Below are 144179 nucleotides of genomic sequence, written 5' to 3'. Positions count from 1 at the left end.
CTAACTGGCCTTGGAATCACAGTAGTCATCAAGGTCACAGGTATGAGAGACATAAAAGAACAACTAGCCTCAAGCCTAAGAGTTTTTATCATTTATGATTAGAAGACCAGGGTACTATTACCAGCTTCAATAAAAACTAACTACAAATATTATTCATCAACAAAAAGGAAAAAATACTGATACACATTACAACATGAATGACCCTCAGAAACATCAAAAATGAAAGAAACCAGACAAAGACCACATAGTGTATGATCCCACTTATGAAAATGTCCATAAAAGGTTAAACTACAAAGACTAGCAGTGTCCTGAACAGGAATGGGGATTAATTGTTGTCTCCATGTGATTATAGTAAATAACTCAATTGTAATCCCTACACTGAGGATCTATGCAACTTAATTTTCTCATCTGCCATTTGGTGACAATTATAATGCCTAACTCATAAGGGCACTTTGAAGATCAAATGAGATAAAGCAGGTCAAAAGCTCAGAAAAATGCTCGAGGTATACACACACACCTCAAACACACAAGTCCAGCTTTACTATTTTAGAAAATAAAAACATGTAAAAAGGCAACATGTAATAAATTATAAACACAGGAAAAAGGCATAAGTTCATATTTAAAGATTCAAGAACAAACTATAGTTCATCCCAGATCAATTTCTTAATCAAGGTAAATCATTTTAAATGCAGTGGGAGAATTTATTAAAGACACATATAAGGTATTAAGAAAAACATAAGAAACTTAATAAATAGTGTTATTTCCCTAATAGTTAGTGTCTAAACACAGTATAAAGAAATGCTGAGACTCATCCTCAGCCTCTCTTCTTAAATTGACATTTTGATGTGTAATTCCATAATTAAATGAGTTTTCAGTAATTTCCACATTTTCTTTCTATATGAGTCCTTTATTGAGAATGGATTTCCATCTTATGTTTTTAGTCTAGTTTTTATTATAGAGTAGGCTGCTGTTCACCTTAATAATACAACCCCAGGCCAAAATAACCTATAAGTCAATACTCTGAGGTCAAAGGCACCTACTTCACTGACATACAAAGACTCTCCCATATTTTGTCCTTCATAACATATGCTATAGCGTTCGAGGCAACGAAGTTCCCTCTTCCCAGTAAGTGTCAAATGATGCTATAGATACTGCCTCCTGAACTCAATCCTGTTCATTTTCTCCTCCAGCACAGTTACCTACAAAGTGAAAAGCCACTAACCTCCACTCCAGACATATAGCTATTTTATCTGATTCTTTTTTCTGTTTGTTTCTCTATAAAGGATTCAAGTTAAACAATTGTTTGTTTAATTCTTTGAAAACAAAAAATGTCTATCTTTGGTTAAACTATTTTTCACCAGCATCACCATTTATATTCTCTAGTTATGTCTAAGACCACTTACAAAATAAATTTGTTTCAGTATTCTCAAATCCCTTAAGTATTTCTCCCGAAAGTTCTTAATATGAGAAAAAAGTGACAGATTTCAATATCTGATCATTCTAATCTTACTATCTTCAAAAACAAATTTACTCTTTAAATTGCATTATAAAAAATACATTAGTCTTCACATTTGTTATACATGGAAATATAGAATTTTTTAATATTTAAATATAGCTTCTCTTTACAAAAAAAAAAAAAGTCACTTTGGAGTCCCAGTTACACACAATTTAAATGCACAAACGCAAAGCACATTTATAAAATATCGTCCACGTACTGTATAACTTGGGCCAAATATAATAAAAATAAATGCAAGATATGAACAAGATTAATAAAATATTCCTTATGATTGTATTTTAATTATTTTACTATAAAAAGAATTTGGTGCATTCTTGATTCCACAAAAAAACATAATTTTATCTAATCTGCAAATTAAGTCAAAGTATATTTTGACAAAGGATCGCATCTTATATCCTACCAAATTTTGAGCAAATTTCATTTCTAATTTAATTTAAATTATAATTTTTACAACTTCAAGTTTTCAAGTTTGTGTAAAATAATAATGATTACAAGAACTTGGTAAACATTTCCAAAATGTTTACAAAAAATAATCAGTAATGTATTATAGTATAGTAATATACTATAGTATTATAGTATAGTATAGTAATATCAATTTTAAATACAAACCTCTTTCAAAAATGGTACTAAGAAATGTTTCTACAGTGAAAATGGTAAATTTTTTTGATTTTGTTTTCATTTGAATTACCAAAGTGTCCTCTCTGCATGGAGGTACCACAATGTATGGTTACATAATTACTTACTATATTATTTCCACATGATCTCCTTACACTAAAAGCTTACACTATGTCTACTAACAATACTTAAGGGAATTATGTGTCTACTTCATAGGAAGACAATAATACCCACATATAGAATATTTCTTATAAATTAGCTGCTGTTACCATAATTTGTAGGACAGTTTTCTTCCCAAAATTGGAGGATTATTTTAAACTAGTATTCCAATGTGATATTTTCAGAAAGGAACTTAAAAGCTCTGTATATGAAAGAAGGTTGGAGTTGCTTTGCAGCCAGAAACACAAACATGTGTCTATTATTTTCAATATAAATACTGTTTAAAATCTAGAAGAAATCACAACATACCATCAAAACACCAATAGGTTAAATAATGTCTCCTGAAATAAAGCTCCAGTTAGAAACCAACTGTTATACTATATTTCATTAATTCTAAAATATTTTTAGCCTGAAATTATCTGATTTAGTGTCAATAAAATACAGAAGTAAGACAATATAGCTAATCTTTATATTTACCTTTAACATTAATGATAGAAAAGGATCCAGTGTTACTGGATTAAGAGATTAACCTCAAGCCTAAACTCTATCTTTTTAACATCTTTTATTTGAACTATTAAAATCAGTTAGCAAGTTTAAGGAAAGCCAAACTAACATACAAATCATGGTTTTCCGCTTGCAAAGTGGGTCTAAGCTTTATTTGATCTTTTAGAATACTTACTATAGGGCCTCCCTAGTGGCGCAGGGGTTAGAGTCTCAGTGCTATCAAGCTGTTACTAGCCACTGCAGCAAGAGTGCCATGAGTTCGATCCCTGGCCAGGGAACCAACCTGCATGGCACAGCAGACCTTTCCTGTCTCACCTGGTGCTCCCCTCAGCAGTATATTCCAATAGATCTGCCTGTTCTACTCCCCACTTTGTCTCTGGTGAATTCTCTCAGGCCCCGCACCTCTGGCCTACACTCCAGTTCTTGTATGCATAAATAAATAAAAAATAAATCTTTAAAAAAAATACTGACTATAAATAATTTCTTAATAACAATAAAGATCTGCCCAAATTACCAATCCAATAATTTCAGTTCAAGCTATTAAAAATGATATGGTAATATCTAAGATAGCTTAAGAAACAAGGTTATAAAATAACCTGGACTTTCATATTAAACCACCAACCCTTCAGGTGAAAAGAAAGTAAAAGTGGTTTAAAAAAAAGCATAATCACACTGGCAAGTTCATTTTCTCCTTAGGATCTAGTAACACTAAAGAAACACCGCAGAGATTTTAAGTGTGTGTGTGTGTCCAAATGAGCATTAGAGACCTGCAGATCCAATTTAAATGCATTAGAGAGTTTGTGTATGTAAATAAAATTACCAGGCAGTTTTTCAAAACTGGATTAAAGATTATGGAATCTTATTCTCGGCAATATTTTTTTTAAAGAAAGATAAATTGTATTTTGTGATTATTTCAGTCAATCCCTCTCAAAATTTGAGGTAATTTATGTTTCCTCTTTTTTATTATCTGATTAGAATACAGTATTGACAATACCACTCTGAAAGAGACCGTAAGTATGTATTCATTTACAGCAATTTTTAAAAAGTAAAAATGTTTGCCATGTTTACAACTGCAATGTTATAGCCTGCTGATATATGAGATACAATCATGAAGAATAAATTAAGAGGGATATGATTTGAGGGACAAAATTGTACATATACTGTACCAAATTATGTGATATAAATTAAAATGAAACTCTTCTACAGTAAATGGACAAAAGGTGCTTGCGAATCTTAAAAAATAAAAATCTTCAACACTAATCTTAAATAAATATAAAAGTTCTGAAAAATATCATCTATAGCTAAATATTAATTTTCCCAACAAAGATGGAGAGCTATGTGCACTAAAGAAAGTACTAAATACATTCCACTGACCCACTGAATCGTCAACTAGCATTAAAACAAAGATTTTGCGTTTACCTTAAATTTAGTTGATAGCCTCGTGCCCATTCTATCAGAACATGGCACCACAGAACACATACTTCTTAAAGCATATACCTTAACAGGTTTAAAGGGCTTCCTTGGTTTTTTCCTACGGCATTTTCCCTTACCATTCCTCTTCCTCTTACGTTGCACAAGGTTGGGTGAAGCCTGCACAGGTTGCTTGGGAGAGGAGCTTGCAATAGCTCCCACCAGGTGCTCTTCAGGACTAGCAGATGGAACCGAGGAGCCAGAAAGTATCCTGGCTGGTATCTTGGCCTTCTTTAACCTCCTGACATCAGCTCTTTTCTTAAGGTGCATTCTAATAAAGATGTTTCTTGATTGGTACTTGTGACGCAAAAAGACAGAGAATTTGGAAGCATACTTTCGAATTATATCACTTAGTTTTGTCCGAATCCAAATCGACTGTTTTTCTGTAGCAATTCCCTTTTTTTGCTGGAGAATAATTGGTTTATGAACCATTTTAGAAAAACCTGGCATATTATTAGTTGTCACCTTCCTTCTCCGAATCTTCTTTTTACTTTCTAAAGACTTCTTTGTAACCAATTTTGGAGAGATTTTGGCAACATCATAATTGGGAAGAGTTAACTGGAAATTACTTTCCCTGGGAGCTGCACTAGAATTCAAAATCTCTGCCTCTTCCAGAGACACAGAAGATCCACTGGCCCACTCACATGCCACTGATTCATTTCTCACAAAGCTTTGCAAATCGACATTGCCATCTTCTACATTTAGGTCACTCCCATCAAAATCAGTGTTAATCCGGTCCTCTCTCTCATATTCTGGTACTACTATATTCAAAGGAGGATTACTTTCAGTTTGCCTATTCAATGGGTCGGGAGAACTCAAGGAATTCTGTTTATATCCGTACTCTATGTTAAAGCTGCAATTATTTGTCTGACTATGGGGCCTCTTTTTAGGGAGGCTGAAGGATTTATCACCTTCCTGCAGCTTAAACATATTTGAAGAAACAACACAGAGTAAGGCGTTGGGTTGCAAAGGCTTCAGAACATGAGTACCCAATTCCGGAGATTCAAGTATTCCAATTTGCACTTTCATTTTCTTTTCTCTGTCCCTCTGTGAATGCTTCCTCATTGTTAAGTCTTCCTCCTCTTGCCCAATTATTTCTGTCCCTGGGTGACTCATGACATTGGTTTGAGTTCCATGGCTGACTTTTACAGCCTGGCATCGAGATGCTCCTCGCCATGGTTGTTCATAAGGCATTTTCAATTCACAATAATGACTAAATTTATCTAAGGCCACTGAAAAGTCATCAATATCTGAAATACCTCCTGTATGATAATCATAGTCTGAGAAAACTTGAATTGATGTAGTCTCCTGATTTATATCAGCCCAGGTAACCTTTTCCCCGTTACTCAATTTTTTTTTTTTAATTTTCCTGGTCTCACAGTCATCATCAAAGTAACAGTGGAAACGACCTTCCCGGAATTCCTTCACAAGAGCACTAATTTTTATATCTTCCTCTGTCATTATTTGAGACCACGTTTTCCCCACAAATGAAGGGGGTACATGAGGCAAAGCTTCAAGAACTGGTTCATCAAGATTATTTTGTATGGCTCCTCTTCCTCCTGTTTTTCCTGGGTTCACTACAGAATCAACCACGGGAACAGAGTTTGAATGGGAATCATAGTTCTTTTCTTTCCATCCTGAATACATCTTCTTTGATACATCTGTTTTATTAACAGCTTGGTGAAGCTGGTCAGTGTCTGAATGAAAAGACGGATCACACTGAATATTCCTCCCAGAACAAGATTCACAGCTCATGAGTTCTATATTTTTACGTTTTAACTTCAAAAAATTGTCTTTATCAATCATTTGATGGATTGTTGACTCAGGAGAAGGATTCCAATCCATTGCAGAAACACTAGATTTACAGTTCTTATCTTTTAGGTCAGTATTTTCCAGATCTTTCTGAAAACTGACTTTGTCAGTTTTCTGTAGTTGGTGAACCACTGACTGAGGAGCATCTTCCCATTTAAAAAATTTTTTAGGACTACTAGAATCACAGCTCCTATCTTCTAGGGCTATATATTTCACCATTTTTTTATCAGGTCCATGTGACGGATAAGTCAAGGACTGAAGAGAGGCATCAACTTGAAAATTTATTTCAGATCCATAAGACGCACAGTTTGACTCTTGGAGAATAATATAGTCTTTCTTCTGGTTTACTACTTTGAAAGTTTCTCTAGATTGGTTTATCAGTGATCCAGAAGAAACTTCACAAACATATCCTACTGGAGAACTGTAATAGTTATGGCTCTCACCTTCTAAACAGAAACTTTCTGCATTTATACAGCTCATTTCTTTAACAGTCATTTGAGGTGAGTCAATCACTGGCTGAAAAGTGGAATCAGAATCAGGAATTATTTCACAATCATTATCACTGGTCACCAGGTCCACAAATAACATCTTTTGAAGATTTGGTTCTTTGATTGACACTCCATGTTGTTCAACTACTATATGAAGAGGAACATCAGAATCACATGATTCACTGGTCTTTTCTTCCATGTCAAGATGCTCTTCCTTCTGAAAGTTAATTTCTTTGCAACCCACTTGAGGTTCATCCACTTTTAACTGAAGACAAACCCCAGAATTACATTTTATTTCAGAAATAATAGATTTATAGTTTTTACTTTTTAGGTTATTCTGAGCTTTCTTTTGCAAATTTATTTCTCTGACAAGAGACTGATCAGCCACAAAGTGAACAGGATTATCAGAGCCATAACTTACTTCAAAATCACCTAGTTTATAGCTCTTATCTCCCAGGTAAACATGATCTTCCTTCCAAAGACTTACTTCTTTAACATCTTTTTGAAAATGGTCAGTCACTGACTGAAGATGATCACCAGAAGCAAAAGTTGTTTCAGGTCCACAAGGAACACATCTCTCATCTTTCCTATTGGCATGTTTCTCTTCTAAAAGATGAGGTTGCTCAACCACTGATTGAAGAGGGACATTTGAAACATAAATTACATCAGAATCACTGGTTTCATAGCCCTTTCCATCTAGACAAACATGTCCCTCCCTCACAAGATTTATTTCTGTAATGTCTTTGTGAATTTCATTAGCCAAAAACTGAAGAGGTTCATTACCATCAAAATTTATTTTTGAATCACTAGGCTGGACAATCTTATCTTCCAAGTCAACATGCTCCTTCCAAAGTTTGATCTCCTTAACGACTTCTTCAGTTCGACCAGATGTTGACTGAAAGATGACACCAGAATCATACACAATTTCAAAACCTTTAGATTCATCCCTCCTACCTTCCATGTCAGCTTCATCCTTCCAAAGGCTTATTTCTTTAACAGTTTCTCTAAGCTGGTCAGCCACTGACTGAACAGGGTCATCAGAACCAAAACTTATTTCAGAACTGAAAGACTGACTGTGTTTACTTTCTAGCTCAGTATGTTCCTGCTGCAAAATGTTTATTTGAGGCTGATCAACTACTGACTGGACCAAGAAACCAGAATCCAAACTCATTACACTACTACTGTATTGGCTGTTCTTTCCTTCCAAGTACACACGGCCTTCATTTTCAAGTTTCATTCGTTTAACAGCTACTTCAGGTTGATCAGCCACAAACTGAAGAGAAACATCAGAATTAAATAATTTAGAACCATGATTTTCATCAACATTATTTTTCAGGTCAATATCCTTTTCCTTACATAGGTTTGTCTTGTTAGCCACTTCCTGAAAATGTTCAGTCAATGGTTTAGGAGGGTTGTCAATATAAAAACTTATTTTACAATCATTAAATTTACTGTTTGCATCTTCCAAGTCAGTATGTTTTTCCTTCAAAAGGCTTCGTTGAGGCTGGTTAATTACTGAATGAAGAGGAGAGGCAATATCCCAATTTATTTCTAAACCTCTAGATTCAGAACTTTTTTCTTCTGGGCCAACATGGTCTTCTTTCAAAACAACAATTTGAGGTCTTTTAGTCATTAAAGGAGGGACACCAGAATTTAAAATTATTTCAGAATCACTACATGTAACACTCTTGTTTTCTTCAACAATATGCACTTCTTTCTGAACATTAATTTCTTTACCAACTACTTGAGATTCTGTCACTGAATAATGAGGTTCAGAAAACAAGTTTATTTTAGAACCACTAAATTCAGCACTTTTATCTTGGAATCTAATAGCACTCTTTTCTTTTTGAGGCCATATTTCTTTAATAACTGCTTCAGGTTTATGAGTCACTGATAAAAGAGGGACATCAGAATCCAAACTTATTTCAGAAGTACTTAATTCATTACCTTTATCTATTATGTGTTCTTCCTTCTGGTTATTTTTTTCTTTAACAGTTACATCAGGGTGATTAGTCACTAAATGAAGAGAAATATCTGATTTCAAATTGATTTCAGAATTACTAGGTTCATTATCCTTATTTTCTGATTGTATCTGCTCTTCTTTCTGACATTCTACTTCAATGGGGTCTTCAGAATGTTCATCCATTGAATAAAAAATATCGTAGTCCAAACTTAATTCAGAACTACTAGATTCATTTTCCTTATTTTCTAAGTGAACTTTCTCTTCTTTTTGAAGATGTAGCTTTTGAACAGCTACTTCAGGAGGAGATACATAAGAATCTAAATTTATTTTAGAACCACTGGGTTCATCATTCTTTCGTCCTAAGTATGCATACTCTTCCTTCTGAAACATTTCTTCGACATCTATTTTAGGCTGATCAGTTCTTGAGTAAAGAAGCGTATCAGAATTAAAAGGTATTTCAGAATTACAGGATTCATTATTCTTATTTTTCAGATCAAGAGATTCTTCTTCATAAACAGCTACTTGAGGTGGGTCAACTGAACAAAGAATAATATCAGAATCAAAGGTTATTTCAGAACTATCTGATTCACAGTTCTTATCCTTGAGGTTAATGTACTCTTTTCTTATTTCCTCAATATCTAGCTCAGAACGCTCAGTGACTGACAGAAAAGGGGGATCAGAATCAAAAGTCAAGTCACAACTGGAGCACCCACAGCTCTTAACTTCCATGTCAACATTTGACTCTTTCACATTTATTTTACCCAGAGCACCTTGAGGTTGATCATTTGTTGGCTGGTAAGGAAAATCATGAGAATTGAAACTTAGGTCAGAAAGAGTGCTAGATTTAGCACTCTTATTTGCCAAGTTAGTTGCTACTTCTTCAGAGTTTACTTCTTTAACAGCTTCTTGGAAATGGTTAGCTACTAACTGACCATCAGTGTGAGAATTCATTCCAGGGCCATATGATTCACAGTTTATATCCACTAGATTAGTTTTCTCTTTCAGAAGATTTATTCCTTCACCGGTCCTCTGAGGTTCATCAGTCACAGTATTCACAGTATTCAGAGAGACATCATAATCAAGATGTGCTGCAGTACTACTGGGTTTTTGATTCTCATTTTTCAGGTAGACATGTCTATCCTTTAGGTTTCCTTCTTTGACAGTCAGTTGGGGATGGTCAACTACTGAGTGAAGAAGAACGCAATCATCAAAACTTGTTTCAGAACAACTGGATCCATAATTCTTATCAACCAAGTCAATGTGATCCTTCTTCTGAAGTTTTGTTTCTGTGACTACCACTGGGATTTGGTGAACCACTGACTGAAGTGGGTAAAAGGTATCAGCACTTACTTCAGAGCTGCTAGATCCATAGTCCTTATCAACCAAGTCAATGTGCACCTCCTCAGGAAGGCTTACAACTTTTGCACGCTGTTGGGGGTAGTCTTCAGTTGACTGAAGTGAGGCATCACAATTAAAAGTCATCTCAGAATCACTAGATTCATAACTTTCATCAACCAGGCTAATGGGCATTGCCTTCTGAAAACTTGTTTCTTTAACAATTACATGAATTTGGTTAGAAGCCACCTGAGGAGAGCTATCAAAATCACAGCATTTCTTTTTCTTATACTGCAAATCAGCACGTACTTTACTTGAAAGGTTTCTTTCTTTAGCAATCACTTTAGATTGGTCAGTCAGTGAATGAAAAGAGGGATTATAATCAAAACTCATTTCATACCTTCTCAATTCATTGTTCTTATATTCTTGGTCAATTTGCCTTTCCTCCCAAATGTCTTGCACAAACCCTTTAGGTTGATCAGATGCTGAATGAAGAGAGCCACAACCAAACTTCATTTCAGAACTCACTGAGCTCTTATGTTCCAAAAAGGCTGACTTGTTAAAAACCAAATGCTTTTCTTCTTTCGTATGATCCATATTAGAAAGCTTCTCATGATACTTTGGAATGGCATCTTCAGGGACTCCTTTATCAGAGGGCATGTCAGTTTTATTTTGGCTTACAGTTGGGTTTACTACTAATTTGGAAAAAGGTTCACATTTTAAGGCGCCTTTAGTACCCATTACATCATGGAATTTAAAATCAGTTGTCAAAGTTTTACCCTGAATCATCAATTTATCTGAATTTATACATAAAGATCTCCTATTTGACTCCTTAGGTTTCTGATATGAAACAAAAGGAGTTTCTAGATGACACGACAGCACAGGATTTTTAGAGTTCCTGCCTAGTTGTTCAAAGTATCCATCAACTTTGTCAGGGGCGCATTTGCTAATAGAACCTACATGGACAGCTTGTGATAACTCAGTAGTATTAGTTGTGAGTGGTTTAACACAAGAATTTTCAGGTAAACAACTAGCAGGAGCATGAGAAATCACTGAGGAATATATTGAGTTTTGTCCATAATTTGCAGTTTGACCAATACCTACTTGCTGAAATTCACTCAAACCACTCCCAATTTTATGAACAAACTTCAAGGGCTGCTGTTGTCCCTTCTCTAATTTTTGAATAACTGATGGTCGGACTGAAACACCCTGTATATATTCCTGAGATTTACTAGGCCTGGAATATAACTCCTCATTAGGTTCACAATGCTTGGCTGATATTTCTCTTCTGACTCCAGCATCATTCTCAGACATTTCTTCAGAAATAACACTGTCAGTAGGAACCACTTCAGAATGTGATACAGGAAGTCTCTCATTTTGTATTGATCTAAAAAGGAAAATCCATAGAGATATTACAATATTAGTTTAAGACATATAAAGGCTATATAAGTACTTTCTTTCTATCCTGTGCCAGACTCTTAGAGGACAGAGATTCAAGACAATCACACCATGCTGTATACTATATACATTTCAGAGATAATAATGAGTGCAAAAGAAGCAGGTAGCACTACCAATTGCTGCTAAATAAGGACAAATGGCTCCCAAACATGAGAAAAACTAGTAAAATTATGTATCATTTTTCGGTTCTCAGAAGGGTAAACAGCAAAATGTTTAAGACATGTTACTTAGCCTTGTATGTTTCAGTTTCTTCCTCAAAAAAAAAAAAATACTATTTTCCTTCATGAAATTGTTTTGAGAAATAAAATAGTTATTATATGTATGAGCATTTTTTTTAATCTTCAAAATATCATTCACAAATGTTATCTAGTATTATTTTAATACACTGTTTTGGCAAAGGTGTTATATAACACAGCACTTTAATATCTGGTGACATTATATATTCATTTAATCTCTATGAAGAACAATGTGGAAATGCCCATTAAAATTGTATGGGGAATATAAAAATAAAATTTATTATTTAAAAAAAAAATTTTAAATGCCAAGAGGACTCTAAGGAGACATGACAACTTAATGTAATATGACTATTCTGGAAGGGAATCTGAGACAGATAAAAACATTAGGTTAAAACTAAGGAAATCTGAATAAACTAGAATTCAGTTAATGTATTATATTAGTGGTTCATTAATTACAACAAATGTACCATAATAATGCAAGATATTAGCACTAGGGAAAATGGATAAGGAGTTATAGAGAAACACTCTGTAATATAGTCTCAATTTTTCTGTAAATCTAAAACAGTCTTAAAAAATAATCCAGGGCCTCCCCTGGTGGCACAGTGGTTGAGCGCTGGGCTGCGAGGCTGCCCGCAGCCTCTACAGCGCCAGTTCATTCCCTGGCTGCGGGCGAGGGTCCCACAAAAAAAAAAATAAATAAAATAAAAATAGATAATATAGAGCTAGATTAACACATAAAAATACCTTTATTAAATATTTTTCAATCTGAAAGATGCCACAATTGTCTGAGAAGATCTGTACATGTGTCAGCCACATATACCTATTTTTGTAGCATGTCATAAATATTACTATTTATTTGCCATAAAATCATTATCTTAATTAAATTATAATATTGTTGGCATTTGTAAACTAAGAAAGTTAGCTCTGGTATCAAAATAATACTATGACATGGAAAAATTCTATACTTTTTTATACTTCTGAACTCTAATCAAATTTCAACACAATAACTGCTTGCCCTACTTTTTCAAAACCATAGAAGACTATCTCTACTTGTCTTAAATACTATTACAACATTCTGAAAATTAATTTTGTAACATTTGGCTATGACTAAACAGAAGAAAGGAAAGAGAAAAAGAAGGTAGAACCAAAATCAACAAATTAGCAAAATCAAAAAAAATACGAATCACCATCTAGATATTTTGAGTTTTGATTGTATTTATATGTGTGTGTTGAAAATTAACTAAATCAATTGATATTCTTAGTCATTTTAAGCTAATTTTACAAAAAAAATGGCCTTAAAATATATAACCATCAAAGGTTGAAAACATTTATATAACAGGTTAAAAAGAAAAAGTCTTAAAATTATATAAAATATATCAAAATCTATGGTATATGATAAAAATGTAAACTTCACACTTTTAAATCATCTATTTAAAAAAGGAATTAGCAAACACAAATTAATTAAATAACTCAAGAAGATATAGTAACAACCCAATTCCCAAGAAAGTTGACAAGAAAAAAATAACAAATAATGAGTTGATTTTTAATTAAATCTAAAATAATAAGAGAAAACTTACAGTGCTGAGACAAGGGGAGGGAAAAAGAAGAAATTTTTAAAAATAAACTAGAATTTAGAAAGCTTATAAACAATGTGGGATTTGTATGGAATTTAAAATATTTATGGAATGAAAATGGCATTCAAATCAAATATACACAGCCTCCTGAGTTTGGTCCCCTGCCAGCAAGGTGACCCACATTGCCCAGCGCTATCACCATTCCACTAAGCTACTTCACCTGCTTTCTTGATAATGATGTGGGTGGTGCCGCAGCACGTCCTGCAAGAAACGTTCCATCAAACTCGAGGTGGCCCTCTGTCGTCTGTTCTGTGTGGTCAAGTATCTGTGCTGACTGCTGGTCACATGCTAGAAAGAAAAAGGAAACTAAATTTTTTTTTCTGGGAACTTTTTTTTTTTTAAAATATTTTATTTTATATAATTCTTACATCATTTTTCATTTTTGTACAATGTATGCATTTTCATTTTGGTTATATTCCCCATACAATTGCACCCCCCCTTATTTTGACCCTAATCCTCCCCGCCCCCCCGCCCACAGGGTGTCTCTGGTCCACAGTTGCTTGTTGATTTTTATTTTTACTTTGTATTAATTAGTCTTTAAACTAAATGTTTTTATTTATTTATTTTTTAAGATTTATTTATTTGTTTATTTATACAAGCACTGGGTATAGTCAGAAGTGCGGGAGGGTGAGAGAATTCACCAGAGCCAGAGCGGGGAGCAAAGCAGGCAGAAGGACCAAAGTGCACTGTTGAGGGGAGCAGCGGGCGGCAGGAGAGGTCTGCGTGCCATGTGGGACCCTCCTGTGGTGGCTGGGGAGCAGCCAACCGCTGCGCCACCGGGGAGGCCCTAAACTAAATGTTTTTAAATGGATAATATTAGTAGTGAGAGTTTCACATAATGACTTCATTATATGGGCCTCAAGTATATACTCTTGTATGCATAAATAAATAAATCTTTAAAAAAAGGTGTAGTATACACACACTGGAGTACTTATTCAGTGATTAAAAAAGATAAACTCTTAGCATTTGCGGCAACATGGATGGAGCTGGAAGGGATTAAGCAAAATAAGTGAGGAGAAAAAAAGATAAATAGCAGAAGGTTTTACTTATGTGTGGAATATAGACAATCCAAATAAAGGATCATGAAAAAGACAAACCTTTCAAGCTGACCAGCATCAGAGGCATATAGCAGGGGAGAGTGAGAGAGAGGGGTCAAAACAGGGGAGGGAACAGCACAAAGGACTGTGGTGGTGGATCACCGGTACTGTGATGGTAGGAAAACTACAACGACTACACCCAAGGGGAGAATTCAAATATCATCCAAAAAATTAACAACAATGTAAGAAAATTAATTTTAAAAAAATTAAATGTTTTCTTATAAGAAAAAGGCATCTTTCATATTAATGACCCAATTGAATGATGAGAATTTGCAAAAGTAAGGACACAGTATTTGTTTGAACACAATTTTAAATCTAATTTCTGTATTTTCATCTTAAGAAAAATCTTCAAGGTTAGCCAAGAGAGTTTTTACATTTCCTGTTAGAACAGCATAATCCCCAGGGCAATGGGAGGTTCCAGGTTCCTGTCCCCCTCCAAGGAAGGGTAGAGCTGGGCTGGGGGGTAAAGACTGGGAAATGGACTGGGAAAAAAACAGCAGAGAAGCAAGCATGGTAAGAAGCAGAGAAAGGGCCTCCCTGGTGGTGCAGGCAGTTGAGCGCAGCACTGTGCTGTGAGGCTGTCCACAGCCTCTGCAGAGCCGGTTCAATCCCCGCCTGCCTCAGAGCAACTCACATGGAGAGCAGACCTCTCCTGTCTCGCCCACTGCTCCCCTCAGCAGTGTGTTTCAGTTGGTCTGCCTGTTCTGCTCCCCACTCTGTCTCTGATGGATCCTCTCGCCCTCCCACGCATCTGGACTGTACCCTGACTCTTGTATAATACAAAATAAAAAAAAAGAAGAAGAACAAGCAGAGAGAGATGGAGAAAGAAGACTGGAGGAAGCACCCAGAACAGAGAGATATGTTAAAAATGTCATGGGAGGGCCTCCCCGGTGGCGCAGCGGGTTGAGCGCAGTGCTGTGAAGCTGCCTGCCCGTAGCCTTTGCAGCACGGATTCGATTCCCAGCCGGCCAGGGCGATACTCACATAGTGCAACAGACCTCTCCTGTCTCACCCGCTGCTCCCCCCAGCAGTGTGCTCGTCAGTCTGCCTGTCCTGCTCCCCGCTCTGTCGCTTCCCGCTCTGTCTCTGGTGAATCCTCTCACACCCCATGCCTCTGGCCTGTACCCCAGTTCTTGTATAAATAAATAAATCTTTATTTAAAAAAAGACTGTCGTGGGAGAAATATCGAGATGAGGCAGGAGACACGGAGATGAAAAAACTCACCAAAAACATTCTGAAGAACAGAAAAGGGGGACTTATTAAAATACACTGCTAAGAAAAGCAATGGGAAAACAGAAGTCTGTGGGTGAAGGATTTGGGGCTCCCTTTTATAACTTGTTTGGGCAAGTTAGTGCTGGGATGTATGATCTTAGGTATCGACCTTTGACAAAGAATGTGTCCTGACCCTACTTCCTTCTACAAGGTCAAAGTGACCAATCTTATGGCCTGATTCCCATAGCAACCTTATCAATTCCCTTTTTCTATTCAAGCCTCCCAAACCTTCCCGCTGGGCAAAGGGTGGGGGCTTAGATTTTAACCTTATTAAATGATCCCCAGACAAAGAGGTCTTCTTCCATGTCCCCTCAAGTTCTTGGTGCAAGTCGAGGCCTAGAAGCAAGCAGTTTCTTCACATGTCTTGCCAATCTCCCCAGAAATCTCCAGATGCCTGCATAAAAAGGACATGCTGACCCCTGCCCATCTCTCCCTCTTTTTTTTAATGCCTTTGCATAAATACTCTTCACTGTGACAAAGAACAGGGCAGTACAGACTATGAGTCTGCTGCCCTCCTCAGTTTGCCAACAAATTAAACTACTTTCCTTCTCAAACTGTTTTCTTTTACTGGCTGAGGGAAAGTGAGACAAGCGTTTTGTAACACCCTGCCCGCCAACAGACCCGGCAACTGCAGAAGGATTTAAGCCATCTGTGGTTAGTCAGCCCTATGGGAAAGTTGGTGTCCCCAAGGTACTACTGTATGGGGAGGGGGTCCCCAGGGAAAAGGTAGGTTCCAGGAGAAGGAGAAGCTGGGGAGGGAGGAAGCAGGATGGAGAGCAGGAGGAGCCTAGAGGAGACACACGGAGCAGAGAGACATGTGAAGCAGCTGCACTTGCTTCTTGGTCTTAGACCCACTGAAACAGATGTGGGTGAGAGACCCGTGGGGAGGTTAGCAATGGCAGCGTTGATCTTGGTTTTGATTTTGCTCCTTCTGCCCCAGATGTGCTGGGCCCCTTTCTGCTCCTTTCCTATGGGTCTCCATCAAGAGGTGCTGTTAACAGGGTGGTCCCCAGGGAAAGGGGAGGTGCCAGGTTCCCTGCCCCACCCAAAGAGGGGGTGGAGCTGAGCAGGGAGGAGAAGAAGCTGGAGAGCAGACTGGGGAAGGAAGGAAGCAGGATGAAGAGCAAGAAGGAGACCTGGAGAAGAGACATGTGAAGAAGCTGCACTTGCCTTTTGGTCCTGGACTGGTTGACACAGATGTGGGAGAGAGACCCGTGGGGAAGCTAACAATGGCAGTGTTGATCTTGATTTTTGATTTTGCTCTTTTTGTTAGGGGTCATCCCATACTTGTTTGTTTCTGACCCTTTTCTATGTGTTCCTGCTAGAGGGTGCTTTAGACTTGGGGCAGCTTTCAGGCCTTGCTCTGGGTCAATCCTGCATATGGGTAACTTCGGGTGTTAGATTTAAAAACTATATCCTGGGCCTCCCTGGTGGCGCAGCGGTTGAGCGCTGGGTTGCGAAGCTGCCCGCGGCCTCTGCAGCGCCGGTTCGATCCCTGGCTGCTCCCCGGCCACCGGAGGAGGGTCCCACATGGCGCGCAGACCTCTCCTGCCGCCCGCTGCTCCCCTCAGCAGTGTACCTCGGTCCCTCTGCCTGCTCTGCTCCCCGCTCTGGCTCTGGTGAATTCTCTCACCCTCCCGCGCTTCTGACTGTACCCAGTGTATGTATAAACAAACAAACAAACAAATAAATAAATAAAAAACTTTAAAAAAAAAAAATAAATAAAAACTATATCCTTTGTCTTGTCTGTATTGCACACTAATTGTATTGAAGTTCCTTTCCATTAAAGGTCTTATATGTTTTGTTTTGTTTTGTTTTAAAGATTTATTTATTTATTTATACAAGCACTGGGTACAGTCAGAAGCGCAGGAGGGTGAGAGAATTCACCAGAGCCAGAGCGGGGAGCAGAGCAGGCAGAAGGACCGAAGTACACTGCTGAGGGGAGCAGCGGGCGGCAGGAGGGGTCTGCGCGCCATGTGGGACCCTCCTCCGGTGGCCGGGGAGCAGCCGGGTATCAAACCGGCGCTGCAGAGGCTGCAGCCTCTTCAAAACCCAGTGCTCAACCGCTGCGCCACCAGGGAGGCCCTGTTTTTTTTTTTTTTTTTTTAAAGACTGATTTATTTATGCATACAAGAACTGGGGTGTATGGGCCTCCCCTGGTGGCGCAGCGGTTGAGCGCTGGCCTGCAAAGCTGCCCGCAGCCTCTGCAGTGCTGGTTCGTTCCCCGGCCACCGGCGAGGGTCCCACAAAAAAAAAAAAAAAAAAAAAAAAAAAAAACTGGGGTGTAGACCAGAGATGCGGGGGGTGAGAGGATTCACTAGGAAAAGTGGAGAGCATAACAGGAAGATCTATTGAAATACTGAGGGGAGCAGCAGGTGAGACAGAAGTCTGCTCCACCCTGTGGGTTGCTCCTGGCCAGTGGGGGCTCGGGACCTAACTCGTGTTACAGCGGCTGGCTTGGTAATGCTTGTTAACCCCTGCACAGGCAGGGAGTCCCCATTATATGTTTTGTCTTGATGTGGCGCATGGCAGAATTTATTTAGGGCAGGTATGTTTGGGAGTTCTGGGATGCCCCTCACCCAGCCCTATTGTTGGGGGGAAAGGATGCCTTGAATGAACTTCACAAACAGGTTTTATGGACTTCACCCCCACCCCAGACCAAGGAGAGCCAAGAGACCAAGAACTACAAATCCCATAATGTCATCACCACGGAAGCGAGGATGCTGGGAACTGAGGGTGGGGTTAAGCAGCCAGGCTTGGTATATAATGTGACATGTAGCCCCTGGGGGTTGCTTGGTTTTTCTGCGGCTCTCAGCGTGCTACTGGGGTCCCAGCTCAGCGGAACTGGTAGGATGATGCATTCACCAATTCATCCCTCTCTCTTACTGAGTTATTCGTTTCTCACTTCCCCTTCTTTTGTAAATAAGCCCTTTGTTACCATTTTGCGTGTGCCTGCAGTTGAGTCTTATTATAAGTCCCCTTTAAGCATGCGGGTAAGGACCCAGCGTCAGGCCACCCATACATGGGGTTGCGCTGTAACACTATAACACTACCAAGTAGGTGCAAATGTGGTTGTGCTTCTCCCATGTGTTTGTTTCAGCTATGTGGACATTTGCTTCCTGACCCTTAGATCAGAAAAACTGGCTACAACCTGTGGAAACTGTATGCATGCAAGCTGTTTCTAGTCATTAAAAAAAATTTTTTTAAACATTTATTTATTTATGCATATAAGAACTGGGGTACAGGCCAGAGGTGTGGGGGGTGAGAGAATTCACCAGAGACAGAGCAGGGAGCAGAACAGGCAGAAGGACCGAAGTACACTGCTGAGGGGAGCAGCGGGCGAGACAGGAGAGGTCTGCGCACCATGTGGGTCACCTCCCTGGCTGGGGATCAAACTCATGGCTGGCGATAGCTTGAGAGTACTGAGACTTAACACCTTACGCCACCCAGGAGCCCCCTGTTTATAGTCATTTCTTCAGAAGTTTTGTTGGGGGAAGATTATTTTTTTTTAAGATTATTTATACAAGAACCGGGGTACAGTCAGAATCGCGGGAGGGTGAGAGTATTTACCAGAGACAGAGCGGGGAGCAGAACAGGCAGACTGAAGAAATACGCTGCTGAGGGGCGCAGCGGGCGAGACAGGTGAGGTCTGCGCGCCATGTGGGACCCTCGCCGGCCGGCCGGGATCAAACCCGCGCTGCAGAGGCTGCCGACAGCTTCCCAGCGTGGCGCTCAACCCGCTGCACCACCCGGGAGGCCCGGAAGGGCATGTTCTAGATGAACCCCACCCACTGATGCGTATGAAGTTGTTGGGTTCAGAGAGTGGGGTTCTTGTGAAGCAGGAAGTTGCTAAGTCTGCTGCTTGCTGGAGCGGAAAATTACCGCGGTGTGCCGCTTGCCCACAATAGTAGCCATGGCTTCCTTGACCGCCTTCCCAAACAATAAAGTCTATGATGAATGGGATGGCAAACTTCCGTGTACAAACTGCGTAAAACCTCACCAATCCTGGGCCTCCCCGGTGGCTCAACGGGTTGAGCACAGCGCTGTGAAGCTGTCGTAGCCTCTGCAGCACGGGTTCAATTCCCGGCCCTCCAGGGAGCAACCCACATGGGCAGCAGACCTCTCCTGCCTCGCCCCCTGCTCCCCTCAGCAGTGTTCTTGGTCCTTATGCTCCCCGCTCTGTCACTAGTGAATCCCCTCACCCTCCCTGTACCCCGGTTCTTGTATAAATAAATAAATCTTAGTAAATAAATAAATAAATCTTAAAAAAAAAAAAAAAAAACCTTACCATTCCTGCAATTTGGGGCTCAGACTTTTGGGAGCTATCCCACTGAGCCCGCCAGAGTGAGAAATAAATTTCCTCCTCTCCACCTCTCTGAGTGCTGCCTGATTTCTCTGGGAAATTGCCTTAACATTTGGATAAACACATGCCATTCGCAGCAACGTGGATGGAGCTAGAAGGAATTATGCTCAGTGAAATAAGCCAGAAGGAAAAAGAAAAATATCGGATGGTTTCACTTATAGCAGGAATATAGGGGAACCCAATAAGACATCAGTGTAAAAAAATAATAACAGTACAAAACACAACAAAGCAAAAATGGACAATTATAAATCAGAGACATCCTGCAGGGGAGGAGGGAGAGGGATCAGAGGGAGTGAGGGAGGAGCTCAGCGGACTGAGGTGATGGTGCAGGGGTGCATTGGTGGAGGAATTTCTGTGGGGACTACACCTGAGGTGGCAGAAGCAAATATTGTCTAAAAAGGAACAATGATGTAAAAAATAAATTAAAAAATTAAAAAACAAACATGTGGGTTCACTCTGGGAAAAGCTTCACCAGAGCTTCCCTTTCAGTGGCACGGGAGATTTTCCCAAGAGAGTTTCTCCATGAGACCAACGTTAGTTGTACCCAAACGGGCAGGTTTATTACAAAAGGGAGAGAATAAAGGACATGAGCGGGCAGAAAGGGCTGACCTGAAAGGGACAGACTTGCCAAAAGAGAGACCTGCATGGTCACAGGTGCGCAGTGGAAGCTGCCACTGCTGAGGGGGGTCAGTGAGGAGAAGCCCCGGCAGGTACAGGTCACGGCAGGCAGGAGGCTGCTGCCCCGCGGAGGGAGAAGGGTGGTGAAATGACGCACCTGCATAGTCACAGGTGGCCAGGATGGCTACCCAGTGCCAGTGCAGAAACTGCACTTCTCTTTGGAGGAGCCCATTCCTTGTGGCTTGGCCTGTTTGCTGTTCATTTAGGATAACCATGTAGAATTCGAAAGGGATCAGAGAATCTACAAGACCCTCAATCTTTTATCTTTACATTTGGGCTGGGCCCCATGACGCTAACAGTATCTGACACTTTGCTTGGGTCTCAGCCTTGGTGCCTAATGACTTTTGTTTCCTATATAGCTGGTTTAACGACTATGTTAGTCATTTCAACCCCCACCTCCAGCTCCTGGCATTGGGCCAGGTTTCTGGTCCGTGGGGGCTTCCTTTCCAACTTTTCTATCCCTATCCTCCATCAACCCCACTTCCTTTTTGGGGTTTGATTTTGTGGAAATTGCTTTGTGTGACAGCAAGCAATCTTTTACTCAAGGATGCCTAGTGTTGAAACTACATGGCTAGGTATGGACAGAATATGCTCCAAAATGACATTTGAGGCCTCATGGTGGGCTTCCCGTGACCAAAATAAGCAGTTTTACTCAAAAGATGGTGGTGGGGGCCTCCCTGGTGGCGCAAGGGGTTATGTGTCAGCCCTTTGAAGCTATCTGCAGCCACTGTAACTGAGTCCTGCCAGGGAGCTAACCCACACGGAGCACAGAAGACCTCTATTGTCTTGCCCGCCAGCTACTGCCCCCCTCAGCAGTGAGATTTCAGTAGATCTGCCTGTTCTGCTTCCCACTCTGTCTCTGGTGAATCCTCTCACCCTCCCTACAACCCCCGTCACCCCAGCATCTCTGGCCTATACCCCAGCTCTTGTATGCATAAATAAATCTTTTTAAAAAATATTTTAAAATAAATAAATAAATCTTTTTTTAAAAAAAAAGATGGTGGTAAGTTGTGACTCTGGACTTTTGTCTGTGGTTTCTGCTGGCTTATAGGTCTAATTAGCAATTCTGAAGATAGTGATGGATTTTGAAGTGACTACTCAGCCTCAAGGGATTTTACAACCCAACAAAGACACAGTGATCATTTGAATTAGCACATTTTATTCCTGGGTGCCAAAGGGAAAGAAGCCTTGAGCTATAACTGGTAATTGCTGATGACCTTAATGGATTCTTCAAGAATACTTGCGTTTTGCAAGGTCTGAATCAGAAAAATTAGAAAATTCTTATCTGGATAAGTTTGAAGAGGTTTGCTACTGGGAATTTTTGTCACACAAAAATTCATATTTGTGATTTGGGAATATTTGGGATTCTTTTTTTTTTTTTAAGATTTATTTATTTATGCATATAAAAACCAGGATACAGGCCAGAGGTACAGGGGATAAGAGGATTCACCAGAGACAGAGTGGGGAGCAGAACAGGCAGACTGACTGAAACACAATGCTGAGGGGGGTAGCGGCAAGACAGAAGTCTACTGCACCACGTGGGTAGCTCCCTGCTGGCCTGGGATCAAATTCGTGCCGCAGTGGCTGCGGACAGCTTCACAGTGCTGCGCTTAACCTCTTGCGCCACCAGGGAGGCCATATTTGTGATTTAATTCTTGAATTAGTTTGAGTGCTGGTGGAAGGCAAGATTCTAAGACTCTGTTTACTACTGAAGAAGGTCTGTTTTGGAAAGCATTCTATTTGATGATGAAAGAAAGCCCTATGCGCACACCAGAAATGTAGTCTATAACTTCCAAATTAACAGGCAGCCCCTTGCGATGTGCTGAAGGAAAAATCTAGTAGTCTTCCATTTGATTGATAAAAAGAAATTTTATGGGACCTCAGTAGAGCTCCAGAGACACTCCATAAAGCTCCTCCCTATCCTCAGGGGAAACATATTAGAAGAATTTGACCTATTTGGTATTTACCTAGCTAATTGGAACTTAACGGGAAGCATGGTCACTTGGGAGAAATGTGTGACTTTGGCATATTCATAAATGTTAACGTTGGTGTTCTAAAATTTATATGAAACCCTAAGTGTCTTATATGCAAACTCTTGATTTTGATTGTTGTTGTCTTACAATATTGATGGCTATTTGTATGGTTTGACATCTGTAGAAATTGTTTCTGGAGAAATTAATGGGAGAGAGACCTCAACTCATTCCAATTGCTGGAACGGGTGAGATTTACCACTGAGTACTGGGTGGGCTATTGGAAATGAGTATCATTTTTGATATGCTTTTATTCGACATAATCCAGGGGGAGTGTTTGTATTGTTTTATTTTAGCTGACCAGGATATGAAGCAATGTTATATTTTCATAAGCAGAACTAGCTTGTGTTTGCATTTTCTCTCTCCTTGAAACCAACATAATATAAAAAAGTGGTACTAATTTTTATTCATGACAATGAGCCTATTTTTGCATGTCTCCTTAAACTACAGAATTGGAAGCCTGTTTCATTACATGGCTTTGATTGAAATTACTCTAGGAGTTGAATGTGAGCTTAGCCATGAAGAGGAGACCCTTTCTACTTTGCTTATAGAAAAGGTGGGGAAGCTTGCCTCCACTGGCAGGACTGGAAAACCCTGGGAACCTCAAGAGGAAATCCCAGGTGGAGTGTGCTAAGACTGTGGCCTTGATTTAAAGCTTGCACAGACTGGATGTCGAGAGCTCACTCTAATCCTATATGGAATGTTTCAACAAAGCCAATTAAATTTGATGCTTGGTTATTCTGCCTGGAGACTTGATGGAAAAATAGGTAAAGTGGATTAGAAGCAGATTTAGTTTGCAATAGTATTTTGCTCTACTGTTGGACAGAATTGGGATCAGGGTGGAGAGAAATTGATTTGCCTGGTGACTGATGTTTCTCTTTCAACATACTGGAACCCTTAAAAAGGCTGTCTTCTACAATGGCACCCCAAGATCTTGACCACCATAGAAATGGTGGGAAAAATGAAAAGGGGGGAAATGAAACAGGGTAGTCCCCAGAGAAAGGGGACCAGTAGAGCTAAGGAACAGTAGGGCTGAGCAGGGAGGTGAACCTAGAAGATTGGAAGAAGGACTGAGGAAGAAGCAAACCTGGTAGAAGGAAAAGCAGTGAAACGCAGAGGGATATGCAGGAAGAGACAGGAAGACTGGAGAAAGCATATGGAGCAGAAAGACATGTGAAGAAGCTGTGCCAGCTTCTCGATCTTGGACCAGGAACTTGAGGGACATGGAAAGAAACTGAGACGTGGGTGAGAGACCCAAAGGGATGCTGACAATGGCAGCCTTTATCTTGACTTGGATTTTGATTTTGCTCTTTTCCTCCCAAGCTTGCCTTGCTCCTTCCTGGTGGTTCCCTACAAGAAGGGACCTTAGACTTGTGGCAAGGTTTGGGTCCTCAGCAGTCTTGCTTTGGGCCAACCCTGTTTGGCTGGGTATTTACCCACAAGGGGATGGGCAATTTGGGGTGCCTGAATTGGAAACTATGCTCTTTGCCTTCTCTTCTCACTATCGCACATTGATGGTACTGAAATCCCTTTCCACTGAAGGTCTTATGCAGTAGAGAATTTTTTTTTTTTATGTGGCAGATAGCAGAACCCATTTAGAGCAGGCAGGTTTGGGACTCCCTGGATGCCCCTCGTTCTGCCCACTAACAGCACAACAAAAGGAAAGACTCAATATGTAATAGGGTGGTGCCCAGGAAAAGGGGAGGTTCCAGGTTCCCTGCCCCACCCAAAGGAGGGTAGAGCTAAGCAGACAGGAGAAGAAACTGGAGAGGAGACAGAGGAAGGAAGGAAGCAGGACGGAGAGGCAGAAGGAGGCCTGGAGGAGGCGCATGGAGCAGAGACATGTGAAGAAGCTCCACCTGCCTTTTGGTCCTGGACTGGCTGAAACAGGTGTGGGTGAGAGACTGGTAGGGAGGATAACAATGGCAGCACTGATCTTGATTTTGCTCTTTTCCTCCCCCTTTTTTGTGGGTCCCCGCTGGAATGTGCTTTAGACTTGTGGCTGGGCCAGTCCCATTTGGGTGGACTTTCACCCACCGAGGGGATGAGTAACTTTGGGTGCTTGATTTAGAAACTATATTCTTTGTTTTTTCTGTGTTGTTCACTAATTGTACTAAAGTTCCTTTCCATTAAAGGTCTTATAACTTTTGTTTTGATGTGGTGGGTGGCGGAACCTATTTAGAGCAGGCAGGTTTCGGGGTTTCTGGGATGCGCTGTAACAAATACAAATTAACAGTTTTCAAGTAAGCCTTAGTTCTTGAGTCAGAACTATAACCTAAATCTGCCAAACTTGCAGCTTTTGATTCCCAAGATTTCCTCAGTGGTATCTTTTATCTTTTTTTTTTTTTAAGATTTATTTATTTATGCATGCATGCATGCAAGAGCTGGGTACAGGACAGAGGTGTGCGGGGAGGGGGGTGAGATTCACCAGGGACAGAGTGGGGAGCAGAATAGGCAGATCTACTGAAATACACCGCTAAGGGGAGCAGCGGGCAAAACAGGAGGGGTCTGCTGCGCCATGTGGGTCAGCTCCCTGGCTGGGGATGGAACTGGTGCTGCAGTGGCTGTGGATAGCTTCACAGTGATGCGTCTTAACCCCTTGCACTGGGGAGGCCCTTTTATCTTCTTATAAAAAGACAAAAGTCTGGCCCTGGGAGCACCTTTACCCAAATCTCAACTGGAACTTGGGGTGGGGGGGACTGGCAATAACTTGGGACCCAAATATCCTACCCAGGGAAAAGAACAGTTTCTCAGGGCAGAAGACCTTCACCTGAACTACAAGTTGGAAATCTTTAACAACACATGAGAGCTATCAGGTGCTCACAAAAAACCCTCCCAAAGCTCAGATTCATAGTCAAACCTGAAAGTAACACATATACTAACAAAACACCCTCAAGAAGATACTGAAACAAGGTGTCCAGATGGCAACCAAAAAAAGAAGGCATGGCCATATTTCACTTCTCAAAAAAAAACAGATTTAAGTCCTGAAGACAATACTTTCTTTTAGGAGCAAGAATCAAGGCTCTGTGGGGCCTCCCTAGTGGCGCAAGGGGTTAAGACACAGCACTATGAAGCTATCCGCAGCCACTGCAGCACTAGTTCAATCCCTGGCCAGGGAGCTAACCGAGGTGGAAAGATGTTTACTAACAACATGCATACCTCCTGTATACATAGCAGAGACCCAGCATGATTAATTAACCAGGGTGGCTTCAGACACCTTCTTAAATAGCTTAACTAACAGCCTTCATATTTCCTCCTATGAAATCAACTTTCTGCCAAAAAGACAGATTTTGGGGTAGCAGAATTCTGTCCTACAATAGTTAAGAAGTATTTTTTTTTTTTTGTGAACAGTTATCATATGTCCTTTTAGTGTAGGGAGATTTCCAAATGTGTAAAAATTATTATTTTAAACCTTCAGTAAAAATGACATACTGAATGTTTATTTAATAACATACTTTAAGATTGTGCTTTGTCATTATCAAAGATTCAACAAGGAATCTTCCAGTCAAGTGATGATATGATTTATCAGTTATGAGAAAAATAGTAACAAGAGCTTTGAGACTTACCTGTCTCCTGACATTTGTAACCAGCATTAAAAGCATTTCTTTTTTTATTGAAGTAAAACGTTTACAACTGCTTACAACGTTTTCAGAAAATAGAATCGCCCACTTCAGGTGTTATTACCACACCACACCCACCATGGAAACACCGAAAGCATTTCTTTTTTGAATGGCAGAGATGTGGAAATCACAATAAAAAAATTTCCTTAGTATGAACTTAAGGGATTAATATTAAATAATTTAATAAATACCACTATACAGGAGAATTTCTGCATATTATCAACTTGTCTGAGATAGCATCTAAGATGTAATAGTTTAGCATTAGTAGAACCAGAACATCATTGTATTACTACTTCACCTATGCCACAATTCCACAGCTGAGACCCTGAAGAATAACTTGATTTTTACTTTATTATAATTAGTCTTTTTCTTGGTCCCTTATTTAGGTTTTCTAAATTCCTGCTATGAGTGAGACCATCTGGTATTTTTCTTTTTCTTTCTGGCTTATTTCACTGAGCATGATCCCTTCAGCTCCATCCATGTTGCTGCAAATGGCATGAGTTTATCTTTTTTGATTGCTGAGTAATATTCCACTGTGTATATGTACCACATCTTCTTGATCCAGTCATCTATTTTGGGGCATTTGAGTTGTTTCCATAGCTTAGCTATTGTATAAGGGACCAGGAAAAAGACTAATTATAATAAATAAAAATCAACAGGCAACTATAAACCAGAGACACACCATGGAGGGGGAGGGGAGAAAAGGGAGTAGGATCAAAACAAGGGGGGTGGGAATTGTATGGGGACTATAACCGAGATGAAAATGCACACATTGTGCAAAAATTAAAAACTGATGTAAAAAAAATATAAAAATAATAAAAAATTTTTTAAAAAATAACTTGAAACTCTTCTAAATTAACCCTCATGGTCAGAAAACTACAGCTACTAGTACCATAAATCCATATTTCAAAATATCTTTACACATGCTTTACACTCTTCTGTCAAAAAGAGAAAGAACTTTACTCCTATTAAGTATTATTACCCTAATACCAAAACCAGAAAAAGACATCACAAGAAAAGAGTGTTATATAGAACAGCCTTTATGAAAAGAGATGTGAATCCTCAAAAAATACTAGCAAAACAAATCCTGTAACATATAGAAAGGATCACACTCCATGACCAAGTAGAATTGATCCCAGCAATGCAAAATTGGTTGAATGGCAAGGTAATTGTTATAAAGTGAGTTTTGCACCCCCCCCCCACCTTACCTCACCAAATACGTATGTTGAATCTGAAACAATGTCATTATATCTGGAAGTAGGACTTTTAGGAGGCAATTAAGTCATATACAAAAATTAATTCAAAGTAAGTCAAAGACATACATATAAGCACTAATACCATAAAACTGTTAGAAGAAAATAGGCATAAATTTTCATAACCTTGAATTAGGCAATCTTTATGATACCATTAACAAAAAAAACCTAAATTCAGGTCTAGCAAAATTTGAAACTTTTGTGCAGAAAAGCATAAAATTCAAAGTCCTTACCTTACCCTACAATGTCTTAGAGAATCAATTCTTTGAAGTTTTCACCTATCACTTAACACCCTCACCCTATCTTTACTGCAGCCACCTTGTCCTCCTGGCTTTTGGTTCACACCTTTTTTTTTTTTAAGATTTATTTATTTATGCACACAAGAACTGGGGTACAGGCCAGAGGTGTGGGGGGTGAGAGGATTCACCAGACAAAGTGGGGAACAGAACAGGCGGATTGAGTGAAATACACTGCTGAGGGGAGCAGCAGGCGAGACAGGAGAGGTCTGCTGCACCATGTGGGTAGCTCCCTGCCCGGGGATCAAACTCGTGCTGCAGTGACTGTGGATAGCTTCATGGATAGCTTCATAGGTTGCATCTCAACCCCTTGCGCCACCAGGGAGGCCCTGGTTCACACCTTTCTGCCTCAAGGTCACTGTCCTTGTTCTCTTCCCTCTGCCGAGAAGTTCTTCCCTCAGATATAAGCAACTCTGGCTCCACTACCTCATTCAAATCTCAACTCAAATGTCACTTCCTTAACCTACTTGGCCACCCTATCTAAAACTTCCCTTCCCTATTTTATTTTCCTTGTAACATTTATCACAATCTGACAAATTGTTACTAGATGCACAGAACTTTTCTACCTTATTGCACTATAATGCAAGCTTTGGGAAAAAGGGTTTGGTTTATGTTCACATCCCTAGAATCTACACAGTATCTATCAACTACTGGATTCTTAATATGATCTGTGCCCTGAGTGAATAAATGAGTTTAATAAATGTAGAAAAAGAGAAATTCACAACGAGGTCAGTCTCTTGAGATATGACAGTATTAATAGGATCCTCTTACCTGTTCCAGGTTATTATAGCGCACACAGCAGTAGCTGCAATATCCTTGTCGGTTCTGCATCTTGAATAACCAATGAGATGGCTACTATTGAATACTCAAACTGGGGGGGAAAAAGAAAAAATTGCAGTAATTCCCTACTACCAGGAGAAAAGTGCCTAGGATAATATCAGAGAACAGAAGTTCATTCTTGAATTCCACTCAGACATATTTATAAAAATTAGGAGAATAAGGGTGCTGTGAGCTACTGAAATCAATCAGGAAGTCTGGGGTAAAGAGGAAAGCTATGTATCTTCTCAGAGTAGTTTGTTGACAATATTGGAATCATAGATGATTTATTTTTTATCAATTTCTGTTCATTTGTTAGTTATTAGGAATTCACTCAGTACTGAAGATTATAGTACTCAATTTGTAAACACAAACTACTATTTCTAAATTGTTAGTACAGTGTATTTACTACACACTAATGAGGTTCATTAACTTTCCCATTATGTTTCTGTACAAAATCAGATTACGTAAACTCTCAGTGTCATATATATCTAATTCTGACATGAGAGAAAGATACTAAATGTATTTTCTGCTTAGTCCAAAAAGGGGAAGATTTTTCGATCATTTATTCAATAAAAGTGCTAAAAATCAAAATAACAAATTTACCTCTAATCACATTTCTTTTCTGAACAATTACGTAAACCAACTAAATATGAAGAACTGCTTTCCAACGGGTATGATGAGTTCTCTCTACAGATAAAGAACAACTCCCAAATTTCTACATCCCTGAAACTATAGCCCTTCAATATTACAAATTGTAGTGGTCCTCAAACCAGGCTAAACATCAAAATCATCTCCCAAAATTCTGCATTAGTAGAACTGAAATACAACCTATAATTCCTACTGGTTTTTTTTTTTTTATTTTTTTAAACTTTATTTATTTATTTTTATTTATTTTTTTAAGATTTATTTATTTTATTTATTTATACAAGCACTGGTACAGTCAGAAGTGCGGGAGGGTGAGAGAATTCACCAGAGCCAGAGCGGGGAGCAGAGCAGGCAGAAGGACCGAAGTACACTGCTGAAGGGAGCAGCGGGCAGCAGGAGAGGTCTGTGCGCCATGTGGGACCCTCCTCTGGTGGCCGGGGAGCAGCCGGGGATCGAACCAGCGCTGCAGAGGCTGCGGGCAGCTTCACAACCCATCGCTCAACCGCTGCACCACCAGGGAGGCCCAATTCCTATTGTTTTTAATTCTCTAGATAATTTTAATACATAATTTACTTGCTGGTACAAAGTATATGTAGCTTATGATTATTTTAAGTAACAGAGTCAATTCAATGTAGTATTTTGCCATGTTTTGTTATGGTGAAAACAGAATTATAAGTCATAATTCCATCAAGTTTTTTATTCTAGCCATTTTAAATATTCTTGTGTGCTGGAAAATACACAACATCCTATGATGTGCTATAACTACTGCTGATAAGAAGATTATCCTGCAATAGAAAAGTTAACACATTAAAATCAATGTTAAAAAATGAAATCACACCCTTGAAACATGAGAATAGAAAAGCTTCATTAAATCAAAATACTATAAGAACATTCACTTACTGATTTTTTTATTATGAGAAACTTTCTGATTTCCCGAATTCATGGGGAAAATAAATTAATTAAACCCAGCCTCTGATATAAGAAATGTGTAAGAAACTACTTACTTAAAAATTGGTCTTTTCCATTAATTGACTTCGTTGATTATCCTGAAATAACAAAATAAAACAAACTTTTATGAATATAAAATTATAGGTATAGATGTGTTAAATTTCAGCCTGTGGGAACTCTAGATTTAAACCTAAACTTTGAAAATCATAAAATAACAAACTTTTAATATTTTATTTGAAACATAATTAAAAGATACCTTCAATGAAGGTATTTATCATCACACATAAACACAATGTAAATACTTTAAATATCTTTTGATCTTCTACTCTATGGCACTTAACTCTCACTAATTATCTCCTGCCATTTCCATCACCTCCAGTGTCATATACATGCCACAGAGACAATCAGCTACTGAATCAGAAGTACCTGTTGGCTTTTTTTAAAATTCACATGCTAGGACCCTACCTTGAACACTTGAAAAACCTCTGGCCAGGTACATGCATACCATGAACATTTAAAGTACTCCAAGGAGATGTTAACATAATTTATATATTAATGAAATGTTTATTAATGGGATCATTTATTTGGAGTCTGGGATTATATTACTTTGTATGACTGGACAAGTCATTTTATACAAATTCTGTTCTACTGGTTCTGGTATTTTTTTAAAAAAATTTATTTATTTATGTATACAACAGCTGGGGTGCAGACCATAGGAGCGGTGGTGGGGAGATGCGGTAAGAGGATTCACCACAGTGGGAGCAGAACAGGCAGATCTACTGACATACACTGCTGAGGGGAGCAGCAAGCAGGCTAGGCAGGAGGGGTCTGCTGCGCCTTGTGGGTTACCTCCCTGGCTGGGGATCTAACTCGTGCTGGGGATCTAACTCGTGGATAGCTTTATAGTGCTGGGACTTAATCCCTTGCACCACCAGGGAGGCCCCTGGTACCTTGTATTTTTATATATAAAGTAACCAATAATTTACCTTGAGCACAAATGGACAGGTATTTCATCATCGGCTCTGTTAGTCCTGGCAAACATCTGTAAATTAAAACAATTTTTAAAAAGATAAGCCCCATTAGTTTCTATCATTGGCCACATAAGTACCCCCAAGTCATATTTAAGCTTAAAAATGACACAATTATTTCCAGTAATAGGAAAAACATTTTGGACATAAAGCACTTTACATATAGTAATTCACTGATTCTCACATGACCTCCTAAGATGTTCTGGGCCAGAGTAACATATAACCCATCACCAAATACCAGATCTCTGGGTTCTGGGAATAGCTGTAAAAAAGAATGTGAGGTGCAACAGTGCCTCTGGTAAGGTTAGTAACATTAATGCTATCAAACTCAAAATAACCTGCATGAGAAGCCTTTGAAAGAAATATTTATGTGAAATTAAGTTTGGATCCTTGACTAACTACTCCTTGGCACTGGGTTAGTTTTAGTGAAAAATATTGCCAAATCTTTATCATGTATCCATATCAATTGACAAACCAAATAACGAATTTTTTATTAGTACTCAAGAGTCAGTAATACTGCTGTTATCATCAAGAACAAATATTAAGCACCTACCCTGTGTAGGGTTCTATGCTAGAAGCTTTAAGGGATAGAAAGAAATATAAGACAAGCTTTCTTGCCCTCAAGGAGTTTAAAATGGAATTGGGAAATTAATGCAAAAATATCAGGTGGTATCTGAGAACTATCTAATCAAAATAATAAGTGCTAATGGGTTCAGTTGCAAATTTTAGTTTTAGCTGGAGTGGCCAGATGTCACAGTAGATAGGAATTATTTACTAGATGTTGGAAAATAGGTAGGATTTGCTTAACAAAGGTCAGAAAAAAAGATATTCCAAATAACAAGCAAGTACAAAAGCAAGAAAGCACAGTGATTTGGAGATAACTGACAAATTTAGTTGGAGCTGAGGTTTTGAGAATTTAAGGAGCAACAAAACAAGAAAAATAAATTCAGTTTTAATACATTAGGACTGAAAAGCAGACTATATTATCTAGACCTATCTTAAGGCAGTGAGGACGTTTTTTGGAAAGCAGTATATTTAAAGAGTGCTGAAGAAAATTCTGGAACAATGGTTCTTTAATACACAAAGTAGTTTTCACAGGGTAAGGAATATAATTGTTAAAATATTCAGCACCATTTTCCAAGAATACTAGAGAATTCATTAATACCCAAAATACTCAAAATCAAAGATTCAGTATCCCTTAAAGCAAATACTTGTTTCATTTTTACACTTATAATTTAGGAAAACACACACTATTTTTTCCTTAAAAATGACTTTTATTAATTTTTGTTACAAAAGTAAAACACAGTACAATTACAAAAATAGAAAGCAATAAAAACCTTTGTTCTAAACATGTTTTTATACTGTACATTCTATTTTACAAAATTGGAATGGTTTGGTACATTCTATTCTACAGCCTCCTCTCTCAACCATATATGATAAGGGCATCTACCTGATATATAAATAATAATTTATTAAACAGAATGTTCTATGATGCATAGTATTTTATCAGTGTAGGATAAAAGCTCCCTTTATCTGAAAAACCTCAATACCTGGTGAGAGTTAACATTTAAAAAGTAAATACATAACCTTAATATTTTACTTAACTCAAAACAATGAGCATGTATGTTTAAGATCAATTTAGAGTTTTTTGTTTTATTGGGGTTTTTCTGTGGTAGAGCTCCAAGTAATTTTTTTATATTTCCATAAAACATATAAAATTTACCTTTAACAACTTTCCATTTCGATTCTTCTAAACTAACAAGAATTTTAGACATTTTCAAAACTTAGAATAGTATTATAATCCACCTCAAGATTTTCCCCAACCTGTTAGAGTTATCACACCCAATTATAGACATTTGCACTGGCCTTTTTTTTCCCACTGCAAAGTATATTTATTTTTCATAAAAATAACAATGCTACCAAAAAAAAATGAGAGTGCTGATACTCTTAACTTCGTTGATTTACGTAACATTTAAGGTTGTAGAAACCGGTCAGGGGCAGCAAACAGATCTTTCAAGCTACCTGAGATGACTACATTCAGCACAGCTGTCTCCAAACAGAAATAGTTATATTTTTTCCTCCAGATGGTTTCTTATACACCTGAGATCTGTACCTGTTACAGAGATAAACACTGTTTGAATTGAGTTCTGAGTTGCTGTGTGTGTGTTTCTCGTTGCGGTGTTAAAATCAGTTAACAAAATCCAGAATCCCTATGGGAAATATTTTTCAATTGTCTGACAAGAGAAGCACACAACTTACTATTAAATAAGAACAACAACAACAAAAAAAAAAAAAACAGAGGAGCACTAGGCTTACTGAATAAAATAATTTAAATTATTTAACTAGCAAAAGGAAAACAGTTGGGGAGCAATCACTAAACAATTGGCCAAATTATACAAAAAGGCCATCTCGATTTCCTTCCTTTAATCTTAAGAGTCTCCTTTACATTAACTAATTTTCAACATCCAATGCTTTAGGATTATCCACCTTAAACTGATTTACACCTCTGATGACTAGCATTATGCTGCATATCAACATTCAGTCTTAATATAATAATAATAGCTAACTTTTGGTGAGTACTTAATTTAGGCCAGACACCAGTTTCACATTCATTATTGTCTCATCTAAATACCAAACAGCTTTATGTCATACAGATCTTCACAAATCAGGAAATTGAGGTTGTGAGAGGTGCAGTATCTTGCACCAGGTCACACACCAATAACCACTAAAGCTGGGATTTCACCCTACGCAGTCTGAATAGTATATCTTAACCTTGTCACCTCTATGAAACACTTAATCTCTGTATTTTCAGGAATGCTAAGTATCGATTTAATATTACCTGAAAATATAATTAAGAATCTGATTTGCTACAATAAACACTGCTTACATCCAAAGAGTAAAACTAATGCTTAATAACATTACTCCCACTCTAAGAAGAGTGCTAACATACCTTGAATTTATTGAGCAGGGCCCACGGAGAGCAATACATTTTATATCACAACAAAGAAACAGATGCAGGCACCCTACCACACACACTGTTTCACAAAATAATACCCTCCTCACATATTACACATTCTGGTATTTTCTATGCCATCTTATTTCATTTTTTTCAAAATGCTAGTTATGCTAGCTAAATTTGCAATTCACTAATGGGTAGAAAACTACACTTGAAAAAAACACTGCCTCAAATTATTAATCAGAGCAAACAATATTTTATAGAACATGGTTATTAACCCTGAATCAGGCTAATTTCCATATCAAATTTTTAATGAGCTTTTTAACAAAAGGTGGCATTTAGCAAAGGGGAAGCATAGAATTCCTCCTGCCTTCCAGGCTGCGAATCCAAATCAATGTCGTACGCTTGAATGCAGTGGAAAGATATTTATGCATTGATACAGAAAAAAATCCTCAGTGTAGTAAGTATTTTTTAAAAAGACACATTACGACATAACACGAATGCTCACAGACACCAAATAATTACTAGTGACCCTCTTAAAGATGCAACTGTTGTGCCTTCTCAGTTATTTTTTGCGGGGTGGGTTTTTTTTTTTTTTTTTTTTTGAGCCTATAACTATTGCAAAAAAAAAAAAAGGTTAATTGTAATTCCATTCAGGGGCTTAAAAAAAGTTCTCGTTCCTCGAGAGTATCTCACGCGCTTCTTCCACGCGCAGAATCATCTCGTCGGATGCTAAGAGCGGGAAAAGGCCTTTCTAGATGCGCAATTACGCCGGCGTCATTGACCAGATGTGCACAACTGTTGCACGACAGTAACACGATTAACACAAAAATCGCATGTTTCCATAATAAATTCTAATCGCCAGAGGCCGGTAAAGGCCTCGGTCTGGAACAGCTGGCCACGGCGCCGGGCCGGGCGGGAAGGGGGGTCTGCACACAGGTGGCCCCGGACCTGGGTCCCACAGGTGCTGCCCCCCGCAACTTCCCGCGGCGACAAAGCCCTGACCGCGGCCCGGCAGGCCGCCCCCCCGCAGACCCACCCCAGGCCCCGCGCGGGACCCTCCGGCCCCGGGGCCCTGACAGCCGGCACGGAGCGCGCGCCCCACCTCCGCCCGATCCCCCAGCCACCTCGATCCCGGCCAGCAGCCGCCGGGCCGCTCCCGCCGGAGGGGGGACGGCACTCCAGGCGCGGGGACGCCGAGGACCTGCGAAGCGGCAGCCGGAGCGGCGCGACCTCCGCGGGGAAGAGGCGCCGGGGCCCGCGGCGAGCAAGCCCCACCCCCGGCCGCGCGCACGGAGCCGGCGGGCGTCTCCCCGCGCCGCCCCGCCCCGCCTGGCCCGCGGCCGGGCCGGCCCCGCCGGGCTCTCACCTCCGCGGAGGCCTCCGGGATGCCTTCCGGGCCTTTCAGGAGGGCGAGCGCACCCCCGACCTATGCCGGCTCCATGGCGGGGCCCGCAGCCCGGCGCCGTCCAGAGCGCAGCTGCCCGCGAAGCGCGCAACTGTGGCCGCCTGCAGCCTCCCCGGGAGCGCAGCGGCGGGGCGAGGCCGGCACTGGCGGACCCGAGCCCCCAGTCACGACTTAGCCCACTGCCATCCAGGGGGAACGTAGCCTCGCAACCCTGATTGAGGTTTGACGTCAGGGAAGGTGCGAAAACAGGGCCCCTACTGACGCAGGAGCTGGGGACCGCCCACTGCCCACCTCCACCCCCGGCGCGGAGCCCCTTCCTCCCGCCCGGACCCTGCCTGCCTCGTGATCTCCAGAGCCCGCACTTCCTCCCGGGCCGGGGCCCCACTCTGCAACTTGTGAGATCAAACCTGTTCCAGCCGAAATGACTGTTTTTGGTAGTGCAGGCAGGACACGAGACAGAGACCGGGGTTTGCGCATTGGAGGCCCAAATGGACATTCAAAGCAACACAGGAGCTGTGGGAAGGAAAATGGGGCGAGAAGGGCTAGGCGGTTTCGCAGTTTTTGCCACGTTGAGCAGCAGCTAACAAAAGCTGCTGATTAATGAACCCTTCATTCGTGCTGAACACTGTGTTGAAGGTATATGGGGAGGGGAAGTGGAGTGGGTAAAGGAGAGTGGAGAAGAGAAATTCTTGCAACCTATTACTAATCTCTTTTACAAATGGAAAACAGGCGGAGGGAAGACAGGCGATCAGTGACATGCACGGCACATCAAAGGATTATGAATATTAACCGAAAGCCATCAGTCATCCTGTCCTACACACTAGGAATATAGTGGGGTGTAAACGGTTTAGTGTGATGAGGAACACAAACCTGAATCAATCATATAAGTGAATATGGCTTTATAATCTTGATAAGGAGAACAAGCATACCTCAAATGGAGAGGGTCTCTGATTGGAGTTTATGCTTTGTGTAAAAGCAGTTCTAGAAGGCACTCCTTGGCTCTTTGGGTACAGCTAGTGTAATTATGGTTACACTCTTTAGCTGAGCTTGTGACTTTGTCCCTGTTTTAAAAACTTGTCCACTGCTTTTGCACACGTAGTTTCCATTTTTGTGTGTATTTCTCAGCTCTTGCTTTTGCAGCTACATATTTTTTCCATTGTAAGTCTGGGCTTTTGCAACTGTTGGTTTATAACCTCCTTTAGATATTTTTAACACACCCAAAAGCACTAACCTTGGAATTGATGAAAGCAACCCATTATACATTAACCCAACCACCTTGACATAATGCATTTCACCTTGACATAATGTATTTCACCAAAGCTAGACACATTTTTCATACTTGAACATCTCTGAAATCATGATGCATCTTATAAAACTGGTTTCAATATTACTGGTCATGCAGCTGTATTAAAAGAGGTGTCATTGCCTCCACACAAAAAACTTGGATGTAACTGTTCACATGTTCCTTAGCTCAGCGGAGTTACGTGCATTATTTTTTTTAAAGATTTATTGATTTATTTATACAAGCATTGGGTACAGTCAGAAGCGCGGGATGGTGAGAAAATTCACCAGAGCCAGAGCGGGGAGCAGAGCAGGCAGAAGGACCGAAGTACACTGCTGAGGGCAGCAGTGGGCGGCAGGAGAGGTCTGCGCGCCTTGTGGGACCCTCCTCCGGTGGCCGGGGAGCAGCCGGGGATCGAACCTGGCGATGCAGAGGCTGGGACAGCTTCGCAACCCAGTGCTCAACCGCTGCGCCACTGGGGAGGTCCCAAGTGCATTAATATTTTTTTTAAAAAAAACCCACAACCCTAAAACAGAAGGGAATTAAAGAAGAGAGTTTTTCCTAGGGAAATGAAGATTCTCCTGGGACCACAAAAATTCCTCTAGCACTCAGAAAAGAGCATACGGGACACGCTAAACATTATTATGAGACTTCCAAAAACCCTAAGTTACTCACCAAGTATATTTGGCGAATCTATATCTGAACTGTTAAACAATAAGCCTACCATTCCTCCCACCCACTCCCCAAGAAAGTGAAATGACTTAGTTATTATTCCTGTTATTCCTAATTGACATGTTTAGCCAATTACAACACCTGTAAGTTTTAGTTAAAAAAAAAAAAAGTTGAAAACAGAAAATAAGTCTGGCACGTTACATAAAAGTCATCCATGGACCTTTTCTGGCTACATCAAAAAAGTACCAGCATGGATGAGCAATAATAACATGGATGCGCCTAGAAGGCATTCTGGTTAATGAAATGAGTCAGGTGGAGAAAGACAAACACTGTAACACCATATGAGTTCACTCAGATGTAATATATTGGGGGAAAAAAAACCTGAACGAAATAAATATTAACTTGTACACTATATACGACCAAATTGGCAGCTGCTAAAAGTTAAGGAGGAAGAGAGAGAGGAAAACCTTTATCTCATTCCTGAGTCACAAAAGAACTTAATCTGGATTATTCCCCCCAAAATTCTATTACTATGAACATCTACCTATGATTCACAATCAAATGAGATCAAAATATCTTCATTTTATCCTGTCTTTGATCCCTCCAGCCCAAAATGGAACTATTCTTGACAAAATCTTCCTAGGAAAGAGGGAAGGTTGGAAGCGCTGACGTCCTCGCCTTACTGGTTGTTGGAACAGGAACGAACAAAGCAGCTCAGCAAAGAATAATGCAAGCTGAAGTACATAACTTAAAGTTGCATGGGTACATGATGGACACACGGAGAAAGGCGGTGTAAGTAAATGTATCAAGGAGAATTCAGAGAAGATTGTGCAAATGAGTAAATGCTCATCCATCACGTATGAATTTAATGCGTGATGTCTAAAGTCCATACATTCTCCATAACCAAGACAGCGAAAAACAAAGTAGAGTCAGAACAAAGTAATTTTTTTTTTCCTTCAGAAACTGAGGGCTACTCACCCTCAGTTCAAATTCAAACTGAAACCCGCAGAACACCAGAGGTTCGTGTTCTCTGTGTGTGCAGGAGCAAAGACACAGAACAGCAAGTGATACGCGCATTTGTTATGCCCTGCAAGCTAGTATTGAGGGGGTCTTTGGGACCAAAACCAGGACCCCCGACTTGTAATGAGTTGCATTTTTTTTAAATTTTTTAAGAAGATTACACATATTGATGGAAATATTCGTAGAGATGTTCTACATATGCATTGAGTTTCAAGGAAAGCATTGTCTTTTGGTTTTTACCTCTGTCTCCTGCCCGAGTTTGGGTAGTCTGAGAAGCGGTGGGTGTGCAAGCTCAGTCCTCTACCACCCTGTTGTGTGCGTCCCATGGTTAGTTGGAAGTGAAGCTTTAAGCATGATATTAAGGAGGGTTGAATTTTCTAGTCAAAAGATAGATGACTCTTTCTCTTTTCCTTAAGTGAGTGGTGTAACAAAACCACCCGCTGTCTGAGAATGGATAATCCACTGCTTTAAAGTCCTGCATGGGGCTTCCCAGCGTCAAAATCGATAAGCCAAGATACACAAGTCTTACTGAATTTTCATTTAAAATGCTCGTTCGCTGGGAAGGACCTTTCTGCAGGTACAGTTGGCATTACCCCAGCCCAGGACTTCACAGCTAAAAGATGATCTCAGTTCCGCTGGAACCGTATTCAGAATTAACCCTTGGACTCAACCCAGCGCCACTGCTTCACACTATCCCGGCTGTGACTCCAAGCCTCCCCGAGACTGGTCTGCAGTAGATCATGCATCAGGTGTCTAGTTCACTTGTAGATGGAACATAGGAAAACTGAAATAAGGGCCAGGAAAAGAGACAAAAACTTGCAAGGTGACCATAGATTTGAGGCAAGCAGCAAGTGAGAGAGGAGCAGAGGCGTCAAAAGAGGGGAGGGAAAGAGCCCAAGGGACTGTGGTGACATTTCAGGGGTGATATGTGAGAACTACGGGGACTACCTCAGAGTGGAGAACAATGATGTAAGAAAGTAAAAACAATAAGAACAACGAAAACAGTAAGGAAGGATGTAAGGAAGGATCGGGGATACGCTAGCTCCAAGCCTATTCTCTCATTGCCAATTTGGGGTTTTGTTTGTTTGTTTTTTGATAATTATACTTCCCATTAGTCTTTTTTTTTAAAGATTTATTTATTTATGCAAACAAAAGCTGGGGTACAGACCAGAGGTGTGGGTGGTGAGAGGATTCACCAGAGACAGAGTGGGGAGCAGAACAGGCCGGTCTACTGAAATAACACTGCTGAGGGGAGCAGCGGGCGAGACAGGAGAGGTCTGCTGCGCCATGTGGGTCACCTCCCTGGCTAGGGATTCGACTCATGCTGCGGCGGCTGCCGGATAGCTTTTTAGTGCTGTGTCTTAACCCCTAACCCCATCACCAATTTGATTGGTTTGATTTTTCAGTTAGAGCATTTGACGCTTCTATGTGCTGCTCTACTAATCTCTGCTGGCCATTGTTGGCCCCCGATCGCCATTAGTTCTTCACCACATATGTCTTTTTTTTTTTTTTTTAGATTTATTTATTTATTTATGCAATTTATTTATTTATTCAATTCTGACTGGGTACAGTCAGAAGCGCAGGAGGGTGAGAGAATTCACCAGAGCCAGACCGGGGAGCAGAGCAGGCAGAAGGACCGAAGTACACTGCGGAGGGGAGCAGCGGGCGGCAGGAGAGGTCTGCGCGCCATGTGGGACCCTCCTCTGGTGGCCGGGGAGCAGCCGGGGATCAAACCAGCGCTGCAGAGGCTGCGGGCAGCTTCGCAACCCAGCACTCAACTGCTGCGCCACCGGGGAGGCCCCACCTCATATGTCTTTGCCTCACCAACTCAACAATGACAGGATTTTTCAAATCTTCCACGAACTCATCATATCATCTCCACTCAACTCTGCCTGTTATAACCCACAATCCACACATTTAAAGTCAATAAGCAAAGAAGTATTCTTCCCTATGTCATTCTGATACTGCCAATGTTTACATTCAATTCTCGGAAATGACAGCGAAGTGTTTGAAAGCCCACAATTGCCAGAAACAAGCCCACAATTGCCAGGAACATCACCCGATACATCTGCCACAGCCCTTGTCACATGCACAACCTACTGACACTCCCCGGTTCCCCTACCAGGGAAGGTTAACCCTCCAAAGACTGTCCGACTCACTCCATCACTCCCATTACACTAACTTCTAAGATTTAAAAAATCTAAAATGTTTCCAATTAGGGAACCCTCCGGATAGGATTTGTGTTGATCAACATAACTGGCATCTTTTGCTTTGTCCTGACAGGGGAGTTATATGACGTTCACACAGCCCCCCAATATTCAAAAACTATGTCTAGGGCCCCAGTTTTACCTGTGACCATATGCATCAGGATTGGGCTTTTACTGTTAGTTTAATAACAAAAATTATCACGTATACCAGTGTTGCCCTATGAAAGTACTCCTGCTCAATCCTGATCACAGGCGTCACTGTCCCTTCCGTTTCTTTACTATCTACCCCAGGCACTGTCCCCTTCAGCCTAAACTTGACTAAGACATAAGTGTGTTCCTGTTCTCATTACTTTATTTGTTGAATTGCTTACATCCTTGCGAGTTATGGTTTTTGCGCCCCCAGTTACCGGCATCGCCAGACAAAATCAAATCACACAAACCTATCAACAAAATGTCCCAGGCTTTATCTAATTTTGCTAAGGTGCACTTGAGACATCAAGCCTATTAAATAGGGATCAAGATTCTTTGGCCAAAATATAAGAAATCTCTGACTTAATTTTCGTAGCTGGCATGACAGGGCATTCTTAGTTCAGAACTGGCTTCCAACTTTTGCTAATTTTACTAAAAGTTATGTTAGCGTTCCGTTTCCTGTCTGTTTGCCTCTGAAATAATGGTTATGTTATTGTATTTTGTTGTGTTATGGAAAAAACACCTAACATGATGATCTCAACCCTCTTAACAGATTCAGTGGACAATATGCTTATTGTTATCTACGGGCACCAAGTGCACAGGAGATCTCTAGGATATGGTCATCTTGCATATCCACGGCTGACAGAAAATGCATGTTCCAAAATTCCTTTATGAAATGCGTGAGTACCACAGGGTTCGCTGAACTAACAATATATTCTAATATTTTATGTATTCCACATGCCCTGGTCTTTAAAGCCTAAACTGCCCCCTCTCAGGAATTACTAATGACGATAACGGACAATTTACTTGCAAATAAAACTTTGATATGCAAGTGAACCAATCGAAATCCATACCGCCTACCAGGTTCCTTTTATCAGGACCTCTAGCTCCAGGACTCTATCCCCAGGATAGATACCAGAAAACCGAAACCACCCCTATAGGTCAGAATGCACAGAAACTTAAGTCCCCGCACTTCCTGTACCTGTTTATCCTGCCTCCTTCCACTTTTCCTTACCTAAGAAACCTCCTAAAGACTCCAAAGCTCAGAGCACTTTCCAAATGACCCCACATGACTACTGTGTCCCCGTTTCTAGGGGACTGTGAGAAAAATGTTTAAAGCCATCGTTGCGATCATTTTCATGTGTGTGGGTTCCACTGTTTCTGCTCAAAACGAGTCCAGGAAACAATTTTAGAAAATTTGGTGCCGTGAGCAGGGTGGTTTCCCATAAGACTAATATATTAGTTATTATTATTGTTGTTGTTGTTATTTTTAGCTATTATTAGGTCTTTGGACTGCTGGGACTCATAATCTTTATCGGCTGTAGCCACTACCCCTGCTGATCGGTGGTTGCTGTTTGCTGGTTGGTTGCCGGATCCTCCTGTAGCTGCCTCCCAGAGTACTGTGCTGATGGCCAAGATGGGTCTACACAGTGGGTCACCAAGAGGGCCCGAGTGGTGCCCTGCGCAGCATCATGGCTAAGGGTGGCCGGTGGACGCCGCGCACCGTGCTGCAGTTCAGCAAAGAAGATAGTTTCCAAATCAAGCACCCGAAGTAACCCATCTCCTTGCGGGTAAATGCCCAGCCAAACAGGATTGGTCCAAAGCATGATTGCTGAGACCCAAAGCTTGCCACTTGCCACAATTCTAAGGCTGGTGGGGACCCGTAGAAAAGGAGCAGAAGGGGTGAGACAAGTCTGGAAGAAAAGAACAAAATCAAAATCAAGATAAGGGCTGCCATTGTCATGGCAGCCCATGGGTCTCTCATCTAAGTCTCTTTCAAGTCTCCTTCCATTTCCCCAAAGTCCCTGGCACCAGTCTAAGTTCAGAAGCAAATGCAGCTTTTTCACGTCACTGCTCCATGTGTTTCCTCCAGTCTTCATTCTTTATCTCACTCCGCGTCCCTTATTGCTTCCCCAGTCTTTTCTAGCTTTTCCTCTCTGCTCAGCTCCACCCTTCCTTGGGTGGAGCAAGGAACCTGGAACCTCCCCTTTCCCTGGGGATTATTACCCTGTTACGCCACCACAGAAAATTGTTTTTTGAAAAAAAAAAAAGGAAAAGTTCAGTAAAATGGAGTTTCAACGCAAGATGGAGTTGTTTAGTCGGCCTGGAATGTCTCTTTTCGGAGGTTGGTGTGCTCAGAAATCACGTGGAGGGTGGAAAGGCTGGGGATCCTGATCGTCTGATCTCCCAGAGGGATCAGAAATGGAAGGGCAGCTTCTGGTGAGACAATCAGGTTGTCTCCATTAGTAGGTTTTACAAGAAAGTACACAGATGAGCCTAGAGAAAGTATAAGCACCTGAAGAAGTATAGTGTCGGGAAGAAACTGGAACAGGGTGGTTCCCAGGAAAGGGGAGGGTCCAGGTTCCCAGCCCTACCCAGGGAAGGGTGGAGCTGAACTGGGAGGAGGCTGAGCTGGAGAGGAAACTGGAGAGGAAGGAAGGAAGCAGGATGGAGAGCTAGGAGACCTGGAGGAGGCACATGGAGCCTAGAGACGCTTGAAGAAGCCGCACTTGCCTCTTGGTCCTGGACTGGTTGAAACATGTGGTGAGAGACCCGTGGGGAGGCTAACAATGGCAGCTTTTATCTTGATTTTGATTTTGCTCTTTTCCTCCCAGACTTGTCTGGCTGTTTCTGCCTGTTTCCGATGGGTCCCCGCAACGAGCCTTAGACTTGTGGCAGGCTTTTGGGCTTCAGTAGTCCTGCTTTGGGCCAACCCTGTTCGAGCATTTATTCACAAAGGGATGAGTAACATTGGGTGCTTGATTTGGAAACCATATTCTTTCCTTCTCTGGGTTGCACACTAACTGTATTAAAGCTCCTTTCCACTAAAGGTCTTACGCACTTGAGTATGTTTTGTCTTGACGCGGCGATGGCAGAACCTATATAGAGCGGGCAAGTTTGGGGATTTAGGGGGGCCCCCTCACCCTGCCTTGTAACAAAACTGCCTCCAAGGAGGACCTGGGGATTGTACTGTAGATTCCTTGCGAGGCTGACCACTCTCAGGCGAAGGTATTGTTAGTGCCTCAAGTCGTGATGCCAAAATGTGGTTTAGCGGCAAGGTGCGTGGTGCTGGCGAGCATGTTTTGGGGGTCATGGCCCTTACTGTGCCCGTTACAAAAATTTTTTTAATCACACTTTCAAGATGGTAAGATAAGCTGTATTTGGGAACTAAGCGATAGGTATAGGTACCTCTGCGATTAAGATTTTTTAAAAAGGTTTGTTAATTTATGGATAGAAGAACTGGGTGCAGGCGGAGTTGTGGGTGTGGGAGAGGACTCACAGAGATAGTGGGAGCAGAACAGGCAGAACTACTGATATACACTGCTAAGGGGAGCAATAGCAGGCGATACAAGAGAGGTCTGCTGTGCCATGTGGGTAGCATCCTGGCCCACATCGGATCGAATTCTTGCCACTGGTTGGCTATCGGATCGAATTATTGCCAGTCGTTGGCGATAGCTTGATAGCACTAGGACTTAACCCTTGCACCACCAGGAAAATCCCTGCAATTAAGATTTTCAGTGGGAGGGAGTAGATTCAACCCAGAACACAGCACCGTCAAGTGGGGTAAGGACTGTTTTAATTCATTGTTCGCGGTGGCATTCTCTCAGCCCATGGAATGTAAGTAAAACAAGCGTTTATTACCAATAAATGGTAGTACTTAAAAAAAAAAAGATAATGAAAAATTCAGTAAAATGTAGCTTTGCACAAGATGGGTTTTTTTTTTTTTTTTTTTTTACAAGATGGGTTTTTGGGTCAGCCTTCACCATCCCCTTTTGGGCAGATCAGTGTGCTCAAACATCACGTGGGTAGCGGGAAAGGATGAGGATCCTGATCTGATACACAAGACGATGTGAAGTAGACGTTTGTGTTTTCTGGCAAAACTAACTTAGAGGGTTCTGTCTATCATAGATTTTCCAAGGAAGTGCCAGATGAACCTATGCGAAGGTTCGGTATCTTAAAGAAAGAATGGTGAAGCAAAGAATCCTAGTCAACAAAGTTAGCCAGAGAGTGCTGCGGGGTGCACCCAGGCACGCCACCTGCAGGCTGAGACCAGCTCCAGCCAGTGCAGAGGTGAAAGTACAATAGTAGGCACCACACTTTCAGGCACAGGTGCTCAGGTGTAGGAAGGGAGGGAGGGGGAAGAGAGTGAGAGAGAGAAACAGTGGCCCTGTGTAATAAAAAGTGAGGAGCAAAGGAACACCCCTTTCCAGCTACCCCCTGATAAGTGAACCCACTATAATAAATTCAAAACTTCTAATCAATGCACACGGTCTCTTGCAGCACCAGTGCACCAGTGAACAATGAACCTCTAAGGTAGTAAAAGTTTTCCTAGTCTTCTTAGCGTCAGTGGCTGTTCTGAAAAGTACATTGAAGAAGATGTACTAACAAAGGAAATGGAAAACTCAGAAATAAAACCACTCAAAATCGGTCAACTAACCTTGCAAAGAGAAAATAGTACACAAAGGAACAAAAAAGGCTCTTTTATAAATGGTGCTGGGAAAACTGGAATGCCACAAGCAAAAGAATGAAACTAGACTACTATCTCACACCATATACAAAAATATCAACTCATAATGGATAAAAGACTTGAATGTAAGACCTGACACCATAAAATATATAAGAGAACATAGGGCCTCCACCGTGGTGCAGCGGTTGAGCGCTGGGCTACAAAGCTGCCCGCAGCCTCTGCAGCACCTGTTCGATCCCCGGCCACAGGTGAGGGTGTGGCAGACCTCTCCTGACTTGCCCCACTGCTCCCCTCAGCAGTGTACTTCAGTCAATCTGCCTGCTCTGTTCCCCACTCTGTCTCTGATGACCCACCCCCACACCTCTGGCCTGTACCCCAGCTCTTCTATGCATAAATAAATAAAATCTTTTAAAAAAAGGACAATAATCAAGACAAAAAGACACCCTACAGACTGGGAGTAAATATTTGCACTCCACACAACTGTTAAGGGACTTATAGAAAAGATACACAAAGAGCTTACACAACTCAACAGAAACAAAAAAAAAAAGACTCCAGTCAAAAAGTGGGCAGGAAAGCTAAAAAGACACTTCCCCAAAGAGGCAAAGCAGATGGCCAACAGGCACATGAAAAAATGCTCAACATCATTTATAAACAGAGAAATGCAAATCAAACCCACAATGAGATACCAACTTGCACCACTAAGAATGGTCCACATTAAGAAAAAAACTAACAGGGGCCTCTCTGGTGACACATGGGGTTAAGTCACAGCACTATGAAGCTATCCTCAGACACTGCAGTACCGGTTCAATCCAGGCCAGGGAGGTGACCCACATGGTGAAGCAGACCTCTCCTGTCTCACCTGTTGCTCCCCTCAGCAATGGACTCTAGTCAATCTGCCTATTGTGTTCCCCACTCTATCTCTGGTGAATCTTCTCACACACACACACACCATGTGCACCTCTGGCCTGTACCCCAGTTCTTGTATGCATAAATAAATTTTTTACTGGGGTACAGGCCAGAGGCACAGGAGGGTGAGAGGATTCACCAGAAACAGAGCAGGGAACAGAATAGGCAGACTAATGAAATACACTGCTGAGTGGAGCAGCAAGTGAGACAGGAGAGGTCTGCTGCACCATGTGGGTTTCTCCCCGGGCAGCTGGGATCGAACCCGTGCTGCAGAGGCTGTGGATGACTTCACAGTGCAGATAAAGGAACCCTTTTACACTGCTAATGGGAATGCAAACTGGTCCAACCTCTATGGAAAGCTGTGTGGAGGGCACTCAAATTATTAAAAATATATCTATCATATGATCCAGTAATTCCACTCCTAAGAATCTACCCAAAGGACACAAAAACATTAATTCAAAATGAAACCTTCATTCCTATGTTCATTGCAGCACTATTTACAATAGCTATGGTACGGAAACAACCTAAATGCACCAAAACAGATGACTAGATCAAGATATGGTCTATATACACAATGGAATACTACCTAGCAATTAAAAGAGATAAATTCATGCCATTTACAGCAACATGGATAGAACTAGAAGGAATTATACTCAGTGAAATAAGTCAGAGGAAAAAGAAATACAGGATAATATCACTTATAGGAGGAATATAAGGAAACCTAACATGGTCAAAAAACAAAAAAGTCAAAACTTGTAAGCAACTATATCTGAGGCTTAAAGCAAGGAAGGGGGAGGAAAAGGTATCAAAATGGGTGGGAAGAACATAGGGGCCATGGTGATGGTCCATAGGTGATCTGGTGGTGGGATATTTACAGGGACTACACCTAAGGGAGAAATCAAATACTATAAAAATATGAACAACAATGTAAAAAACGTCTCAGAAACATCTTTGAGGACTCATCTCCAGAAGCAAGAAAAACAAAGAAGATAGGGCCTCCCTGGTGGCTCAGGGGTTAAAGTCTCAGTGCTATCTAGCTATCCCCAACCACTATAGCATGAGTTCGATCCCTGGCCAAGGAGCTGACCCCCATGGCATAGCAGACCTCTCCTGTCTTGCCCGCTGCTCCCCTCAGCAGTGTATTTTAGTAGATCTGCCTGTTCTGCTCCTACTCCCTCTAGTGAATCCTCTCATCCCCTGCACCTCTGCCTTGTACCCCAGTTCTTGTATGCATAAATAAATAAAAATAAATCTTTTTTTAAAAAAAATACAACATAACATAGAAAATGAGGTGCAGTAAAAACAGTTCTAAGAGATAATAATGATAAACACCTCCCTTAAGAATAAAGATGTCAAAGAAACAAATTAACCTCTAACCTGAAGGACATATATATATATATATATATATATATATAGAGAGAGAGAGACAGAGAGAGAGAGAGAAATAGATAGAAGCTCAAACTTAGCAGAAGGAAAGGAATAATAAAATTAGAGCAGAAATCAAAACTCAAAAGACAGTAGAAACCATCAATGAGATAAAGGTTGCCCATTTTACAGATAATCAAAATTGAAACACTTCAAGCTAGATTCAGACAAAAGAGTGAGAACTCAAAATCACAAATCAAATAGAAGACATGGCCACTGAAGAAAAACAAAGGATCATGAGAGGCTAATAGAACCCTTAAAAGCCAAGAGAACAGATGATCCGGAAGAGATGGATAGATTCATAAGTTGAGCTCTTCCTTATCTACTCCTTCCATTTCATCCAAATCAACCTCTTAAAGACTCTTGCTCCCAGCTGGCACTGGTCTCCTCCCCACTGGCCCAAGTGGCCTGCTGTGCCCCTTGTTTCTTATTATACTCAGTATATAATAAGAAAAAATTCTTTCATTCACATTCATTTTCACGTCTGTATGTGTCCTACTATTTCTATTTCTGCTCAAACTAGTCCAGGGTACATTTTCACAAAAATTGGCACAGCAGTAGGGTGGTTTCACACCTGATAAAGCTGACAGGTCCCTGCAATGCTCGATCACAAACCAGAGTAATAGTAAAGACCACTACCTGTCGTCACCACTGGTTGTTGGCTCACTTATTGCTTGATGGCTCCTGCATTGTGGTTTTTTGTTTTTTTTTTCCAGGTATCTCCATGATTTCCAAGCCTAAAATTGGAGAGCTTGAAAACCTGAGTCACTCTCAAATGGCCTGGAAGACTGCTGTGAAAATGCCAACCCCAAAAATCCATATGAGGGACCAAGATGACAATGTGCAAAGCTCCCTGTGGCATGGCTTAACATGCTGTGTTTAACACAAAGGTTCGAGGTCCTTAGGAGCAGCAGTACAGGCAACACACAGTGCTGCTGTGTGTGACACTTGTTAAATTGGTAAGACAGACCTTATTCAGTGGGTAGAGGAGCATGTGCAATTGGAACTGCACAAAGTGGGGGTGAGACTGGCCTCAACTCTGAATCCAGCATGGGCTTGGGGATGTTACTGAGGAGCAGCATGGGTCAGTGAGTAGAAAATTATTAACAGGAAACAATACCAATAAGGGAGATTCTGGTTAGATCAAGCCAACAATACTCTGCTGAATTTAGCTACAATCAAGAAAAACAGGGGCTGAAATAAATGATAGTGTTTATTTGAGGTCTTTGATTTGAAAATCTCAATTCAAACTCCTGCATCAGTCCAAATTGTGTCCCAGAGGAGAAGGGTCTTAGTGCCAGGGGTTTTAAAGTAAAACTGGGGCAAGAGTAATAAGCTTGTGAAAGATTTTTGCCAAGAATTGGGATTAGTTATAGATCATATTTCTTAAATCATTGGCATTTTATTTTTTTTAAATATTTATTTATTATGCACACGAGAACTGGGGTACAGGCCAGAGGTGGGTGTGTGTGAGAGGATCAGCAGAGACAGAGTGGGGAGCAGAACAGGCAGATTGACTGAAATACAGTGCTGAGGGGAGCAGCAGGTGAGTCAGGAGAGGTCTGCTGCGCCATGTGTGTAGCTTCCTGGCCGGGGATCGAACTCATGTTGCGGGAGCTACAGATAGCTTCATAGAGCTGATGCTTAACCCCTTGCGCCACCAGGGAGACCCCAGACATTGGCATTTTAGGCAAGGCTAGCTTTGGTTACTATGAAGAGAAGGAAAAGAAAAAATAAATTACACAGTTCTCAGAAGGCCACTTCTTGCTGTGTTTTTGTCACCACAGTATTTTTTTTTTCAGTTGAAAATTCATGAAGGTGGTATTTGAGCACCTGAAAGAGTTGTTTGGATGATCTGAATCATCCCATCCCCTGCGGGTCAGCATGTTTGGCGTCATTTGGGGAAAGGTGAAGATTAAGCATCCTTACCAGATACTCATGATGATAAGAAATGGAAGGGGGAGGAGCTTTTGATGAAGCTATTAGGTTCTCTCCTAAATAGATTTTTACAAGGAAGTAATCAGACAAGCCTAGAAAAAAGTTCAGGACCCCGAACAACTTACCATGAAATGAAGAATGGTCATTTCTGAATACTCCTGGATGCAACACAACAGAATGCCCTGTGGTCAGCCACCTACCACCAGCTGAGGCACCAGCAGCAGTAAAGTCCACATTAAGGTGCTCCTGTAGCACTAAGCACGGTGTTGCATGCAGTGCTGCTGTGAAGAAAAGTGTTATTCGATGACACTTGTAAGTTAAGTTTTTCAAGGGCCTTCGTCAGGTTGCTTCTTTGGATTATTTTTGCTTTTTGAGATGGGCCTGTATTGCTATATACATTCCTTTTATTTATTTTTTTTTAAGTTTTTTTTAAAGATTTATTTATTTATGCATACAAGAACTGGGGTACACGCCAGAGGTGTGGGGGGTGAGAGGATTCACCAGAGACAGAGTGGGGAGCAGTACAGGCAGATCTACTGAAATACACTGCTAAGGGGAGCAGCAGGCGAGACAGGAGAGGTCTGCTGCACCATGTGAGTAACTCCCTGGCCGGGGATCGAACTTATGCTACAGTGGCTGGCAAAAGTTTGATAGTGGTGAGACTTTAACCCCTGTGCCACCAGGGAGGCATCCATCAAAAAATTTATAATCATTTTTAAAAAAAGATTTATTTATGCAAACAAGAACTGGGTACAGGCCAGAAGTGTGGGGGGTGAGAGGATTCACCAGAGACAGAGTGGGGAACAGAACAGGCAGATTCACGGAAATACACTGCTGAGGGAAGCAGTGGGCGAGTCAGGAGAGGTCTGCTGCACCATGTGGGTAGCTTCCTGGCTGGGGATCGAATTTGTGCTGCAGTCGCTTTGGATACCTTCATAGGTTGCGTCTTAACCCCTTGTGCCACAAGGGAGGCCCTATACACTCCTTTTAATACCATTTTTGCTGAGTCCTGTACATTCTCCTGGAAAATTGTGTCCTCTCTGTCATTTGTCTCAAGATATTTTTAAATTTCTTCTTTGATTTCCACATAACCCAGTGGTCTTTCAGAATCATGTTGTTCGTCTCCATCTAATAGGGGTTCCTTGCTTTCTTTTCATAGTTGATTTCTAGTTTGATGCCTTTATGTTGAGAAAAGACACTTGGTATGATTTCAATCTTCACGTATTTGTTAATGTTTTTCTTGTGGCCCAGTATGTGGTTGATCCTAGGGAACAATCAATGCGCATTTGAGAAAAATGTGTGTTCAGGTTTTTGGGGGTGCAGAGTCCTATAGATGTCTATTAGGTCCATGTAGTCTAGATCTTCATTAGGGCTATTGTGTCCCTGTTTAATTTCTGTCTTGTTGATCTTTCCCTTAGTGAGAGTGGGGTGTTGAAGTCTCCTACCACATATGCATTTTCTCCCATTTCTGTTTTTAGAGATGATTGTAATTGTCTTATGTATTTTGGTGCTCCCTCATTTGGTGAGTATATATTGATGAGTGTTATGTCTTTCTGATGTATTGTCCCCTTGGTCAGTATATAGTGTTCATCTATGTCTCTTATCACCTTTTTTAGTTCAAAGCCTACAGGGGTTAGACAGGAAGTAACATCCAGCCCCCATCCAAAAACAATCACGTATTTATTAGCATCAAGTACAAAGGTGGGGCAAGTATTTAGGGAGTGTACATGCCTGGGGAAAGCAGTTAATGGAACTATAAGGTAGGGTGGAGTGACCAAAGGCTATTGTCTGGGCACCTCCGTTGTTCCCTCTGGTCAAAGCATATTATCTCTATTCAAATATCTGCCTGCTGTTTTCAGCAGATACTGGTTTGCCAGTATGTTCCTCATACTAGGACTTTTGCCCTTGGGGAGAGGCCTCCTGAATGACCCTACACAAAGCTGAAAAGCAGGAACTGTGGGCACCAAGACAATATCCCCAAGAATAAGAAGGGCTGGAGATCCTACATCGTTCCATTCTCTTCTGCCTGTAGTGTGTGTTCAGAGAAGTCTGATGTCAGCTTAATTAGTGTTCCTTTATAGGTTATCTGTTTCTTTCCCCTCATTAGCTTCATTATTTTTTCTTTATCTTGGGCTCTTGGAAACTTTGCTATTACATCTCTTGCTGTAGTTTTCCTTTTATTATGATAGTTTGATGTTCTTCCTATATGTCTATTTTCATTTCCTTCTTCAGGTTTGGGAAGTTCTCTTCAATTATTTCTTTGAAGAGTTTCTCATTTTCCTTTTCTCTTCACCTTCTGGGGTTCCTATAACTCTTATATTTCCTTTCCTCATGGTGTCAGATAATTCTTGAAGTGTTTCTTCTTTTTTTGCTCTTTTTATATCTATATCTTCAAGAGTACTGATTCATTCTTCCATTTCATGTATTCTATTTTTGTGGCTTTTTCCAGAATTTTTTAGCTCCTTCATTGATCTTTTAACATCCTTCAATTGCTTTATTTTTTTACTTGAAGAGTCAATCTGTTCTTCTGTTCATTGATTATGTTTTTCATAGCGTTCTGTTCTTTTTCTGCTTCTTTTATTATTTATTTATTTATTTTTTTAAGATTTATTTATGCATACAAGAGCTGGGGTACAGGCCAGAGATGTGGAGGGTGAGAGACAGAGTGGGAAACAGAATAGGCAGGCTGACCAAAGTACACTGCTGAGGGGAGCAGCGGGAGAGACAGGAGAGGTCTGCCTCGCCATGTGGGTTGCTCCCTGGCTGGCTGGGGATTGAACTTGTGCCGCAGAGGCTGCAGATAGCTTCTTAGTGCTGTGCTTAACCCCTTGTAACACCAGGGAGGCCCCTTCTTTTATTTTTTAAATTAAGGCAATTTTGAATCCTTTATCTGTCAGTCAGAGAAATCCTTCTGTGTCAGTGTCATTGGGTTCTGGAAGCTGTTTGGCTTGTCCATTTGTGTTTTACATTCTCTCCATTGTTTGCTTTTGGGTTTGTTCTAGGCATAAGGCCACGTGGCCACTGGTGCCCACAGGCATGACTTCTGGGCACTCTTACTGAGGTGTGTATGGGTCTCCCTGGAACATGGGCTGCTATGGGTAATAGGTGACAGAAATGGATGCTCCTTCTGCTCCCCCCTCAGCTCCTGCCAACCAGACTGCTTCTGATGGTGGATGGGATGTCTGGTTATTCTTAGAGGGCATGGTTGGATCTGCACACGGTCTGGACCATTGTGGCAGCTAGTTGGGGATGGGGCTCCCATGGCTTTGGTCAACCAGACCATTTGGAGTATCCAAAGGTCACCAATGCAGGGCCTGGCACCACAAGGTGCAGGCTGGGCCCAGTTAGGGTAGTTAAGGGTTCCCAATGGTACCACAAGGCTCCAGCTGTAGCCTTATCTGCTGGCAGGTGCAGCAGGCTGAGTGGGATGGGCTTCCTGGTATAACTGGGGACCGCCGAGGGTCCCCAATGCAGGGCATAGCAATGCAAGGTTCCAGTTGTGGCCTGATCCACTTGGAGGCGTGGACCAGTTAAGTGGTGTGGCGGGCATTTGGTCTTCCAAGATTGCAGCTCAGAAAGAAAAAAAGAAAAAATGTTTGTGACTCAGTGTTCTCTCCACTTAAGAGGTACTGGCAAGGCCTCTCTGGTGGTGCAAGGGGTTAAGCACAGCACTGTGAAGCTATCTACAGCCTCTGCAAACAACACAAGTTTGATCCCAGGCCAGCCAGAGAGCTACCCATATGGTGCAGCAGACCTCTCCTTTCTCGCCCGCTACTCCCCTCAACAGTGTATTTTCAGTCAGTCTGCCTGTTCTGTTCCCCACTCTGTCTCTGGGGAATCTTCTCAGCACCTGCACCTCTGGCCTGTACTCTAGTTCTTATATACATAAATAAATAAATAAATAAATAAATAAATAAATAAATAATTTTTTTTTAAAGAGGTGCTGGTAGCTGGTGGTGTGGCCAGTTCACTAGATGGTGCTGGAGGGCTGAGTGGGATGCACCTCCCAGTGAGATGGGGTCTTAATCTTCTCTTTTGCAGTTCAGGGGGAAAAGGGAAAAATTAAAAATATTGGGGGACTCAAAGTTCTGTCTGCTCCTAAGGAGATGCTGGTTAGTGCTGAAGTCCAGGTGGCTCACCAGGGTATATCTGACAGTTCCAGATACAGGGTGGGACACTGGGGGCTCTAGGCTGGGGCCCAGTTTGGGCTGGGAGATGTTGCCTGGCTTGGTGGAGGGGCTTCCCGGATCAGCCGGGTGCCCGAGGAGAATGGACTCCTCCTTCCCTCCCCTCCCATCCCCTTTCAGGTTCTTGGGCATCCTGGAGAAGGTCCTGATGTCATATAGTTGGTTTGAAGCACCTGGGTTTTACTAAGAGCTCGTATCAGTCCCTTTTAAAAAAAAAAAAGATTTTTATTTATTTCTGCATAAAAGAACTGGAGTGTAGGCGAGAGGTGTGGGGTTGGGGGTGAGAGGATTCACCAGAGACAGAGTAGGGGGGAGAGAACAGACAGATCTTCTGAAACACACTGCTGAGGGAGGGGCTCAGCGGGCTAGTCAGGAGAGGTCTGCTGCACCATGTGAGTAGCTCCCTGGCCAGGGATCCAACTCATGCTGGGTGGCTGGCAATAGCTTGATAGTGCTGAGACTTAACTCCTTGTACCACCAGGAAGGCCAGTATCAGTCATTTTTTTAAAAAAAGTTGTTTTTAGGAGAGACGTTGAGCCCGGCCTCTCTATTCTACCATGTTGCGAGTGGAATTGAATTAGTTTAATTTTTAATGTCTCAAAATGACTTGTAATTTTAGAAAATGGTCATCAGTTCTATACTCTATATAAACACACACACACACACACACACACACACGACTTATCTATGAATAACTGCCACAGGAAATGTTTCCTTCAGCTTAAATTAGGTCATAATTTGGATAAGCAGGGCAGAATGCTGGGAAAGTAGTAATCTTATCTTTCTATGTGTTTTGCACATTATTTTGGATACTGTGCTGGCTATAACTGCACAATTACATGTTTTAGAACACTGCCAACAATTTTATTTTTTTAAAGATTTATTTATTTATGCATACAAGAGCTGGGGTACAGCCCAGAGGTGTGGGGGTGAGAGGATTCACCAGAGACAGAGTGGGGAACAGAACAGGCAGACTGAAATACACTGCTGAGGGGAGCAGCGGGCAAGACAGGAGAGATCTGCTGCACCATGTGGGTTGCTCCCTGGCTAGCCAGGGATTGAAGTTGTGCCGCAGAGGCTGCAGATAGCTTCATAGGTTGTGTCTTAACCTGTTGCACCACCAGGGAGGCCCCCACTGCCAACAATTTTCAAAGAAGCTTTTTTCCTAGGTCCAGTGAGAATAAACTTAAGCTGAGAAAAATAGATAGCATCTAAGAGCTGTCTGTGACATTTTATTGCTGTTTTACAGCTCAACTGAAAACAGTGTGAGGCTAAAATAGACTGAACCAATAAAAAAGAAATCATCCTCAACATGAGAATAGTAACCACCCTCAGTGTTTTTGGGAATATGTTCTGACAGTTTGAAAAGCAGTCATTTGTTCTATTGACCAACACAGGTTGGAGTGGAAGGTCTGGTAGATATTTTCATTATTTAGGCTCCACACAGAGAGTATGAGTTCATTTATATTCCATGTTGGGATACACTAGTGTATCACCAGCAAATAGGAGTGGAGAATCTGAAAATGATGAGCCAAGCTCTCAATGTCAATCACAGTTGCACTTTCTAAATCCAAATATCCTCACAACAGCATTATGATATAGGTAATATCATTATCCCTATTCTCCAGAAAAGAAAAACAGAGCCTGGAGAATTTCAGCAACTTGTTTAAAGTCATATAGTCAGTCAGTGGGAGAGCAGCCAGTATTAGAATCCAGTTTCTTTTAAATCCCAAGATTTTGGGCCTCCCTGGTGGTGCAAGGGGTTAAGCACTGCACTATGAAGCAATCCACAGCCTCTGCAGCATGAGTTCGATCCCCAGCCCGCTAGGGAGCAACCCACATGGTGCAGCAGACCTTTCCTGATATGCCCGCTGCTCCCTTCAGCAGTGTATTTCAGTCAGTCTGCCTGTTCTATTCCCCACTCTGTCTCTGGTGAATTCTCTCACCCCCCGTATCTCTGGCCTATACCCCAGCTCTTGTATGCAAAAGTAAAAAAAAAAAAAAAAAATCTTTTTACAAAAATGAATAAATAAATCCAAAAATTTTGTAGTCAGTTTGCGGTGGTCTCCCCTGTTCCTCTGAAACAAATAATGAAACAAATAATGAATCTCTAGAGAGGAAAGCCCTCTCCAGGAAAATACACGGTCAGTGCCTGTCCTAGGACTGGGTCTTTTATCTCAAAGTGCAATATTACTTAATCAGTGTGATTCTGCTGCTTCTCCCAACAATTAATTTCTTCAGAGTCATTTTCGTTTTTTGTTTGGGCCATATGTGACTTGTATTTGTTATCCCTATATGTGTGTCAACACCGTAAGAATTTTGGGTTTGGGGGAATATTTACTGCAGTGTTTAGAAAGCTGAAATGGCAGGGGGAAAAAGAATGGCGTTCTATTTAAAATGGCATAAATTTGTGTTTATTGGAGACAGCTTGTGGACTTTGAAGCTACAAATTTGCCACCCTGTTGCTAACAGACTCTGGAGGATGCAAGAGAAGCTTTCCGTTTTCCATTTCAATATGCTTATAATTCAACAAACAAATTTCTCGTCACTTTTCTTCCTGGACCTCATAAAATTTAAATGGAAAATATTAAATGACTTAATAGCTGGGCAACACCAAACAGCATGCTTGACGTGACTTAACATTTTTTAAATGTAGAGTCTCATTATATGTCTCATTAGCGTAATTATGCTGTACAAATATAGTGTACAGCACATCACATCATTATTTAATTTTATGGAAAAACTTCCTCACTGTTGACAGTACCAGATTCTGTTTCCATTTGCCTAAATTGCTAAGGGTTTATGTTTCATTTTAATATTTCTTTCTATGTGCTTTTTCTATGCAAGCCAGCTTGCCAGCACTTTATTTCACTTTATTCAGTATAAGATGTAACAACAGGGGCATCCCTGGTGGTACAGGGGTTAAGTCTCAGCACCATCAAGCTATCAGCAGCCACTGCAGCACGAGTTCAATCCCCAGCCAGGGAGCTGACCCACATGGCGCAGCAGACCTCTCCTGTCTAGCCTGGTGCTCCCCTCAGCAGTGTATTTCATCAGTCTGCCTGTTCTGTTCCCCTCTCTGTCTCTGGTGAATCCTCTCACCTTCCTAGGAATCTGGCTTGTACCGTGGTTCTTGTATAAATAAATAAATAAATCTTTATTAAAAAAAAAAAAGATAGGGCCTCCCTGGTGGCACAGCGGTTGAGCACTGGGTTGTGAAGCTGCCCGCAGCCTCTGCAGCGCAGGTTCGATACCCGGCTACCGGGCGAGGGTCGCACATGGCGTGCAGACCTCTCCTGCCTGCCCGCTGCTCCCCTCGGCAGTATACTTCATCACTCTGCCTGTTCTGCTTTCGTTCTGGCTCTGGTGAATTTCTCTCACCCTCCCGCGTCTGACTGTACCCAGTGCTTGTATAAATAAATAAATAAATCTTAAAAAAAAATAACAACTGCTTTGAAGACAAGTTTGACAGCACTGCCACTTGTGTGTTCTAGAAGGGCAATAAAGTTGCCATTTTTTAACATTTCTTGAGAAACATCTATCAAAAGTGGTATTATGCAGTCATCAAAAGCATGTTTTGAATGAAAGACAAAGATATGAAAAAGTGCTCATGGTGGAGTTAAGCAGCCATTTTCTCTGTTTATAAATAAAAACCAGCCATGTTAGCGGGGTCGGGGCCTCACTTGGCTCGTGTTCTTGGCCAGGCAGATTTGGTCTCCGCGGGTCATCTGGGATTCCAGGTCAGTGGAATGGGTAGGACACATTTAAGAATTTATCTCACTTTTTTCTCCGTGAGTTGTGCATTTCCTCATTCCCTTTCCCTTGTAAATAAACCTTTGTGAACCTTTTGTGTGTGCCTGCAGTGTAAGTCTCTTTTAAGCGCGCGGGTGAGGACCCACAGTCAGGCAACCTGTTTTAGAGCAGGGTTGCCCTGTAACAGCTTGGTGCCCAGCGTGGGTTCCAAGTTACACCCGTGGTTGACCAGTCCAAAGTCACTCCTTGTATTGGTCACCTTAAGCGCACTAGGTCTGCAGGACACAGGTGAAAGTCTTTGTTTCAGGTCTTGAACAGTTTTTTTTTTTTCTCCTGCATACAGCTCTGTCTGGTCTTTCAATGATGAGCGTGAGCAATCTCATCCCTAGCTTAAGTTCTTTCAGTTTTATTCCGGCCTTAACTTTAAATAGTCATTTTCCATTAAACATCACTACCAGCCTTATAAACATAAATAATTTGGTGAAACCGGGGCTATGGCACATGTTTTTGTTTTTCTATACTTACGTGGGTGATACTAAAAATGGATCTACCATATGACCCAGTGATTCCTCTCTTAGGAATCTACCCAAGGACACAAAAACATTCATTCAAAAGAAAACCTGTACTCTTATGTTTATTGCAGCACTGTCAATACAGTAGCTAAGATATGGAAACAACCTAAATGCCCCCAAATAGATGAATGGATCCAGAAAATGTGCTGTATATACACAATGGAATAATACTCAGCAATCAAAAAAGGTCAATTCAAGCCCTTTGGAAGCAACAGGGATGGAGCTGGAAGGGATTATGCAAAGTGAAATAAGTCAGAAGGAAAGAGAAAAATAACGGATGGTTTCACTTACATGGGGAATATAGAGAAACCTAACAAAGGATTAGGAAAAATGTTAGGGGGAAAGGATGTCCTGAGCTAATCCCATACAGGCTTTGTGGACCCCACCCCCACTCCAGACTAAAGCCATCAAGACATTGGGAAAGACAAATCCCGTCACCACCAAAGGGAGGGTGGCTGGGACCTGAGGGTGGAGTTGGGCAGCCAGGTTGGATATAAAAACCAAACACGTGGGCCTTGGGGAACTCACTGTCGCTCGCCTCCTGGTTACACAGCTCCTGGCTGGCGGCCAGCTCTCAGAGTGCCATTTTGGGATTCCTGATCGGCGGATCGGGTAGGACTCATTTAAAACTTTGTCTCCCACTTTTCTCCCTGAGCTGTACATTTCCTCATTTCCCCTTCCCTTGTAAATAAACCTTTTATTAACCTTTCGCGTGTGCCTGCAGTAGAGCACTGATAAGTCCTTTTAAGCGCGCGGGTGAGGACCCACAGTCAGGCACCCTGTTTTGTATTGGGGTTACTCTACAACAAAAAGACAAAACTTGCTGGCAAAGAGCATAGAGAAGGGGAGGGGGAGGAAGAGGGCAAAGCAGGCAAGGGAAGAGCACAAAGGTCTATGGTTCATGGGTCATGTGGGGGTAGGAGAATTATGGGGTAGGAGTATACTTTTATCAGTCCTGGCAGCAGGTGGAGGTAGGGGTCTGCCTTCCCCTCGCTGGGCATTTCTTGACTCTTCCCAAGCTTTATCATCTATGGCAAGTGTCTCCTGGGGTCCTGGGTATAGCTGGCCATTAAATTTTCTTCAGGCATCACCCTCCCTAATCTAACTGCCTAACTGATACTTTTTCCACAATTTTTTAAAAAAGATTTTATTTATGCATACAATAACTGGGGTACAGGCCAGAGGTTTGGGGGGTGAGAGGATTCACCAGAGACAAAGTGGGGAACAGAACAGGCAGATTAACTGAAATACACTGCTGAGGGGAGTAGCGGGCGAGTCAGGAGAGGTCTGCTGCGCCATATGGGTCTCCTCCCTGGCTGGGGATTGAACTCGTGCTGCAGTGGCTGCTGATAGCTTCATAGGTTGTGTCTTATATCTTTGCACCGCCAGGGAGTCCCCACTTTTCCCACAATTTAACACCCTTCATTAAAATCATATATAAGCTACCAAGTCTAACTGTTTCTTTAGGTTTTCACTTCTTTTCAATAAAACCCCTGTGTGGGAGAAGAGAAGAAGAAGCTGCCACCCTTAAATATGTCTCTAGCCAAAGGATTATTTCATAAGCTGAGCTCTGAAGGCTGGGTGGAGGCTACTCTTATATAAGGGACATTCATTTGTGAGGAGGAAAATCTATCCCTTTAAGGGAGTCTCCCTTGCTATTTTGGAAAGAACTAATCTCCTTAGCTCTTTCCAAGGAGAAGGTAGAATTAAATCTGCATAACATCTATGCCTTTGTTTACTGTGCCTTTCCCAGTAACTTCCTGCAACTGACCATCCCACCTACTCTCTGTATGTCCCTTGTTTTTAGTTGAGATGACTTAAGTCACATGGGTGAGTAACTCAGTCATATCAGATATCTCCCATGTATGCAGTATACAGGAGGTATACATGTTATCATTAAGCTTCCTTCTGGTGCTTCTCTGATTATTTGCCAGTCCAGAGGGCTATAAGAATTCCCCTGTGCCCCTACATGTGCATGTGAAATAATCCCTATTTCCTATTAATCTGTCCTCTGTTAGTCAATTCACAGGCCCCTTTACAGAACCTAAGTGAATGGAGGAAGGTTTTGTTGTTTTTTTTTTAATTTTTATTTATTTTATGCATATAAGAACTGGGGTGTAAGCCAGAGATGCGGGGGTTGGGGGGGTGACAGGATTCACCACAGAAAGTGGGAAGCAGAACAGGCAGATGTACTGAAATACACTGCTGAGGGGAGCAGCGGGCGAATCAAGAGAGTTCTGCTGCATCATGTGGGTCATCTCCCTGGGCGGCTGGGATTGAACTCATGCTGCAGGGGCTGGCAATAGGTTGATAGTGCTGTCTTTAACCCCTGCACCACCAGGGAGGCCCAGTGGAGGAAAGTTTTCTTCTCCTGTATTAGCCTGACAATTTCTGTGTGCCACGGCTATGGTATACCTGTACACTAGTACCTGTGCCCAGTCAGTTTTCAGTACCTCTCCCCCATCAATATAACCAAATTATTTTCAATAATACAAAATGAAACAAAAAAGAAATACAGATGAGGATTTCATTTACTGACAGTCATCTATATAATTATGCAAGGAAACAAAATTTTAAATAAATAGTACATTTCTATAGTACAAAAAAGGAAAAATGAACAACTATTTCTTCAAGAACAATTTTTCTATCTAACTAACAATTTAACCATAGATTCCCTTGGTTACAGTCACATAATAACTTAAGGGAGAAATTGTCTGGTGATAGGATTCAGGATACATATTAACATCCAAACATAACACCTTGGCATATTGAATAATTGAAGCTGAAGGAATTTGAGAAACAGCATGTGCAGGAAGAACTTCTGACCTGATGCAGGCCATAAAACACTCATCGGGCACTGTCCTTCCTCTGCCCAAGCAAAGGACAGCATTATCTCCAAAAACGAACAGTTCTCGCTGTTCCCCCAGTTTGCTACACTCAGCTCATACCCTGTTTTGTTCAGTCATGCGTTTTTCCCACGACTTCCCAGCCTTTATCAAAAGTAGCTTGAAAATACTTAGGTGTAGGGGCCTCCCCCGTGGCGCAACAGTTGAGCGCTGGGTTGTGAAGCTGCCCGCAGCCTCTGCAGCGCTGGTTCAATCCCGGGCCTCTGGGAGAGGGTCCCATATGGTACGCAGACCTCTCCTGCTGCCTGCTGGTCCCCTCAGCAGTGTATTTCATCAGTCTGCCTACCTTGCTCTCCCCTCTGGCTCTGGTGAATTCTCTCACCCTACTGCGCTTCTGACTGTACCCAGTGCTTGTATAAATAAATCTTAAAAAAAAAAAAAAAAAACTCATTAGGATTTTTAAATGAATAAATAAAATTTCTTCAGATTTTCATTTCCTTCTGAAGGCTCCTGCACTATGCACAACTTATATTAAATAAATTTGTATGTTTTCTGTTTAATCAGTCTTTTGCTATAAGGATCTGGACCAAGTACTTACATTGAGGTGGAAAAGATATTCTTCCTCCCCTTACCTCAGCAATTAACAGAATTTTAGTAATACTGACACATATGCAGAAAGTATAATTTAGGCAATTATTAAATTACCTCATTGAGGCAATGCTTTTACTTCTTGAATTGGTATTCAGTTATAAAACTAATTTTCATTATTGCCAGCTGTGTATTCTTACGTGATTTTTGTATTTTGAAAGTTTGAATTGTCCTTGATGTTGTCAGTGTGGGTTTTATACTCCATAAGGTGTTGGTAGGTGGGTTAAGCTCTGGCCAAAGTGTCTGGGGTTCAGGCTGTGGTTGCTTGGTTGCTGGCAGTCTTATTCCATATTGAAATAACGTCCTCCCCAATGAGGACCGACAGATACCACAGCCCACAGATATCCTCCCCAGCCAGAACTGCTCCCCCAACATGGCAGCAAAGGCAGGTCAAGCCCTCCTGAAGTCAAATGATCCACTTGCCACCACTTTTACTTGCACCCTTGGACTCCTCACATGGGTTTAAGGCCATCTTTGAAGAGGTAGAATTCGCTGTGGCCTGTCAGGTCCCCAGGAAGCATCATCATATGGCTGCAGAACCTCTAGAACTGCCAGAGACAAAGCTGCCAGTCTGTTTGATACGCTGCTTACAGCTCTGTGAGCTGGAGGGACGATGAAGGGGTGCTCCTGGAGTACCAGAGAGTGTAGTTGTACTGCAGGGGATGCTCTATGGGTTTAGGGTAACAGCCTTCCTCCTGTGCTGCCCTGACACTTCGATGGCCTTCTCACCATCTTTCTGTGCGTGGTCTTCATTCTGATCGTGGTCCCCACCGTCATGATCTTCAGTGCTTTGAACTTGGCTGGCCATCCTCTCACCACGGCCGCTGCCATTGTCTCCCTAAAAATGATGTTTAATACTCAATATTACCCAAATTCAGTAGAAAAAATAACTGTATTGTCTATGGACTGAGATTTACATTTGCCAAACAAAAAAGAGTACACTTTGCAGCTCTCTCTTTATTCCACTCTTTTGCATTTTAAATATAACTAAAAACTCTAAGTGGTGTCATGGAATAAAGCCGTTGAAATGATTAATTTACCCGCAAGGGTATGGATAATTCGAGGTATTTTATTCAGAATATTCTTTCTTTTCTTCTGTATGTACTCTGATTTTATTAAAGTGCTTTCACACAAAGAGCTGTCTTTGTCCATGTGTATGAGTGGCTGGACCTCTTTAGAGTATGCGAGTGTGGGAGTCCTTGGGTTGCCCCTTGGTCACGTGCTGACACTTGTATGTTAAATACATTATGAAAAAATAAGTGATAAAATTTAAGTAATTTACTTTCATGTAAAACACATTGTGCATTAAATAAATTTTTTGTCTATTAAAATAAATTTTACATATATATTTGGGGGACAAATACCATATATAATTAAAACATAAAATTAAAATCATGGTAGTCACATCAATTTTTAGAATTTAAAACAAGATTTTTTTGAGGGGAGGACTATTTCATCAGTAACTTGTTTAGAATTGCTGGCAGGTAGTGAGCACAAAAAACAGAGGGTCTTCAGTTGGTTTTATTGTTTTAATTCCCCACAGACAGTGCACCCAATATTGCCTGCACCTGAGCAAGTGGTTCTCCATTGCTTCTGTGGCACACCTCTCTTGCCTGGCTAAGCTGGCTAAAGTTGGTTTTATTAATTTAATCATATTTTATAATGCATTCATGTTTTACTAGGGAGACCTAGAGGATCCATTTTTTAATGAAATTCTTTATATAATAAAAATGATTGCTCAGGGCCTCCCTGGTGGCACAGGGATTAAAGTCTCAGAGCAATCAAGCTATTGCCAGCCATTGCAGCATGAGTTGGATCCCCAGCCAGGGAGCTGACCCACATGGCACAGCAGACCTCTCCTGCCTCACCCGGTGCTCCCCTCAGCAGTGTATTTCAGTCAATCTGCCTGCTCTGCTCCCCACTCTGTCTCTGGTGAATGCTCTCACCCTCTGCACCTCTGGCCTACACCCCAGGTTCTTGTATGCATAAATAAATAAAAATAATTTAAAAAAAATGATTGCTCAATGACTTACTTCTCTGTGTTCTCAATTTTTCTATATTGAAGAAACTCAACAGGAAAAATTTAGAGACATGAGTCAAAAGTGCAAATTCTTGGAGTGTCTGGAAGGATCCTGTCCATGACTGGGGAGAATAGGGGAGAAAGATGTGGAACCAGAAGGCAGTGCCCCCCAAAGGAGTAGGGGTTCTGGGAGAGGTCACCACTCAACTTGCTCTGACTGGGTCCGTGTGGGGAAGCAAGCCCAGTGTTACCCACACCTGGCAAGTTCTTCCTGAGGCGCCTGCCATCTGGAGCTGTATAAGTTCTCATTTTTTAATAGATTTATTTATTATGCATACAAGAGCTGGGGTACAGACCAGAGGTGTGGGGGGATGAGAGGATTCACCAGAGACAGAGTGGGGAACAGAACATATTGACCAAAGTACACTGCTGAGGGGAGCAGCAGGCAAGACGGGAGAGGTCTGCTGTGCCATGTGGGTAGCTCCCTGGCCGGCCAGGGATCGAACTCATGCTGCAGAGGTTGCGGACAGCTTTACATGCTGCGTCTTAACACTTGCGCCACCAGAGAGGCCTCAAGTTCTCATATTTAAATGCTGAAAATAAATTCACACTCTAGAAAATTCTGTAATTCAAAATACAACTTCAGCGGCAATGTAGCTCCCAGGCTACCATCCGTTCTAACAAAAAAAGGTAAAGAACCAAAGAAGTCCAAGAAAATACACTTTATTCTCCAACAATTTTCCTTTCCCAAAATTTGACACATTAGAAAAATCCAGCTACACTTACATCATATCCATAATCTGTAACTTAACAAGAAATGTAGCACAATTAGAGTGGAAATGTAGCATAATTAGGGTGGATAGTTGGGGCTGGCCTAATCCTTCCTGAATCAGGGCCAAGGATGATATCACCCAAATGCCTGTCAACTAGTAATACACAAAGATTTATTTAACCACTGGCACACCACTTTCCTATTTGCAGGGCAGTAAATTAATAGATTATTTACCTCCCTTGGTAACAAAAAGAGGGACTGCTTCTTCCAAAACTCAGGAAAACTGAGAAATTATTTCCCAGAGAAATTATTAAGCCATAATGACTCAAGTACAGAGCCCCAGAACCTTTGCCTGCATCTCACCCATAGCTGCTCTGCACAGATACCTGCCTACAGGAAAGTGTTTGCTTTGCCCCCCCAAAACCCAAAAGAGTCCAACACTACATTTTTGGAGTTAAAAAAATAGATGGTATATTTGTCCTTAAGAAGCCACTCTACAGCATTGTCTAAAGGTCTCATTTAATTATCATTTGGCATTTGGAAAGAGAAGTTTAATTCAAATCAGTTAACAATGGGAGCAGCTCTCCATATTTCTGCAGTTAATTAGAGCTTTGTGTATTTTTTTAAAGATTTATTTATTTATGCATACAAGAACTGGGGTACAGGCCAGAGGTGTGGGGGTGAGAGGATTCACCAGAGACAGAGTGGGGAACAGAACAGGCAGACTGACTGAAATACACTGCTGAGGGGAGCAGCGGGCAAGATAGGAGAGGTCTGCTGCACCATGTGGGCAGCTCCCTGGCTGGCCGGGGATCAAACTTTGTGCTGCAGAGGCTGCATATGGCAGTCACAGTGCTGTGCTTAACCCCTTGCACCACCAGGAAGACCCCTGGATTTTTTTTTTTCCACAAACAATAACAAAATTTATTATTAACAAAATCAAGTTGACCTGATTGTAATGTCCCAAATACCCATTTCTGAGACTTCTATCATTAGAATATTTACAGTTTGGCGCAGTGTGGTGACTTTAACCTCACACAAGAAAGGAAAAGACTAGGGCCTCCCCCGTGGCGCAGCTGTTGAGCGCTGGGTTGCGAAGCTGCCCGCAGCCTCTGCAGAGCAGGTTCGATCCCCGGCTGCTCCCCGGCCACCAGAGGAGGGTCCCACATGGCGCGCAGACCTCTCCTGCCGCCCGCTGCTCCCCTCAGCAGTGTACTTCGGTCCTTCTGCCTGCTCTGCTCCCCGCTCTGGCTCTGGTGAATTCTCTCACCCTCCCGCGCTTCTGACTGTACCCAGTGCATGTATAAACAAAACAAAAACAAACAAACAAATAAATAAATAAAATAAAACATGCCTCTATTAAAAAAAAAAAATTAAAAAATAAAATTAAAAAAAAAAAAAAAAAAAAAGAAAGGAAAAGACTAACAATATTCTTGATCATTCAAAAGGTAAGAGACCAAGTTGCTTATCCTGGTGTTTTTGGTGAGAGGAAGGGGTGTGACCCACTTAGAATTGCCCAGTTCATTCTAATCCTTAGAGCTTCTTTAGATCAGCACAAAGCTCCTCTTTTAAAATGTACTCGCTTCTAAGAACACTCTCCTAGTAGTGACCTTTCAAGCGTCAGTGGAGTAAAGCTATTTTTAAAAAAAGGGAAAGCCTGTTCCCCAAAATAATATGGTAGGAACACTGTGTTTCTTCTCTTCTGAGTTAAGCTGCCCCTCAGCAATTATGCCTGCCCCTTCCTCTCATTCACTGCCCTCTGGAAACATCTCTTCTTATAGAGAGACCGTTAGTCTAATGGTGAAGTCTCTAAAGAGGGTGCTGTTTGGAGTCAGAATGCCTGGGATAAAGCAATTCTCCAACTTACTGTAGAGGCTCTCTTAACAGATCTCCACTGAACTCGCTCACTGGCCCTGGCAGAAGATCATTGCACCCATTGTATGCTGAGAGTGGGGGTGGGTAAGTGATCTCCAGTACATCTGAGCATTTCAGCCTCTATTACTTTTGAGTAATGGATCAGCTCTAAGGCATGTTTTAAAATATCAAAGAGGAGCATCTCTTAGCGCACATCAAAATACAGGGCCACTTCGCAGAGAGATTATAATTAGTGTTCTGATTTCCTTGGACTACATTCAAAGCTAGGTATTTCAAGTCTGTTGTTTTATATTTCAACTCTGTTGTTTTAGTTTGCAGCTAAAATGTGAAAATAAAAATAAAATATCCTGGGTTTCAGTTAAATGATGCTTGCCAGTAGTAAATACTTGCTAAATGTCATTTTTTGTCGTTTTCTTTTCTACCCTTTGCTACTCAATGCTGTCTGTTCTATCACCAGAAAGTAAACCCACATAAAGTACAAACCCCTGGGCATTTTCAAAATGCTTTTTGCGTATGAAACAGTGCTTTTGTGTGATGGCAAAACAGATTAGAGCTAATTGTAATTACCAATATTGGTGATGCAGAGGAGTGGGAAGTGGTGACTGGACACAGTGAGCTTAGTAATAGCAGCTATTTATATAGAATCAAAGGATTGGGGAAAATATGGGAGAATGTGCATCCTATGGGTTAATGAATCCTGCAATTTGTGAGAGAGTGCCCACCCCACCCCCAGAGTCATACTGATTTGCTCCTATCGCCTCCTCAGAGTGAGATTTACTGCTTTAGATTTCCTGGATTTGGTCTAATTGAGGAGGAAAAATTATTTTCCTTCTATTCTTCATTGTTCTTTTGCTGAGACTCCCTGTATGAAAGACAGATAAACAGGAGAAGAAAAAAAAAAAACACTATAATTACATTTGTGTAGAACTCCACAGTTTTGTGACTCAAAGGCAGCCAGATGAGTCAGGCTTGCATGCAATCGTGGGCTAAGGGAAGGGAGAGGGGCCTGGGGCTTCAAAGGAGAGGAAGGAGAAAAGAGGAAATATTTAGCAAACAAAGTTTGCTCAGCCAGGTTGGTGAATCTCTTAGATGAAAATTCAAGCTTATTTAATAGCTCCTTCTTCCTGGTAGTCTCCCCTTGAGAGTAAATTTCCTTTATAAATGTACATTGCCCTTACAAAGGGGAAACATGGACACTGTTTTTAGCATTGGTGTCTGAAGTTTTTAAAAAATAATCAGTTCAAAATAACCCTTATGCCAAAGAGTCATTTTTGAGGGTGGCACCTTCCATTACTCTTCAATTGTTCACAGAAGACAAATCGAGATCCTCTGCTGGTCTGGCAGCTCACCTAACATTTGTGTAGCTCACCTCAACATTCAATCAGCTCAATAATATTCAATCGCCAGTATCACACAAAGTCATGTCGAAGTTAGACTTTACAAAAATCAAGTCAGCTCTGCAATGTCAGGTTAACCACATCAAGGCTTGCTTATTACCGTCAACCTCCACACTTAATCTGGTGTATTTGTGAACAGTGAGTCCTGCCTCAGGTACAAAGATGTGCCCCCACCTGCCAGGGCCACCAGGGAGATGCGGGATAAAAATCAAACCTCTAATTTCCTGGGAGCCTGGAAAGTACTCTCTCAACCTCTCTTACTCAAGAAATACAAACTAAAATACATACTTTGATATGAGATTGTAATTTCTCACTATCAGAAATACACTGAAACCCAAGAAGTAAAGTTGAGCAAAGTCAGAGACTGAGTTTTAACTCTATTAAATGTTATCCCGGCACATACTTTAACTAACATGATTTTCTAATCCCTCACTACCAGAAATACACTGAAACCCAGTAAATAAAGTTTCTCCTAAAGAGCCCTATAGCTGGTTGCGCATTTCAAGAGCTCTCCACTACATGATAAGCTGCTTTTCTTTCCACGGGTGCTAATTTAACTTGACTTTTCATAAGCAAAAGCCTTCCCAGACAAAGGGAGGATTGGTGCCTCCCCACATTCTGCTTTCCAGCCAGCGGCATGGCAGCCAATAGCAGTGACTTCCATTCCAAAAGCAAACCCCGGTTACACACACATATCGCTGAGCAAAAGAATTAATTTGTACAGTATGTTCATTGCTTCCTTTTCTCCTGGAATTCATGATGAAGTTTTAGGGAGGGTGGTGGAGGAAGGGAAAACCACATTCGAAACCCATCATTCTCTACAGTGTCATTTCGAAAGCCAGACAAAAGCCAAATGAGGAGGCTGGGGAAAAAGTGTACAACGTAGCAGCTGAAAATCACCCTCCATTTCTTCTGGAGCCCGGAGGTTATACCCAGGCATCACAATAGCTGCCCTTCTCACAGACACCTAACTGGTAAGTGCTTGCTTGTTTGTTTTCCTAAAACTGACACTTCTGCAGCAGAACTGATGAGGGCTTCTGCAGATGATTCCTTTACAAAACAGTATTTTGACTAACTACCAGCTGGCAAAAAAGGAAATGTTCTTCTTATAGTTTAGGGAAAGCCCTGTGTGCAGATTTCTATCTTTGGTCCTGTCAGAGTTTGTAGGGAAGACCAGAAGAGAGTTTTTGGTACTCAGTTTCCTTTTATTGGCTGAGGGAAACTGAGGCCGGCGTTCGGAAACACAGCTGCTGATTAACTCTGAAACACTTTGGAGTTGGTGCTGGGGGAAGGGGTGGAAAGGCACAAAGAAGAACTTTCTGTGATTTTCCCCAGCTTTTACCTAAATCATTACAGCTCCCAAATGTGGATGTTAAGTTGTGACCCAGAAATAGTCAAACATCATTTGCGGACAGCTCACTGTAGAGAAAACTAGCAGGAGGAAATGGTACTCAAGTGAAAATTGATTTTACCCTCTTACAAGGTGGAAAGAAAGTTCTAAATTGAACAGTAATGTGATTTGGGTTTTTTCCTCTCTTTTTAAGATGAACAACTTGTGCTTCTTAAAGACACTCACATTTATTTGTTGTTACTGCATTTTTTTTTTTTTTCATCTCATAATCAATTGCCTGTTAGAATAATTGGCACCTGGGCTCTGCTAGTGAAGAATAAATGACATGCAGGGAAGTAGCTGAGAAAAAAGGTTCAGCTACTCAATTGTTCCTTTGGTGGTCAGATAACTGAGCAGCAATTGCTTTTTGTCTATTAGTTCACCCTTTCCCCCAGATGAAAGCTAATGAAAACCAAATGAGGGTTTGATAATGGAATTTTTATCAACACTTACTCTCTTAAATTGACCCTTTCACTTAAAGCAAACTCATTCCATCCAAGTTTCCACAAATGACTTGCTAAATTAATCCACTAGTATTTTTGTTGCATGAGTGGGAAAATAAAAGACTTAGGGACCTTTCTCTGAATTTCAAATTACTTAGTTTAATTCCTCCTACTGAGTAATTCTCACCATGTTTGCACATTGTTCAGACATTAAATGGTTTTTACATTTTTTTCATGTCCTATACTTATGATGTCATCTCAGGCTTAAGTCATTTAATTTGTAAAAGAGTGTAATGCATTTTCTGTTACTTTACCACTAATTATCATCTGCCTGAAATAGATACTTAAGCCAACATTCCCTTTCTGAGGGCCACACCACTTGGAGCAATCATTTCAGAGGACATTTAAGGACTACAGTTGAGCACTGTGTGTGCGTATAGAACATAGTTATTCTCTCTGACCTAGTAGTCTCTATAAAAGTAACCTACTGAAGTAACTTTAAAAGAAGAGGGCCTCCCTGGTGGCGCAAGGGAGCACTGTGAAGCTATCTGCACACAGCCTCTGCAGCACGAGTTTGATCCCCAGCCAGCCCAGGGAGCTACCCACATGGGCAGCAGACCTCTCCTGGCTCACCCGCTGCTCCCCTCAGAAGTGTATTCCAGTCAGTCTGCCTGCTCTGTTCCCCACTCGGTCTCTGGTAAATCCTCTCACCCCCTGCACCTCTGGCCTGTACCCCAGCTCTTGTATGCATAAATAAATAAATCTTTAAAAAGTAATAAATTAAAGGAGAAGAGCTTTATACCCAAAGATTTTTTTTTTTTGCTAGTTATATATGATTTAAAAAAAATGAGAAGCAATCTAATAGTAGGAGACTACTAGGAACTTCTGTACCATCTCAATGAAATACTTTGCAGTCATTAGAAAATCATAATTTGGAGGGTTATTAGCATTATGGAAGCTTGTTTCTATTATAATGTCAAGTATGATTTTAATTACATATTAAATAAATGCTGTTGAAGAAAATATGCAAAACTGAAAACAGTTGTGTTAAATGATGGTGAGCTTATAGGTCTGTGTAAGAGGAAATTTTCTTTACTCTCTTAGGTTCAATGCTTAGGCATTGTAAATTAAACTGACAAAAAGGCAGATTAACAAGAGAAAATACAAAATTGAATCATATGTTTTTATTAACATACATACAGGAGTCCACAGAAATGACTCAAAGAAGTGTTTCAAATTTGAGGCTTATATACCATCCCAGTCAAGGAAGGAGACAGGGAGAAAAGCACTTACCAGAAGACAAATGACTTAAGAAGGAAAGAGAGAAAGGACTCTTACAGGGAAACAAATTACTCTGTGGAAAGATAAATGGGCGCTTAGGAGAATAGATGGGACAGATAGTTTTTGTGATAGTCTGTTCAGGTGTGTTGTAGAGACTGCTCATGTTGTGATAAGACTCCATCTTCCCTAGTTGTTCATAGAGAAGGGTCTTAATGACAATCAAGCATTCTTTTAATAATGAAAATGCCTTCTGTGAAAATCTGTGCAAAAAAAAAATTGACACAGGGACCTCCCCGGTGGCGCAGCGGTTGAGCGCTGGGCTGGGAAGCTGCCTGCAGCCTCCTCAGCGCCTGTTCGATCCCCGGCTGCTCCCCGGCCACCGGAGGAGGGTCCTGCATGGCGCGCAGACCTCTCCTGCCGCCCGCTGCTCCCCTCAGCAGTGTACTTTGGTGCTTCTGCCCTGTTCTGTTCCCCGCTCTGGCTCTGGTGAGTCCTCTCACCCTCCCGCACATCTGACCTGTACCCAGTGCTTGTATAAATAAATAAATCTTTATAAAAATAAAAAAAAAAGACACAGGGGCGTATGCTGGACTCCATTCAATGACCTACCCTTTCTTTTCCCCCTTTCTTTAATAGTACATCATTTTTATAATTTAGAAACTTTAAAATATTGAAAATTGCTAACTATTTTTTTCTTCGTGTCTCAATTTTCATGCAAACCACAAAAAGTTAAAGGCATCAATCAGGTAGGGCTCATCAGGTCTATTTTACCTGGTTTCTTGGCTGACATTATTATTTTTTTTTTTTTATAGAGGCATGCTTTATTTATTTGTTTGCTGGTTTTTTGTTTGTTTGTTTTGTTTATACAAGCACTGGGTACAGTCAGAAGCGCGGGAGGGTGAGAGAATTCACCAGAGCCAGAGCGGGGAGCAGACAGGCAGAAGGACCGAAGTACACTGCTGAGGGGAGCAGCGGGCGGCAGGAGAGGTCTGCGCGCCATGTGGGACCCTCCTCCAGTGGCCGGGGAGCAGCCGGGGATCGAACCGGCGCTGCAGAGGCCGCGGGCAGCTTCGCAACCCAGCGCTCAACCGCTGCGCCACCGGGGAGGACCTCTTGGCTGACATTAACTTTTAGTAAAGGTTTCTGCCTCATAAAACTTCTAATGAAAGTAATAAAAGCCAAGACCACAATGAAAACTAATAGCATACAATTTATAAAGATAGATATTACATAACTAGTTAAATGCAAATTACAACAACTGTTGGAATGGCCCTGCATCCCTGCACTCTTTTTTATTTATTTTTTTAAAAGATTTATTTTTATTTGTTTATGCATACAAGAACTGGGGTGTAGACCAGAGGTGTGGGGCGGCGGGTGGGGTACATGACAGGATTCACCAGTGGCTAGCACAGCCTCCAGACGGGGTACAAACCACTCTGCTTCCCTCCAGACTGGGTACAAACCACCCCCACCCCAGAACCTGCAAACAAGAAGCACAGTGCAGCACTGAACTCCACCCGCTGAAGTCCAGATGGGATGCTGGACATAGTGTGTAGTGCTGTGCTACGAACTCTGTCCCTAGCATTCTGAGCCAAGTGGCTGCTGGGAAGGAGGTAGAGCTGAGTGGTCTTTTTTGAAGAGGCTTTAAAAGGCTGAGGCAGGCGGACTCACTCTTTTTCACTGGAGCTGCTGCAGATGGTGGCCACTGACCTGCTGAGCATTAGGCCTTCCTGCCTCTCTCCTTTTACCCCTCCCTCTGCCCATATATGGGGGTCTGGGGAAGGGGGGAGTAGCCTCCCAACATTGGGGGCTTTCTCCCTCTCCATCTTGGTTAAATTTGTCTGATTTGGTTTTTTTTTGTTTTTTGGGGTTTTTTTGGCCACATCAAAGGTCCTTTTGCTGTCATTTGTGGTGGCAGATGGCTGGACTCAGAACTGGTAAGAGCGACTGTGACCCAGTGGCAGTTTTTAAACTTTTTGCCTGGTAATAATGAAATTTCGTAAATTGGACAATTTAAAAATATACTGCAATCTATGGTTGCACTGTATCTTTACAGTCTTGTTTTGATTTTGCCTGTCACCCCAGAGTTCTATACTGCTCCACACGGTTTCATGGCCTGAGTAGTACAAGCTCTCTGGACCTCAGTCTCCTTAAAATAAATCTGATGGGTGAGCTTCTCCAGTCTCCCTGCGTCCCTTTTTCAATGTCTTCCTATTATTGCTCAATGCAATATATGTAATTGGTATCTGGGACATGCAGTAGGCACACAATATTTGGTGAGACAAACATTTATTTAGACTCTTTATTTAATTTATTAAAGATTTATTTTTATTTATTTATGCATCCAAGAACTGATGTAGGCCAGAGATGTGGGGAGTGAGAGGATTCACCAGAGACAGAGTAGGGAGCAGAACAGGCGGATCTGCTGAAATACACTTCTGAGGGGAGCAGTGGGAGAGACAGGAGAGGTCTGCTGTGCCATGTGGTTTAGCTCCCTCACCAGGGATTGGACTCATCGTGCAGTAGCTGGTGATAGCTTGATAGCGCTGAGACTTTAACCCCTGTGTCACCAGGGAGCCCCCCTTGACTCTTAACATTCCTCAATAATCATAGCATGTTCTGATTATTTCATTAATATTCAAATAAGATGAAAATCTTGGGCTACAGGGGGAAATATCTCCACCTCACCTCATCTGGATTGTTCTTTTAAGACTAAACAAATGAACAAATTAACATCAAATGGATTCATAAGAGAAAAGAACAAAATTTAATAATGTTCATATAGAATTTAAATGGCTGTAAATTCTAAAGAATAATGGAGCTGACCAGGGGTATTTATCCTGCGTTTAGGGACCTGTAGTATCAATAAGAGAGACAGGGGAGATTTCACATGACAAAAAGGGGTTATGCCATCCTTACTCTGAGAAGAAAGATAAGATTCTTAGAGAGGGCCTCCCTGGTGGTACAGCGGGTTGAGCATAGTGCTGTGAAGCTGTCTGCAGCCTCTGCAGTGCGGGTTCAATTCCTGGCTGGCTGGCTAGAGTCCCACATGGCACAGCAGACCCCTCCCATCACGCCCGCTGCTCCCCTCAGCAGTGTATTTCAGTCACTCTGCCTGTTCTGGTCCCCACCCTGTCTCTGGTGAATCTGCTCACCCTTCCGCGCCTCTGGCCTGTACCCCAGCTCTTGTATAAAAATAAATAAATCTTTAAAAAAAATAAAAATATCCTTAGAGAGAAAGGACATGTTCACTGATAAACCTACAACTGGATGAGATGCTGCAAACTAGCCTAATGTAGGGGAAGCAGTACTTGTTTCTCCATTTATGAAAAGGTTAGAAGCTTAGGACAGGATGATCTCTCTTTCACTTAGAGAAGGGGGAAGGACTTAGGTAAGTACAAGAGACTTCATTGCTCTTAACTCTCAATAAACTCTGCATGCTAGAGGCAGGCCTTTGAGACCAGTTCTTGAGGTGGTCTGATTTGGGGAGGGGGTGTCGGGGACTAAAAGTATACATAATTCAGGAACAAATATTTTGCTAGACATTATATAGTTTCCCTTCATCCAAGTCAATAATTGATCAGATACTTACTTAGAAGGCATAAGGACAGGCTTAATTGAGACCCGGCTTTGCCTGTGGAAAAGTTTATCTCTGTGTGAAGCAAACGGACATAGAGAGCCAACTATCCATGCTTGGTTTCACTGGCAAACAAAATCAACTAACCCATGTGAATTTGAGTGTGAAACACTGGATTCAGCAATTCTCTATGACAAGTGCAAATAAAGAGTGCAATATAAGACCTCCCCAAAATCAAGTAAATAAGGTATGTTAGGTCTTTTTGAATGGTTTAAATCCTTTTTTTTTTTTTTTTTGGTTTTGTTTTACTTTCTTTTGCATTTTCATTAACATGTTCAAGTAAAGCAGATTGAAGTTGGAAAATTTGTTACTTATTTGGAAGTCTATTTTCCATTTTGGGGAGGAAGGGGGTTGTTTATCATTAACTAAGAGAAGCCAGGTGGACGTGTCATATTCTGTCAAGTAAATGTTGACTGACCCCCTCAACTAGCGTGGTGGAGGAAGACATGGATTTTGATGGAAGGTTTTTGCCTTGAGTAAACTCAGAATTGCACTTCCCAGAAGACAGAACTAGGTTACTAAAATGAAAATGTAAAAAGTATGTAGTATCTACAGAATATGAAGTTCAGATGGATGTGGAAGGTAGTGAGGAAGGTCATGGAGGAGATGATACCATGAGAGAGGTAGGTGTTGATATCCCATCATGAATCAAAGTAAGATGAAAGATCTGGACTTGACTGAGCCACAGCTGGGGTGTACCTACCAGAAGTGGCTAGTGGAAGGAGACTTTCAGGGAGGAGGGGGGAGGGGCGCAGAACAACCTTTGACCTCTGGAGAGCAGAGGGCATGTGATAACATCATACAAATAAAAATATGAAAAGTGGCTTATATATAATAGATTTATATATAAATACTGATATTTATATATGATATAGGTATTTATATTTTTAAATGTTCATACTCATATATAAACTTGATATATAAAAATATAAATTATACATTACAAAACAAATAAAATATATAAAACTATATCACATAATATATATTACATATAAATATATACTATATAAAAGTATCTTGAAATATGTTATATTTGCATTACATGTAATATATATTTATTGCATGTATAATATAGCTATATATTTTATATGTATAATATGGTGTATATATATATATATATATATATATATATATATATACACACACATATATAAAACAGAAGAGAATTCCCTATTCTACTGCCCTCACTTGATCCCAAAGTTCTACCCAACTTTGATAAAGTATCCATTGCTCTGGCAACACACCTGATACTTTCTTCATCCCCAAGTGGAGCAAACTTACACAAACACATTAGATTCACCTTCTGGAGGCCCTAGAAATACTTTCCAGTGGACTCATCTCAAGTGTGATATATTTATTGGGTAAACACAATGGATATTGCATTAGCCAAGGTGAAAATCCCAAGAATTCTGAATCAAAACTGAATACTACTTTATTTTGCCCACTGTCAAATGGGGAAATTTCAGGTTATAGTAAATATATATATGTATATATATATATCACTTATATTTTTCACTGTGCTGCTTTTGACAATGACAGCCAACTACAATCCTCTCTAGGACTCACACCTAACTCAATTCTGCAATGACAGTAACCACTCAAGTCCTGAAAACTCGTAATACCAGTGTTATTGACCTACATACAGAATTTCAGAATCCAGCCAATCCAGATATTACAGCTGTGCTCAAAGCCAAACAAAAGCAACTAGTTCTGCTGAATTAGAAAACACTCCTTCCTCCAGTCATTAAACTTTTATTAAGAACACATGATGTTTTACGCTCTCTGCTCTGTGCTTGAGCTTTAAGGACATATAAAACAGAGCCTTTTGCCCAGAGGCTCTCACAGTTTAGCAAGGGAGATACACACATTAACAGATCATTGCTTTGTGTACAAAGGCTGGGAAGGAAAGCCTGGACCCAGAAGTTTAGTCCGTGCTTTACCAATTTTGTTAATTATTCAACCTCTTTTAGCCTCTTGGAAATAATAATAGTACCTCACAGGATTGTTGTGAGCATTAAATGTGAAATATATGTGAAGTTGCTTAGCCTTGTATAGTACTTAACAAATATTCAGGAAACGTTAGGTATTACACAATGTGTTAAATGCTACTTTCATAATTAAGTGTACATAGTATTTGCTACCTTTGAATGCAGTTTGGTAAACTGGTTTTAATTTCAAGCAGCAAGTGATTAGATAACCACAATGTTTACTGTGAACTTGTTGGCTCTTGATAATAGTTTGGAGAAAAATCTCATCACCTTTCCCCAGAAGAGAGACTGATATCAATCAAATGTCCTGATCTAATTTAACAGCTGAGCAGATTTAACACCTCTTCAGAGTGAGGTTAGCTTTCCTTGGGTATTCAACATTCATTTAACACCTTTAATAAGAAAGAACCAAAAACAGGAACTAATGTATTTGATGATAATTAAGAGCCTAAATTCCCTTCTCAAATTCACCCTTGCCTTCTCAAAAAAAGAAATGTTAGTTATTGTCAAAATGCCCAAGGGAATGAATCCTCTCATCAAATCCCACTCATATTGATCTCTACTATTTGCCAGGCATTGTGTCAGACTCTAGGGGTACAAAGGTAAAGCTACGGCCTTGTGGGGAAGGCAGACATTCATCAGATAAATATTCAAATATTTAACTAAAAATCGTAAGTGAAGGGTATAGAGAAGAGCTAATAATTTAGACTGGGGGACAGGCTTGTGAAGGTCAAGGATCAGCTCATTTAAGAAAGAAATATCTAAAAATACAGCTTATCCAATTGTTGGTGATTTTCTCCTTAATTGTAAAACCACCAGCAACATCAAGAAATAAAAGCTTAGGGCCTCCCCGGTGGTGCAGCGGTTGAGCGCTGGGTTGCGAAGCTGCCCGCGGCCTCTGCGGCGCCGGTTCGATCCCCGGCTGCTCCCCGGCCACTGGAGGAGGGTCCCACATGGCGCACAGACCTCTCCTGCCGCCCGCTGCTCCCCTCAGCAGTGTACTTCGGTCCTTCTGCCTGCTCTGCTCCCCGCTCTGGCTCTGGTGAATTCTCTCACCCTCCCACGCTTCTGACTGTACCCAGTGCGTGTATAAACAAAAACAAACAAACAAACAAATAAATAAAAACATGCCTCTATAAAAAAAAATTCTTTAAAAAATTAAAAAAAAAAAAAGAAATAAAAGCTTAGTCAAATCAATTACCTGGGGCCTCCCTGGTGGTGCAAGGGGTTAAGTCGCAGCACTGTGAAGCTATCCTCAGCCACTGCAGCACTGCACGGATTCAAGTTCAATCCTCCACCAGCCAGGTAGCTGACCAGTATGGTGCAGCAGACATCTCCTGATTTGCCCACTGTTCCCCTTAGCACTGTATTTTAGTGGATCCACGTGTTCTGTTTCCACTCTGTCTCTGGTGAATCCTCTCACCACCACCCCCTTGCCCTGCACCTCTGGCCGGAACCCCAGCTCTTGTATGCATAGATAAATAAATCTTAAAAAAAAATCAACTGCTTGGTTACCTATAGAAAATACTAAGTTGGAATAAATACTTATTTAATTATCTCACTGTATAGATAATATTAAACTTGACTTTTCTCTTTGATTGTCATTGTGCCCCATATGGGCTTTCATTTCATTAACTCTATTCAAAATAAAACCATTCATTTCCGGAGTGATTTTGTCATAATCAACACACACAAACAAAATGTTACTAAATTACTGTTCTTTACATGCACTAACCAAGAAGATGGATAAATTAGGAAGATGACTAAGTGAAATGACTAAGTTCTTTTTCCTGTTAGGGAGAGAACAAGTGGTCTGGAATAATATATATTAACATGAATATCATGTATAATCCTCAAGCCCTGTGAATCTCCAATGTCATGCCCCCATGCCTAGCTTTTTGGATATTGCTTTTGTTTCCTGTTTATGCATCACCTTGATTTGTTTGTGACCCCCTATTTACATGCATACAATCAGACTACTAATGTGAAAGAGCTTGCTATATAATATTAAGAGCATGTGTAGTGCCACATCTGGTAACAAAGGGACAGACAAAACTGGATGTCAGGAAAATGAACTAAAGGGAAGGACTCTATTGCTTGGATGAAATATGTTTATTTCCATGGAGATGGCCACTTACAGCAGCCGTCACTTCACATTCCCGGTGTTTGCAGGCAGATTTAATGACTCAGTCCTGTCCCCTCATGGCACATTTATTTCTTTTATGAAAATATCAAATGCCATCCCCTCCTAGACGCCACCCAAAAAAAAAACACTGCTCCACTACTGAATGATCTGCAGTAATTTCCTAAGGAATGACATTTCTTTGTCACATTTTTCTCAATCAGTAAGTAACATGTTCATCAAACTTAAGAGATTGCCCAAACAGAATTTCTTTGGAAAAGCTGTATTTTTTCTTTTCTTGAGCCAGACAATTGGTGTGTTCTCCAGCCAGTTGGATTTCAGCAATTCAGTGAGATGAGAACAAGAAGCCCAGCATTGTCAAACCAATCTTCATCTCCAGAAATGAACTCATTGGTGGGAATCATTTGATGCAAAATAAATAAATTCCTTTAGTAGAACATTATCACAGGATCAGAATGTCCTACTTTTTGGAAGACAGGAATGAGCACAATACAGCTTGACTATAACAGCAGGAAAACATTATTTTGTTGCTCATAGTATCTTCCAGCTGATGTTTTCTCTTTGGATAAGTCCAAATGTTACATAAACTAATCACAAGTAATATCAAACAAGCTGATTAGAGTCATTATCATCAAATTAGCTGAAAGCCTAAGAATTTGATACTTTTCCATAAAGTCATATGGTATGTGAATTACTTCATAATACACCCTAATAAACAAATTAATAAGATAACAACAATGATATCTCACTAGTTCTAAGCACTTACTATAAGCCAGGCACTGTAGTAGGTTCTCACATAGTTTTTTTTGTGTGTGTGATTCTTTAAGATTTATTTTATTTATTTATGCATACAAGAGCTGTGGTGTAGGCCAGAAATGTGGGGGGGGTTGGGGTGGGGTGAGAGGATTCACCAGAGACAGAGTGGGGAGCAGAACAGGTGGATTGACTGAAATACACTGCTGAGGGGAACAGCAGTGGAGGAGAGGTCTGCTCTGAAATACACTGCTGAGGGGAACAGACAGGAGAGGTCTGCTGCGCCATATGGGTTGCTCCTTAGCCGGCCAGGGATTGAACTCGTGCTGCAGTGGTTGGAGATAGCTTGATAGCGCTGTCTTTAACCCCTGTGCCACCAGGGAGGCCCCAAAAGATAGTTGTTTTAAAACAAGTAAATGACAACTTACATAGAAATATAAAATTAACATGTTTCAAAGGGTTTGCTTATTAGTTCATTAATTAATGAGAACCAGCAAGGTGTTATAAAGGGCTGAAAGGAGAACTCCAAGTGTAACATATATAGGCCACCAGGAATGTTGTAATAAATCTATAAACAAATTTTAATTTTGCAAAATTAAAAAAAATTATTTAAAAATTCGCAAAACAATTTTTGCAAAACTAGCAAATAGAGGGCAATAGCCACGGTTCATTTGTATTTATATAGGTTAGGGTTATTTGTATTATTATAAGTTGTCCACAAGTTGCACAACTGTAAAGTATCTCAAAAAAAAATGACTGTCAGAGAGAACATGCAAAAACACCAGACAGGACGCTTAGGACTTTTTTTTAGTCCATTTCAAAGTCCTTTGCAATTTTTCCTGATGGACTGCAAATACTAAAAAAAATTATATCCTTTTACATGGAAAATGCAATATAAAAACTACTAAACCAAAACTCATAAATTTTGTAATGAAAGTGAAACTTTCTTTAATTTCTTATGAATAAATCCATGTAAGATTAAACCTTTTTAACGTTGTACTGCCTCTGTTTTATGGTGAACTAACTTAGTTTGCTTATGGGACAATATGACCTCCCAATAACAGTTCTTGGTCATACTGTTAGTATCTTTACCAAAGTGCTCTTACAGGACAAGTCTTAGGACAGGCCAACAGCCAAGTGTTTCCTAATGAAATGAATCTTAGAAGGAAATGGAAGAAACACTGTGTAAAACCATCACTGTAAATGGGTGAGATATCTGAAATACAACCCAACCATAAATCTTATTTTTCAAGACACCTACATATTATAATCACGTCTCACTGTATACACTTCAGTAATAAGACCACTGAACTGATTTCACTTCCAATGTTCTCCATCAATTTTGTTAAAAGCTTGAGGAGTGTGGTACATTTTTTTTTTTTAAGATTTATTTATTTATGCATACAAGAGCTGGGGTACAGGCCAGAGATGTGGAGGGGGTGAAGGGGTGAGAGGATTCACCAGAGACAGAGTGGGTAGCAGAACAGGCAGATTGACTAAAATACACTGCTGAGGGGAGCAGCAGGCGAGACAAGAGAGGTTTGCCTCGCCATGTGGGTTGCTCCCTGGCTGACTGGGGATCGAACTCGCTGCAGAGGCTGCAGTATGCTTCATAGTGCGGTGCTTAACCACTTGCGCCACCAGGGAGGCCTGAGAGTGGTACTTTTTAAGCAGTAGGAAAATACACTACCTTAAAGAGTTGAAATATTTGCCTAGTCTGTTAGTTAAAAGGATAGTATTGATTATGCAACACAAAATAATGGATTACAAATTAAGACAAATTATTGGAAATAAAAGCAGTTCTCTAGATGTGAAAATGAGAAGGTGGGGCTGGACGGGAGGATAAAGATGAAAAGCTGGAGGCTGTGGTTAGAACATGTTCTTCCTCTGATTCTGAGCTGGCAGCAGAAGCAGTAAGCACAGTAGAGGACAGTGGAGAGGGAGCCCTGGAACAGCAGCGGCATGTTCCTCAGGGTGACCTTGGCCAGTTAGAAAGCCCTGAGGTGGGCCTTCCCTGGTGGCTCAGCGGTTGAGCGCTGGGTTGCGAAGCTGCCTGCAGCCTCTGCAGCGCCAGTTCTATCCCCGGCCTCTGGGCAAGGGTTCCACATGGCGCACTAGACCTCTCCTGAGGCCCGCTGCTCCCCTCAGCAGTGTACTTCATCAGTCTGCCTGTTCTGTTCCCTGCTCTGGCTCTGGTAAATTCTCTCACCCTCCTGTGCTTCTTACTGTACCCAGTGCTTGTATAAAAAATAAATAAATCTTTAAAAAAAAAAAAAAGATAAGATAAAAAGAAAGCTCTGAGGCCCCCACCGGAATCATTAGCAAGTCCCCAATGGTTTGCCTGGAGGACCTGGCCAGGGAAGGCTGTTGTTTTGTGGTTAACACTTCTGCCAGCCCCATTGGGCAAATGTCCAACTAGGACAAAATTGATGTCCCAGGTTGCTGTAGCCCATTTCCCTATCTGCTTAGTTTTCTTGGGGTTCTTGCACCAGTCCTGAGTTCTGCCTTCTAACTCCTGTCTGATCTGTCACTTACAATGTTATTTGTTTCGGTCTTACTGAGTGAGTATTGATACTCTGCTCATTAAAAAGCTGTTTTATAAAACCTCTGACTTCCTTCTTCTGCATATGGTAGAGCATCATTCCTCCTGGTCTCAAGTCAGTTAGATAGCGTGTGGTGAGTCCCCCCCTCTTCAGTCAGTGGAGGTTGCACCTGCTCCCTCAAGGTCACTCCACACCCAAATGTAAAGGGCTTTCATTCAAAAAGCTCTGCTGCTTCCTTCTGAAACCCAGCAGCACTACCTCATACTACTTCCTGACTCACGTCATCCAGGTTAACTACGTGGCTGATGAAATATCCAGAATTTGGATTCTCTCAACTTGCAAGAAAGAGAGTGAGCCCCCTCCAGAAAAGTAAAACTAAATTAAAATGTTGGTCATAATGATAGGAGTTGATGTTTAGTTAGTAAAATCAAGAACCTATATTAAGGTCATATTTATTTTAGATGTTCCTCACTTGTTAATTTCAATAGATATTTAATGAGCACATTTCATATTCTGGGAATTGTTCTAGCAACTAAAGATCTAGCAGAGAGAAAAAAGACAAGTTTGGTACTCTGTGTTTACACTGTACATCTATTGGAATTTTTATGGAGAAGAAGGTAAATAGTTAATGATTTAAAGTGTTCTACTTTCTGGAGGGCAAAACCTTTAAGAGTCTAATTAGTATGCTAATCTGTGCTCTCTCAGCTAATCACAAGTAACCATTAAATTTGTATTAGCAACCTAAAATAAAGGCACAGTGTTCCAAAAGTTATATATGGTCTTGCAAACCTTAAAGAGTTAAGTTATAGTAAATGTAATGGTCTGTATTTTTTCCCAACTTTCTTATTATGAAAAATGTCAAACATTCTGAGAAGTTGAAGGAATAGTACAGAGAACCCTATATCTATAATTTTGATCAATTGTAAGCATTTTGCTATATCTGGTTAATCTGTAATTATATATGCATATATTTTAAAATTTCTTATTTGAAAATAATTTTAATTCTACAGAAAAATAGCAAGAAAAAAATGCAATTATCATGATACCTTTTATCTAGATTCACCAACAGTTAAAATTTTGTCCCATTTGTTTTTATAGTCTGTGAATGTGTGTGTGTAGTTTTTCTGAATCATTGCATATATTTTGCTCCCTTCCACTCTACGTATATACATCTGTACTTATTTCCTAAGAACATGGACAGTTTCCTACCTACTGCATAACTGTCACTGGAAATTCAAAATCAAGGCAATCCTTTAATCTACAATTCATATTTCCAGTTTTATCAAAGGTGCACTTTTTTGAGTGCTGCTTTTCTTCAGTACAGAATGTAGCCCAGCATCACATTTACATTCAGTTGTTGTGTCTTTTTTGTGTCTTTTAACCTAAGAACATTTCCATAACCCCTTTCTTTAATGACATTGGCATTTTCAAGGTAAACAGAACTTTCCCAAGAAATGTTCCTCTTTGAAGTTATATGGTGTTGACCTCATGTCACGGACTGGGTACTCCTAGAAGACATCCAGACAGAGTTTAACGATCACATGTTTATTAGGTTGTGTCTTAGGATCAATACTTGTGTATGGGAGGCAGGAGTAGGGGCCTCCTGGGTCTGGGGAGAAACTGATCTGCAAGGTAAGACTAACAACCACAGCCAACTCTTGATGGACCTGTCACACTGAAATGGCCTGTTAGAATTGTGTCCCATTCACTGGTCAGGACTTTCTAATTTCAATTCAATCTTTACTGGAGGTGAGCCTGGCCTTTGGCTGGCTCTTTTCAGGATCTAGGGCAACAAGTTTTCCCTTGAAGGAGGACCTCAGCAATCCACTTCATTTCACCACACTTATTAGAATCAGTTGTCCCAGCTAGACAACTACTATGTGTGTATATGTGTAAATTTGTGTATATGTATGTGTATATGTATAGATGTACATATATATGTGTTTATTTTTCTGCATCCTTCAAAAGTATAGACTTCATTTCAAAAAACTGGAGCATATACCCTCCAAAAGAACATTCTCTAACAAAATAATTTCAATACACCTAAGGAAATGAAAAACAATTTCTTGATGATATCCAGTCCATATTCATATTCTCCCCCATTGTTCTCAAAATACCTTTTGTGACTTTTTAAAAATTACTATCTAGTCAACAGTCACTTACTACCTATGGGTTTTTTGTCTTGCTTTTTAATGGAAATTATCCCTCTATTTGTTTCTCCATGACAAAGACTTCCTAAAAAAACTGCACCAGGGGCCTCCATGGTGGTACAAGGGGTTAAGTGTCAGCACTATAACCTATCAGCAGCCACTACAGCATGAGTTCCATCTCCAACCAGGGAGCTGACCCACATGGTGCAGCAGACCTCTCCTGCCTCACCTGCTGCTCCCCTCTGCAGTGTATATCTGCAAATCTGCCTGTTCTGCTCCCTACTCTGTCTCTGGTGAATCCTTTCACCCCCTGCACATCTGGCCTGCACCCCAGCCTATACCCCAGCTCTTGTACTTATAAATAAAGAAATCTTTTTAAAAAAAAAAACAACTGGGCCTGATGTCATGAAGAACCTTCTTGCTTTTCAGATGTTAAATCATAAGGCAATATAAGAATTGAGAAAAATAGCATTTGCTTTTTCTGAGATGATTTTAAGTATTAACACAGATAAAATCATTTTTTAAAATGTGGACTATTAGTGCTAAGTAGTAATTAAAGACCTGCTTTTACATAGTTTATTAAGAGAGATATAAGGAAGCAAAGAGATAAAATGATTTATTATACCAATTTTAATACATACTGTAAAACTGAGTTAATTCAATATTAGTGCATATGTGTATGATAGCCAGATTTTACTTAATCTTCAAATGTTCTTTGTCAAAGAACAAAACAAAATAAAATGCTCCTAAGTTTTTAATAAGCTCCTACACAGGAAATGTAGGAATATTATTTTATGACATTACATTGTATCATAATCATTATATAGTTACTAAAGCTTTTTTAGTCATTTAAAAGCATCACTCATTATAAGCAGTTCTAATCCTCTTAAAATATTATGACATTCATTATGATAAATTAAAAAAGGCATGAGACACAAGAATCTTTTCAGATTATTTCCATACAGGGTCCTTTAATGAATGTCCTTTTACTGAGCTAATGAGCAATCCTTTGACGGAAAATAATTACATCTTTGCTAGGTACTAGTCCAATACTGTCAAAGTATGTCAGCAGTCATTACTTTGACAACTGACAAGTATATTTTTCTCTTTCCTCTTTTTTCTTTTTTCCTTTTCTCCTTTTTTCTTTTATCCACTTTATTGTTAAAATGTAGTATAGAACTTGTTTTCTACTCAAACTAAAATATAGTCCATAAAAACTAAAGGAAGTAGGGTCTCCCTGGTGGCCTAGGGTTAAGTCTCAGTGCTATCACTGCTACGACCTCTGTCGATCCCCAGCCAGGGAGCTAACCCACATATGACGCAGCAGACCTCTTCTGTTACCCGGCTGTTCCCCTTAGCAGTATATTTCAGTAAAAATCTTCATGTTCTGTCTCTGGTGAATCCTCTCACCCTCCCTCCCCCACCCCAGTACCTCTGGCCTACATACCAGTTCTTCTATGCAAAAAAAGAAAAAAAAAAAAATGAACCATGTAGAGATGAAAGGTAAAATAAATCAAATGAAGAATTTACTCTGTAGGGGCTCAACAGCAGGCATGAGTAGGCAGAAGAAAGAATCACTAATTTTTTTTTTTTTAAAGATTTATTTATTTTGGGCCTCCCCAGTGGCGCAGCAGTTGAGCGCTGGGTTGTGAAGCTGCCCGCAGCCTCTGCAGCGCCTGTTCGATCCCCGGCTGCTCCCTGGCCACCAGAGGAGGGTCCCACATGGCGCGCAGACCTCTCCTGCCGCCCGCTGCTCCCCTCAGCAGTGTGCTTCGGTCCTTCTGCCTGCTCTGCTCCCCGCCCTGGCTCTGGTGAATTCTCTCACCCTCCTGCGCTTCTGACTGTACCCACTGCTTGTATAAATTAAATAAATAAATAAATAAATAAATCTTTAAAAAAAAATAAAGATTTATTTATTTTTGTACAAGAATTGGGGTACAGGCCAGATGCGTGGGAGGATGAAAGGATTCACCAGAGACAGAGCGGGGAACAGAACAGGCAGACTGATGAAATACATGGTTGAGGGAAGCAGTGGGCAAGACAGGAGAGGTCTGCTGCACCATGTGGGTTGCTCTGAGGCCGGCAGGGATCGAGCCGGCACTGAAGAGGCTGCGCACAACCTCACAGTGCGGCGCTCAACCACCTGCGCCACCAGAGAGGCCCATTCCCTTATGTTTTAATAATAATCATTTCCCTTCCCTTTAAATTCTATTTCTTGTCCTTTATTTTAGTTTTCTCTATTTTTAATATCAAAAATTACTTATTTTGTTCTAAAAAGTCAGTATTTGTTTTGATTCACCCATGTTTACCTTTTTGCCTCAAATCAAATTTCAAATATTAAATCTGTAATTTTTTTGGCAGTCTTACTTGATTATTTATAATATCTGACTGGTCATTTTTGATAGCCTCTTATTTTTCACTAGCTGTTTCAATTCCTATTTATGTATTTATAAGTATTTAATATATATGTAAATATATAAAATAATATGTAAATATATATTAAATATGTAAATAATATTTACTAAATTTTGATAAATTCAAGGTCTGAAAACTTTGTGAATCTGACTCTGTTGTTGGTTATTTCTGCCACTCTTACTAATGATGCATTGTTTCCTCATGAAATTTTGCATTTATTTTTAGTCATGAGCTTATGTTCATTTGAAATTCATCCAGGATTTGAGACCTAGGCTGAAAACGTGTTCTTCCAGAGATCATTTATTTTTGCCTTTTGGCAGGAGCCCAAGGACACTGACAGCTTAGGACTTCTTTAAACTACTTTCTAGGCTAAGGATTTTTTTTAAAACCATAAATTGGCATGAGAGCAAATTCATACTTATAAATTCCTTAGGGGACACTTGTTTTTTTTAACCTTTGTTCTGAATACTAAGACTGAGGCACTTATTTTTATCTTAAGGCTGTTACTATTAATTACTGCAGGAGAATAGTAGATAACAGAAACATGGTTAATATGAAACATTTACAAGTATTCCACAAGTTTGCAAAATGTATTAGGAAATTATGATCCTGAGTTCCTTTTAGGATGAATTTTGTCATCTTAATTTTATTCTCTTGAGGTTAAGAGTCTTTTTTTTTTTTTAATGTCCTGTTTTCCTAAGCCAAGGATGTAACTATTCTCCCCAGCATTTTGGAACCTGTAGCATCCTGCTAGGAAGAGGACTTCTAAAGAGGCAAATATGTCTGGAAATCTGTGGCCCAAGACCTTTTTGCTAATAATAGGGTTTCTGGAACCAGAGAGAATCCACAGCTCTTATTAAAATTAAGGTGTTTATGCTTGAGATTTATGCTTGAGGTTTTCATGCTTATAACATTGAGGTGTTTATGTTTATGGTTGACATGTTTATGCTTTATAAACGCTTAGGTGCTTATGCTTGAATTCTATCTAGGCAAGAGATGTGCTTGAGTACAAAGTAAAGAACAACACGGTGACTCCTGGAGGCAAAATGAACAAAACAGAGTCATCTGGAGAGAACTTGTGCCTATGGAAACAGTGACATGGCTCACGCCAAGTTCCAAAGCAACCTTCCTACTAAGGCTGTTGGACACAGGATTCATGTAACCCTGTACTCCACAAGGATTTAAACTTATTAAAAGTATATAAATAGAAGTGACAAGGTAGGAAAAGATGTGACCAAACATGTCGATGCTATGAAGACACAACAATAGGTGTTTCTCTCTCCTTCAGAGGACACTGGGTACCTTAAGGATAACCCCACTGAATGATACCCAAGTCATTCAATCTCTGTTTTTTTTTTTTTTTTTTTTTAAGATTTATTCATTTCATGCATACAAGAGCTAGGGTGCAGGCCAGAAATGCGGGGGGTGAGAGGATTCACTAGAGACAGAGTGGGGAGCAGAACAGGTGGATCGACTGAAATACACTGCTGAGGGGAGCAGCAGGCGAGGCAGGAGAGATCTGCTGTGCCATGTGGGTCAACTCCATGGCCGGGGATCAAACTCATGTTGCAGTGGCTGTGGATAGCATTATAGTGTTGTGTCTCAACCCTTTGCACCACCAGGGAGGCCCTCAATCTCTGTTCTAATCAAGAATACTATGGTCATTGTTATGTAACCCTTATTATTATATGATCAAAATACCCAAATATAAACTAGATTCTGATGTGGACCCACTTTTAAGCACTGGCTAATTAAACACTTTATCCTCTTTTGAAATTAATAAAAGTTAGACCTTTCTGTCTACTCCACAGTTTTGAATTTTCCCTTTATATTTTCTATCATACATTCTCTCTGTGCCATTTTGAATAATTTCTTCACAATTATCTTCTAGCTTACATTCTCACCTTGACTGAGTCTGAGTTACTATTTTATGCATCAGTTAAATTTCAGTATTTAGAAGTTCTACTTCATTCTTTATAAATGATAACAACATCTCCTCCCACTTTAATAGACAATGATTCTATGATCTTAGGTCACCCTGATTCCACCCTCTTTTAAAAAGATTGAAGAATGAAACTGGTTTTAAATGGAGAATTCCCATTCTCCAAGTAAAAATAGCAAGTTTGAAAAAGAATAAACGAATAGAAATGAGAACTAGATTTCTGGGGTGAATATGAGACATAAGGAAATTGTTCTCCTTCCCTGTAGATGACATCTGAAAGAAATCTCTGTGTCTTATCTCGCTACCATGTATCTACAAAACTCAGCTGAAGCACCACTGTATTACTGATAGAAATGTATGGCTAAGCCACAAAGGAAGAACTGTACATCCCTACTAGTGGCCAGAAGAGCCATCAAACTGCACCAAGCATAACATCAAGAGGACTAAAACAGTGTTTCGGCATTGGCGGAATTCCAATCATTGTCAAGTCCAGTCATGTTTACTGCCTGATTTCCTGCCGCCAAACCCTCAAATTATGGTTGCCTCATTCTCCAGATTTAGAGAGATATGGTATTGTCTGACACAACTCTGCATTAGAATGAAAGTCCCATGAGGTCTGTCCACTGCTTTTCACTGTTTCTCCAAAGCCTAGAACACATAGTAGGTGTTCAGTAAGTCATTAAATGAATAAATGCCAATTTCCAGCAACTATAATCTTTTGACAGTTTTGCCTTACATTGAGGTAAAATGTTTCTTTCTCTCATATTTTTAATTTTACTCTCTAATTAGATAAAACTGTTTCTACTTCTGAACGCCAGCCCTTGAAGCATTTGAAAAACAGTTACCCTGCCCTTTCTTTTCCAGGAAAAAATAGTTTCCACCATTTCATTCAGTGCTAGTCACATGACATATTTTTAACCTTGTTCTCTGTCCTGTTCCCTCTCTTGACATGCTCCAATTTATCATTGTTCCTCTTAAATTGCAATTCCCAGAAAAGAACGCAATATGCTGGGTGCAGCCTGACCAGTTCAAATAGAGGTAGACAAACATTCCCCCAATTCTATTAAAACAAGCCAAAGGCAAATTCATTTTTTTTTTAAAGCTCTTGCATTCCATTCTTGACTCATGTTGAGTTCTTGGTCAAGAAGAAAGCTTACAGTTGGGCAGACATTGAGCAGTTTCAAGTATCAGAACAGGTGGCCACAGAGTACTGTTCTCAGTGTCTTTGGTGAATGGTGGTGCACATCCCATGGGAAGGCAAGTGAGGGTGCTTGAAGGGGACCCTGCCCAGGTGCTTCACATTAAGTCTGTTCTCATGGGTGGTGAAAAGGCATTGACTAAACCATTAGTCAATATTACATATCTCTTTAATGTAGACTTACTGAATTCATCTTAGGGAAGTAACTCAGGGTCCGCAATTGCTGCTGACACATATTATCAGCAAGAAAACCTGTTGGAGAAGATGATGTGCTTTGCACTGTAACTGGCAAACATTCAATGCAGATGTTGCTTAACAAGTGAATTCTGAAGTGAAGGAACACAGGCTATTCTAAAGAACATTTTAGACACTGCCTTTCAGTCCCATTTTCCAGGTCAGTATGGTAGGATTTGTTTTTTCAGAAGTACTAGAATGGTTCATTTTGAATTTCTCTTTTCAGAACCCTCAGGTTTCTACCTTGACTACAAGCAAAATTGCAGTGAATGTCACTTGAGGTATTTATGTTACCATTAATAGAACTATTTTTAGGTGGTTTTAAAGATGAGCTTTGAATTGCTAAACATTTTGCTTTTAATAACTGGTCACAGTCTCAGGAAATCACACTTAAGGCTTGGAATGATTTGTCTGAATGCCTTGTTAGAGAAAAGCTGTGATGATAGACAGGAGCCTATTCTAAATGTAGAATTTTAAAAAAGAAATGTTAATGGATCAAGTGGCTATTTTACCGAGCCCTTCCAAGTTCCTTGTCAAGAAATATTTTGCATTTTGTTTCACTGAAGGTATATTGTATAGATGCAAAGATATTTTCTGACTACTTTCTTAAACTTGAGTAGCAGGAAAACACTTGGTTTTTTAGTTATCTGAGGTATTGAGACAATATGTCCAGTCTTTATTATGAACCAGTATAATTAATGACCTTTAGAAAATCACTTTTATTTTCCTCAAGTACAAGACCTCTGCTTGTGGGACAAGGTGAGTGATATCAAATATAAAAAAGAGATATTAAGTAAACTGAAATTACTGAATAGTTACAGAATCAAGAAACAATTTGCAAAATAACAGTGAATAGGTCTCATAAGTGGTTCCTTCCCTCCATTCCTACCATTGATCAGACAGTAACTAAATGGAAAGTTACCATAACATAAAACAAGTTAAGAATAAAGCAAAAAGCTTTTCAAATATAGTCAGAAGTCTTACCATTGAACCAGTATTTTTTTTTTCCTTCCTTTGTCAAGTAAAGAGGAATAGAAAGTTTTAAGAAGTAGTATGGTCTATATGCATAAGTGCTTTTAAACACTCTAGTTATGCAAACTTAAATATGAAGAACTAGTTAGAAAGTGGAGGTTCTGTTTCTTCTGCAGGTCTACAGCTGTTTGGGGCAAGGCTGCATGTTTATAACCTTTTCTCACAGATGTTACACTTTATAAAATGTGACTCATTAGGGTGGTACAAGTATCTAAAAGATGGGAAGAAATCCCCAAGGGCTGGATGATTACACAAGTCTGGTTCACTCAAAACCTGAAATATTTTAATAAAATATTTCCTGGAGGGAAAAAAGTAAGACTTTGCTACATTTAAATGAATCAAAAAGACTAAACCTTTCAAATTTATTCTTTTCTCTGGGAGGAATAAGGGAGGGAAAAATATTCTTTGTTTGCAGAGATTACGTTTTAATTTGGGTAGACTTTTTGTTTTGGAACCTGGGCGATACTTTTATTCCAATGTATAAAAAAAATATGTAATCAAAAACATTTTTTGAATGCCCACTTTGTGCAAAGCACTGGATTTGGTGCTACCTGGAGGCATGTAGAATAATAAAACAGCTAAAAGATGTTGTTTGACCACTTTCAGTTTCTTATAAAGTTGGAAATTAGATGTCACCTGTATTTTCTAGATGAGGTACCTGGGGTCCCAAGTGGGAAGGTGATGCATGCAAAGTCACACAGCTCATGCCTTGCAGAAGTAAAACTTAACAACCATCTTTCTTGAATTCCAAGGCTCTTAACACACCAGACTACCTAGAACCTGTGGACACTAAATGGGGTCTAGTGTTATGGAAGCATTTAAACTAGGGTAAGGAAATCGAGGTAAGATTTTAACAGTGCCAAAAATCTCAGGAATCAAAATTAATGCCTAAAAACATCCATGAAGAACAAAAATATCAAAATTTTAAGTGAGGACAGGATTTGATCCTATAGTTGCTTGACCCAGTCTCACCTGGCTCACTGTAATCTTCATCCTATGTCACGCAATCTGAACTTTTGGGTGGACTAAGAGAGAGAACCATCAAGAAGATATTTCCATGGCTGGGGTCATTGTAAAGGAATCTGTAGGCATTCAGAATGAGATTTCCAGATGTTCAGAAGTGACTCGTAAACTCTCCATTATAGTGTATTTAGATAAGAAACTAAGACTGAAGACCACACAAGGAAACCTTGAGATGTGACAATTGGTCCTGCTAACCCCTAAAATTGATCATGACAAAGTGTAGTGCTAAGATTGCTTGCTTTGTTTGTTTTCATTACCGTAAAATAAGTAAAGTGTTAATGATGAATATCCTCTAAATCATCATAATAATGACTTTGGAACCCAATTGTTTGGTTACCATCAATGGGCAAATCTTTCAACTTGTGCTTTATTTTACCTCCCAAACTCTCTTTTATCACCTAGAGGAAAAGAAAAGCAAAAATAGTTTCAGGCATAATCTTTACATTATGAAGTTCTAGAATTGTTGCCCATCCCTGCCCCCCTAATTTTTTGCTGTGTTGAAAAAACAGTACCATTGCAACCAAAACAAGTTTCCCTTCCACCCTCTTGACCAAGTTACCTCCTACCTCTCTGAATGATGAACAGTATTGTTTTGTGAAATGGTTGCAACTTCAATATATTCTGTAAGTTCCTTGATTACTTGTCTATTTTAGGAAAACAGCTTCCTCTTTCTTTAACAAAGGAAATTCTAATATAAATTAGAATAAAAATATAATGGCTGTCAAGTCAATTTCTACCCTAAACTGGGTATTCTCCTTAAATTTCTGTGAATGTCATTGACAATAAGTAACTGACACCCAAATTCCCTTTAGTGGCAAGTAATGATGACATAGAAAACAGGTAGTTGCACAAATTCCTACCGTGAACCCCTAACTTTTCTGAAGCATGTATTTGTCCTGAGATTTTAGGTCACAGTTAAAGATTCTAAACTTAGACTCAAGTTCTACCTTTTACAATTTTTTAAACTATGGGTGGTATCCATTTATGAGAAGTTTTATAATCTGTTAGGGACCCTGTCATGGCTATTGCTTCCAAAATCAGCTTTTCAGTGGACATAACTTTGTCCAGAATATATTAAAAAGGATTAATGTCTTAGTTTTGACCAATTCTATGGACGAAAATATCCACAACAAAAATGGACAATTCAGGGCCTCCCTGGTGGCGCAGCAGTTGAGCGCTGGGCTGTGAAGCTGCCCGCAGCCTCTGCAGCACCGGTACAATCCCTGGCCACTGGGTGAGGGTCCCACATGGCACGCAGACCTCTCCTGCCACCCGCTGCTCCCCTCAGCAGTGTACTTCATCAGTCTGCCTGCTCTGCTCTCCGCTCTGACTCTGGTGAATTCTCTCACCCTTCCGCGCTTGTATAAATAAATAAATAAATCTTTAAAGAAAAAAAACAAAAGAATGGACAATTCAGATCTCAAATCTACTCAAAAGCCCTACACGGTCCTCCCTGGTGGCACAAGGGATTAAGTTACAGCACTCTGAAGCTATCTGCAGTCACTGCAGCATGAGTTCAATCCCTGGCTAGGGAGCTACCCACATAGCACAGCAGACCTCTCCTGACTCACCCGCTGCTCCCCTTTGCAGTGTATTTCAGTCAGTCTGCCTGTTCTGTTCCCCGCTCTGTGTCTGGTGAATTCTCTCACCCCCCGCACCTCTGGCTGTACCCCAGTTCTTGTATGCATAGATAAATAAATCTTAAAAAAAAAAAAAAAGCCCGACAGGGGTCTGAGCCATGAAGGTCTCCAAATTCATTACCCTTGTTCTCCCTGCTAAAAAATTACTTGCATAATTTAGTACCTCTTTTCAAGGAAATCTTGATTTTGCAATTCTTTCTGCTATAATCAGGGTTTTGAAACATTACATTGTCAGTGGGGGTGATTATTTGTCAGATTCTACATAAAATTTGGAAAGAAGTGATGTAAAGAATTTTATCCTATAATCACATATGAATAAGTAGCTTTTTTTCTTTAAAAAAGGCAGAAAAGAAACATAATGCTTTGTTGAATTTTATTTTCTCATCATTCCTGCCCCAACATGGGGATAAACCTGGCATTTTGGAGGCATACTACAGGTCAAATGCCTTGGAAGGCAACATAATTCATACAGATTCAATATTTTTAAAAATATGAAGCCCACAAAACAAAGGCTGTTATTAAATCTCTACTAAAATCTCACCCTTCTCTTGAAGGAATACAAAGAAATCTTGCTTCCTTCTTACCTTACCTTACATATATATAACTTTAAGTATTAAACTAGTAGTAATCAATAACTAGTTATTGAGCATGCATCATGTACCAGGTACTGAGCTAGTCTCTTTTTTAGAGTTTCCTCATGTGATCATCACAGCAACCCTGAGTTTGCACTATTACTATTCCCATTTTACAGGAGAGCAAACTGAGGTCTGGAGGTAGTGATTTGTCAAGATTTCAGTCAGGGAGAGATAGGATTGAGATTTGCAGGCAGGTAGTCTGACTTCAGAGCCAAGTGACCACATTATTGCCTGATTTATAAAAAATTATCTTTGCCTAACATTTAAATTACATTAATTATCTTAAAGTCATACAGAAGAATTAAGCCTAAAAGTTTCTTCCTGACCCAAGTTTAATCATTCACTCTAATTTTTTTCTCCCCAGTAATAAACAGAGCCATACAGACTACGCAAGTCAGGACACTGACTTGTGGGTGGAGCACTAAAACAACTGGTATGTAAGTAGTTGCTGACTTTTCAAATATGTACTGTGATCTCTTAAACTGCCCAAGTGATGTGTGGGACTTAGACCTGCAGACCAGCCTGCAAGTACCTTTTATTTAAAGACAATGATCTCAGAAAAGTAAAAAGAGATATCTATTTCATTTCCAATTTTATTTTTTTTTTTTTTTTTTTTTTTTAATAGAGGCATGTTTTATTTCTTTCTTTCTTTATTTGTTTGTTTGTTTGTTTATACATGCACTGGGTACAGTCAGAAGCACGGGAGGGTGAGAGAATTCACCAGAGCCAGATCGGGAAGCAGAGCAGGCAGAAGGACCGAAGTACACTGCTGAGGGGAGCAGCGGGCGGCAGGAGAGGTCTGCGCGCCATGTGGGACCCTCCTCTGGTGGCTGGGGAGCAGCCGGGGATCGAACCGGCGCCGCAGAGGCCGCGGGCAGCTTCGCAACCCAGCGCTCAACCGCTGCGCCACCGGGGAGGCCCTCATTTCCAATTTTAATTTTATTTTTTTTAATAAGGGGAAAAGCTTTCTTTTCTTTTTTTTTTTAAAGATTTATTTTTATTTATGCATACAAGAACTGGGGTGCAGGCCAGAGATGCGGGGTTGAGAGGATTCACCAGAGACAGAGTGGGGAGCAGAACAGAGGCAGATCTACTGAAATACACTGCTGGGGGAACAGCAGCAGAGGTCTGCTGCACCATGTGAGTCACCTCCCTGGTCGGGGATTGAATTCGTGCTGCAGTGGCTCTGGATAGCTTCATAGTGCTTGTGCCACCAGGGAGACCCAGAAAAACTTTGTTTTCTAACCCTTCCGCCTTTAAACTGAATGAAACATTTGTACACCTAAAATTAGTTCGCTTTTCCATCCAAAGTTGGCTTTCAATGCCAGCTCAATAAAAAAGTCATTATGAAGCTTATACTCAGTTTAACTAAGCTTCCTGAAAGATTCCATTGATTTCCTGAATGAATGTTTCTTAAGTACGTCTCCTTCCTCTCCATTCTCACGCTCACTGTCCAAGGTCCTTCCATCCTTCCATCTTTGACTTAAGCTGTGGCGATATTCTCATAACTGAACGCCTTGCTTCCATCCCAAACTGCTACCAGATGATTTTTACAAAAACAAAGATTCAGTGATGTCACTCCCTGCAGCAAACATCGCGCCTAACTGGCAATGGAATAAAATTCAAATGTGTAAGCACAACATTCAAAGCCTTCGTGACCAGGACACTCCCTCTTACTGGCCAAACCAAAATACTTCCCTTCTTCCTAATATACCAGGAAATACTGTGATTTCTTTTGATGACCAGCATTAAGCAATAAACAACATGGGAGTTTAGGCAAGATGCTTCTTTATTAAAGGCCATCAAATGGGATGGGGGAAGGACACTGACAGTCACTATTCTAGCACCTCCAACCAGCATCAGGAGCTGTCACTATCATACCCCACCCTTCAGTTCTATTTAAACCCCCTTTATTTCCCTTGGGTGAATAAATAGGGTATCTTTATAAAACGCCGCTGTGCTGCAACACCTTCCAAGCAGAGATTGTTCATCCAAAGGGCAGCAAAATACTTCACTGGTGCCAAACATCTTGAGTACAATCTGGGGTGTGGTATAAAGTTTATATTTTATAGCCAGTGGAAAACACTTGAGCAATGCCCCCAAATAACCCTCACACACACACATGCACACATGCTTTTCAAAAAAATCTCTTCCCATAAAAAGACAGCCCTTGAAAAATAAAGCTTGCTGACCACATATGTTTGCTGGGTCATAGATCTGTGGTTTTCACCAGAGATTTTCTCTCTTGTGCCTGTTGATTCTTTCAGCTCATCCCTGTCATCTAACCAGAAGCAAAAACGCATACTCCTTGAAGGGCTCCTACAATCTTCACAGGAGACATACTCGGCTCTTTTCTTTGTTGTCAGGGTGTATGGGGAATTCCACAGTCAATCCTCACAGATCAGCAACATCAAATCCTTCCTTCTGTTCAAAGGAGACTGGAATCTAAGTTTCTTAAGATTCTGTAATGTATCTGCTTTTGCAATTGTTCATGAAAATTCATCTAAATCAACATGGAACTAAAATAAACCTCTGCATTCACCAAATGTTCTGCCAAAAGGCATTACTATGTTTTATCAAGGTAGATAAACGCAATGTTTTCCTCTGCAGCCAACCTTCATTTAAAGCCACATTTAAAAGATTAATGAGACACATTTCTACCAGGTATTCTACCCAAATCTCTGGGTTTTATAGACTATCACTATACTTTCTGCCAGTTCTCTTGCAGTGAAACCTGTGTATTCAGAAAAGAGCTTTGACTTCACCATCTATTAAATCTAAGCATATCAGAAATCAAATTGTTTCATTCAATAAATAGTTCCATGATCCAGAAACAGATATTTGCCACTTGAGCATCTGGGTAAATGGAATCCAGGAATGTGACAATTTGGGTCCTTATGGCTGCTGACTTCCCGCAACAAATATACTTCTTCACATTCTTTGGAAACCAAACCACAGGCTTCATGGATGTTTTTCTGAACTTGGCCAACACCAAGATTTTTCACATTCTAATAAACTTGGGTGGACCTGCCATATATCCATGTCCACAATGCAGTCTGGCACTTACTTAAACAGCTACTGAAAAAAATGTTATGATCATGTAGCTCTTAATTTGATTTATTTCAGTCAGAAGTATTTATTTGCCTTTCAGCAGCACATATGGTTTAAGACAAGTACAGTAACTATTTCCTTCTTTTTGTCAAGTCTAAAAGCCTCCTCCTGGCATTGTGCTCTCCAAACTCTCTTATAATGCTGCTAAAGGAAATTCAGGCCTGTTATTAACAGATAGTAAAAATTATCCACAGAAGCTAAAAACTGTGAAATTTTTTAATATTTAAATAATACCATCTACATCAAATATTTTAAAAACTTTTTCATCAAAATCAAACATATATGCCAATAGTTTACAAACTATAAAACACAGTTGGTTGGTACTGGAATGGACCAGACCAGTCCAAGCCAGGACTACCAAGATGAAAACACCCCAGGGAAAAAAGGCAGCAGGAAACACAAGTAAAGGCAGCAGGAGACACAAGTAAGGAGTGCACACTGAGCTCAGAATCTGTAGAGCAAGGTATCTTAACTTCGGCACCACTGACTTCTGGGGCAGGATAATTCTTTGTCGTGGGGGCTGTCTGTGAAACCAGGTGCATCCTTGGTTTCAACCCACTAGGTGTTCGTGAAACTTACTCTCCCTCCCCCAGCACGTTTTGTGACAACCAACAGTGTCTTTAGACATTGCCAAATATCACTGGAGACTAACCTGTCCTGGGTTGAGAATCAATGGAATCGATTTTGGTGGAAATAAAGCATGGGAGGGCCTCCCCGGTGGCGCAGCGGTTGAGCTCTGGGTTGTGAAGCTGCCCGCAGCTTCTGCAGCGCCGGTTCGATCCCCGGCCACCGGGCCAGGGTCCCACATGGCGCACAGACCTCTCCTGCCACCCGCTGCTCCCCTCAGCAGTGTACTTCATCAGTCTGCCTGTTCTGCTCCCCACTCTGGCTCTGGTGAATTCTCTCACACTCCTGCGCTTCTGACTGTACCTAGTGCTTGTATAAATAAATAAATAAATCTTTAAAAAGAAAAGGAAAATGGGAAATAAAGCATGGGAACTGGTGTCAAGGCAATGCCTCAAGGGGTGGTAGGTGAGCGTCTACCCAAGGCGGGAGCAAAGAAGTGTGGAGCTGGGTAGAGAGCAAAGGAGCAGAATCAGGGAAATGTGGTAACAGAAGTCAGTGTTCTCCACTCAGCCTTCAAAAATTCTGGCAAAACTAAGCCTTCGCTTTCCACATGTAAACAATTGATTAGAACCAAGCAGCTGCTATCCACTGAAAGCAGGTCCACTACCCTTCAATTCACACAAATCCCAGTGTCTCCCCTATCTGGGATTAAAGCTACCTGCCCCTGGGACATTTAACTTATGAAGTAAAGGGCAGAAGATATTTAACTCTGCCAAAACAGTGTCAGTACCCAGTATTAGTAAAGCACAGAACTGTTCCACATTTTCTTTGAAAACAAGAGTCTTACCAGACCATCATAATCAACTGCAAAACCACCCTCATACTCAGTCTCATGATTTAAAGGATTGTTCTTAAATGACTCCCTGACCCATGCTGGGGTAAGAGAGATTCCCCTCACAAAGCCAGCTTCCTCTTTCAGTTCTCCTTAAAGAAAGATCCTGTCTTGGGCCTCCCAAGGCCCAAGGTGGCACAAGGGGTTAAGAAGCAACCTCTGAAGCTCTCTGCAGCCACTGCAGCACGAGTTCAATCCCCAGCCAGGCAGCTACCCACATTGGGCAGCAGACCTCTCCTGACTCGCCCGCTGCTCCCCTCAGCAGTGTATTTCAGTCAATCTGCCTGTTCTGCTCTCCACTCTGTCTCTGGTCATTATGGTGGGTACTACACCAATATGACTGATGCCCTTATAAAAGGGGAAATTTGGACACAGGGAAAATAGCATGTGACGATGAAGGCAGATATTGAGGTGTTGCACGTACAAACCAACATGTGTCTGCAAAGCATCAGCATCTAGACAGGAGGTATGGAACAAATTCTCCCTCTCAGCTCGCAGAGGGTAACCACCTTACCCACTCCTTGATTTGAGACTTCTAGCCTACAGACTTCTAGATGGCTTCTGTTATTTTAAGCCCCCTAGTTTAGGGTGTTTAGTTAGGGCAGCCATAGATAACTAATACAATTAATATCTACTATCTAGACATTTGCACAAGTCAAAGTGAGATTTGGAAACTTAATTAGAATTGGAGGTACTCATAAACTGTAAGGCAAAATACACAGTAATTAATCAGCTATCAGTATGCCCTTGAGGGTTAACTGTCTGCCCAAAGACTCTGTGTCAGCTGTTAAATTCTCCCTTACTTCTCTTTTTTTCTCCCCCTTATTACCATCACCACACAAAAATATCTGCTCTCACAGTGAAATCCTAGCTTATGTTTCCTATTAAGGATTCATTCAACTGAAGATCTTTCTCCAAGCCTGAACTGATCCTTGCATCTGTCTCATCTACTCATTTGCATTCTAGAAGATCAGGAACCTCTCTGGGATAGAGCGCTTTCTGGTTGGAAGGATTCTGTTCAGATACAACACTCTTCATCAAGGTACCTACCACTGTCCCACAAGAACCCCCCAAATTTCCCTTTTTATAAGGGCACCAGTCATATTGGTTTAGTACCCATCTTAATGACCAAAGACAGAGTGGGGAGCAGAACAGGCAGATTGACTGAAATACACTGCTGAGGGGAGCAGCAGGCAGGAATTGGGAATAGAGAATTGGGAATTTGGGTGGCTGGTGTCCTTCAGCAGACCCTGTGATTTTTCTGTCTCAGAAAGGACATTAATGACATAACAAAGTGGAGACTCCTAACTTTTGATGAGGATAGTGGTTATGTGCAAAAAGTGGTCTTCCACTGGTTTTCTATGTTTGGGGAATGTACTTCTTTCTACTCGCTGCTTAGAGTGATGTAAGGTGATTTAGAACACCACCTGAGTCATTTGGTTTCGGAATTGCCAATAGTCTGAGAAAACCAATCATAGACACCAGGAAGCTAAGAGTATCCCAGTATATATGCAAAAAACCAAGGCAGGGAAGCCTGGAAAGGATCTGGTACCGAGGAGGATCAGCTACCAGTAAGAGCAGAGAAGACAGAGTAAGATCCCAGACCTAAAAAATGAATCAGCAAGAAAGAAGCCAATTATTCCTCACTGGATTAGGACACTCAAAGGAAAGGACTTGGTGTCAAGAAACAAGCCGAGCTCCTGAGGCTAGAACTGTGGGTCAGGGTCAAAGAGTCCAGCAATGACGTTGACATAAGGGTAAACCACAAAACGTCATCTGAGGCTTTAAAATTGTATTTGGCGGGCCTCCCCGGTGGCGCAGCGGTTGAGCGCTGGGTTACGAAGCTGCACTCAGCCTCTGCAGCACTGGTTCGATCCCCGGCTGCTCCCCGGCCACCGGAGGAGGGTCCCACATGGCGTGCAGACCTCTCCTGCCGCCCGCTGCTCCCCTCAGCAGTGTACTTCAGTCCTTCTGCCTGCTCTGCTCCCCGCTCTGGCTCTGGTGAATTCTCTCACCCTCCCGATCTTCTGACTGTACCCAGTGCATGTATAAACAAAACAAACGAACAAATAAAATAAATAAATAAATAAAGCATGCCTCTAAAAAAAAAAAATAAATAAATAAAATTGTATTTGGCTCTGAACAGGATTTGTGGCAGAGCCAATCAATTAAGCACTTTTTAAGCACATGTGATGTTACAACCTGTACAGGCACAGTGGGGTACAGAGATAATGTCACTGTTCTCAAATTTGCTAAGCACAATGAGGGAAGCATGATGGGAGAGGGCAATATCATAAGTGGGTAAGAGCTCAGGCTCTAGGTCAAGAGATCTGAGCTTAGACTCTGACTCTCCAAAGACAGGTTGTGTGATCCTAGAAAAGTTGCTAAGCTTCTCCAGGCTTCAGTTTTACTTCTTGTAAATAGGAATGATAATAGTACCTACCTACTTCATAAGAATCTTGTGATGATCAAATTAGGTTATACAGCCTGGCACCTAGTAAATTCCAAATAACACTATTATTTATAATAACAATAGCTATTATTATTATTAATTTTGTAATTATTTGAGGGAAGGCAATATCAGGAAATATTTTCCCAAAAAGGTAACATTTGAGCTGAAATTGAATAAAGAAAAGTTGCTTGGGTCTGGGTTGGGAGGTTATGTTGATGGATTGTTTTGTTTTTATATTCATCAAATGATTTTAGGTAGGATGAGGAATTCATTGTTAGTCAAATTGAGTTTAAGATGCCTGTGGGCAACACACAGTGTTTTGAACTGTTCTTTCTAACCCTACAATAACCTCAAATCGCCATTAGTGACTGTAGCTCCATGAAATGAATAAAACTATTAACCTTTTTTCTCCTTGTTTTAGAATACTACACATAGAAATAACACAAAACGAAATGAACGAAGCTAAAATTGTATCCAGTAAACTCTTGTTTTCATTAACAAATTGGCATTTAATTCTACTTTATCCAAGAAAAACTGACCGTAATAAGAGAAGAGGAAAATAAATAAAAGGCCACAGGAGAAAACTTATTTTGGTCAAAACTGTAGTATGTAAAACTTGATATGGACAAATAAGCAAAACTGATTCACAAATCAGACCTTTTTGTAAATGACTATAGAGGGCCTCCCTGGTGGCGCAGCGGTTGAGCGCTGGGTTGTGAAGCTGCCCGCAGCCTCTGCAGCGCCGGTTCGATCCTCGGCTGCTCCCCGGCCACAGGAGGAGGGTCCCATATGGGACCTCCTGCCGCCCGCTGCTCCCCTCAGCACTGTACTTCGGTCCTTCTGCCTGCTCTGCTCCCTGCTCTGGCTCTGATGAATTCTCTCACCCTCCCGTGCTTCTGACTGTACCCAGTGCTTGTATAAATAAATAAATAAATAAATCTTTAAAAAAAAAAATGACTATAGAAAAGAATTCACGTAAACTCAAAACAAAGAAATTTAAGTAAAATCAAATGTTAAAAAAAGGGCCTCCCTGGTGGCACAAGGGGTTAAGTACAGCACTGTGAAGCTATTCGCAGCCTCTGCAGCATGAGTTCAATCCCCCACCAGCTAGGGAGCTGACCCACATGGCACAGAAGACATCTCTGTGTCTCACCCGCTGCTCCCCTCAGCAGTGTATTTTAGTAGATCTGCCTGTTCTGTTCCACACTCTGTCTCTGGCGAATCCTCTCACTCCCTGCACCTTTGGCCTGTACTCTCAGTTCTTGTATGCATAAATAAATAATTTTTTTAAAGTTAAAAAAACCTTAAATTGCACACCATAGGAAATTAATATAAAAATTAAAGTCATAGTCAAGTTTACTCCAAAAGGCATTTTTTTGAAAGGGTGAATAGTTATCCATATTGATGATTCTGTGAACATGTTGGCATTCATAAACACAAGATCCAAGTGTCTGTGGGTACAAAATCATTAGTAAAATCTCCAGTGCCTGCCTGTGACATCCAGGTGGATGGGTTAAGGAGTCAGTTGGAAGTGTTTGTCTAGAGTTTAAAAACTTAGGGCGGGCCTCCCCAGTGGTGCAGTGGTTGAGCGCTGGGTTGCGATGCTGACTGAGGCCTCTGCGGCGCCGGTTCAATTCCCGGCTGCTCCCCGGCCACCGGAGGAGGGCCCCACATGGTGCGCAGACCTCTCCTGCCGCCCGCTGCTCCCCTCAGCAGTGTACGTCGGTCCTTCTGCCTGCTCTGCTCCCTGCTCTGGCTCTGGTGAATTCTCTCACCCTCCCGCGCTTCTGACTGTACCCAGTGCATGTATAAACAGAACAAAAACAAACAAACAAACAAATAAATAAATAAAACATGCCTCTATTTAAAAAAAAAAATAAAAATAAAAACTTAGGGCACAAATGCAGGTTATTGGAGTCATCACGAGGTAAGTATTAATGTCTTCTTTGACATCTTCCATAAGATAATAAAGCATAGTAAGATCCTAGTAAATGCTTATTGAATGTTAATTATCTTTAGTCAACTCTGTAACTATGGTGAAGAAAGATCTGCACCTGTAGGATTATTTTAACACTTGGTGAATACTTCACAAAAATGATCTCTCAGAGCTTTGAGAATAATCAGAGTGAAACTGAAGTCTACCAAGACTTGAACATCTAGAGTTTAATCATAAGTCTTGGCAAGAAATACACTATTTCCACTTCTTAAGAAGAAGTATTTTTATCTTTATATCCCTTACCATTCACTGAACATTTCTTTTTAATTGTTTTCGTTCTTTTAAAAAAAATTTTTGCTTCTATAGATTTCTTCATTTTCCACTTAGCAAAGTCATGGAAGACCTCGAGGAAGCATTATTTGAAGAATTTGAGAACTACTCCTATGGCCTAGAATATTACTCCCAAGAGTTTGACACAGAGGAGAAGGTTCACCTGGGAGTTGTCCACTGGATATCCCTGGTGTTATGCTGCTTAGCCTTTGTTCTGGGCATTCCAGGAAATGCTACTGTCATTTGGTTCACAGGATTCAAGTGGAAGAAGACTGTCAGCACTCTCTGGTTTCTCAATCTGGCTGTTGCAGATTTTATTTTTCTTCTCTTCCTGCCCCTATACATCTCCTATGTGGCAATGAATTTCCACTGGCCCTTTGGCAGTTGGTTGTGCAAGGCCAATTCCTTCATTGCTCAGTTGAACATGTTTGCCAGTGTTTTCTTCCTGACAGTGATCAGTCTGGATCGCTACATCCACTTGATCCATCCTGTGTTATCCCATCAACACCGAACCTTAAAGAACTCTTTGCTAGTTATTTTGTTTGTTTGGCTTTTGGCTTCTCTAATGGGTGGCCCTGCCTTATACTTTCGGGACACCTGGGAGTTAAATAACCACACAGTTTGCTATAATAACTTCCATGAGCATGATCCTGACCTCATTTTGATGAGGCACCATGTTCTGACCTGGGTGAAAGTTACTGTTGGGTACCTCTTCCCTCTGCTGACAATGAGCATTTGCTACTTGTGTCTCATCTTCAAGGTGAAGAAGCGAAGCATCTTGATCTCCAGTAAACACTTCTGGGCAATCTTGGCTGTGGTCATGGCCTTTTTGATTTGCTGGACTCCTTATCACCTATTTAACATTTGGGAGCTTACAATTAACCACACTAGCAATTTTCACCAGGTACTGAAGGCCGGAATACCTCTCTCCACGGCCTTGGCATTCCTCAATAGTTGCTTGAACCCCATTCTTTACGTCCTGATCAGTAAGAAGTTCCAAAAGCACTTTCGGGCCTCCATTGCTGAGATATTGAAGTACACACTGTGGGAAGTCAGCTATTCTGGGACCATGAGCGAACAGCTCAGGAACTCGGAAACCAAGAATCTGTGTCTCCTGGAAACAGTCCAGTGAATTAGAACTCTTCCACAAATCAGTATAAATCATTTTAAAATTAAACAAATTTCTTTTTAAGTGTGGGGTCCCACACTGATATAATTTCCACTTTCTATTCCTAGCACTACATTTATATGGACATCAGTATAGGATGCTTTTAGGTTATTTGATTCCAAGATATACAACTGATCCTATTCTTTTGTTTTTTGTTCAATTTATTGGAAACACATTTTTGCATACCTATAAAGCTTAGGATCTTCATTATTTTGTTCAGTTACTTAAATTATCTGTGTCATTCTTGCTATTTACATTATAGAGAATCACCACTATTAAGGCAATTTCAGCAATTCTTTTTAATCTTAGTAACTTTTTAAAAGTTCTAAATCTTACGTGATATGTATGATTAACTAATTTCAAAAATGTTGAAATGTTTGCATAAGTTTACTTTAACTTTGCACAAGTAATCTTTTAAACACATTCTTAAAATGAAACTTGTACTTAATTTTTTAAATTCATGTAATTATATATACCTTTATGAATTAAAGTAGTAAGGGCTTTTATGAGTTTAAATCACTGCTCCACTTAACTATTAATGCTTAATAAACTGTCCCAAAATCAAATTGCTAAAAACAACTTATTATGATTATTATAGCTCACAGTTCAGAGTCAGGAATTCAAACAAAGCACAAAAGGGAGGGATCTGCCTCATAATACTTGGGACCTCAGCTGCACTAGGATGATCCAAGTGGCTGAGGTCTGGAATAGTTTGGGGCTGGCTAGGCACGTCTCTTCTCTCTCCACTCCCTTCCCTTCCCTACTCTCCTTTCTTTCCCTCCTCTCTTCTTTCTCTAGAGATTTTAACATAGCGCCTTAGGTATATGGCACTTATTATATGACTCACTCTATGACAATTTAGGGCTCTAAGAGTTGGAGATTCTAGTCCTCTTAAAGGCTTTGCCCAACAAGCAGTGTCACACTTTTGGTCAAAGCAGTCATAGGACAGCTACATTCAAAGGGAGGGGATACAGACTCTGCTTTTCAATGGGGATAGGCTCCCATTAAAAATTAAAAGATTAAAAATGGAAGATTAAAAATCTTCCATGTTATCATAGTTTGGGAAAATTCTGGGTATGTGCAAGTATGTGTAAGACTGCTATGAACATAAAACACTGACATCTGAATAAGACCAACCTAATCCCAGAATGATTTCAGAAACAAAGCATGTGTGACACATTGATTTAATTTCCACTTTCTATTCCTAGAATTACATTTCTATAGACACCAGTATAAGTGCAAAATGTATTCTATTAAGCCAGTGACCTCTTCATGGTGAAATCTGTTGCATTTTAGATTAAGATTATAGTATCTTGGCTTCTATTCATTTCTGCCTTTAGCAAATAGATGTGTACCTAGGAGGTATACAGAATGTAGAAGATAAATATTGTGAGGGATACCAAGACTCTTACAGTTTAGAGATTAAACCTGCATAAAAACAATCCTAAAACAAGGTAAACAGTATTAAGTGCCATAAGAGAGGCAAGAAAAGGTAGTTTATTCAGAGAACAAAGAGATCACATCCATTGTGGAGATGGAGAACAATGGAAATCTTTGTTCTTGCCTTTGTCTCTGCTGGTATCTTTGTTGTGAATATAAAATGTTACTGCAATTTTTAAATTTTTAAAATGTTACTGCAATTTTTAAAACATTTTTTCATTTTCTGTAATTTCATGATTTCATTTTTAAGTGAGGGGAACCATGTGTTTACTAAATGAGTATCCTTTATTTCATCTCGTAACTTTTGGAAATACTAGTATCAGATCATTCTTGGCTATATCCTTAACTGTTAGTCCCATGCGATGATCAGATAGCGTTTTGTGAATTACTCACCAAGAGTGTGTGACCCCAAATTTCAGTCATTCTCAAGCTTCATGGTTTTTGCATATCCAGTATTGGTTTAAAGGAAGGCAGGGAGAGAAGGGCTTATGGTTGGTTTCTAGTGCTTTGTGCAGCCTTTAATCCTACCCTCTCCTCCACCACGGCTTGAGATGTACCCCCCTGGAGTGCTCCTTGGCCTTTAAGGGATAGAACCTGGGAATCCAGGGTCAGAAGAAAAACTGGATAATCCAAAAAAGAAAAGAGAATTCTGTAAACTCATCCTTAGTTTGGGTAAAGGAGAAATTCTCGAGGCTGTGGAAAAGACTAAGGAGCAGGAAGTAAAGCAACCCATGGCAGAAGGAAATTATTGGAGCCAGATTGTTCTGGAAGTTACATTTCAGGGCAAGGTTTCTTAGCGTTGTGGGGGTTAGGTACCCTGAGAGTCATTTTTCCTACTGGACTCTATGGGCACAGCACCTGGGATATTTGAGCTTTCCAAGGACCTATGAAAATATTTGAGATCTTAAAAACATATTATTGGCTTTAGAATATTAAAAGGAATCAGAGTGCCAAAATTAATAATTAGATGAGTATAAAATAACTTTGTATCAATTAACATTATGTAATTATGAAATATGTGGATTTCAATGTTTCATGGTACAAAGTGAAGCTTTCAGAAAGAAAAATGCCTAAAAGTCTACAAAGGCCTTAAAGAAATTGAGTTCATTTGAGAATCTAATGAAACTTAGGGGTCCTATCCCTAAGAACTTTCAAATAAAATTTAAAATTTTCAAATAAAATTTAAAATTTTGGGGGCTTCCTGGTAGCCTAGGGGTTAACTTTCAGTACTACCACTGCAAAGGCCCACCATGATGGCCTGAGTTTGGATCCCCGGCCAGGGAGCTAATGCACATGGTGCAGTAGACCTCTCCTATCTCACCCGCTGCTATCTCAGTAGCTCTGCTTGTTCTGCTCTCACCCCTTGCACCTCTGGCCTGCATCCCAGTTCTTCTACACAAGAATAAATAAAATCAGGCCTCCCTGGTGGCACAGGCGGTTGAGCACAGCACTGTGAAACTGTCCACAGCCTCTGCAGTGCCGGTTCAATCCCCACCGGCCTCGGAGCAACCCACATGGTGCAGCAGACCTCTCCTGTCTTGCCCACTGCTCCCCTCAGCAGTGCATTTTGTCAGTCTGCCTGTTCTGTTCCCCACTCTGTCTCTGGTGAATCTCATACCCTCCTGCGCCTCTGGCCTATACCCCAGCTCTTGTATAAATAAAATAAATCTTAAAAAAAAAATTAAAAAAAAAGAATAAAATCTTTTAAAAATAAATAAATTTAAACGTTTTTTAAAATAAAATTAGACACCCTAGTCTAAGAGCTCCAGTTTTAGTGGTTTTTGAAATAGCTGATAGTGGGGATGTACAGGAATCCAGAAGGCAGCAACTCGGGCAGCCACTTTTCAATAGAAACAGGAATTAATTTTTCATTCTTAGTTTGAAGAAAAAACCCAGAGTAGCATAGGACCTAATTTTGGACAGGATTGTAGATTCCAAGACTTTTTCCTGGCAGTTGGAATCTAGGCAGTGAGGCAACTCTTTTGTATTTGTGTCCAAAACTTCTTTCCACTGAAAAACCAAGTGTTTTTAAAGTAATTGTAGTTTATAAAATGTTTCATTGAGTACATATACCAGAATTTACTCATTTGTTTATGCTCAGATTCTAAGTCATTTTATTCCCTGCTTCCGTCTACACCTTCAGATCAGAGCTCTGCCTTTTTCTTGAAATTCTCTGGCTTGGAAAGCTTCAAGGATCCCCACTGCCCTCGCAGAATGTGTCAGCCTGTAATTCATAAGTCTCTACAACGGGCCCCATCCTCTGAAATCCCAAACACCCAAAATCCAGCCAAACTGGTCTACATGCCTCCCAAATGTCTTCTCATTCTGCCTTTCACTGTTCTGAGCCCCTTTTTTTGAACAAATTACTAATTAAGGTCTACCCAGCTAAAGTCTCAGTTCCTCTTAAAAACTTTTCCTCAAATCTAGCCTTCTTTCTCTGAAATTTTGGGTAACTTGCCTAATCACAAAATGACTTACAAATGCAGGGCCTCCCTGGTGGTCTAGGGGTTGTCTCAGCACTGTCACTGAAATGGCCTGAGTTAGATACCAGGACGGGGAGCTAACCCACATGGCACAGCAGAACTCTCCTGTCTCACCCACTTCTCCCCTCAGCAGTGTATTTTAGTAGATCTGCCTATTCTGCTCCCCACTCTTGTCTCTGGTGAATCCTCTCACCCTCACCTCCCTGCACCTCTGGTCTATATCCCAGTTGTTCTATACAAAATAAAAAATCTTACAATAAAATAATAATTCTTTAAAAAAAAAAAATGCTTTCAAAGCATCTGTATAGGGCCTCTCTGGTGGCACAGGGGGTTGAGACCACAGCCTGTGGGGCTGTCTGCAGCCACTGTAGCACGAGTTCGATCCCCGGCCAGGGAGTTGCCCACATGGCAAGGCAGACCTCTCCTGACTCGTCTGCTGCTCCCTTTAGCAGTGTGTTTCGGTCGATCTGCCTGTTCTGTTCCCTGCTCTGTCTCTGGTGGATCCTCTTGCCCCCCACACCTCTGGCCTGTACCCCAGTTCTTTTGCACATAAATAAATCTTAAAAAAAAAAAAAGGCATCCATATAGCTATTTTTTAAAGTTTCACATTTTTATAGCATCTAACAGTAATACTTCCTGTCCAGGGGTGAATCAGTCTCGAATTCCACACTGCCCCCAGTCCTATGCAAGAGATGCTGAATATGAAAAATAAGCAAAGCTTGTTATTGCAATCACATATGGGGCATACCAAAAAGGTGGGCTTTTATTTTTTGTCTTTCACCCCAAAATCAGAAACTGAAAAGTCTTTTTCTGTATCTCTATGCCTTTTTCTGTATCTGAGGCCAGTAGCTCAAAAACAGTTTATGCAGTATTCTGGCTCACATACAAACATGAAGATGCTTTGTAACAGCAAAAAATGTAAGTGATGTAAAGATCTAATAGACAGGTTAAGTCAGATATGAGACAATGAATTATGTAACTAAAAAAAAAAATGAATAAAATTTTGATGTATTGATGTGGAATATTCAAGTTATAGACAAGCTCCAAGATATCCAAGTTTATTTCCATGGACAAATACAAGTGCAGAAGAGTTTTTTGTATTGTATGCTACAATTAGACTATCTCTGACAATACTTAAAAACCTAGTGTCATTGGTTGCTTCTGTGGAGGGAATGGGAAACTCAACGGACAGGGAAGACTTCACTGTATAACCTCTTGAATTGTGACCTATATTAATGTATTACTTCACCTAATATACCATTAAATATATTTCTTATTTAAAGCTGTGAAGTTGAGATTTCATGCTTCATCATTCATAACTCTAAGATTTACACTATAAAGATTTATCATTCATTAGCTAAAATTTAGATTGAACTAAATTTTTGACCTTTTACTTTTAATCAAAGTACTAGTTTCTTGTCATTAATACTCAATCTCCCTAACGGATTACTTGCTGTGAATTATTTTTGACTACTACTTGCTAGTCACTACACCTTTCTAGCCATAACAATAACAGGAAATTTCTAGAATTCCCAGGCTGTTTCTCAAGAAAATGATATGCTGCCCTCTGCTGGGTCAGAAAATTCTTTAGTGATTTTAGATAGCATCTGGCTACTACTGGACTAAATACTGCTTAGTAAAAATTTTATTCATATATATACACATGTCCAACTTAAACTTTAGATTTTAAGGGATTTTCCATATTCATGGTAGTCAAATAAAATCAGATTCAGGGGAAAAGGCATTTTGTGGTTGTGGTAGAAAAATTTTGACATCATTTAATGTCTTTTGATCTACAGATTATGGGACTACAATTGAGACCTTTAGGTCACAAATTCCCAATTCCCCACTTCTGTAAATTCTCTACAAAATTACCTCTTATAAACTACTATGGAAATATAATCACATACAAAAAACAAATTATTAAGATGCAGCTGTTTAGAATATCTATCATTTGAGAAAATACACTAACCTATCATGAGTACCTTCACCCATAGTGATATTTTGTTCTAAGATTATTAAAAATGGACTCCTTGCTGAGGCCAGTCTCTGTAGCATTCCCCATGCCTACATATTTTTTCTGGGTACTCATTTTCTCACACCACCCAAAGTTGTACATGTTCACTGGGGTGTCTAGATCATCCCAGCTGAAAATGTGAGACAGTGTCCTTTGAAGTGGGCCTGTCCAGGGGTGGCTCCTGCCTTGTGCCTAAAGCTGTTGGGATAGGCTCAGCCACCTGTGACCTGAACTGGAATAAGTGAATTGGAAAATGAATGTAAATTGTTTAGTAAGTACCCCCTAAGAAACTTAACTCATTTTTTTCTCAAGCAGTCTATGGTAAAATTGGCTTCATTATTCAATTTCACTCTAAGTTGGTTTCCTAAAACCTATCATGAGGACTTCCTGAAGTTCCTCCAACTCCTACAGTTCACATTTCCTAATCCAAGTCTCAAACTAGTCAGAATCTGCACATCAAAGTCAAGTTTATGAACCACAGCCAGGGATCAAAATAACCTCCCCATTAAAACTCAATTCTTCACACTTAAAGCAAGTTCTCCCTTACCAGTATATAAGATTGTATTTTAAATTTGCAAAATCTACGTGACAGAATTCTTCCTTGACCTAATTTCCCTCTCCTGGGTTAGGGGTCCTTTACTAAAAATGCATATTCCACGTTTTCACTTTGGTATTTTCAGCTGGGATGGATGACTACATGATTTTTGTCATTTATCCACCAACTTGATGCTGTTATTAACTGGAAAAGAAATGGTTTCAGTCCCAACATTTAGTTCCTGTCTCCAGATATTTCATCATGTATCAAAGACATTATGTACCATGTGTCCAATATTCTTATAAGCACTTTACATGTGTATTGACTCATTTCTCATCATGCCATAAGGTACTCCCCAACTTTCCTATTAAGGAAAACCAGCTCATTAACTTTGTGACCCACTGCAAAGGCCTGACAAATTATAAACCTACGGACAAGGCTAATTATCTACAACCAAGGCTTATTTTGAAACTTAAGTCTATCTCCCCAATTTTCCTTTTAAAGCAAGGCTAATATGAAAACTTTAAATACAAGTTGTGTTACTGTGTATTACTGTAATCATTAATGGGCACAAAAATTATACCAAAATGAATCAACTTCAAACCTACCTATATTTAACTGGGCCTCCTCAGTGGCCTATGAATTAAGCCTCAGCACTAGCACCTCAAAGGCCCAACCTGACAGCCTGATGGTGCAGACCTCTCCTGTCTCACCCGCTGCTCCCCTCAGCAGTGTGTATCAGTGGACATGCCTCTTCTGCTCCCCACTCAGTCTCTGGTGAATCCTCTCATCCCCCACACCTCTGGCCTACATCCCAGTTCTTCTACATAAAATAAAAATCTTACAATAAATAAGTCTGGCCCGGGGACCTCCCTAGGGGCCCAAGGGGTTAAGCAACGCACTATGAATCAGCAGCCTCTGCAGCATGTTTGATCCCAGCCAGCCAAGAAGCTACCCACACGGTGCAGCAGACCTGTGGTCTCGCCTGCTTTTCCCCCTCAGCAGTGTATTTTGGTTAGTCTGCCTGTTCTGTTCCCCACTGTCTCTGGTGGATCCTCTCATCCCCCGCATCTCTGGCCTATACCCCAACTTTTGTATGCATAAATAAATCTTTAAAAAATGTTTGCCCCCCTTTAAAAGAACATTGACCCAAATTTAGATTATTAATTACTTATCCAATAAATTTCTTCCCTCAAAGTAGAAGGGATATAAAATACATCTCCTCTGTCTGCCCCCATTTAAGAGTGAAGAGCCAAAGGTTGTCTTTCAAATTTTTATTTAAGGGTCATGACCCATGGTGGATTTTAGATCTTGTTGAAAGCAGCCACGTCCATGGACTGCACATAGTCCTCAAAAGCAGTGATCTGCTCCTCCAGCATATCTGTTCCAACTTTATCGTCTTCAACCACACACTGTATTTGAAGTTTCTTAATTCCATAACCCACTGGAACTAGTTTAGCTGAAATGAGCATTAAGAAAAATCTTAGAATAAGTTCTATTGATTAGCAAAGGTTGAAACTATATGCGAATTCTAGACACCAGTTTTGAAAACAAAGACTAAACTTACACGAGCCCCAAACCAAGCCGTCCGCTTGAATGCTTCTGACACACTCCTCTAGTTTTGCCATATCTGTCTCATCATCCCAAGGTTTCACATCTAGTAAGATGGAAGACTTGGCAACAAGTGCAGGTTCTAAAATCGAACAGAGAGATAGCATTACTTAAAAACTCAATTTTATTTTTCCCTACCCTAGAGCAAGACACCTAACACATTACCATTTGTTTTGTAATGGATTGTCACCTCTTCTGCCAAACTATAGAATATATCTTTGTTTGTCACAGATATGCCCACTTTCTGTTTTACTAAGAAAGAGGTATTTAATCTTGCAACAGTCTCTTTCCCACAGAGGAATGCCACAACTGCTACCACAAAAACAGTTGCAGACCAGTAGCTGTGGAAGTTTTATGAAGTTTTTTTTACTTTCAGTGTCAAGCTTCAAAAGTTTTATTCACATTATGAAATAAACAAACAAATCACGAAATAACCTACTTTTGGCTTTCTTTGACTCATACTGTGCAAGACGTTCTTCTCTTAGCCTCTTAGCTTCTTCACTTTCCTGTAAAGAAAAAATTTAGTATTTCACAAAGCTGGTTATTCCTCAGCTTAAAGCTGGTAGAATCATCATGATAATGACCACCTTTATCAGAATAAAGCAAATCCATCACGAGCTCAGCCGAAAGATGGTGATTTGATTTTATTCATCATGTTGTGATCAGTGGAACGTTTTTCAAAGGCAAGTAAATACAGTAAAGTCAGGATGATAATCCAGACAATTCAGTTTAAGAGTCTGTGCTTACATCAATCTATGTCATACCTCTTCATCATCAGAGCCAAAAAGATCGATGTCATCATCATCTTTACTATCTGTAGCTCCACTTCCTGTGGTGTCTTCCACATTAGCAGGGCCATACTTGCCCAAAGCTTTCTTCACTCCTGGCAGACTTAAAGAAAATTTAATTCAACTACAATGAGGCTAGTGTAATATCCCTTCTGAAACAATTCGTGAAAATTTGTTTACATCACTACTACCAGACCCCCTTTTTCTACTAAGAATTTACCCCGTAACACTCCCAAGTTTATATACTTAACTCCTCACCCAGAAAACATTAGTAGCATGGGAGACATATTCAATACTCACTATGATTTATTTTCAGTATGAATGTTTCTGTTTGAGATTTCATTAAGTATGCTCAGTTCCATTCCTAGTGAACTGGAGTCCACTTCCCCAAACTTCCACCCTTGTTGGCAGTTTCAGAAGAATGGCCAAGAACTGAATGAATGAGCCACCCTCTCACCCCAGAGGTGGGCCCCCCAGGTCAGGGTGGAGGCACATTGGCAGGGCAGTGTGGGGAAAAGTTGAATTGGTGCTGTCCATGTTCTACCTGTTCTGTGAAAAAATGGAGGACTTCAGTCTCTTGACCTTCTAAAGTAACAAAGAATTTTAGCTTACAATATCCTAACAAGACTATGAAGTAGGCCGGGTCCAATCTTGTCATGTATTTCCTGACTGTTTAGAAGGCATCCTATTCTTAACATTGTATACAAAGACAATTTTACCTTGCCTTTTCTTTTTCGAAAGACTTGATGTGGTTATACCAACGTAGGGCATGGTACAGGTCGGCAGGCGGTGGGCCGGAAACTGCTTCAAATACTGCCACATCTGCTTGGGAGGGCACATACCTGTCAATGATGCAAAAATAATTACACACGCCCTTGAAATAAAAACCACAAACGCCAGCAAATAAACTGCCCATCAAATCAATTCGTTGGGAATGATCTCCTTGTTATCAGGTCAAACTGCTATGTGAGGTTTTTTTTTCTCCCCTTCCTGTAACAAGCTCCTGAAGACCAGGGACCATCTGTTTGGCTTTCTCGAGGAATGTTCGCCACTTAATAGATCTATAAGACTGCAAATGCTAACATAGCTCTACAGGATCGCGTTTACTCAATGAGCAGACACGGAGCGCCTGGTTCAATCAATGAGGTGGAAAGCAAGCACATTTCAACCTTTTTCCCCTCGCAGTCCCCTCCCTCGGGAGGGCCTGGGGCTGGCCGCCTCCCTCCAGCTGCAGCCGCGCCACGTGGCCGCGGACAGAACCCAGCCCGAGCCCGTCCACTCACCCCTCGATGTAGCTTTTGTCCGCCAGGTAATCGTTGAGCACCTGGAGGCCCGCGGGACTTTTCAAGTCTCCAAAACCCATGGTGTTGGCCGATATCCAAGCTGTTGGGCAGCGGCGGAAAAGCTGCGCGCAGGCAGTAAGCGCCCGGCGCTGAGAGGGAAAAAGGGCCGCGAAAGGCCGGAAAATTCCTTATATAGCGCGGGAGGAGGCGGGGGGGGGGTGTTTCCTTTCGCGGCGCCCGGCCAAAGGTTAAAGGTCAAAGTACGTTAAAATTTTCATTCCTCAACGTAAAATCCGGAAACCGTGACTAAAAAAGCCCATAAATTATGAGCGGACTTTTCTTTGCGTTTGAAAATAAATTAATAAAGGCGGCATTTCTTAAATTAGTAGCTTTACGGCTCCCGAAGATGACAAGACCCGCCCCTAGAAGCGCCGGAGAAAACCGAAGACGCTCGGCTTTAGGGCCGCCCCGCCACTTCCGGCGGAACTGCGGATTCGAACCGGCCGGATCCCCTCTCCCCTGCCTGCTCTCACCCGCCACGCCTTTCGTTCCGCCCTCTGGCAGGTGACGGAAAGTGCCGAACTCAACCGAAGAAGGAAACTGTCGAATCTGCTGTTTCTAGTCCCTCCTGGCTTTCCGTTCTCCAGGTCCGCCTGACACAGTCGGTCTGGGCCGCCATATTGAATAAGCGCCCAGGCCTCTGAGGGGGTCAGTGAGGTGCAAACAGTTCTGCAGAGCAGCTTCGGCGGCTCCGGAGAGAAGGTGAGGTCGTGTCTGGGTGAGAAGGCTGAGGTGCCTCGGCCACAGGAGTTTATTTCTTGAAGGGATTGTTTCCTTTGGCCCCGGCAACTCATTCTCCTCTTGTCCTTGACTGGCGCCGCGTCCCACCCCGCAACCCCGGGAGCCCCAGAGAACCTGCAAGTGAGGACTGTAGGCCGTGGTCTCTGGGCTGATGGAGTTGAAGGGAGAAGGAGGGTCAGGAGGCCCTGGGAAGTGCTGACCCGAATGCAGGCTTGTGAATGACCTTCCCCCTGCAAGGTGCAGGACATTCTCCTGTCTGAGGAGGAGACCGTTTTGTCCCCTGGAGAAAACCCGAGTCAGGTGGTAGAGACTGAGTGATTTCTCCCAAATCATCATATCCTTGTTACTGTCCATCATTGTCTGCTATTGCCTTAGCAACAGTCCAGGCGTCTGATTGGTTTTTTGGTTGCTCATGACTGCGTTGGGTAGCACTTTCATTTCTTTCACTAATGGGGAAACTGAGGAAAAGGACGTTTTAGAATCTCGCCCAAGGTCGCACTTGCGAATAACAACTAGTTGTTTCGAAGAGTTTGGAATCAATTGCTTGTACTGTAAGATCTTGGGTGAGACACAGTTCTGTCCCAGAACAAATTAGCAGTAAAGAAAATGTCACTTGAACTGTTTCTGACGAATTAACACCAGGGTTTTTTGGTGTTAATTTTTGTTTTTGTGGAATGGTCACACATACTGCACCCCGAATTTTGTGCGTGTCGTTAAGCAGGGTGTTATAAGACTGAAGCACCTGCACCATTTCTTTCCAGGAAAGTAGAACGGATTGGAGACAGTTTACTTTGCAAGTAGTTATTGAACATCTGATATAAGCTAGAAATGAATCTATTCAAATAAAATGATTAGGGAGTAGTTAGGAAATTTTAGAGAAGCTCATCAAAGACTCCCTGAGGAATGGCATTTAAGTCAAACTTTGAAGGACCAGGAGTAACAAGAAGTATCTGAAGGAAAAATCTAAGAACACAGCTGGGGGGAAGAAGGGGGATATTGTGGGAATTTCAGAAGCCAGGATATGGTAGTAAACCTGGCCCGAGGTGATGATGGCTTCTAATAGGATGATACCTCGGAAAGAGAAGAGGATGGATGCAGGATACGTGGAAAACTTGGATAGTATAAAAGTTTCCAGTCTAGCTTCAGAAATGATTGTTATTAACATTTTCCCATCTTTGATATGACTCTTTTGGATCCTACTTGACACATAAATATGTGAACTACACATCAAAGTTTTACAAATCTCTATTTCTTATCTTGGGACTATGCAATATTTTATTAGATGCTGTATATTTAACAACCCAACCTAGTTCTGGGTGATTGTCAAACACAACAACAAAATTGCCTTTTAACTTCTAGTTAGAAGGCTCAAGTGTATATACTAGGCATTCCTTCTTAGCTCCTTGACATTGTGCACATCAGTTAATCTCTCTGAACCTGGGTATCCTCTTTTTTTTTTTTTTTTTAACATTTTAAAATGTTAAAATGTTAACATTAGAGAAGCACCTGCGTAGTCATAGGTGGGCAGGAGAACTCTGAAACTGGGTATTCTGATCCCTAGAATTTGAGGGGACAGATCAGGACTTGTGACTACTCAATGACATTGTATATGAAGTGTTAAAATTCTAAAATATTACCCAAAATATTGTGATCAGGTTTTTTTCCCCCTCCTATAATAATATAACTCTTCTTTCTTTTACTCTTAGCAATATGTTAAGGATACCTGTAAGAAGGGCCTTAGCTGGCTTTTCTAAATCAAAAGGATGTGGTGAGTGGTTTTTTTCCTTTTAATTTGTATTTCTGGGTACTGGATTTTCTATCTTTGTTAATTTCATGTGGAATGTTTCCTGAAAGATCCTAAACATATATTTTGCATTAAAATAAAAATAGAAGCAAATGACCTAAGTTGAACAGACTCTTTCAAAATGTGACTTTATGTTAAACAGTTCATAGGAAGTTACCTTGAAATACAAAGTAGTAGGAATTGCCCATCTGTGCAATATTTTGCAAAATACTGCAAAAAGAGGTATTCAGCTTTTGAAAAGTGATCTTTCCACAGATATATTTCTAGTGGTATTAAAATTTCCAACTTAAACTGTTACTAAGGGTGGACTTTCAGGAGCCTCCCCGGTGGTGCAGCGGTTGAGCGCTGGTTTGCGAAGCTGCCTGCAGCCTCTGCAGCGCCGGTTCGATCCCCGGCTGCTCCCCGGCCACTGGAGGAGGGTCCTGCATGGCGTGCAGACCTCTCCTGCCACCCACTGCTCCTCTCAGCAGTGTGCTTTGGTCCTTCTGCCTGCTCTGCTCCCCGCTCTGGCTCTGGTGAATTCTCTCACCCTCCCGCGCTTCTGACTGTACCCAGTGCTTGTATAAATAAATAAATAAAACAAATCTAAAAAAAAAAAAGTGTGGACAGAATATTATTGGAAAAAAAAAAAGAGTGGACCTTCATAATTTGTTAAATATTTTGTATGGGAAACCTTTTTCTAGTTCAGTATTTTATAAGTTTGTATCTAGAGAAAGAGAAGAGAACAGTGTAAAATGAAGGAAATTTTCTTGTTGATTAGCATTGTTTAATCCATTACCCCTGCTGTAATAAATTCAACTCTATTTATTTTTCATGTCAATATTTTTCATGGTCAGTTCGAACAACTGCCACAGCAGCTAGCAACTTAATTGAAGTATTTGTTGATGGTCAGTCTGTCATGGTGGAACCAGGAACTACTGTCCTCCAAGTAAGCATATGTTCTAATTTATTTTTGTGTATGTTCTGATTAATTTTAAATACCAATTTTTTTCTTTTACACGACTCACCTCCAAAATTTTCAGGATTCTTTTTAAATGCTCATAAAAGAGGGGCCTCCCTGGAGGTGCAGGGGTTAAGTTTCAGTGCTATTAAGCATATCTCCAGCAACTACGTCTTGAGTTTGATCCCCAACCTGACCCATATGGCGCAGCAGACCTCTCAGACTGTCTCGCCTGAGGCTCCTCTCAGTAGTGTATTTCAATAGATCTACCTGTTCTGCTCCTCAGTCTGTCTCTGGTGAATCCTCTCACCCCCTGCAGCTCTGTCCTATACCCCAGTGCTTATATGCATACATAAATAAAAATCTTTAAGAAATAATTTTAAGTTATCTAAGTATTAGTTATTATATGTAAGTTTGAGGAAAAGATAGCATTTTTTGGTGCACCTGCTTCATTTTTTCACTCATGTAGTCTTTCTGTTTTCAGTAATATTCTTACAAGTGTATCCTCAAAGCAGGTAAATGGAAGTAGTACATTCTTGAATTCATGTTCTAAATATTTCATTTCTTCATATTCACCCAGGAATAACAAAGTTTGTCATGAAATAGTGTTGTTCCATTCCATCTGCAAGTTACCACAGAATTCAGTGTTTTTTTTTTACTTATTTTAGCAGTCATTATATGTGTTTCTACATTTAAACAATAAATATGTAACAAAAGTACATTCAGGGGCCTCTGTGGTGGCGTAGGCGGTTGAGTGCCGCACTGTGAAGCTGTCCGCAGCCTCTGCAGCGCGGGTTCAATCCCGGCGGGCTGGCAAGAATCCCACATGGCGAGCAGACCTCTCCTGTCTTGCCTGCTCCTCCCCTCAGCAGTGTATTTCTTCAATCTGCTTGTTCTGTTCCCCACTCTGTCTCCAGTGAATCCTCACCCTTCCACACATCTGGCCTGAACCCCGGTTCTTATATAAAAATAAATAAATCTTTAAAAAAAAAAAAGTACATTCAAGGTACAGTGAAGAGTATTTGGGCAGCTAGGGGAGGTGGTGTAAAGAGATGTCAGGGGCATATTAGATGATCCCTGAGATAATTTTAAGGGATAAATAGGTGTTTATATGTGGACAAGAAAGCTTTAGAGAGTTTGGTAATGGTGAACCATAAGGTGTATGTAGAAATGAGAGAGCAGGAAATCAAGATACTCTGGTAGAGAAGATCCAGTCATGAAAGATGATATATGTCCTACTAAAGAATTTATAGTTTGACCCATCAAGGAGTTTGGTGACTATTAGGCAGTATGACAAGGACTTAGAGAGTAATGATTTGGAGAGTAGTAAGACTGGAGTGAGAGATAAGCGAAGAGTATCTTATGTTATTAAAGTACGAAATGAAAAGTCCTAAAATAAAGCACTGGTATGGGAATGAATATCAGATTTAAGGGAGAGTGAGACATAGACCTTTAGGAATGATGATGAGCTGAGTAATTGTTAGAGTTTCTGGCTTTATTCACATACTTGGGGCTGTGTAGTAGGGGACAGAAACAGACTTAATTTTAACTGTCTGTGGAACATACACATGCAAACACCTATTGAAGTCTGAAGCTGGAAACCTGGGGGAGGATTATCAGGGCTGCAGGTGAAGATTTGGATGTAATCGTCATAATGGAATATGAGGTAGTATGAAGGCTGGAACAGTGTCTGTTTTGCTCACTGTTATACCCACTGCATCTAGCACACAGGACGACTTGGTTCATTTTTGTTGATTAAGTAAGGGCTAAGAATGGAAGAAGTGACTCTAGAGGAAATGTGAATACATTTATTGTCTCAAAAAGGAAGAACTAATCTCCTTACTATGTAAACAGGAACTGGAAAGAGCTTCAGCCATGGTTGGTGTATGAATCCTTGGTAAGGCATGTGGATCCAAAGATAGAACCAGATAAGAGACAGGTAAACGGTATGAAAGGGAATTTCTAATACAAAGGAAGAGATCTAGGTAAAGAGAAAGTTCAGGTGCAGGGGGAAAATCTTTTTGGACATTTGTATACAGTGGTGATGGGAAGGCAAGCCTTCAGCACAATCTGGGGATACTTCATCCAGTTTCTTCCACGTGAGATATGGACATGCTAAGGATCCTTAAAGAGGCAGCTTCAATGTAGACAGACATTGAGATCAAGAGCAATGAGGAAAATCTTGACACAGATGAAATAAGAGAGAATAGAAATGTAGATAATTAATAGGTGTAATTATTTAGAGAGTGGATGGTTTCATTTCCCCCCTCTGTTTTAGCAAGATAAGGATGATGTAAAGTTATTCTAATGCAATATTTTTTTACTTTGTCTAGGCCTGTGAGAAGGTTGGCATGCAGATCCCTAGATTCTGTTATCATGAAAGATTGTCTGTTGCTGGAAACTGCAGAATGTGCCTTGTTGAAATTGAGAAAGCTCCTAAGGTACTTGATACCTAAAATTCTACACCATGCTGTAGAAGGTAGAAAACTTTAAATCTTGCAGCAAATTTTATTGAGAATCATGTTATAGGGGAGAACCTAGTGCTGTTTACCACCATCTATTAAATTCATATTTTTTTCTGTGATTGGTTCTTTTCATTTTAAAACTGGAAATGCATTGATGAAAGTGCTTTGTAAACACAAGTGCCATATAATTTAGATTTAGAATTGAAAATGGCTTTTCACACTTGTCAATATTTTCAGATAGCTTTGTGTTGCATAACTAGGATGTGGAGTTGCCAAGCAGCACTTTAGGGGCATATCAGCTATGCCACATTTAACTAAAGAAAGGGTTGCAGAGAAGTGATTCACTTTCAACTTCATTTGGCTTAGGCAATTTTAATTTAGTAGTGCCTGCTAATGACAACACAGTTATTTGATGTTCTATTTCAGAGCCTTTTATAACAAATTACGTTGACTATTAGAATAGATGAAAAAGAAAGGTATTTATTTGTTTCTGAGAGAAACAAAGTATTAGATTATCCTATTATGCATATGAAAACAAAATTTTAGTCTTAAAAAATACTTTGTTCTTTGCTTGTTTTCCAATGTATAATTTAATTTTTTTTCTATTGTAGGTTGCTTATCATTACAAATAAGTACAAATACTTACAGATTTGTCCATTGAAATTCTAGGTTGTAGCTGCTTGTGCCATGCCAGTAATGAAAGGTTGGAATATCCTGACAAATTCAGAGAAGTCTAAGAAAGCCAGGTACTTGATTGCTACTTGGTGTAGTAACTTGTTAGAGCCAAAAACTGTACATTTCAGTATTTAGACTTTTCCAAAGATAAGAAATTCAATATCAAACTGAGAAAGTTGACATGCTTGGCTTCAGGGAACAGTAGAAGTGAGTTGTGGAAATGAAGTCAGGGATTTATGGTATTGAGCCTTTGGAATCAACATTAAGAACCCATAATTAGTAACATACTCAACTTTGATGAATAGTGAGGATGGAGCTTATTGAACTGAAAGTATTACAGTGTTATGCTACTGCTCTGTATTGGCATTGATTGGTTTGCTCTGCGATTATATGTCTGTTGTGGTTTTGAATTAATGCAGGTATTTTCTGAGACCCATTCAACAGCTTTGGATAATTCTGTATTGTGAAATGTCATAGTATCCTGGAGTTGAGGGGTTAAAAAGAAATCCAAGTATTCTGAGTTCTCCAATGATGTTTTATTATAGACCTTTGTAAGCCTTTTTTTAAGATTGTGTTTTTAATATTACTAGAATTTTACTTATATTGGCATTTCTGATAACTAATGTAAAATTAATGCTAGTTATATAAGAGTGTGTGTGACATTTATTTAAATAGTCTGTATGTAAACTTTTGATGTCAGCAATTTGTGTCATTTCATGTAATTTTCCGTACAGAGAAGGAGTGATGGAGTTCTTATTAGCAAATCACCCACTCGACTGTCCTATCTGTGATCAGGGAGGTGAATGTGATCTGCAGGTATACAGTGTAATTTTGTGAATCATTTTTGTTGTCTCAAGTATTAATTGCATTAGCAACATTACATTAACTCTTGTGATATACTTAAGGACCAGTCCATGATGTTTGGAAATGATAGAAGCCGATTTTTAGAGGGGAAACGTGCTGTGGAGGACAAGAACATTGGACCATTGGTAAAGACCATCATGACTAGATGTATACAGTGTACTCGCTGCATCAGGTAATTTTCTCTGTTCTGCTGGAGTGCCACTGTACACTTACTTATTGTCCACAGAATTTCATGGAATAACATTGCTTGGAAGGGATGGCAACTTTTACTTGGTGAGGGAAAAAGGAATTTGGTTTTAATGATTTTTACAGAAGTTTATAAAATGAATGTGGTGTTCACACTCAGTTAATATCAGCTTAATTGGATGTAAAAATCAAAGTTCAGGGCCTCCCTGATGGCGCAAGGGGTAAAGACTCAGCACTATGAAGCTCTCCGTAGCTACTGCAGCTCCCCAGCCAGGAGCTGACCCACATGGTGCAGCAGACCTCTTCTGTCTCATCTGCTGCTCCCTCAGCAGTATGTTTCAGTCAGTCTGCCTATTCTGCTCCCCACTCTATCTTTGGTAAATTCTTTTACCCTAAAAACCTTTAACCTACAACCTAGCTCTTGTATGCATAAATAAAATAAATCTTTTAAAAAAGAAACCAAAATCAAAATTCACAAACACTAAAATTTACTATGATGACATAATTTGTGTCATTTTCTGTATATGGGGTATATATTTAAATGCAAACATTCATTTAATGATTTTTTTTATTCTTTGTGATCATAGGAAAGGAGATAGTTTGCTGGATTTGACTGTACATTTTTATCTTGCAGATTTGCAAGTGAGATTGCAGGAGTAGATGATTTAGGAACAACAGGCAGAGGAAATGATATGCAAGTTGGTACATATATTGAGAAGATGTTCATGTCTGAACTCTCTGGGAATGTCATTGATATCTGCCCTGTAGGTGCCCTGACCTCTAAACCCTATGCCTTTACTGCCCGGCCTTGGGAAACCAGGTATTTACCTTTGTAACTTTTATAATTTGGGTTTTGTCTTTTAATTTCCTACTGTTCAAAAAACTTCAGAGTCATTTTCTACCTGGGTTTTGTTTTGATCTAACTTTTTATTTGTTTGCTTTAAATAAAACCCTTTTAATTAAGATAAGTAGTTAGGTTGAAGGTTAGAATGAACCTGTGCAAACTAATTTTTCTTGGATATTAATTCTGAACTACTTAATCATAAAGTTTATTTCATTCTTCCAAGGAGTAATACTGTCTTGGTTTTTTTAAAATTTGTTGTTTCTTCTCAACGTGTTCTGTTTTCAGTCATGTGTCTATATCATACTTTATTGAGTTCTATTATTAGATTTTAGTTTCTTTCTAGTCTTTATTATTACAAGCCAATGATAAACGCCATTAGTCATAAATTTCTTGATACATCTCTGATTCTTCTGATTAAACCAAGAAATGGAATGGGTAGTTTCAACAAGTTTGAGTATTTTTAAGGTTCTAGAAAAATTACCTTCCATTTTTAAATCCTACCAGAGCATAGGGGGGTATTAAAATTTCATGTTTTAAGCAATGTATTTATGTACACAAAAGCATTTGGAAAAGAGGGAAATATTATAGTGCATAATTGAGATGTTTTAGTACAAAGGTCTACCCTCAGGCTCCTATAAAACATATATTGAGGGCCTCCCTGGTGGCTCAGGGGGGTAAGACGCAACCTATGAGGCTACCTGCAGCCACTGCAGCACGAGTTCAATCCCTGGCCAGGGAACTGCCCACATGGTGCAGCAGACCTCTCCTGGCTCGCCCTCTGCTCCCTTCAGCAGTGTGTTTTAGTCATTCTGCCTGTTTTGTTCCCTACTCTGTCTGTGGTGAATTCTCTCACCCTGCCACACCTCTGGCATGTACCCCATTTCTTGTATGCATAAATAAATAAATCTTCAAAAAAACCAACATATATTGCTACACTGGCGTTCCGTTCCCACAGGTTGCAGACACTTGTTTTTCTTAAATCTTTTTGTTCTTCGGATTAGATAATTTCTATTGACTTATCATCAAGCTCATTTTCTCTTTGTCATTTCAAATCTGCTGTTGAATTCCTTTAATGAATCTTTTATTTCAGTTAACTTTTCAGCTCCAAAATTTCTGTATGGTTCTTTTTTCACAATTTCTTAATCCTTACTGACAAGCTTGTTGATATATGTTTTTTGTCTTCCCTTTAATTCTTTTTTTTTTTTTTTTTATAGAGGCATGCGTTATTTATTTGTTTGCTGGTTTGTTTGTTTTGTTTATACATGCACTGGGTACAGTCAGAAGCGCGGGAGGGCGAGAGAATTCACCAGAGCCAGAGCGGGGAGCAGAGCAGGCAGAAGGACCGAAGTACGCTGCTGAGGGGAGCAGCGGGCGGCAGGAGAGGTCTGCGCGCCATGTGGGACCCCCTCTGGTGGCCGGGGAGCAGCCGGGGATCGAACCGGTGCCGCAGAGGCCGCGCGCAGCTTCGCAACCCAGCGCTCAACCGCTGCGCCACCGGGGAGGCCCTTCCCTTTAATTCTTGAAACATGATTTCCTTAAGCTCTTTGAACATATGTTAATATTCTTGTTTTTATTTCCAAAGAAGGCTTTCTTAAGAGTTTCTTTGTATTTATTTTCTCAGAAAGACAGAATCCATTGATGTAATGGATGCAATTGGAAGTAATATTGTGGTAAGCACAAGAACTGGAGAGGTGATGAGGATTTTGCCAAGGATGCATGAAGACATCAATGAAGAATGGATCTCTGATAAAACCAGGTATATGATATTTTATTTTCCTTAACTTTTTTGCAATTGATTTAAAGGAAATTTTATGCCAATTTTAATTAAAAAAAACTATCATACTGCAAAATCATGACTATAGACTATTGAAAAAGATATAGAAAATTACACAAAATTAACATTAATAGTCATAAGTACATTGCTGACTTAACACATAAACTTTGAGAAATACTTTTTTTTGTTGTGGATGGAGAAATTAAATAAGATATTTAGTCTCTTGTTATTTATTCATTGGAGAAAAGAAGCTAAATATAAGTTTAGAATTTGCATGGCACAATTTTAATAACTAGAAGAGGTGCTCAGTTTCATTAGTAAAAATGATTTGACTTACTTAGCTATCAGACTGTTTTTGTATTTTTAATTTTAAGGTCATTTAGGTAGCTGAAAATAAATTATAAGAAGTCAAACTTCTTGATTTTTTTTTTTTTTTTTTAGAAAAATATTTATTTATGCATACAAGAGCTGGGATACAGGCCAGAGGTGTAGGGGGTGAGAGGATTCACCAGAGACAGAGTGGGGAATAGAACAAGCAGACTGACTGAAGTACACAGCTGAGGGGAGCAGCGGGCGAGTCAGGAGAGGTCTGCTGCGCCATGTGGGTTGCTCCCTGGCTGGCCGGGAATTGAACTCGTGCTGCAGTGGCTGTGGATTGCTTCATAAGTTGTGTCTTAACCTTTGCTCCACCAGGGTGGCCCGATCTTTTATTTATTTATTTGTTTGTTTGTTTTAAAGATTTATTTATACAAGAACCAGGGTACAGGCCAGATGCACAGGAGTGTTTGAGGTTTCACCAAAGACAGAGTGGGGAACAGAACAGGCAGACTGACTGAAATACACTGTTGAGGGGAGCAGCGGGCGAGATAGGAGAGTTCTGCTGTGCCATGTGGGATTCTGGCCGGTTGGCCGCTATCAAACCCTCGCTGCAGAGGCTGCGGACAGTTTCACAGTGTGGCGCTCAACCTCCTGTGCCACCAGGGAGACCCTTTTTGGTCTTTTAGATTGAGATGATATTCATAAAATAGTTCATCTCAAAAAAAGAACTTGGAATAATTATTAGTATCAAATATCAAATTTCATACAAAATATTTGACACTTTAGCCAGTAGTGTTTTAAATATTTTTTTTTTTTTAAGATTTTAAACTTATACTTGCCTCTTTAGCAAGATTCTATAAATGGTGTAATTTCTGTTATCTAGATTTGCCTATGATGGGCTAAAACGTCAAAGACTTACAGAGCCGATGGTCAGAAACGAAAAGGGGCTTTTAACCTATACTTCCTGGGAGGATGCACTTTCCCGTGTAGCAGGAATGGTAAAAATTAAAATATGGAATAACTTATTTGTGATTTTCAGGGGACATTTTTGTAGCAAACTGCGGATATATGTTTCATTTCTTTTCCTCTTGCCAAGATTACTTTTCATTTAACAAATGTTTATTCAGAAACATATGTCAAATTTCATGTTAGACATAGGGATAAAAGACTGCTTACATGTGATCCTACCTCCCATAGTGTTGTAGTAGAAAGGATGCATTGCTACGTATTACATGTTGCTGTGGGTAGTGGTGTGGGAAATGATAGGAGAGCGCTCACATAGGAGGAGTGCCTAAGGGCGGCATTGAATCAAGGATGCCTTCTTAACATACTGTAACTTTTTAAGCAAAGTCTAGGATGAGTATTTTGCCAAAGCAAAAGTAGAGGAAATGGCTTACTGGTTAGAGAAAGGCAGCGTATATAAAGGTTAGATGAAATGACAAAACATTCTTCAGAAGAAATTTGATTTAGCTATAGCTTCACAGTCTTTATTCTCCAGACCTTATTTTGAGGCCCCTTCATTCTTAATTTAAAACACCCCCCAAGCTGTTGCTTTTAGCATTACCCCATATATACCTCTGTTCTCACTTTTAGGTTAATTAATACTTGGTTTAAAACTTCTTAGTCAAGTGTGTTGCTATTTTTATATTTTAAAATGATTATAATTTTGTTGTTCTGAACAATTCGTTGTTCTTTGCTGAATCAAGGTTTCTTGATGATGTCCTTTTCATCCATTTCTAGTTGCAGAGTTTCAAAGGTAAAGATGTGGCAGCAATTGCAGGTGGATTGGTGGATGCTGAAGCTCTAGTAGCTCTCAAGGACTTGCTTAATAGAGTTGACTCTGATGCTCTATGCACTGAAGAGGTCTTCCCCACCGCAGGAGCTGGGTAAGAAATATGAAGCTTAGGTCTAGGCTTCCTTTTTCCTTTTATTTACAAGTTGTGTATAGACCAACCACACCTGTGGCATCAGTACCTTATATGTGACAACTTGGATTCTCCAACTTACCAACATTGGCATCACCAATGTCAAACCAAGAGCTGTTGGAGAATCCAATTATTAGTAAGTGTCTGAAACTTTGATGTCATTTAAGAATACTTCATTAAAATTTTTTTCTCTGAGAGAGCTATAGGTTTTTGTATTTTGGGGGGTTTTTGAGAGCTATAGGTTTGATGATATAAGAATATTCCTTGGATTGTCAGTGTATCGTAATAATTTTAAAAATAAACTTGCCATGGTGTCCCCTGCCTCCTTTCCACCCCACTTTCTCCTCTCTTTACCCTCTCACATACACACACCCCTACTTGCCTTCCTCTCTAATCCCCTGTGGCTGTGGGTGGGGAAGGAAGTGGATATTGTTAAATTGAGTGGAGATGAGTATGCATCTTGCTTCATCCTCTGAAACCCATGTCTTCCATCATTCTCCCTCACTTATTTCTTTCTACATGAGTGGGTCTGTGATCATGTTGGCCAAAGTGGGGCTCTAATGGAATACTATTCAGCTATAAAAAAAAAAAAGAAGAATTCTTGCTGCTTGCAACAGTACGGATGGATGTAGAGGGAATTATGCTTAGGGAAATAAGACAGATAGAGAATGACAGATACCATATGATTTCACTAGTGTGTGGTTTATAGAGAAAACAAATAGATGACCAAAATAAAGTTTGCACTATAAGACCAATTTTATAAAATGGTTACCAGGAGAGAAAAGGGAAGGAGGTGGGTAAATCTGGAAAAGGGGTACAAATAATATGGTGAAGGATCAATTTGGACTTAGCAGTAAATTTAATTTAGCATATATTGATATAACATAATACAACAATGGATACCTAAAACTTATATGTTATAATGCAGTGTTATTTTAATAAAAATATTGTAAGTTTGTGGTTTTTTTGTCTTTTCTAGCACAGATTTACGTTCCAATTATCTTCTAAATACTACAATTGCTGGTGTAGAAGAGGCAGATGTTGTTCTCCTGGTTGGTACAAATCCCCGTTTTGAGGCACCACTATTTAATGCTAGAATTCGAAAGAGGTTAGTAATAATATTTATCCAAAAGATAATTGAAGAGCAGTTGCTAACAGATCTATTCTACCTCCTTTTCCCTTTGTGGACCTCTATGTCTTATGTTTTTATTTTTAAATAATTCAAGATACTTGAGATGGCTTTTGTATACCCATTTTTGTATACTGTTCACTCAGATCAAACATTTAAATCATTTGTCTTATTTGTTTTATTCTTTATATATTTGTATTTATGTACAGATGTTAATTTTTTTAATCATTTGGAAATAAGTTATAAATATGATTTTGTTTTATCTCTAAATATTTCTGTGTGGATTTCCTAAGAACATGGAATATTCTCTTCAGTAATCCAAGAATTTAGTACTTACATGGTATTATTACCTAACTCATAGATTATATTCAGAATTCATCAATTTTCCTATAATTACTTTCATAAAAAATTTTTTTTCTGCCCAGGATCCAGCCTGGAGTTACATGTTGTAATTAGTGCCATAACTCTTCAATCCTCTTTACTGACATTTATTTGAAGAATACAGACCAGCTATTATGTAGAATGCCTCCCTATTTTTTTATATTTATATCTTAAAAATTTGTGAATAGGTTAACCATGTAATTTATTGTCTTAACTGGCACACAATTGAAAGTGAAAAAAGGAGTTGTTAATTAGGATAACAAGTAAAAACCAGCTCTGTCTCAGACAAACCAGAATACAAGGTCTCTGCATTTGTAGCTATATTTGAAAGAATAGAATCCATACTTTCCTATCACAGAGGATAAATATGAATGACATAGACTAATTTCTTAAACTATGCTTAAATGGCCTTAATGAATAGCTGGGAAATACTTTACAAATATCTCAAAATAAAAACTAAACATCATTATTCTAAAATTAAAGTATTAGTTTGTAGTTGAGTTATACTTAACCTTTTTCACAGTGAATTTATTGAATTACCTTGTGTATTTTTGTAATACCTATTTTGAAAGATACACAGTAAATTTTATCTGTTAAGGTTAAATGTTCTATAAGTGCTATTCTGCTTATAATATTTTGTAATGTAAATAGAGCACTTACTTTGATGAAACCCATAAATTGCTTAGTAATTTAGCTCTAAAAACTTCATTGATTTTATTTCAGCTGGCTTCATAATGACTTAAAAGTGGCCCTTATAGGAAGCCCAGTGGATCTCACTTACAGATATGACCACCTGGGAGACTCTCCAAAAATTCTTCAAGACATTGCTTCGGGTAGCCATCCATTCAGCCAGGTGCTCTCTTGTTGATTTTTAAGTATTTTGTTTTTTTATTATTATTGTAATAATGACATTTGGCTACTATCTATATAGCAACATAGAAGAGTACATGAAAGAAAGTAATCCATTATCCAGAATCCCACCACCCCACATAAGTATTGATTCCTCATTGAGTCATCTCTGTTCACAGGAAAATGGATGAATAGATAGCAAACAAAAGCAAGATCATACTGTACTTATATTTTTATTTACCAGAGTTAAATTTTACTTGACATTATCAGAAAAGAAATTGAATGAAAGAATTAAACTTCAAGCTCTAATGAAATCTTTCTTTACTGCAAGAGTTACTATTCCTAAAAGAAATTTCAACAATCCTTTTACATGACTTTTTCAATACTGAGTTCTTTCTTCATATTCATTTCATTATTGACTAGAGTATAGAGTGTTTTGGTTTTTTCAACAAGAATTTGTAGTTGCACTGTCCTTAAAATTTTGCTTTCTTGAAAATGCCTGTTTTAATTTTATTCCTAAGAGCATTGTTAGGACTTAGTTCTTGAACTACTTCTTTTCCTCTCTGAACTTTATAAACATTTTATTTTCACTCTAATTCCTATCCATAGACCCCAGAAGATGACTAGTGTATTTCAGGAAAAGTTTTCTATTGTAGAATTAAATGTCTTATCTTTTTATTATTTCTACTGTATTCATTGTGAACTCTTATCAGTACCATTATTGACTCCCCTTTTCTATCATTTTTTCCTTTGGTTTTGTTTTCAGTTTCTTTGATATAATTTCCTGTGGTCTAATCTTTCTTTTCCCTGTATTTGCAGTCATGTTTTACTTTGTTTTTTATTGTTTTGGGCATGGTGTTCATCTCTAACTTGATTTTGTTATAGTTCTCTCTGAATTCTTTGATAAAAACATTCTTATGTATAATACACTGTTTCATTTTTGGGCACTCTTTAAATGAGAAAGTGAGTGTTGACTTTTATTTTCTTTGACGCTTATAATAACTGTTTCTCTAAACTCACATTCTCTTGGGAAATTCATCATGTGATGAAGGGCTTCCTCTTTTTATAGTCTCTAATCTTAATTCTCTTACTGATTCTTTGATTGGGGCCATTTATTGATGAATGATATAGAGAATGAGGAGAGTGAAATATGTAATCTATAGCTTTATTTCTTATTTTTCTGTTTACCAAATCTGTAGTTTCTTTTGCTCTTGAGATGCACTGCCCCTCATTTAAAAGAGAAGATCTGATAGTTTCGGGTATTCTGCATTATGATCTAGTGACCTTTGTTTTCCTTACTTCCTCCTCCCTGTCTGGGACGTGGTGAGTGGATAGGACATAGCAGATGTGATACTTTGGCGTGATTTCTCCTGTTATACCCTACTTTTTGAATCTCTATGGGACATTTCCCAGTTTTTCTGGGATATGCCCATAGCCATTTTCACCTAAGATTATTTGGCTAGGGTTTTCATTCCCAGTGCTTACGTTTAGAAAGCCTTTTTTATGTTCATCTAACCGGTTCACATTGGTAAGATGTTTTTGATTGAATCTGGTTGTGTGTCTGTATACTGACTTGCAAGTCAAAGTTTTATGTGGCCTCTCTACCACTTAGAGCCTCTGCACCCGTATGTGTATGGCCTCTGTTTAGTTCAGGTTAGAACTAACACTTGGGACAATGAATCATAGATGCAGATTGGGTTAGGTTATGTTTACTTATAATGTACTTTTAATCAAATTTTTCTTGTGTTTTTTTTTTAAATAGATCCTAAAGGAAGCTAAAAAACCAATGGTGGTTTTAGGTAGTTCTGCACTCCAAAGAAATGATGGGGCAGCAATTCTTGCAGCTGTTTCCAACATTGCTCACAAGGTTCGGATGAGTAGTGGTGTTACTGGTGATTGGAAAGTTATGAATATCCTTCATAGGTGTGTTGAGTAATTATATTACTATAAAATTGCGTATATGCATTCCTATTACACCCTTCACATTTAGATTTACCAATAATTCAGATGTAAAATAAAAACCTTTACTCTCTTTGTGAGAAGAATCCAAGATGATAAATAAATAATCCAAAATAGCAGTAAGTGTGGAAAAAGTCTTGAAAATCTGTATCATACTACTATCACCTTGGTTCAAAGGTTGCAACAAATCCTCTGATTTTAATTAAATGATAAAAATGACAGTTAATGAGAATTCATCTGAAGTTTTCTCTTGACTGTATAAATAATGCAAGTTTATGTTAGGAAAGTGGAAAAGGAGAAATAATGTGAAAATGGAAACTAGCTGTGTTCCACAAACTGTAGATAATTGCTACTGCTATTTTAGTGTATTTTCTTCTGGTCATCTTTTCCCTATGTAAATAATTTTTTAGTTGTGTAGTTAAAAATCATACTATATATGCTTGTGTATCCTTATTTTGGTCAGTTCTCATTACAAATAAGAATTTCTTCTTGTGATTGGAAATTCTTTTTTTTTTTTTTTTTAAGATTTATTTATTTATACAAAAATTGGGGTACAGGCCAGATGTGCTGGAGTGTGCGAGGATTCACCAGAGACAGAGTGGAGAACAGAATAGGCTGATGACAAATACACTGCTGAAAGGAGCAGCAGGTGAGGCAGGAGAGGTCTGCCACGCCATGCGGGTTTCTCCCTGGCTGGCTGGGAATCGAACCCATGCTGCAGAGGCTGCGGACAGCTTCACAGTGCAGCGCTCAAACCTCTGTGCCACCCGGGAGGCCCCTGATTAGAAATTCTTCATCAATAGAAATTTTAATGCTACTTTATGTCTTTAATATATATAATTTTTTAGCTTTCCTCCTTGTTAGCATGTAAATTGATGATAGTCATTAATCATACATAATGCACAAGATACCTGTGAACTTCAGTGTTTTTTTTTGGGTTTTTTTTTTTTTTTTTTTTTTTTTTACAAATTTTTCACTTCTTTTGTTAAATTCTTTCTAAAATATTTTATTCTGGGCCACCCCAGTGGCACAGCTGGTTGAGCGCTCCACTGTGAAGCTGTCCGCAGCCTCTGCAGCACAAGTTCCATCCCCGGCCAGCTAGGGAGAAACCCATGTGGCAAGGCAGACCTCTCAGGTCTTGCCTGCTGCTCCCCTCAGCAGTGTATTTCAGTCAGTTTTCCTCCTCTGTTCCCCACTCTGTCTCTGGTGGATCCTCTCACCCACCGCATCTCTGGCCTGTGCCCCCGCTCTTGTATGCATAAATAAATAAATCTTTTTAAATAAATAAATACTTTATTCTTTTGATGTCATCCACTAGGGTTTGACAGAGCAGTAGTATTTAGTGGAAGATGTTTTGAGCTGCCCATCTTCCTTCAAAAGTGGGTAGGTAGAAGTAGGTAGAAGACTAGCTAGTTTATACAAATAGATCTTTAGAATGGCTGCTACTATTTCCAGAAAGAAAGGTAACAATAATGAACTGGACCAGACGTTCAGTTATTGGAAGTGTTAGTTATTCCAGACCTCATCTTTAAAAGATTTCTATGCAAGTAGCATATGTTCATAAAAAAAAATCCACAAGAACATACACCAATGTAATATACTAATTATACTTTTCTCTGAATTAGAGTTTTATGAATGGTGTTTAAATTTCTCACTTTTGGTTTCCAAAATCACCTGATGTTCTCTAATCATTATATTTGACTTATGTCTTTTATTAAAAAATCTTACTATATTGAATAAGAATCATTGTAAGGCAGTTGCTTTCATCAGTTTCCAGACTTAACCCATTAAATATTATGAGTCAGTATCCTAAGAATCTTCTTCCTTTGTCATTCTTAATATAGTCAATGACTGCTGTTTGTTAACGTAACATCTATTTTAAATGGGTAAAAAAAGAACCATGAGGGAAGGTCTTTCACCATATTGAATAGAAAAGAGAGTGGGTATCATTCTAGGAATACATTTAATTTTATATAATGAAAACACAGTAAGTACACTAGAAATCCATAATTGTTTTACAGGATTGCAAGCCAAGTAGCTGCTTTGGATATTGGCTATAAACCTGGGGTGGAAGCAATTCGGAAGAATCCTCCTAAAGTGCTGTTTCTCCTGGGAGCAGATGGAGGTTGTATCACTCGACAGGATTTGCCAAAGGATTGTTTCATTATTTATCAAGGTAAGTAGCACCTGTGACATCAGAAACTGGAGACTAGAATGTTGTGTCTAGTAGCAGCTTTGTGGCAGTATATTTAGTGGAATGAATGTTTTACAAATTCAAGTATTTCACACACCAGTATTTTTTTTTAACCAAATCATAGGTACTATTATTAGTTACATGATATTGCTGTTAATCATTGTTATCTGATGTTTATTTAGTAACAAAAAATTGGAAGAAACATAAATAACCCCAGTAACAAGAATTGTTATGGGTTTATTTATACAATAAGTATTACATAACATTAAAATATACCTTTCTGAAGAATATTCAGCATTATTAATGGTAAGCACTTCCATATAAAGATAGTAGAAAGTTTAAAAATCATGTATTCTATGTTACAGAACATTTAATGAGTTAAGCTTAAGATAGTATTCCTTTGGCTTTTTGTCTTTGACTCATTTTCTTGAACTCTTTATCTTTATAAAACATGTAATCTAGTTCCCAGAATAAATGGAGTCTATAATATCCTTGCATGTTTATATAAAGTATTACCTAAATTTCTACTTCCTGATTCTTGCCTAAGATAATCATTGGTGACAGTTTTGATGTGCATGTTTCACACATTTTGCTATGCATATATCAAACTTATACACAAGTAAGATCAAACTCATATATTGTTCTAAAACTTTCATGTAACTTTTTTTTTCTTTCACCAGTTTTACTCAGTTATTAATGAGTGATAGTCTTTCAGAATACTATTTTTTTTTAAAGATTTACTTATTTATGCATATGAAAACTGGGGTACAGGCCAGAGGTACAGGGGGGCAGTGAGAGGATTCACCAGAGACATAGTGGGGAGCAGAACAGGTGGATTGACTGAAATACACTGCTGAGGGGAACAGTGGGTGAGGCAGGAGAGATCTGCGCCATGTGGGTTGCTCCCTGGCCGGCCAGGGATTGAACTTGTGTTGTAGGGGCTGGAGATAGTTTGGTAGTGCTGTCTTTAACCCCTGTGCCACCAGGAAGGCCCTCAGAATACTATTATCTATGATTTTACATTTATGCTCCATAATTATTATTACTGTCACATTCCTTTTCTGCATATTTCTTTCCTCCATTTCAGTCTACTTTACCAAATTTCACTGGCATGCATGTTTGCTTTTCCACTTTATAATTAAGAGGAAGTTAGTTTCTCTTGATTTTGAAGATAATATATGAGTGTGTGTGTGTGTGTGTGTGTGTGTGTGTGTGTGTGTGTGTGTGTAGCTGTAGTTAGCTGTTGTGAGAAGATGATATGATACATACTAGTTTTTTGCAAAAACAACCTGGGAGGGTCCTCCCTGGTGGCGCAAGGGGTTAAGACGCAACCTATGAAACTATCCACAGCCACTGCAGCACGAGTTCAATCCCCAGCCAGGAAGCTACCCGCGTGGTGCTGACTTGCCTACTGCTCCCCTCCACAGTGTATTTCAGTCAATCTGTCTGTTCCGTTCCCCACTGAATCCTTTGGTGAATCCTCTCATCTCCCACACTCTGGCCTGTTCCCCAATTCTTATATACATAAATAAATCTTTAAAAAAAATTAACCTGGGAATATGCATACTGAATTCTGTAACATTAATTTTCCTTGGGAAGGGACTTGAATTATGGGCAAGCTGGACTTTAATTTTTATTCAGTTCTTTGAATTTTAAAAATGAGATTTAAAAATAACTTCTAGTTTTAAAAATGAGATTTAAAAAATATGTATACTATGTCCATGTAAACTAACTGGCCAGTTTTTGGCTAAAATGTGGTTTGCCATTTGCCATCCTTTTTATAGGACATCATGGTGATGTTGGAGCACCTATGGCTGATGTTATTCTCCCAGGAGCTGCTTACACAGAGAAGTCTGCTACTTATGTCAATACTGAGGGTAGAGCTCAGCAGACTAAAGTAGCAGTCACACCTCCTGGCTTGGCAAGAGAAGATTGGAAAATTATAAGAGCTCTCTCTGAGGTATTTTTTCTAAGTGATTCTACTAATGAGATGTTTGACATGTTAGTTACAGATTAGAATGATTTTAAAGATCAAGGAAAATGCAACCGTGAAATGCAGAGATGTTTTGAATAATTTTTTTTAAGTACTAAAAATTTATGTCAGTTTTTGGGACCTGATATAGATTGCAGGTATAACTCTTCCATATGATACTCTGGATCAAATAAGGAATAGATTGGAAGAAGTCTCTCCTAATCTTGTTCGATATGATGATGTCGAAGGAGCTAATTATTTCCAGCAAGCAATTGAGCTCTCCAAGGTAAAATTTGCCTATATGCAGTTTTTATAATTGTGTTTCTTCTGATGAAACAATTAGTTTTCTGTACTGTTATCTCTCTCCTTTTTTTGCAGCTAGTGAACCAGCAACTTCTTGCTGATCCTCTTGTTCCACCTCAGCTAACAATAAAAGACTTCTACATGACAGGTATGTGATTGTCAACATGAATGCCAAATGTGAAAGATGGCAAGGAATCAGATCATCTAATTTAACATTATGATTCCAACATGTTAGTAATAATATTTGTTCATTTTAATCCTTGTAGATTTTCAAATACCAAAACTAGTGTAATTCATATTTCCTGATTTTGATCTAATTTCTTTTATTTCTGAAATGCAAGCAGAGTTTGAAAATCTAAGCAGAGTTAACAAATTCTAAATGTAAAATTTTCCTATTGCATGTAAGATGACTCTTGCAGTTCAGAGATGATTTTTTAAGTGGCAAATAACTCTGAAGGTTTTTCTGGGAATTATAATAGAACCAAAACACTTAATTGTGAAACATGTTAAACAATATTTCTCATGTAAATTGTTAGGAATTTTTTTGAGGAATGCAGACTAACTGAAGCTTGTTTGCTACAGGTCTCGATACATATTTAGGTTATCAGGTACTTGATAGATGATACTAAATAATTTTCTAAAAGATAGTATGTTTTGAATTTTTTGGTAGTTTTTATTTATGACTGTAATAGGTTTTTTTAGTTATATTAACAAATGTTATACTCATTGTAGAATCATATCTAAGCTCAAAACAACAAGGAAAAGACACTATCACTGGGAAATAACTATATTTATTTTTAACATTTTTTAACATAGTTATTTCTATATTTCTTCTTGTAAAATATAGAAATAACTATATTTCTTCTTCCAGTGATCTACACATATATATTTATTAAAACAAAAATTGAGGATATTAATTTACTCTGGGTATTTTTGGGACAGCTTTATTCATGTACTATAAAATTCACCATATAGTATGCCTTTCGATGGCTTTTAGATCTTAGTATACATACTGTTTGGTAACCTTTTTTCAGTAACTGTGTGTGTGCAAATTTCTTTTCTGTGCCTTCAGTGTTTTTCTATAGTATTTATAATGGCCACATACTAGCACATCATGTGGTTGTGTATAGTTATTAAATCATTTCTATGAGTATTTATTAAAGTTATTTAAGTAATAAGACTAATTTGTTGATCGATTGAAAAGAATTTACATATAGTTTTTGTAGTGCTTTTCGTGTTCCTGAATATGTGCCAACGAGAAAGTTTTACCATATATTTTTAAAGTTGTATTATCAAAACACACATTTTCTTAATATCTTTCAGATGCAATTAGCAGAGCCTCACAGACAATGGCCAAATGTGTCAAAGCTGTTACAGAGGGTGCCCAGGCAGTAGAGGAACCATCCATATGCTGAAACATCTTTTAGGAACCCAGTTTTACTACAAATAATTAATGGACAATTATATTAGAGTGCTCTCTCAGAGGTTTATCTCTTTAAAAAATAATCCTAATGATGTAATATTAAGGTTCTACAATGTTTTTTTGAACGCTATATTGCAATTATCAAAGAACCTTGAGGTTTCAAACACACATTTATGTATTCTGTGTAACATTGTTAAGTGGTTTAATAAACGTGTATACTCATGCTCATTCATGTAAAAGCATTGATATTGTGGCAAATACAAACACTTAAAATGTGATTTCTTCTAAGATCATTATGTTTATAAAATGGATGTAATAAGGGCTTCCATTAGAAATTACCTAGAAAAAAGGTAAAGTATTTTTGTTAAGATGAATAGACAAATATAATCATAAATCAGATCTGCATCTTGGACACCTGTAACTAGCAATCATAATAATGATAGCTAATGGTTATTCAGCATTTTCTGTGTGCTAAGCTCTGAGGTTTTACATGCATCATCTTGTTTTATCCTTGCTACTTCCCTGTGAGCTAGTACTATTTCATTGCAGAAATGAAGAAACTGAAGCCCAGTTTATTAGGTAGCTTGCCCAAGACCACACAGCAAAAAAGTCAGACTCAAGCCTAATTTTCTCTGTCTCCAAAGTCCATTCTTTTTAAATGATACATATAATTCACTCCATTAATATTGATTCAGTATGTATTACTTCTAACAATTATTATCGAGAGAACCTTAGTGGATAAAATATTTTCTATTTTCTTTTGAATCTGTTTACATAATGTCATGATGATTTATATGACATTTTTCTTTGTGTAGTAGATTACACACACACCCTTGGAATGAGGGCAGTCTCAACAGATAATTTATGTCTCACTGTTGTTCCATATTCATTATATTAACACCAACTCTAGCATTAACTAAATTGTTCCAGTAATAGATGATAAAAGTAATAGCTTTTGTAATTTTCAATTAAGACAAAAAAGTGAAAATTTTATTCAGGTTTATTCTAAAGTTGTTAATTTTTTTTCAAAATCTGTTATTGGAATCCTTGTAGAATCATTATTCCTTTCTGCTTTTACTACAGACTCAGCCCATCTATAGTATATAGTTTTCCTCATATAATAGAGGATAAGGCTTTTAGAATAGTATATCATCAATATTTAAAAATTGTACATAATTTGTCACCTATAACAGCCTTTGCAGAACTGTTTAGTTTATCCACTTTTGTGATATATCCTGAAGTTGTATGCATTGCTTAAAGTACTTTGCTTAAAATTCTCAGTTGCCTGAAATACAAATTTCCTGAAAGTCTTTGAATTCAGTGCAAACTTCCTAGCCCTCTCTACTTTCTTCACCCCTTAGCACTTAGGGGGCATATCCTCCCAGTTTGGTTTTTCACACAGAACTCTACACCAAATATGTGCAGACTTAAGATTGTTTGTAAGAGGTTATTGCACTCAAATGGAGAGAAAGTGACATATGCCTAAACTGGTCCAGGATCCTTGGGCTGCACATGTAAACTTGTGATTCTGTAAATACCTTATTTGGGGTCAGTAGTACTCAATAAATGTGTTGGTTTTTACATTAATATGAAAATTCATGGGCATCTATGAATCATATAAGGCTGAATATTAAGTTTATGATAAGCATAAACATTTAATAATTGCTAAGGGGAAAGAAGACCCTGAAGAAGAGCTTCCATATTGAAGAAAAATACATGTAGGTGAGAACAATAATCTGGCTGATGGAGTTGTGTTTTTTTTCCCCCTGAAGTGTAATTGACTTATATTAGTTTCAGGTATACAACATATTTGTATATATCGTGAAGTGATTACCATAAGTCTAATTAACATCTATCATCCTACATAGTTATGAAATTTATTTCTTGTAATAAGAACTTTTAAGATCTACACTCAGTAACTTTGAAATATGTAAAATGGTATTACCAACTATACTCAGCCATGTTCATTACATCCCCATGACTTATTTTACAACTGTTTAAGTTTTACTTTGACCCCCTTCACCCATCTCTCACCCACTCCTACCTTACCCTCCACCTGTTGGAACCATCAGTCTGTTCTCTAGGAACTTAGGTTCATTGTTTTTTCTTTACAATTCCATATATGAGATTATATGATAATTGTTTTTGTCTACTTGACATACTTCATTTAGTATAAAGTCCTTGAGATCCATCCATGTTATCACAAATGGCAAGGTTTCATTCTTTTTTATGGCTAAATAATACTACATTGTATATGTGTACACACATTTTCTTCATCCCTTGGGCATTGTTTCTATGTATTAGCTATTGTCAATAATTCTGTAGTGAACAAGGGGATGTATATATATCTTTGAGTTAGTGTTTTTGTTTTCTTTAATAAATATCCAGAAATGGAGTCATTTGATTATATGAGGTAGTTCTTTTTGAGGAACTCCATACCATATTCCATCGTAACTACACCGATTTATATTCCTAGGAATTAATGTTTTAAACAATGAGTTAACGAGAACATTTACAAAGAGTCAAACCAAGGACCCTTGGGTGAAGAAGGCAGTCTGAAATACACAGTTAACAATAGGGTACTGAGACTACAAATGTAGAGACTAAAAGGCAAGAGACGTATTAGAGGTATTTTTACTATACCCTGTTGATTCAAGTAAAAATTTTGGACAATTGGGGCCTCCCAGGTGGCGCAGCGGTTGAGCGCTGGGTTGCGAAGCTGCCCGCGGCCTCTGCGGCGCCGGTGCGATCCCCGGCTGCTCCCCGGCCACCGGAGGAGGGTCCCACATGGCGTGCAGACCTCTCCTGCCGCCCGCTGCTCCCCTCAGCAGTGTACTTCGGTCCTTCTGCCTGCTCTGCTCCCCACTCTGGCTCTGGTGAATTCTCTCACCCTCCCGCGCTTCTGACTGTACCCAGTGCATGTATAAACCAAACAAACAAACAAATAGATAAATAAGACATGCCTCTAGAAAATTAAAAAAAAAAAAAAAAATTTTTGGACAATTATGAAAGTTGAATATATGGAATATAGGTACAAAAAATCTTAAAACCTAAACCCCATCAGGAATGATGCCCAAATTCATTGTGAATGATTATAATAAAAGCATTAATAAAAAGCTTTACATCTTCCTAGTAATACTCAGTATACAAGCATTATTACTGCTGAGTTGTTTAGATACTTTCTTTTCAGGTCAGACAGATCTTGTTCAATTTTGGGAAAGTTACTTAGAAAAATTTTAAGATGGTTTGTTCACCTGTAAGATTAACTTAAAAATTATACTTATTTTTAGGCCTCCCTGGTGGTGCAGGGGTTAAAGTCTTAGCGCTATCAAGTTATTGCCAGCCACTGTGGCATAAGTTTGACCCCTGGCCAGGAAGCTAACGCACATGGCGTAGCAGACCTCTCCTGTCTCACCTGCTGCTCCCTCAGCAGTGTATTTCAGTAGATCCACCTGTTCTGCTTCCCACTGTTTCTTTCATGAATCCTCTCACTCCCCCGTACCTCTGGTCTACAACCCATTTCTCACATAGATAAATCTTTTTAAGAAATAATATTTTTAACCTCATAGGTTTATGAGAAATCAAAACCTGTAAAACTCAGCCTATTTCATAGCAACTATTCAATGTGCTTAAACTAATGCTGGAGACTTACCTGAGGACCATCATTATAGAAAAATGCCTACTACAAGTTTTGCTGACAGTTTCAGGAAGTTTCATCATGGAAGTCTTTGATCCTAATATTAAAAGCCCCCATTCTAAGTGAATCAAGTGAAAAATTTATTTCTTTTGATTGTGAAGGAAAATCAGAAGCGCGGGAGGGTGAGAGAATTCACCAGAGCCAGAGCGGGGAGCAGAGCAGGCAGAAGGACCGAAGTACACTGCTGAGGGGAGCAGTGGGCGGCAGGAGAGGTCTGCGCGCCATGCGGGACCCTCCTCCAGTGGCCGGGGAGCAGCCGGGGATTGAACCAACACTGCAGAGGCTGTGGGCAGCTTCGCAACCCAGCACTCAACCGCTGTGCCACCGGGGAGGCCCACCAGCTTGTATTCTTTTTTTTAAAAAAGCGCATTCTTTTTTTTAAAAAAGGTTTATTTATTTATGCATACAAGTACGGGTACAGGTCAAAGGTGTGGGGCCTCAGACGATTCACCAGAGACAGAGTGGAGAGCAAAACATGCCTGTTGACTGAAATACATTGCTGAGGGGAGCAGCAGGCTAGACAGAAAAGGTCTGCTTCCCATGTGGATCAGCTCCCTGGCCAGGGATCAAACTCAGTGGCTGGCGATAACTTGATAGTGCTGAGACTTTACCCCTGGGCCACCAGGGAGGCCCCTAGTGATTCTGTTTTAATCCTTAGATTACCTCTTTAAAAAAAAAAAAAAAAAAAGATTTATGCATACAAAAACTTGGATGCAGGCCAGAGGTGTGGGTGGTGAGAGGATTCACCAGAGACAGATTGGGGAACAGAATAGGCAGATCGACTGAAATACACTGCTGAGGGGAAAAGGGTGAGTCAGGAGAGGTCTGCTGCGTCAATTGGGTAGCTCCCTGGCCAGGGATAGAACTCGTGTGGCAGTTGCTACGGATAGCTTTATAGGTTGTGTCTTAACACCCTGCGCCACCAGGGAGGCCCCAGTAGATTACTTCTAGGAACATAAACAATGGTTACTTGTAAAGAGTAATGAAAGGGTTAGAGCCATTAATGTGTATAAAGGGACAGGTGGATTTTCTTTGCAACATAAAACTTTGCCTAATGTAGATTGTCGGTTGTATTGTTGCCCAAACAAATGACCCCATCACTCTTAAAGCTATCAAGGAGAGAGACCTTAATAAGCAGCTTAGCAACCAAAATGGTGACAAGAGGTATGTGTTTTGTTTTAATGTTAATATTGTCATTCATGATTGCTGTTAAAATGTCACCAGCATAGTCATTACAATCCCTGTTACCAAAATCCCAGTGTGTGTGGAAATCAGTATTCAGGCAGAAATAAATGAGTACATAGTATAAAAAACTTTTTTAGGACGTTTGATAAGACTAGTTCCATTGTAGCATAGATTGATTCTACTTTTGGAAACAAATAGACCAAAAAATCTGATAAAGATCTATTGGGACCACATAGCATCTACTCTGTGCCTGGGACTACAAAGAAATACAATTCAGTTTGTGTCCCCAAGAAGCTAATAGTGAAATAAAAGAGATATATAAGAAATCAGTTATAGTAATGACATAATATATTCCAGTAGAGGTATGTCCATAAAGCAGTGGTGTCCCTGGCTAGACCTGAACAAATTTAAGTTTACCAATACCAAGTGTTGGCCATTATCTAGGGAGATAGGCCCACTCCTGTATCAAAATTTTAATCCATATTTTTTAGATGCAGCAAATTCACTTCCAAAGAATTTTTCCCAAATATTTACCAGCATGAATTTGTGAGAACATATAGATAAGAATGTACATTTACATTGTTAGTGAGACAAAACAAAAATTTAAGGGGCCTCCCTGGTGGCACAAGCACAGCACTGTGAAGCTATCTGCAGCCCCTGCAGCATGAGTTCGAACACCAGCCATGGCGCAGCAGGCCTTTCCTGTCTCACCCCCTGCTCCCCTCTGTAATGTATTTCAGTCAATCTGCCTGTTCTGTTCCCCACTCTGTCTCTGTGAATCCTCTATACCTCTGGCCTATGCCCCAGTTCTTGTATGCATAAATAAATAAATCTTTAAAAAAATGTAAATATCCATCAATAGGGGACTGCTTTAAAATGTTTTGATATAATCATAAAATGAAATATTATGAAGGTGTATAAAAGAATGATTGAGATTTCAACTTGCTGATGTAGAAAGAACTCCAAGCTACATTAGGGACATAAAGCAAGTAAACAATAATATGTATCTGTATCTATATATTAGCTTATGTATGTGTGGAAAGTGAGCAGATATCAAGAGAACAATTGTGATTAGTTCAGCTAGCATAAGGAAAAGGATTTTACATATCCATCTGGACATTTGAAAGTTTTTACAGGAATATATTGCATTTATATTTTTAAAAAACATTTAAATGAAGGGCCTCCCCGGTGGCCCAGCGGTTGAGCGCTGGGTTGCGAAGCTCCCCGCAGCCTCTGTGGTACCGGTTCGATCCCCAGCTGCTCCCTGGCCACCGGAGGAGGGTCCCACATGGCGCGCAGACCCCTCCTGCTCCCCCCCTTCAGCAGTGTACCTCGGTCCTTCTGCCTGCTCTGCTCCCCGCTCTGGCTCTGGTGAATTCTCTCACCCTCCCGCGCTTCTGACTGTACCCAGTGCATGTATAAACAAACAAATAAACAAATAAATAAATAAAAATACATGCCTCTTAAAAAAAAAAAAAACATTTAAATGAAGATAATGCCACAAAACAAAATATTTAAATTGATGAAAAGTAAAAAAAAGATACAAAATTGTGTTACTGCATGCAACTGCATTTTATATATTATGGTAAACAGTCTAAAGTGGCTCCAATTATCCCTGCCTATCCAGATTCACACCTTTATGTAATCTTTC

The 144179-nt window shown here is 40.0% G+C and overlaps 4 protein-coding genes, 1 long non-coding RNA gene, 2 other non-coding genes and 1 pseudogene across 11 annotated transcripts; 3 read left to right on the top strand and 5 right to left on the bottom strand.

The window, feature by feature from the left end:
• Nucleotides 1–2130: 2130 nt before the first annotated feature.
• Nucleotides 2131–35636, bottom strand: ZDBF2 (zinc finger DBF-type containing 2). 2 transcript variants are annotated; one of them, XM_037523916.2, is made up of 6 exons: nucleotides 35565–35636; nucleotides 31198–31253; nucleotides 30268–30309; nucleotides 28571–28670; nucleotides 13351–13478; nucleotides 2131–11249 (listed from the first exon to the last, which is right to left on the bottom strand). In XM_037523916.2, exons 4-6 carry the CDS (start codon nucleotides 28628–28630, stop codon nucleotides 4190–4192), a joined length of 7248 nt encoding a protein of 2415 aa, XP_037379813.1. In that variant the 5' UTR covers nucleotides 28631–28670; nucleotides 30268–30309; nucleotides 31198–31253; nucleotides 35565–35636; the 3' UTR covers nucleotides 2131–4189. The 2 variants fall into 2 exon arrangements, with proteins under 2 accessions (XP_037379813.1, XP_037379814.1); XM_037523917.2 differs by lacking the exon at nucleotides 35565–35636 and adding an exon at nucleotides 35323–35377.
• LOC119254830 (uncharacterized) lies at nucleotides 18368–43798 on the top strand. Its single transcript, XR_005127373.2, has 4 exons — nucleotides 18368–18406; nucleotides 38165–38349; nucleotides 41527–41653; nucleotides 42248–43798. It is a non-coding gene; the product is annotated as an uncharacterized LOC119254830 (long non-coding RNA).
• Nucleotides 43799–61852: 18054 nt separating this feature from the next.
• Nucleotides 61853–62543, bottom strand: LOC119254829 (eukaryotic translation initiation factor 4E type 2-like; annotated as a pseudogene).
• Nucleotides 62544–68463: 5920 nt separating this feature from the next.
• CMKLR2 (chemerin chemokine-like receptor 2) lies at nucleotides 68464–104977 on the top strand. 3 transcript variants are annotated; one of them, XR_005127641.2, is made up of 4 exons: nucleotides 68464–68754; nucleotides 90124–90178; nucleotides 94592–94660; nucleotides 96495–96660. XR_005127641.2 is itself a non-coding variant. In XM_037523914.1 (4 exons), the coding sequence occupies exon 4, from the start codon at nucleotides 103580–103582 to the stop codon at nucleotides 104645–104647; it is 1068 nt and encodes a 355-aa protein (XP_037379811.1). In that variant the 5' UTR covers nucleotides 68464–68754; nucleotides 90124–90178; nucleotides 94592–94660; nucleotides 103552–103579; the 3' UTR covers nucleotides 104648–104977. The 3 variants fall into 3 exon arrangements, 2 of the variants coding, with proteins under 2 accessions (XP_037379811.1, XP_037379812.1); XM_037523914.1 differs by lacking the exon at nucleotides 96495–96660 and adding an exon at nucleotides 103552–104977; XM_037523915.1 differs by lacking the exons at nucleotides 68464–68754; nucleotides 90124–90178; nucleotides 96495–96660 and adding an exon at nucleotides 103573–104977 and having other exon boundaries at nucleotides 94654–94660.
• A 7443-nt stretch (nucleotides 104978–112420) lies between these two features.
• Nucleotides 112421–115311, bottom strand: EEF1B2 (eukaryotic translation elongation factor 1 beta 2). The gene is made up of 6 exons (XM_037523913.2): nucleotides 114841–115311; nucleotides 114277–114399; nucleotides 113534–113660; nucleotides 113209–113275; nucleotides 112726–112851; nucleotides 112421–112617 (listed from the first exon to the last, which is right to left on the bottom strand). Exons 1-6 carry the CDS (start codon nucleotides 114918–114920, stop codon nucleotides 112463–112465), a joined length of 678 nt encoding a protein of 225 aa, XP_037379810.1. The 5' UTR covers nucleotides 114921–115311; the 3' UTR covers nucleotides 112421–112462.
• LOC119256448 (small nucleolar RNA SNORA41) lies at nucleotides 112986–113118 on the bottom strand. Its single transcript, XR_005127778.1, has one exon. It is a non-coding gene; the product is annotated as a small nucleolar RNA SNORA41 (small nucleolar RNA).
• LOC119256439 (small nucleolar RNA SNORD51) lies at nucleotides 113354–113432 on the bottom strand. Its single transcript, XR_005127772.1, has one exon. It is a non-coding gene; the product is annotated as a small nucleolar RNA SNORD51 (small nucleolar RNA).
• Nucleotides 115312–115424: 113 nt separating the features above from the next.
• NDUFS1 (NADH:ubiquinone oxidoreductase core subunit S1) lies at nucleotides 115425–140040 on the top strand. 2 transcript variants are annotated; one of them, XM_037523911.2, is made up of 19 exons: nucleotides 115427–115602; nucleotides 117348–117409; nucleotides 118282–118373; nucleotides 120719–120826; nucleotides 121520–121596; nucleotides 122260–122341; nucleotides 122431–122561; nucleotides 123210–123395; nucleotides 125041–125175; nucleotides 126395–126509; nucleotides 127252–127397; nucleotides 128416–128544; nucleotides 129670–129799; nucleotides 131558–131718; nucleotides 133776–133930; nucleotides 135733–135908; nucleotides 136072–136206; nucleotides 136299–136371; nucleotides 137547–140039. In XM_037523911.2, the coding sequence occupies exons 2-19, from the start codon at nucleotides 117352–117354 to the stop codon at nucleotides 137636–137638; spliced, it is 2181 nt and encodes a 726-aa protein (XP_037379808.1). In that variant the 5' UTR covers nucleotides 115427–115602; nucleotides 117348–117351; the 3' UTR covers nucleotides 137639–140039. The 2 variants fall into 2 exon arrangements, with proteins under 2 accessions (XP_037379809.1, XP_037379808.1); XM_037523912.2 differs by lacking the exon at nucleotides 123210–123395 and having other exon boundaries at nucleotides 115425–115602; nucleotides 137547–140040.
• Nucleotides 140041–144179: the final 4139 nt, after the last annotated feature.

The sequence above is a fragment of the Talpa occidentalis genome, unplaced genomic scaffold (genome assembly GCF_014898055.3).
Source record: "Talpa occidentalis isolate TD23 unplaced genomic scaffold, MPIMG_talOcc4v2.1 talOcc4.3, whole genome shotgun sequence".
In the NCBI taxonomy this organism is placed as follows: Eukaryota; Metazoa; Chordata; class Mammalia; order Eulipotyphla; family Talpidae; genus Talpa; species Talpa occidentalis.
The sequence above is the reverse complement of the archived record's forward strand: the minus strand, read 5'-3'. Positions and strand labels throughout refer to the sequence as shown.

What these genes read in the sequence shown, in the direction of transcription:
- ZDBF2 (XM_037523916.2), bottom strand. Translation starts at nt 28,630, where the DNA reads ATGCAGAACCGACAAGGATATTGCAGCTACTGCTGTGTGCGCTATAAT. An exon ending in GCTATAATAACCTGGAACAG is followed by an intron (nt 13,479 to 28,570) that starts GTAAGAGGATCC and finishes TTTTCTTTCTAG; the next exon opens with CATGTGACCAGCAGTCAGCA. An exon ending in CATCATTATCAAGAAAGCAG is followed by an intron (nt 11,250 to 13,350) that starts GTGAAGTAGCTT and finishes TTTCCTTTTTAG; the next exon opens with ATCAATACAAAATGAGAGAC.
- CMKLR2 (XM_037523914.1), top strand. Translation starts at nt 103,580, where the DNA reads ATGGAAGACCTCGAGGAAGCATTATTTGAAGAATTTGAGAACTACTCC.
- EEF1B2 (XM_037523913.2), bottom strand. Translation starts at nt 114,920, where the DNA reads ATGGGTTTTGGAGACTTGAAAAGTCCCGCGGGCCTCCAGGTGCTCAAC. An exon ending in GACAAAAGCTACATCGAGGG is followed by an intron (nt 114,400 to 114,840) that starts GTGAGTGGACGG and finishes CATCATTGACAG; the next exon opens with GTATGTGCCCTCCCAAGCAG. An exon ending in TTCGAAAAAGAAAAGGCAAG is followed by an intron (nt 113,661 to 114,276) that starts GTAAAATTGTCT and finishes ATTTTCTTTAAG; the next exon opens with TCTGCCAGGAGTGAAGAAAG.
- NDUFS1 (XM_037523911.2), top strand. Translation starts at nt 117,352, where the DNA reads ATGTTAAGGATACCTGTAAGAAGGGCCTTAGCTGGCTTTTCTAAATCA. An exon ending in TTCTAAATCAAAAGGATGTG is followed by an intron (nt 117,410 to 118,281) that starts GTGAGTGGTTTT and finishes TTTCATGGTCAG; the next exon opens with TTCGAACAACTGCCACAGCA. An exon ending in CAGGAACTACTGTCCTCCAA is followed by an intron (nt 118,374 to 120,718) that starts GTAAGCATATGT and finishes TACTTTGTCTAG; the next exon opens with GCCTGTGAGAAGGTTGGCAT.